General features: G+C 35.4%; 21 protein-coding genes and 2 non-coding genes across 36 annotated transcripts in view; 12 read left to right on the top strand and 11 right to left on the bottom strand.

Annotated features, from left to right (window-relative positions):
* LOC105169056 (polyadenylate-binding protein-interacting protein 6) lies at window positions 1-1,937 on the top strand (the record flags this gene model as incomplete). Its single annotated transcript, XM_011089363.2, is given in 3 exon segments — window positions 1-68; window positions 662-1,098; window positions 1,619-1,937. Coding segments are annotated over 2 exon segments (600 nt in total). The 3' UTR covers window positions 1,784-1,937.
* Window positions 2,035-5,364, top strand: LOC105168889 (dnaJ homolog subfamily B member 4). The gene is made up of 3 exons (XM_011089122.2): window positions 2,035-3,089; window positions 4,039-4,415; window positions 4,675-5,364. Exons 1-3 carry the CDS (start codon window positions 2,925-2,927, stop codon window positions 5,111-5,113), a joined length of 981 nt encoding a protein of 326 aa, XP_011087424.1. The 5' UTR covers window positions 2,035-2,924; the 3' UTR covers window positions 5,114-5,364.
* LOC105168969 lies at window positions 5,513-12,013 on the bottom strand. 2 transcript variants are annotated; one of them, XM_020697671.1, is made up of 6 exons: window positions 11,864-12,013; window positions 9,536-10,514; window positions 8,404-9,451; window positions 7,847-7,967; window positions 6,631-6,690; window positions 5,513-6,541 (listed from the first exon to the last, which is right to left on the bottom strand). In XM_020697671.1, exons 2-6 carry the CDS (start codon window positions 10,404-10,406, stop codon window positions 5,672-5,674), a joined length of 2,970 nt encoding a protein of 989 aa, XP_020553330.1. In that variant the 5' UTR covers window positions 10,407-10,514; window positions 11,864-12,013; the 3' UTR covers window positions 5,513-5,671. The 2 variants fall into 2 exon arrangements, with proteins under 2 accessions (XP_020553330.1, XP_011087545.1); XM_011089243.2 differs by having other exon boundaries at window positions 8,404-10,514.
* On the bottom strand, window positions 14,997-19,192 carry LOC105168745 (E3 ubiquitin-protein ligase At1g63170). Its single transcript, XM_011088998.2, has 5 exons — window positions 19,029-19,192; window positions 17,316-18,125; window positions 16,689-16,814; window positions 15,940-16,231; window positions 14,997-15,626 (listed from the first exon to the last, which is right to left on the bottom strand). Exons 2-5 carry the CDS (start codon window positions 17,969-17,971, stop codon window positions 15,423-15,425), a joined length of 1,278 nt encoding a protein of 425 aa, XP_011087300.1. The 5' UTR covers window positions 17,972-18,125; window positions 19,029-19,192; the 3' UTR covers window positions 14,997-15,422.
* Window positions 23,344-27,396, top strand: LOC105168665 (serine/threonine protein phosphatase 2A 57 kDa regulatory subunit B' kappa isoform). The gene is made up of 2 exons (XM_011088829.2): window positions 23,344-25,384; window positions 26,628-27,396. The coding sequence occupies exons 1-2, from the start codon at window positions 24,248-24,250 to the stop codon at window positions 26,964-26,966; spliced, it is 1,476 nt and encodes a 491-aa protein (XP_011087131.1). The 5' UTR covers window positions 23,344-24,247; the 3' UTR covers window positions 26,967-27,396.
* LOC105168570 (cyclin-A2-2-like) lies at window positions 27,485-34,030 on the bottom strand. The gene is made up of 12 exons (XM_011088739.2): window positions 33,827-34,030; window positions 32,048-32,395; window positions 31,653-31,932; window positions 30,797-30,930; window positions 30,360-30,452; window positions 29,926-30,059; window positions 29,519-29,594; window positions 28,937-29,013; window positions 28,809-28,842; window positions 28,580-28,729; window positions 28,366-28,500; window positions 27,485-28,120 (listed from the first exon to the last, which is right to left on the bottom strand). Exons 2-12 carry the CDS (start codon window positions 32,348-32,350, stop codon window positions 28,067-28,069), a joined length of 1,470 nt encoding a protein of 489 aa, XP_011087041.1. The 5' UTR covers window positions 32,351-32,395; window positions 33,827-34,030; the 3' UTR covers window positions 27,485-28,066.
* LOC105168487 (photosynthetic NDH subunit of subcomplex B 3, chloroplastic) lies at window positions 36,215-38,556 on the bottom strand. Its single transcript, XM_011088628.2, has 6 exons — window positions 38,271-38,556; window positions 37,940-38,041; window positions 37,611-37,664; window positions 37,410-37,472; window positions 37,190-37,252; window positions 36,215-36,741 (listed from the first exon to the last, which is right to left on the bottom strand). The coding sequence occupies exons 1-6, from the start codon at window positions 38,448-38,450 to the stop codon at window positions 36,706-36,708; spliced, it is 498 nt and encodes a 165-aa protein (XP_011086930.1). The 5' UTR covers window positions 38,451-38,556; the 3' UTR covers window positions 36,215-36,705.
* On the top strand, window positions 39,522-44,616 carry LOC105168401 (T-complex protein 1 subunit eta). The gene is made up of 13 exons (XM_011088508.2): window positions 39,522-39,677; window positions 40,223-40,483; window positions 41,193-41,318; window positions 41,411-41,614; window positions 42,190-42,359; window positions 42,453-42,588; window positions 42,726-42,842; window positions 43,015-43,134; window positions 43,214-43,312; window positions 43,398-43,575; window positions 43,750-43,838; window positions 43,922-43,996; window positions 44,440-44,616. Exons 1-13 carry the CDS (start codon window positions 39,663-39,665, stop codon window positions 44,536-44,538), a joined length of 1,689 nt encoding a protein of 562 aa, XP_011086810.1. The 5' UTR covers window positions 39,522-39,662; the 3' UTR covers window positions 44,539-44,616.
* On the bottom strand, window positions 44,625-48,090 carry LOC105168316 (transcriptional corepressor LEUNIG-like). The gene is made up of 9 exons (XM_011088392.2): window positions 47,849-48,090; window positions 47,428-47,525; window positions 47,227-47,342; window positions 46,955-47,020; window positions 46,402-46,819; window positions 46,150-46,299; window positions 45,923-46,075; window positions 45,722-45,838; window positions 44,625-45,607 (listed from the first exon to the last, which is right to left on the bottom strand). Exons 5-9 carry the CDS (start codon window positions 46,465-46,467, stop codon window positions 45,263-45,265), a joined length of 831 nt encoding a protein of 276 aa, XP_011086694.1. The 5' UTR covers window positions 46,468-46,819; window positions 46,955-47,020; window positions 47,227-47,342; window positions 47,428-47,525; window positions 47,849-48,090; the 3' UTR covers window positions 44,625-45,262.
* On the bottom strand, window positions 54,749-57,771 carry LOC105168233 (probable indole-3-pyruvate monooxygenase YUCCA4). Its single transcript, XM_011088269.2, has 4 exons — window positions 56,888-57,771; window positions 56,432-56,680; window positions 56,206-56,331; window positions 54,749-55,201 (listed from the first exon to the last, which is right to left on the bottom strand). The coding sequence occupies exons 1-4, from the start codon at window positions 57,524-57,526 to the stop codon at window positions 55,010-55,012; spliced, it is 1,206 nt and encodes a 401-aa protein (XP_011086571.1). The 5' UTR covers window positions 57,527-57,771; the 3' UTR covers window positions 54,749-55,009.
* TRNAG-UCC lies at window positions 62,268-62,339 on the top strand. The gene has a single exon. It is a non-coding gene; the product is annotated as a tRNA-Gly (tRNA).
* Window positions 66,000-66,071, top strand: TRNAG-UCC. The gene has a single exon. It is a non-coding gene; the product is annotated as a tRNA-Gly (tRNA).
* LOC105168152 (N-alpha-acetyltransferase 50) lies at window positions 67,967-71,087 on the top strand. 2 transcript variants are annotated; one of them, XM_011088142.2, is made up of 4 exons: window positions 67,967-68,118; window positions 68,248-68,441; window positions 69,998-70,120; window positions 70,590-71,087. In XM_011088142.2, the coding sequence occupies exons 2-4, from the start codon at window positions 68,285-68,287 to the stop codon at window positions 70,805-70,807; spliced, it is 498 nt and encodes a 165-aa protein (XP_011086444.1). In that variant the 5' UTR covers window positions 67,967-68,118; window positions 68,248-68,284; the 3' UTR covers window positions 70,808-71,087. The 2 variants fall into 2 exon arrangements, with proteins under 2 accessions (XP_011086444.1, XP_020549857.1); XM_020694198.1 differs by having other exon boundaries at window positions 68,000-68,118; window positions 68,276-68,441.
* LOC105168066 (3-ketoacyl-CoA synthase 11-like) lies at window positions 71,258-73,898 on the top strand. Its single transcript, XM_011088027.2, has 2 exons — window positions 71,258-71,619; window positions 72,119-73,898. Exon 2 carries the CDS (start codon window positions 72,144-72,146, stop codon window positions 73,671-73,673), a length of 1,530 nt encoding a protein of 509 aa, XP_011086329.1. The 5' UTR covers window positions 71,258-71,619; window positions 72,119-72,143; the 3' UTR covers window positions 73,674-73,898.
* On the bottom strand, window positions 74,159-76,351 carry LOC105167980 (probable histone H2A variant 3). Its single transcript, XM_011087915.2, has 2 exons — window positions 76,081-76,351; window positions 74,159-74,723 (listed from the first exon to the last, which is right to left on the bottom strand). The coding sequence occupies exons 1-2, from the start codon at window positions 76,189-76,191 to the stop codon at window positions 74,427-74,429; spliced, it is 408 nt and encodes a 135-aa protein (XP_011086217.1). The 5' UTR covers window positions 76,192-76,351; the 3' UTR covers window positions 74,159-74,426.
* LOC105167745 (boron transporter 4) lies at window positions 78,870-84,278 on the top strand. 5 transcript variants are annotated; one of them, XM_020696790.1, is made up of 14 exons: window positions 78,870-79,028; window positions 80,426-80,533; window positions 80,649-80,731; window positions 80,900-81,086; window positions 81,176-81,314; window positions 81,412-81,577; window positions 81,661-81,827; window positions 82,093-82,266; window positions 82,353-82,448; window positions 82,543-82,659; window positions 82,759-83,075; window positions 83,233-83,509; window positions 83,597-83,731; window positions 83,832-84,278. In XM_020696790.1, exons 2-14 carry the CDS (start codon window positions 80,430-80,432, stop codon window positions 83,859-83,861), a joined length of 1,992 nt encoding a protein of 663 aa, XP_020552449.1. In that variant the 5' UTR covers window positions 78,870-79,028; window positions 80,426-80,429; the 3' UTR covers window positions 83,862-84,278. The 5 variants fall into 5 exon arrangements, with proteins under 5 accessions (XP_020552449.1, XP_011086102.1, XP_011085938.1 ...); XM_011087800.2 differs by having other exon boundaries at window positions 78,871-79,028; window positions 80,423-80,533; XM_011087636.2 differs by lacking the exon at window positions 78,870-79,028 and adding an exon at window positions 79,041-79,224.
* LOC105167601 (potassium channel AKT1) lies at window positions 86,356-90,959 on the bottom strand. Its single transcript, XM_011087413.2, has 12 exons — window positions 90,409-90,959; window positions 89,855-90,220; window positions 89,728-89,785; window positions 89,323-89,640; window positions 88,984-89,229; window positions 88,677-88,775; window positions 88,504-88,536; window positions 88,208-88,393; window positions 87,913-88,107; window positions 87,534-87,609; window positions 86,835-87,452; window positions 86,356-86,716 (listed from the first exon to the last, which is right to left on the bottom strand). Exons 1-12 carry the CDS (start codon window positions 90,615-90,617, stop codon window positions 86,460-86,462), a joined length of 2,661 nt encoding a protein of 886 aa, XP_011085715.1. The 5' UTR covers window positions 90,618-90,959; the 3' UTR covers window positions 86,356-86,459.
* LOC105167513 (cytochrome b-c1 complex subunit 7) lies at window positions 93,605-96,830 on the top strand. The gene is made up of 4 exons (XM_011087315.2): window positions 93,605-93,882; window positions 93,993-94,150; window positions 95,309-95,356; window positions 96,385-96,830. The coding sequence occupies exons 1-4, from the start codon at window positions 93,786-93,788 to the stop codon at window positions 96,451-96,453; spliced, it is 372 nt and encodes a 123-aa protein (XP_011085617.1). The 5' UTR covers window positions 93,605-93,785; the 3' UTR covers window positions 96,454-96,830.
* LOC105167438 lies at window positions 98,835-101,408 on the top strand. The gene is made up of 3 exons (XM_011087197.2): window positions 98,835-99,220; window positions 99,781-100,278; window positions 100,632-101,408. The coding sequence occupies exons 1-3, from the start codon at window positions 99,148-99,150 to the stop codon at window positions 101,168-101,170; spliced, it is 1,110 nt and encodes a 369-aa protein (XP_011085499.1). The 5' UTR covers window positions 98,835-99,147; the 3' UTR covers window positions 101,171-101,408.
* On the bottom strand, window positions 101,530-105,568 carry LOC105167299 (transcription factor APG-like). 2 transcript variants are annotated; one of them, XM_011087072.2, is made up of 7 exons: window positions 105,122-105,566; window positions 104,280-104,375; window positions 103,229-103,294; window positions 103,051-103,116; window positions 102,303-102,836; window positions 101,830-101,936; window positions 101,530-101,728 (listed from the first exon to the last, which is right to left on the bottom strand). In XM_011087072.2, exons 1-7 carry the CDS (start codon window positions 105,431-105,433, stop codon window positions 101,689-101,691), a joined length of 1,221 nt encoding a protein of 406 aa, XP_011085374.1. In that variant the 5' UTR covers window positions 105,434-105,566; the 3' UTR covers window positions 101,530-101,688. The 2 variants fall into 2 exon arrangements, with proteins under 2 accessions (XP_011085374.1, XP_011085297.1); XM_011086995.2 differs by having other exon boundaries at window positions 101,701-101,936; window positions 105,122-105,568.
* On the bottom strand, window positions 107,515-111,708 carry LOC105167220 (boron transporter 4-like). Its single transcript, XM_011086878.2, has 14 exons — window positions 111,663-111,708; window positions 110,829-110,940; window positions 110,622-110,704; window positions 110,294-110,480; window positions 110,066-110,204; window positions 109,803-109,968; window positions 109,553-109,719; window positions 109,114-109,287; window positions 108,933-109,028; window positions 108,720-108,836; window positions 108,317-108,633; window positions 107,883-108,159; window positions 107,664-107,788; window positions 107,515-107,569 (listed from the first exon to the last, which is right to left on the bottom strand). Exons 2-14 carry the CDS (start codon window positions 110,930-110,932, stop codon window positions 107,524-107,526), a joined length of 1,998 nt encoding a protein of 665 aa, XP_011085180.1. The 5' UTR covers window positions 110,933-110,940; window positions 111,663-111,708; the 3' UTR covers window positions 107,515-107,523.
* Window positions 122,149-124,716, top strand: LOC105167140 (GTP-binding nuclear protein Ran1B). Its single transcript, XM_011086767.2, has 8 exons — window positions 122,149-122,308; window positions 122,407-122,476; window positions 123,115-123,171; window positions 123,282-123,399; window positions 123,495-123,584; window positions 123,672-123,851; window positions 123,956-124,033; window positions 124,241-124,716. Exons 1-8 carry the CDS (start codon window positions 122,306-122,308, stop codon window positions 124,308-124,310), a joined length of 666 nt encoding a protein of 221 aa, XP_011085069.1. The 5' UTR covers window positions 122,149-122,305; the 3' UTR covers window positions 124,311-124,716.
* The window catches only part of LOC105166821, a 4,560-nt gene continuing 577 nt past the window's right edge, over window positions 126,066-130,048 (bottom strand). Inside the window, exons 2-5 of one of the 7 annotated variants that reach the window (XM_020693233.1) lie at window positions 129,197-129,679; window positions 128,104-128,748; window positions 126,961-127,103; window positions 126,066-126,320 (exon numbers count right to left, since the gene is read on the bottom strand). In XM_020693233.1, coding sequence (XP_020548892.1) covers window positions 126,278-126,320; window positions 126,961-127,103; window positions 128,104-128,748; window positions 129,197-129,646 — 1,281 coding nt within the window. In that variant the 5' untranslated portion in view covers window positions 129,647-129,679 and the 3' untranslated portion in view covers window positions 126,066-126,277. Of the gene's footprint in view, window positions 127,104-127,679; window positions 128,749-129,196; window positions 129,680-130,048 lie in introns of those variants that run through there. The other 6 variants (XM_020693238.1, XM_020693235.1, XM_020693227.1 and 3 more) reach the window with 6 other exon arrangements.

Below are 130,048 nucleotides of genomic sequence, written 5' to 3'. Positions count from 1 at the left end.
TACAATTCAAGCGATCACCGGATTTTAGGGTTTTGGGACTGCAACTGAGTTTCATTCTTGGTCAACGTGTGAGTTGTTTCAATTTCTTGTTTATCGCCTGTGATCGTTCTGTCATACACTTGTAGTTTCTTTATTATGAATGCATTACTTCATTTTGTTCTTGAAATTTTTTGAGTTCGTTAACTGAATCTTGATTTGTTTACAACTTTTTGTTTTTCTGTTGTCTTTAGTAATGATCAAGTGGTTTTCGCTTGATTTTTGCTTTATCATTGGGTCTCTTGAGGTTTCATGGTGTGTGGATGGACGGATGAATTTGTATTTTTTTTTGTTTCTGCTTTTGTCTGAACAAGTCTTTTTATGTTTCTTGATTGTATGAACTTCTTCTCCCCCAAATACTACATGTGATTGAGGCCTTTCAACGGTATTTGGATATGGTTGTTGGTTCTGAAGTGTTTAGCACCCCAGAAATAGAGGATGGTGTGAAAATAACATGTTTGAAAAAAGCAAAAGTAATGATTTGTGTGCGATATTTTTGTGTTCTACTTGAGAATTTGCTGGTGGTTTGCTTCTTGGTTAAGCTGGATCAGTTTAGGGTTAGAAAGTTATTTGTTGTTTGACACTGCTGAAGTAGATCAATAATTTACACATTTCCATTTTGCAGCAATGAAGAAAACATCATCTTCTTTAAATCCATATGCAGCATCATATGTACCGCTCTCTGATAGAGGGGTTGATGATGTAAACAGAGAATTTAGTTCAGCCCAAGAATTGAATAGGGGAAATGACCCTGTTTGGTTTGGGCATCAACCAAAGAATACATTGCCACAAGGTCAGCACCAAAATATTTCTGAAAGTTATGCAAGTGCTGTCCAAACTGCTGAGTTTTCCAAACAAAAGGACCATCATGGTGGTGAATTGTTTGCTTCAACATCACAATATCCAAATGAGGTACCTGAAAAATCGAACTTCTATGAAGACATGGACTTGGCGTACCTTCAGATGACCTTTCCTGGAATATCATATGACTCCCTTCATGATGTCTATTTAGCCAACAATAATGACCTAGATGCTGCAGTTGACATGCTAAATCAACTTGAGGTAATTTTGAAGATTTTCAAATTTCAACTATATAAGCTTATGAAGATCTGTTCTAATTTTGATGGATTATCGTTTTATACTGAAATTCTATGTTTCTTGTATTTTTCCTTGTCATGCTACAAGTGGTTGATCATGCTTTTATGTTTGAACCATAATTACTAGATGAAAATTGAATCTTGCCAGCTTCATGTCATATTGTCCTTTCTTGGCTGCTGCTGTGGTTGATACTTGATATGCCTCTCATTTTCTATATTTGTATCATATGTTTGTCTCTTGGTGCATGACACTGTCTACTTTTGATGTTTAGCTTCATTCAATTTCAACGTTGATGTGATGTGAGTTTATCAAGATGGTGCTTAGAGGAAATGTTGGATTCCAACGCTAATAACATTTTGTCTTCTCAAATTTAGTCAAAACAATACTTAGTTGTACTCCTTTCAGATACTAATTACCATATTTCCACTTTTTAGGTTCCTCTATATGTATGATAGGATATAAATGACATGATTTATTTTTACAGATCAACCCAGACGATTCATCAGATAAGCTTCCAGACACTTTGGACATTGGTGATGTGCCAGAATCTGGTTTTGTTGGTGAGCTAGCATCAGAGGAAGTAAAGAACGCAACAGTGGAGGCAGGAGCCTCAACATCTCGTGCATTCAACTCATCTCCTACAAGCTAATCTGCCCAAATTTCGGACTGTGGGTGTTTTTTCAACTTTTGTGGATATAAAGTACAAACTGGAAATTTTTTTACCCATCTACTTCACTTTGGTTGAGATACCGTCCATTCCTTGGCTTCTGTTGTACAGATTGTATCTGCTTGTATTTCTCTCCTCCTGCGATCTTTGTTTGGTGAACGGTTATCATGCGGTGTGAAAAATCCTTTGGTTTGAGAAATGACAACAAATATGATCTCATTCATCGAAACTCTACAGCTGCAACTTCCTCCTCTCTCTCTTTCTCTCTCTATCTCTCTCTCTCACACACACACACACATATGGTTAGAACTTGTACACTGATGGTTGTGAAGCATAGAGATATTGTCCTGAAAAATCAGTGCTAACAAACATTGTAGGTTCACTTGAATTTCATCCTATTATAAGCTGTCCCCCCCTCAACAACAGATGCATACTTCACCTTTTGAATGATCGAGAGAACGAGAGAGAGACTGTGAACACAGAGGTTTCCTTATTGAAAGAGTAGAGAGAATCCATCCAAATATTATACGTAACTAATTTTTGACAAGCTTATGACGTAGTAGATTGACTATTCAACTTGTGTCGTCAAACAATAAATTAATGCAGAACCCATGTATAATTACTTATGTTAGAACAACAATTGATATGTCAACAAGTTATAGACATGCAAGAGACCATCATCATAATCATAAATCGTGCATTCACATCAGTTTTATTATATTATTAATTATACCAAAAAAATAAAAAATAAAAAATTGGGAGGCCAGCCTGCACCTCCCATCAAATGCGGTGATACTCTTGTAAATATTTACTATATTTGTTTCTTTTTCCCTTGAATTTTTGTTATTCTTTTTTCCTTCCATTGCTCAAACAAGACATATAACCACAAACAACTACCAGCATTCTTCCCCTGAAAAGAAGGGCATTCGTGTTTCTCAAGGTATTCTGAAGATTAAAAATCTTTCTGAAGGTTTTCATGAATGCAGATTGCAGTGAATGTGGAAAGTTGGGCAAGAAACAAGAACCCTTTTAGATTCTTGAAGTTGGGGAGGGAATGAGTAGTTGTTTTCTCAAATTCTTGATGAATTAAAGAGTTGTTTGGCATTGTGGAGAAAATAAGAGAATGGGGGTGGATTATTACAATATATTGAAGGTGGGGAGGGGTGCAACAGAGGATGACTTGAAGAAAGCTTACAGAAGATTGGCCATGAAATGGCATCCAGACAAGAATCCCAACAACAAGAATGAAGCTGAGGCCAAATTCAAGCAAATCTCAGAAGCCTATGAAGTATGTCATTCCCTTAACCTTCCCCTTTCCCAGAAACATAGAAAGGCTTGAATGCATTTTTCATCCTCTAACTTAATTTATTTGACGTTTTCGTCCTTTAACTTTCTAGCGTAGCATTTTGTGCTTATGTCTTTATTATTTTTGAGATCTCAGTCTTTTTCTTGCCGGAGTTTGTTGGGAAAAATGCATATGCAACCGTTTAAAATTGACTATTGTTTCTATTGGCTTATTTCTGCCACATTTTTGTTTTTTTAATTTAAAATTGTGAAAATTAAAATCATGTTGGACCAAAATACTACCTTAGAAAATGAAAGGACGGATATGCCAAATGACCTAAGTTACGCCACCAAAAATGCATTTAAGTAGATATTGAAATATGGATGAAACTAATAAAGTTGTTGTGGTCATATTCAAGGTGCTTTCAGAAATGTTCCATTGGACTGGGGGGGGGGGCGCGGTTGAGTTATCTTTTTCTGGTGTCCTTATCTGTTGATTCTGGGAAAAGGGAAAGATTAGATGAATTTCAATACTTATATTGGTTGAAGGGCTGCTTTTTTCTTTCCTTTTCATGCTTTCTAGGCTTTGATGCAACCCTTTTCTGCTATGATCTCTGCCATACTGAACTTTGGAATGCTGTGGTTGTATTATGATGAGATTTTTCTCCTCAGCTATAGTTTACTCCTTGTTGATAGAGGACTTGATTGAGAATTATCACTCTTTTTTTTCTTCAATATGTGATGATTGAGCATTACATTTCAGGGAACTAATTTGTAGTTATACCATTATCAAGAGAAAATGTACTTTACAGAATTATATTTTCACATCCTTTGTAGAAACAATATCCAACCTGAATTTTGAACTTCTTGCTGTGTTGAATCCACGACATTGATTGGATCATACACGCATACGTTTCTCGTTTTAACAACCTATATTTTGTGATCATCGTCAGGTCTTGAGCGATCCTCAGAAAAGGCAAATTTATGACCAGCATGGCGAAGAAGGTCTAAAAGACATGCCGCCGCCCGGTTCAACTGGAAACCAGAATGGGTTCAATCCCCGAAATGCTGAGGATATATTTGCTGAATTTTTTGGGAGTAGTCCATTCGGATTCGGATCTGCAGGAGCAGGGAGGTCGATGAGGTTTTCCTCTGATGGAGGAGGGATGTTTGGAGACAATATCTTCAGAAATGCTAGTGATGGAGCTGGAGTAAATATGCCAAAGAAACCACCTCCCGTGGAGAATAAATTGCCTTGCAGCCTTGAGGATTTATACACCGGTTCAACAAGAAAAATGAAGATCTCAAGACAAGTAGTTGAGGCCAATGGGTAGGCGTAATCTTTTCTTGTTGTAGCGTTAATATTGATGCTCTGATAAATGCACCAGTATGAATCAATAAAAGCAGCTGAATATGTAGAATGTGGATTTAACAGACCTTCTCATGCTTCTTAAGACATCGTGATCTATTTGCATGATCAGACTTGCAAGCAATGATTAGTTTTATCATTCTTGCATTTTGCACTTAGGATTCACCGGGTCAAATGAGCTCTGTCCAGTTATGCTAATCAAGAATGGCCTTTGTTGCAGGCGATTAGGGACAGAAACAGAGATATTAACCATTGATGTAAAGCCAGGATGGAAGAAAGGAACAAAGATAACTTTCCAAGACAAAGGAAACGAGCAGCCGAATCAGCTCCCAGCAGACCTGGTCTTTGTGATTGACGAGAAGCCCCACAGCACTTTCAAGAGAGATGGCAATGACCTAATCATGAACTATCGTGTGACGCTGGCGGAAGCAATTGGGGGCACGACCGTGGAGATAACTACGTTGGATAAACGCAATTTGTCAATCCCAGTAAACGACATTATAAGCCCTGGTTATGAGCTAGTTGTTTCAAGAGAAGGCATGCCGATTACAAAGGAGCCTGGAAACCGTGGTGACCTTAAAATCCGGTTTGAGGTTAAGTTTCCGACAAGATTGACACCTGAACAACAGGCCGGCCTCAAGCGAGCTCTAGGGGGTTGATTTGTAAGGGGTTGGTGGATTAGGATATTGTCTATGTCCGAGTCATTCTTTGTCATCTTTGGCCTCAGTTCATGCTAACTGATGCGTTAGTCTAGCAAAGCTACCTGTAGATGACTGGTGATCACCAAGAAACTGAGACTTCTTGGAGTAAGCAGAGGGTCTGTCAGAAAAACTATGTACCGAAATCGATTGTATTCTTGCATCTGCAGACGTTTCAGTAACTTGCTTTACAATTCTGCAGCCAAGCATCTTCTATATCATTTAAGGTGGCAATAACAGATCATTTGCTAACCATCCTCTGTTTTCAATGATGAATCACACAGAAAAACTTAAAAGACAAGGCCTGGCATTACATAAACCTTAAATTTAAACCATATACACAATGGGTTGAACAAGATATTAAAGGAACCTGATTTAGGAATCTCGAGTTAAAAGACAGATGAAAGCTGTCGGAATCTCAGCAACAAAGCTAAGTTCTACAACTAAAAGCAAGAACTAGTTGAGATACATAGTGGGTTAAACAAAATTTATTACTACCAAAACTGTGTTTCTGCCTAACTAGTACGGCCTCCATCTTGCACCATGCAAGGGCCGAGGCGGCTGCAGCCATTGACCACCACCTGGAGGTGGCCGTGCGAGCCCCACAGGCAACTGCGGATTCACCATATGTTGATTACTTGGCAGCCGGTGCGCAGGCTGCCGGTGAGCATTAACCACCGGATATGGTTGGTTGTGCCCTTGATTCTGGGCTTGTGGCCGCCACTCTGGAATATCATCATCATCATCATTCCACGGTTCAATACCAAGACCCCTATTATCTACCCAACTCCCTGTCGTTGTACTACTTGTCCCACTTTGGCCATATTTTTGAATAAGTTCTCTTACTTGATCCACTGGGCGTTGAGTCATTTTCACTCGACTCAAGTTTTGTGGTGAAATCCTAGGCACAGATGGGTTCAGACCACCAGAAAAAGTGAATTCAGGTAAGTCGTCATCTTCTTTTGCTGCTCGTGCAGCGGCCATAGGGCCAAACCCAGGTGGGATATCATCGTCCTCTTCGGGTTGGGGCTCGGGTTTATAACGTGAAACATTGTCAAACACAGAAACGGGAGCTCTAGGAGGGGTATTAAAATTAACATTTGATGTATCTTGAACCTTATTAGAAGCAAAAGGTTGCTTTTTGAAGCTGTGTTTGTTGTGTGACGATGAATTAGGTGATATAGTGTTGCTTATATGAGCTCTTCTCCATACAACTACACCAATTAGTCCATTTTCCATAGATTTATCGCTCTCGAGATGCGGTTCCTTGGGCATGTTCCTGTTTAGCAGTTCGGCTATCCTGGACGTAGGTGGGCACAGATAGAGTTCGACACCAGCAGCCGGCTCAGCGAATCCCAGCCTTTCATCCGCAACGTATGACTCAATAGTCTGCATAGAGAATACAGTTTTTAAGTACTAGAAAGGGAAACATCACAAATAGGGAAAGGAAATTAAGCTAAAAATGAAGATGAGCGTACCTCAGCAAGGTCAGAACGCTGATTCTCGGATGATTTGTCCTTCAAAACGAACTGGAGAACCTGCAGTAGGTGGTCTTGTTCAATTAGATTGAAATTTTTTATGTGAAAATTTTGTAATGGCGTAACTTCTACAAGAATAGTTTAAACCTTAACCAAATCCAATCAACTAGACAGTTTTACTGGCATTAATTTCCGAAGCATTTCACGGAAATGTACCCCGTAGCTTTTTAGTCAATGGCAATTTAACACACACCACAAAAAGGCATGAAATTTAAGACAATTCCTTAACAGACTTCAATTACCAACTCATGGGTTATATCGGATGTATCAGTAATTTGATTACACAAAAAGTTGGAGTTCCTGATTCCCATTGCCGTCCAGTTTAAGTTGAACATAAAATGTTCAGAATAACAATCTTATTTAATGGACGAACGGGAACTAAGTCTAAATTTTTTATATAAAGTACAAATTGGAAACCAAATTACACGACATGGAATTGACAAAGCAGCCAACATTTGCTTGCCCAAAATAAGTCTCATCCCACAAAGGGCACTTCAAAATCTCTGAAAATTTTATTTGACCTAAACAACCTCTGAGCCCTTGTCGACCAAACAGTATATTAATCAAAAAGGAAAAGCCTCTTATTAATATTTCATATCACACAAAGAAAAACGTACACAGGCTGAGTGGACTGTATTTGCAATATCGAGTGATAAAGTTTAAGAACTGATTAGCTTCTTCCATAGCACCATCAACACTATCTATCCTCTACAATTTGCTACGAAATTTCTCCTGAAAGGTGTCGGTAAAAGGTATTGATTTACTAGGCTTTTCTGTTGAAAGGTTTTCTTTCGCTCAACTTCCAAAGGCATGCCAGTGGAATTTCATAATCTTATGTCCTTGACTCATAATTACTAGCAAATATCGTAGCACATACTTAGACTAATTTCTTGTTTGTTCGATCTGACGAGTGAAACAAATTAATCATCCATGAAAAATCAGAGGCATTCATGTTCTCAAGCAAAAATATAGTAAATTTTAATCTTTTTGCAAATTTCCTATCCAAACTTGTATTGTACATCCCCAATGATACTAAACTAAGGTTAATTCCATAAAACATAGACAAGGAGAGTTGCGCCATTTGCAGACATAAAACTAATGGTCCATAAAGGAGGAGGTAGAAATTAGCTACAGAGAGAAGAAGGCCTTGATATACCATGACTGCACGAGTTCGAGACATAGGAAGGTCTTGGAGAAATTTCTCAAAAGCATCAAGTCTAACTCTGCCCTTGATCTCAAGCGAGGATGGCCACTCCATTGCAGGTGTCTTCTCACCGCTGTTGACAGAAATTATCATATCAGGAAAAAACAATTTTGTTATATATCCATTTCCAGTACTAGATTTCATGAGTAAAGAAATGTTGGTCAGACATTGCTAAGGTTGTCTTATCACATAACACAAGGACACACAAGTAAATGACACAACAAAAGCACCCCACAAGTAAATAAAACAGAGCAGAGCTAAGGTAAGTGGTCGAGCAGTTTATATTCAGATAACAGGAAGAATATTAGCTTAGTGCAGTTTATAATTTCAATACTTTCAACTAAGGCAATAACTGAGCGGAGTGGTTATAAGCAACTAGAATCACATAGAAATTGCACCAGGATTACTTCAAGTAGTAAGCAATGTAACAGAACCATAAGTCTCTGTGTATACAAAATGCACAGATGGGAAGCAACATCTATCTACTATTGTCAACCTTAGACACAAACCTTCGAAACAGACCACGGACAGTGACCGAGGATGATATATTCAACTGGAGAATGCCCTCCCATATATACTCAACATCCGATGCAATACTAGGGAGAGCTTTCTGCTCAGGACTCCCACTTGATTTCAAACTCATATCAACTTCATGTTTCTTTACATCATCACCCTTTTTGGAGGAAGTATCATTAGGAGAGCCCGGATCTTGATCAGCAGCCTGAGAGTTGTTTAAAACTTTTGGCCTTTCTGCATGTGATATTGGACTCTTCTCCACTGCATCTGCTGGTAAGTTTTCAAAAGGAGGTTCAGAATTCAGGGACTCCATAAACTCATCCAGCGAAACAACTGGAGGCAGAAGTCCCACGTCCTTCAGTTCATCCACCATCATTCCTTGCATTAAATCAGTCCCATCGGTCGGAATAATCAGACTGCCTGAAAAATCCTGGTTTTCTGAACCATTCTCTTCATCTTTAAGACCTGCCTTGGTAGGAGATTGAGTTTCGGTTTTAGGTTGAGGTTGTGTTAGCATAGAAGTACCACCAGAAACCTCATCAACAATGCCCTCATCACGCTCGAATTCTACTTGATATTCACCCTTGTGGGTTTTCTTAACCAAACGCCTCATATCAACTTCTGTGTCTGGTAAAACTACCATTTGTGCCATCTCTTCTGCTTTTGCCATGCGCCACTCTGATAATTCTTTTGAAGCAAGTTCTTCAGCTGACATAGAGCACAACCGTTCTGGTGATATTTCACCAGACATGACTCTTTCTCTCAGCTCTGGATTATTTCGATCTTTAAGGTTAAACAAAAGAGACCTACCCTTCTCTTTGTATTTTTTGTTGACACCAGCAAATAGTTTGAAAAGTTCAGCTTCAATTTTGAAAGCCAACTTCTCTGGTGTAAAAAATGCTACCTCGCCTCTATCTTTGTGCCCGCTGTCTTCCTCCTTCACAGACTGGGGCTTATTGGCATTTTGAGCCTCCTTCCCCTCCCGCATCTGCATATCAAAATCAAATGCCCAAGAAAGTCCATTTCCCTGTAAAAGATCATCTTTAACGAAAAAATTGTCACTAAATTGAACATCCTCATCAGGCAAAATGGGACCATACTGGAATTCCTGAAAGTTACTTGTACCATTCAAGCTGCTTTCATTAGGAGGAAGCCGAGAAGGCAACGCCTGAGAATCATTGGTTGTACCAACTACAGGCAATTCTTTTGAAGGTAGCATTTCCTCAGAACCAGAAGCCTTGGAATCCAAGGGCTTCTCATGAGTGATAGTAGGATCAGTCTGATCTTTCTCAGTATTTAGGACATTATCTGGCTTTTGATATGCCAAAGCCAGTGCAGCAGCTAGAGACTCCCTCATTTTGGACCTTACTGCTTCAGATGACTCAGACCGAGATTTGGATGCTGATTCCATTTGAGTAGTTTGCTTTCTTCCAGGCTGCCCACGCTGTAAGCCAGATTTTCCAGATATTGAGTCATTTCGCACCATTTTCTTATTCAACGAGGATTGAGCCTGTAAAGATGGAGACCCCGGATTGGGTTGCACTGGTCCAGTTCTCCTCTCAGACACAACTGGCTGCAGAAACCCAAGTGAACTGACATCAGCTCCCAAGTGTGCCGGGCGCTTGTTAGGCAATGGTGCATGCTGAGAAATAGAACTGTTTAACATGTGCCCCATCTCAGCCTTTCTTTTTAAAGGAAATGTTGTTTTCTGCCCTGTCATATTATTCAGCGTAATGGCATCTTCACGACCTAGCTGGTTTGATATCCAGGTTGAGCTCAACCCCATACTGCCAGCTGAAGATTCGACATGTCCCACTCGATTATTTGGTGCCACTAAAGTATTGAAGGCAGGATTACTAGGTATTGCCTCCACAAAACCCATTTGATCCTTTGATACAGAAAAATGCTGTGATTCAGGATTGTTCGCTACATGGCCAATCATTCCTATTTGCATCCCTGACAGTGGCAACCCCATAGATTGGGGAACATGATCCATCTGAACCACCTGCCTTTCCTAGATCAAGGGCTGATACTACCGAAAATTAGGACACATGCACGAAAGTATAGCTTTAGAAAACAAATTAGACAGACCTCCAAAAGTCACCTGCAGCCAATATCCACATGTTACCAAATGCTCAAATCAGACGGGCAATAAAAGCATTAGCAAATCTAAAAATTCATATAGAGCCTTCTATCTCAGAATAAGCTGAGAAGTATTTCATGATAACCCAAACAGAAGTAAAAACAGAATAAATAGGGCAAGCATCTCTCCCTCCAAACAAGGACAAGAAAATGGGAAAAAACTTGGAACTGCATGCCACTAATCACAACTGAAACTTGCAGGACCCTTCCTCATATAGAAATGAGAACAAGCTAACCGACATATCGCTCCAAACAGACTTGCCAAAACAGGTCGCATGTTACTGTCTTATTGATATGTGCGAATGAAAATAAAAGCAAAAAAAAAAGGAATAAATTAGTGTATTAGATATCACGTAAAACCTAAATAATTCAAAAGGACTCGCTGAAAATCTTTGCAGTTTCAAACTCCAGCAATGTTGCGAATGGAAGACACATTTTGAAGCATACTGAAGTTTTAGCTGCATCATTGCTGAGGAAAGTTCTCATAGACATAAGATAGCATAATTGAATTATCACCCAATTGGATTTCTCAACCAAAGAGTATGTAACACTATATTTTGTATAAGTTGAAGTGTCCACTCAATAGAAATCACTTATTACTACCAGTGAACAAGAAAAAAGTGGTAGAGCAACAGTAACGTAAAGCATCAGAAAAAGGATCTACTATGCTAGGAAATATAGGGAAACCAATACAACGGCAGACATAAAATGCTGAAAGCAAACCTATGATAGAGAACAAAGCACCATTATCAATACAAACATGCGCATGAAAATTGTAAACAAGCAAGGTAAGAAAAACGCAAAAGACCCAGCATAACAAGTGACTTGAAAAACCACATCAAAACTTTAACCACGAATTTACCTGATATCCAGAAAAAAAACAAAATAGAAATGAACAAAGACCCAGATTCAATTGCAATTCCCAAGCCAATTCTAAAAGCAGAAAAGTAAAATCTAAAATTTGAAGCAAATACGATATCGTCCGACCAGAGGCAAATAAATCCATAATTCACATAACACAATGTTTTATTCTTGCCGCAGTAAAATCAACTCTACCACTTACAATCGTTTGCAGAGGTGTGATTATAGTTACCAAAAATTCATTTTCGTCAAAAATTTACACTTTGGTACCAAAAGATTCAATTTTTTTGAAACCCAAAAATTCCATAAATCACAAAGTACGAATAGAAATGCTTATCATGTCCGATGAATGAAGCGCAACATCGATTCAATGGTAAGCATAGACCAACAATCATCAATACACGAAAAAAGAAAAACAGAAAATGCATCGTCAGAGGGGAAGATTATTACCTAATGATAAGTGAAGAGCTCGAAGAAGTCGAGTGATCAGATAGATGTATTTGCGTGCGTGACTGTGTAGATAGATAGAGGGTGAGCTTATGGTAGAAACCCTAGAAAGATCGATTTCTGTGTGTGTGTGTGTGTTCTTCAGGAACTGTGTGGTTGTGTTTATTGTTTATATACCTGTACATATACATGTATATGTATAATATGAAATGCGATTTTAGCGACTCTACATGTGAATTTTCTTTCATATGTAAGATGACAATTTACACCTTCAATTTGGGTGCATGACCCATAAAATTACATAATAGTATTGCTCGTGCTCTAGCTGCTAATTTATATTAGGGATAATTACACTCCCGTTTTTTCAGGTTTTGTGTAATCATATGTAAATTTTTTGTAATTTAAAATATTATATCTAGCACTTCTGTGGTTCGTTTTCATATAATAAATAAATCTCCCCATTAGTCAAATTTTATCAAATTTGATGATATCAACAAAAAACTTTAAAAAAAATTGATATTTACCCTCGATTGATTTATTCTTGACTTATTATAGGTAAAATAATTTTTTTCTAACTAAACTACTTTATAATAGTGAAGATATACCTCATCACATGCATAAACTCGTGAAGACGTATGAGGGTAATTTGGTCAAGAAAATATTTATTTGACTTCCAATAAATCAATAATAAGTTAATCGAAAGTAAATATAAATTTTTTTCCCCAAAATTTTCTATTAATATCAGCAAATTCGGTGAACTTTGACTAGTGAGGGGACTTATTTATTGGATGGAAGCAAATCTCATGGGTGTTAAATGTAATTTTTCAAATCATATGAAATTTACATGTAATTACACCAACCTCTGGGGATGAGAGTGTAATTATCCCTTTATATTATATTTGAATCGATGGATTTTCGACTTGATTAGTATCTGGAAAGAGGTTATAAATGAGATGAAAATTTTTAAACTTGTTGTAACATAAATATTGGTCAAATGCATATAAATATGTAACTAGATATTATATTTAGTAAAAAAAGAAATTGACAAATTTGAATTATTTATATTATCCACTTTTATATTTTGATAATACATATTTAATAATTTATATCTATATTCATTGTATATAATGTATTTAAGTTAATACATAACTTTTTTTTGGTAAAGGTAAATTGCATTAAAAAAATTGTAACGTACAGTTATATGACTGATGTTGTGTGCTATGGAATTTGTCATAATCTATACAAGACTATCGTATTAATTTTATTCGGCAATTCTGCACTAGGTATACGTAATCTAATTTCGTCCAGAATAATGTTAACCAATGTCCACGGGTCTCGATCCAATTGCTGAAATTTCCTCTTATTGCACTCCTGCCAAATGTGATATACTAGATATGCTAAAAGGTTGCAATATGCGCGTGCTTTCCTCGCCACTTTCACGCAGCAATTATCGCATCAATCATCCATTCTCTGTTTGTCCATGAAAATCGGACCTTCATGCGTAAGATTCGAGTACACTGCTTTGAATAAGGGCAAGAAAATAGCAAGTGTTGGTGAGTCTCCAACGTACCCAACGAGCAAAGAACACAATCGCTATTAAGATGCTGTAACCACGGACGATCCATGGTCGAGAGTCGTTCATGTAGAGCTAGCCATAAGATAAATGAATTCCGGGGGATTTTGAATGGGTCCATAAGGAGTGAATACCAACTTACCTTTGGGCCTGAAGAACGAAAAATATCATACACCCTCCTATTGGTGTAGGAGCCTCCCCTCAAAGTGATCGAGTCGTGTATGCCGTGTAGTGGAGGCAAATTTTGGGTGATGTCCAACATAATAATGTCCGCCCGTGTGTGTGTGTGGATGTGAGAGGCAATGGCCAATGCCATGCACCATTGTGAATAACCTCTCTAAGGAGCATGTCCGCCCGTGTGTAGGTGTGATAGGGGCCGTGTGGAAATATAATAATTAAGATCCCCATAGGATGCCAAGGATCCTGCCATATATATATTAATTCCCCATTGCGCATCGTATAATGGATATGAGGCTGTAGTAAATGTCGAATTCCAAGCAATTTGCGGCAACCCCATGCCCCGGAATTGGCATTAACTGTCCATATAGATTTGCCTTGAAGTCTCATAGTACAAATCCATGTTACCCATATAGAACCGCGGGATCTACTTACTTTGTGATTACAAGTAGTGTAACTATTATTTTATTAAAGATTATCCTAATGATGAGGCTTGCGATCCAATCAGTTGTCTGCTCTGAATTTATATAAAACTAATAGTTTTGTTCTGAAAAAACATCTCGTTGGAGAAAATAGGTCTTAGGGCTTGTAAGTCGCTCAAGCTTTTCATTTGTAAACAATATGGGAATCTTGTCAATATCATCAGTCCTCTAAACAAGTGGTTCGAGATGGATACTTGATCTCGCTCCCAAAGACGGTGCAAATAATGTGGCGTGTGTTTGATTGGTGTCTCATCGCACGATGAATTGTCCGCCTTGACTCTGTATGAGTCTGAAGGTTCTATCTTGTAACGTATCGTTAGAGAGACGAGACCTTGGGGCTTGTAAGTCGCTTAAGTTATTCATTTACAACCAATATATAATGCTTGTCATGTGATCATGAAATCTGATATCAGATTACAACCATTTCAGTATCTATATCGCACAATGACTATTAAATACTAGCAATTAAAACACATTCAGTGGGCCGATAAGGTCTTGCTTAAGTAGTGAAATTGAGGTCTTAAAACCAAAATATAATAGGTTCAAATTCCACGAATTTAAGTGTATAGTTTACTTTTAATAGAAGTATCTTATTTATTTGTTTACATTGAATAAATTTGTTGATTTAGAAAAACCTACGTGTTAAATCAATATTTGAATTTGAACGTATTGAATGATATATTAATGAATCCTTATAGGAAATGAGAAAAAAATGAGATGGTTGATAATTCAATGCAATTATAACTTAAAAAACGCACACAAACACTCATATTTTGTCTACCAAAAATAGTACAGATTAATAATAACTGAGTAATATCCTCTCAAAAATATAAGAATAATAATAACTTGAGTAATAACTATGAATGAAGTAGAATTTAATTTTGAGCATATGTTCCCTTGAGAGTAAACAGTCGAAATCAACCCTCAATTTGAGCATATGTAAAACAAAATGTAATATACAAAGTATATAACTCATAAAAAAGCTGAACTGATACAAGATGCATATAATATAAATCTCATATTGCCATTCTTTGACATAAAGTACATATCCATTCTATCCATCATTTTATGACTATTTCTCTGATACAGAGTAATTTTCGTCCCATCGTGTGGGAAATTGATTACCGTGTATGGACAGTGAGCTACGACGGTATGATCCAAGACGAAAATTACCGTGTATAGACAGTGAGCTACAGTGCTATAATCCAAGACGAACCTGTGAAATGAGTGCGAGCTTTTGGGCTGCAACAAACTCAACTGTAAACAAGTGGAGCTCCCTCCATCAAAACTACCAGTTGATGAATCAGACTGAAGAGTATCGGTAATGAAGTTAAACGGTTGTGCTATTTCGCAGGCTGGCAGTTGCATCAGTCAGTGAAGTCAGAATGGTCTCACCAACTTCAGCTTTGCAGAGAGGACAAGTTGCATTGATTCTCAGCCATTTATCAACGCATTCTTTGTGAAAGAAATGAGAGCAAGGCAGCTCACGGAGTTCATCATTGTTCACGTACTCTGATAAGCAAATGCAGCAAACCTGTGAAGCAGAACAACGCGTTAGTTTCTGGACCAAACAGACAGCTTTGGTTGGTATTGGACGGAGATATCAAGCAACTTCATTTGACATTCTCCCTTTACGACTATGGGAACGGAATAGATAACGGCAACAAAGCATCTAGGAAACTATTTCTCCATTGTTGGACGAATTAACCTTGGGATTCACACTTTTTGGGTTACTACCCTTTTTATTCTTAATAATGAAGTGAGTAGATCAAGTACTAAAAGCATTGAAATAAAGTTATATTCGATAATCAACTTTGATAATTTAAGGAGAATTAAATGGATCGTACTGCATCTTCTCCTGATATTGCACGCTCTTTCTCTGTTCCAGCAGCCACTATCCCACCTTCACCGGCACCCGAGCTATTATCCTTATCATTGCCACTCTTATTTTTCTTGACTTTAAATTTATAGGTCGGCAGAGAATTAATTGAGTCTTGAGTAGCTCCTCTGTTCTGAGGAAAATCTTCTCTGATGCCCAGGACTGAGATTATACAAGGGAGGCAGCAGCAGATTGTAGTGCACAGAATAAAAGGCATTGCATATCCAATACAGCTAAAGGCGAGAAATACTATACACAACCTGTAAGTGAAGAAATTGCATGCAAATTACGTACATATATAGGAAACTAGGAAACTTGATAAGGGAGGGATTGGTTATCAGTATCTTCTCATCTCACCTCATCTGATGGAATATTTTTTTTAAGATTTATTTTCTTTATAGGATTTTCCTAAAGTATATATCAAATACATTTCACTACTTTCTGAAAAGACACATCACATGAACTATAATCATTGAATTTTTTAACTTAGGTAACACATTTTGCACATCAACTATCATCATTACATTTTATCTCACATTCAAACACATACTCAAATCATCTCCATCTCAATCAAATTACTCTCATCTTACTATATCTCATTAAAATAAGATGAGGTCAGATCAGATCACAACCTAAACCTTTTCATGTGCACCGGAGAAGAGCATGTATTCTCATACTCCTCTGTGTGTGCTTGGCAAGTATGCATTCTTGCAATACCTGTACAAGTTGGGAGATTCAGCAGATGATGAGTGTCCTCCAAAAATCCATACATTGCCAACCACAAACCAAACAGCAAAAAAGCAATCCAAACCCATCTTGAAATATTCGACGTATACCTTAAGCCTGCAAGAGAAAGCCAGAATATTTGTTACATTGTACTCATCATACTGCAAGATCCCTGACCAGAACAAGTCCGATGAGAATAAACACTTTATAAGTCTTCAGTCATACATTGCTAGTTATTCTTTCTTCACCACATCTGCCAAAGATAGACACACTTATTGGAGAAGACAAAATATTCCAGTGAGACATGATCCAACTTCGCAATATTAGAAGAGATGCTGAAAAGCAATATTACATAAACCCACGTCTGAACATCAAGCATAAGAAACTTCAAAGAGCCAGTGTCTAATAAAGTTCGAATAATCTAGTAAAGCAATAGGGAGTAGCTTTAGAGACATTTAACAGAAGTAATAGTGTCGAGGAAAGATCAATACATGCATTGTCTAAGTCCAAGAATATGTATGAGGGATAGAGTTGCTGGTTCCACACTATAGAAACTATGGCATGCTTAACCAAGTCAGAATAGAAAACTTCCTATATAAACAAGAAAACTGTAAATACCTTGAATTTGGTAATGCAGTACTCTGAGTGCCTCTGGCTGATGTACCAGTAGTCAGGCGATCTTCCCCTTCCACGACTCTCCTAGTCAAGGGACCCGCATCATTGTCACCCTGAGAAGTATCCTGACGGAGCTGAGATGCATCCTGTTCAAAACCCTGGTTTCGATGTTTAAAACGCCAATACAAAAGGGGAACGATCGCAAAACAACCAAGAGCATAACCCACAATCCATGCTCTCAAAGGAGCACGTGGCTTCTCGTTCTTCGATAAAGACAAAACGATAACAGCAGCAATAACTTGGCTAAGTGTCAATACTAGCTCCACAGTTATCCATAAACCAGAATTCAATGGACTCCTTTGACGTCCTCGACTATTTCCTCTTCTAACTATCGACGGATTCCTTGGGTTTGATCCAGCAGAAAAGAGTGGAGGTTGATGAACAGAAACGCTTGCACTAGTAGAAGGATGATCTTCACCATGTTGCTGCTCCAAGCCACTGGCCGGCCTTTCATGGGATGAACTAGATGAAGAAGCCTCACCCGTACTAGGAATGTCAATAACATGCTCATTATCATTACGGCTATCTGCGCGCTCCATTAACAAAGGGACTTTGCTCGTTTGGCTTTTACAATGATGTCCCGATATGGGAAAAGCCATCCAAGTGCAGTGACCAGACACCACACACAGAAAGCATGGGATGATAGTTTAGTACCCTAACCTTTCAAAAATTAAATGGCTAATATGATGCAGTTACTCAAATTTCAATGCTGCCCCGTTCACTACTTCAACAAGATTACATAATCCTCACATCCTGTTAAAAGACATGGCGAGGAGATTAGTATTAACTCATTCTTTTTCCACATTTGGAAAGAAAAGCATGTGAGATGACCTTGTTTCGGGAGACAAAAGTGACAAAGCAATACTATAATAATGCAAAAGACAGATTTCAAAATTCTCCCATGTCGGCACTTATGTTCGACGAACTTTTCTCCAAAAAGCTTTTAACCTTAAGTTATCAGCAATCAATTCTTCCATAACCCAACAACAGAGCAGCAAAACCCACACAAGTTAACAAACAATCACAACTCCTTAAACAACAACACATCAAGCAAAATGACGAAATACCAAGTAGATTGAACATCATAATCCACAGATGCGAACTTATTACAATCCTTAACTTGAGCAACACATCAGAACAAAATTCAACAATGTTAAGCTGATACCAATACATACACACAGAAACAAACTTGCATATTTTCCAATAAATAACAGAACTTAAAAACCCATCATTATTTATAATCTATTCTTGAGAAATATCAGCAAACAAACACCATTTCACATGCTAAGAAACATAAAGGATCAACAAAGCAAAGACTGATCAAATTCAAACTCCACAACCACAATTCACTTTTAAGCCCACATATAGAATCCCCATTAGTACCATAACATTGACCATCTCCCTAATTCATATTTACAAGTAATAAAATCCACCCCCCACCCCAAACATTCAAACCCAAACCCAATATAGCACAAAAATGGTAAAAATAAGAAGAACCCATTAATCCAAACTACAACAAATTAACTACCTAAGAGCAATTTTTATATATTTCCCAAGAAACAAGATCATTTATACACCCAAAAGAAAAAGAAAAAAAAACACAAAGAGAAAGTAAATAAAGAGAGAGAGAGAGAGAGAGAGATGATAATTACAGACCAGATAAAGAAGGTGTGACGAAAGGGCAATCAAATGAAGCTTTCTGCGAACGAAAGCTTTGAATCGTTTGATAACTTTGGTTTTCACTCTTCCAACAATTTTTTGTTGTATTCACGCGATTTTCTTTTCGGATTTATTCACCCCTTCTTTTTTCTTTCTTTTTCTTTTTTTCTTTTTTTTTTTTTTTGGGTGCTGGATGATCGTCACCCCGAGGAATATTCTGTTTATTTGAAACTCATTTTTCCTTTTCAAGATTTTGTATTACAGTGCTGATTTTTCGGAAATAATGTTCACACATATATCCCATCTTTTTCCTACACTAAATAAATAAATAAATTTGTATAAATTTATTAAATATATATATATTAAAAAAATTGAGGATGTTGGAGGCACCCCATACTTCTACAAATATTTTTATTTTTTTGTATAAAAAAATGAAATAAATATATAGATTACGAAGTACAAATTATTATCGTATATTTCAAATATTTGTTGAATATATGGTGATTATACAACGTAGAAAGTGACATCAAAGATAGGAATGGTTGTCTAAGAGAAGTTAGGTGAGAAAAGAAGAAAAAAATTGAATTCATTGATTGGATTAATGAGCTTACAATTGAGCTATATATAGACAACTCAAGATTTTAATCCGTAACACAATGAGAAAATCCTAACAACAAAACGAAATGCATGAAAAACAGTAAAGGAATCGGTTGAAATATTAGAGTTGTTGGGCTGATGAAGATGGTGTAGAACTTTTCATGAAATTTCCATTTAACTATTGTACATGGGAATCAAATATATTCTGTAATGTCCAAAAACTTGACAAATCATAATATTCACATAAACACAAACTCTTACCTTGATCCATTACTTGAAATTACTTGCAGATCACCGATAACTCTTTAAGTGTAGATTATCCCCTCTAGGCTCTCCTTTCAGTTCTTCTTGATGGTTAGAAGTAGTAGACTATGGAATTATGTAAGACTCTTTTCTTACAATCATTAGTCTAACCTTTACAATTCTTTATGAGGTAGAGGAGAGGGTATCTTGACCCTTGGTTTTAATCTAATTCAATGCTAACTTAACCATCAAAGTTAGACCTTTCAATTACCACCATAAAATATCCTTAATGTGCACTCCTACACTTTATGTCACATGGACCACAATGGTAATATTAAAAATATTCTAACAGATGGTCGTTGTTCATCCTGAGATGGGTGACGATAATCTTCAAAATAATTATCAGTCCGATGGATTAGATCAAAACCATGGAAATTAGTCAGATTCAGCCTTTGAAACGACGTCCTAGCAACTCAAATTGTGTTATCCTTATTGGGTTGGAACGTTATTGTATCCTCTTTGCCTTAGAACTATTATTTTGATGGTCGCCCCTTTTCTTTAATCTACGGCTGTGATTTTATCCGGTCTTTCCTTGCATAAATGTAGTAAAATGATCATTATATGTGTTGGATTTTATATGTCACTGTTGATTTTTCAGAAATAAAATTCACATATATATAGCATCTTTTTCCAACATTAATGTGATAAATAAATTTGTATATATGTTATTAAAAAAATAATATTAGTTTGTATTAAAAAGAAAGAAGCCAAATTTTTTTTCTGTTGAAAAAAAATTACAAAAAGTATTCCATGAAAAAAAAATTACATTTTTTGTACAGTATGATCGGAATTATTGTACTTTTAACCCAAACTTTGTAGGTTAATTTTGGTTCCATTGAAATTAAAAAACAAATTACAAATGTGTCCTAAAATTGAACATATTTGATCTCATAGAATAAGTTTTGGGACCACATTGACAACGTTCGTTAATCTTGTGGACAAAAGAAGTTAATCTCGTAAAGTATGGAACCATAAGTACAAAATTCATTTTTTATGGGATCAAAAATATAAATTTGACTTTTATTTGGTTAGGAGTGGGCTGGGCCTTCCAATGGGCCAGGCCCCAATTCTTTGCCTGCAGATTACTCCACTTCTGTTGGGTTGTTTTGTCATCACCATCACCATTCACTTTGATTGCTAAACCAAAAAATAAAATAAAAAAAAAACCAAAAAATGTCATTTTTGCCTCTATAGTCCAATTATTTTAATATAATATCATTTGAAATATTTTTTTAAATTCGAATCCATTAATTCAAATACGATTGGATGTTAAAATCAAATAATTGCAAACTCGGATATTTCTTCAATAAGTTATAAAAAGCATTATTACATTCATACATTCGTAAAATCTATACGTATATTTAATTTTCAACTTCTTAAAAAAATTTCGTACTAATAAATTAAAAACCAAATGTCACTTTCAAATTAATGATTTCTTGAGCAGTACTATATAATGTCTGATAATATTTACATGGAATTATTTCCTATATGTTTCATAAATGAATAGATTTCAAGACTATGAATATCTTAAGAATTAAACCGGTAATAATATAATCATTGAATTCTCCGAAGTGGAATAATAAAAAACACACTCTTTTAAGACATTATATATTGATGAAAATATTATTAGTAGTAGTACGAGGAGGAGGTTGTTCTTTCCTAAAAGTGTGTTTGATTGGGGTGAAAAGTGAAAATACGAGAGAGTGAAAGTAAAAATGAATGTATAAGAGATAATTTAGCGTGATGGGACGAGAAATGGGAGTGAAGTAAAAACTTGATGCATATAAAACCCCTCTAAGTCCAATTGTGTTTCCATCTAAAATTAGGCAGAAAAAGTTAAATTATAAGGCCAAAAAAATATACCGTTTTTATTTTTATTTACTCTATTATCCATATATACATATATATATATATATATAATTTTTCTCCAATTCTTTTTTCTTTCCGCTGATAATAACGACATCGTACATAATTATAAAAGAAAAAATAACAAAATCACTGAAGAATCACTGCATCGAAGTCAACAATCAGGTAAACAAGCTTGAAAATAAATTTTATTTATTTAAACTAAATAGTTTAGAATAAATGAATAATACTCATTTTGATGAAATTTTTTATTAATAAAAAATTATTAATATTTTTATTAATAAGATTTTAAAATTTTTGATATACTAAAATTATATTAGAATAATATTAATTTTTTTCTTCTAATACAAAATGAAGAGAAGAATTATTTAGTAAAATTATAAAAATTAGTATTTTTCTTCTCAATCTGTTTTTCTCATACCAAACAAGTATAAGTATTTGAGACTTAACTATCATTCCGATCATACCAAAACACTTGAAGAAAATTATTATTCTTTTCCTCCTCTTCCCACTTTTCATTTCCTTTTTCCTCTCACGTGAATCAAACAAACCCTAAGATTTTATATAATTGATTTAAAAAATTATATACAGTATTCATGATGTGTGTTTCTATAAACAAATGAATCTATTTGTCACTAAAATTAACAGAATTTGCAGACATCAGCAAAAAAGGTTGAATGAAAATTCACATTTACCATCAGTTGACTTATAAACTTATTGTCGGTCAAATAAATATTTTTGATCAAACTACACATATAAAAGTGAACATGTAGCTCATCGCATGCATTAGCGTGTGAAAATGTATAAGTGTATTGGGCCAAAAAAGATTTAACCAGCAATAAATTAGTAATAAGTCAATTGGTGGTAAATGTGATTTTTAATTCAATTTTCTTTTGCTGATATGGCAAATTCCCGTGGATTTAGTGTGGATCTATCTATTAGACAAAAATAAACATTAAGATTACTACATATAATTTTTCAAACTATAAATAGTGTATGTATAATTATACCAAACCTCATGTGAAGGCAATGTAACTATTCCCTATTATTATTAAAAAGGGATAATCACACTTCCATCCCTAGCGGTTTGTGTAATTACACATAAACTTCTTGTAGTTTAAAAAATTACATCTAAAACAATTCACTTTCATCTAATAAATAAGTTCCCGGTCAATCACAATTCATCAAATTTGTTGATATTAATAAAAACATCGAATAAAAATGCCTATTTACCACTACTTAGTACTGATTTATTACAGGTTAAATAAATCTCTTTATGATCAAATAATCTTATACATATATGTGAGAAGTTATATCTTTATCGCTATAAGGATAGTTTATTTTATTAGATAAAAATAAATATTAGGGGTATAAAATATAATTTTTCAAATCACAAAAAATTTACAAAATGAAAATGTAATTATCCCTATTAAAAATAAATTGAAAACCATAGCCAATTTGGATACTTTTACTTGGAATTAACTCTGAGGTAATCATTTTGGTTTTATTGTGGGGAGTTGGGGGGCTGTTCATAAAATGAAAAGGGGGTTCATCATCATTTTAATTTAGGTGTTGGTGTTGCTGCTTTTATCAACAGCAATAGAGAAACAAACAAAAAAACTCTCTGTTCAAATTATTGAATTCATCCCTCTTTTCTTTTTTACCTTTTCCACCCCAATCCATGGCAAATTTCATAATTAAGCCCTGACACACACACACAGAGAACACACTCTAGTTCTTTCTTCCACCCCCCCTCTCTCTGCAAGTACATGTACACACACACATGGATAGAAAACGCATGTATAACTGAAGATCCAACTTTTCCCTGTTATCTGCATGTGTGTGTGTGTGTTTGCGGCTTTTTTCTTGTTCTTCTTTTTTCTTTTAGCCCCTCTTTCAGTATTTGAAGAATCCTAGGTGTGTGTTTCCCATTTAAAACAGTAGTACTTTCTTCCGTTCAATCCTTTGAATTTTAGTTTATGTCTAAACACACACAGATGCGGATACACATACACTTATGTAGTTGTTAGTGTTGGTGTGTAAAAGCATATGCATGCGGAGAAGAAATTCTTTTTTATGTGTTTGTGTTGTGATTTGGGTTCTCTCATGATGGGTTGGTTCTGGATTTTTGGTTGATTGAACTGAAATCTGTGGCATGCATTGATGATTTGTGGGATTTCTTCGTGTCCTTATTTGACATCTTTGTGGGAAAATTGTTCAAAGATCTCAACTTTCTACGATTTATGTGGTAATTTATAGGGCGTTCTCAATCGAGGGTATTTATTCCAGATCCCCAATTTTATCATGCATGCATCACTTCTCTGGGCTAGGTTTTTAATCCGCTCCCTTCACTCCAAATGCCTTTAATTTGAAAACCGTACAACTTACATTTTTCTTGACAGTTTTATTTAAGTTTTCATCAATTGAGAAAACAAACTTGAAAAACAAGAATGTGGAAGCAAATTCTCAGTAAGCTTCCGAGGAAGTCCCAGAAACCGGATCAAGATTTACAAAGAAACCCTGACTCGGGCCCTAACACACCGTCCTTGGGTTCGGGACGGATCGGTGCTGCCAACCCTGCAGCCAAACGGGCTTCTGCTGCTGTCTTTCCTGCCAGCGTGATTGCGGGAATTGAGCCATTGCTTCCCTTTAAGGATGTCTCGAGTTCAGAAAAAATGAATCTTTTCATTAGTAAGTTGAGTCTTTGCTGTGTTGTATTTGATTTTACTGATCCTGCAAAGAATATTCAAGAGAAGGAGCTTAAACGAGCCACATTGCTTGAGCTTCTCGAGTTTGTATCCGAGAACCCCCCCAAGTTTTCGGAGCCTGCAATTTTAGCATCTTGCAAAATGTGCTCCATTAACTTGTTCCGTGTTTTTCCACCTCATTGTCGGTCAAGAAACACAAGTTCAGGTGAAAATGATAATGACGACGAGCCGATGTTTGATCCAGCGTGGTCACACTTGCAGATAGTATATGATTTCTTGCTCAAGTTTGTGACTTCGACTTCTTTGGAAGCGAAGGTTGCAAAGAAGTATATAAATCATTCCTTTATCTTGAGGATTATTGACTTGTTTGAATCAGAGGATCCCAGAGAAAGGGACTGTTTGAAGGCGATTCTGCATAGGATTTATGGGAAGTTTATGGTTCACCGGCCGTTTATACGAAAATGCATTAGCAATGTGTTCTACAGATTTGTGTTTGAGGTGGAGAAGCATAATGGGATTGCGGAGTTACTGGAGATCTTCGGGAGTGTGATCACGGGATTTGCTTTGCCTCTAAAGGAAGAGCATAAAGTATTCCTTTGGAGGGCATTGATCCCGCTGCACAAGCCGAAGTCATTGGGGATTTACTTTCAGCAACTTTCATATTGTGTAACTCAGTTTATTGAGAAGGAGCCAAAGTTGGCCAGCAGTGTGATCAAGGGGCTGTTGAAATATTGGCCAATTACGAATAGCCAGAAGGAGGTGATGTTTTTGGGTGAGCTGGAGGAGATTCTGGAAGTAATTAACATGACTGAGTTCCAAACGGTCATGGTTCCATTGTTCTGTCGCATCAGACGGTGCATAAATAGTTATCATTTTCAGGTACCTTTTCTCTTTTATAGTAACTTCTAAGTTCCAGTTGTTCGCTAATTTATTATAGATGACGCGTGAAATCCTTTCCTTACATTACCATAATTTGTCATCAATAGTCGTTAGACTTGTCAAAATATCTGTGTCTACGGAGAAGTATAAGATAATGAAGGACAACAGTATTTTGTTTCTTGCTTGTCTGGTATCAATTATTAATTGATGATGGTTTATTTGACCGGTGTGGAATCTAAAACATACTGATTGTATTTGCAGACGGAGACAGTAGGATAGAAGATGGTAATATACCGATATTAAATGTGAGAAGAGGGAAGCCCTTTTCTATGGGGACATGGACTTATTTATTTTATTAAATTCCCTGCTGAAAATGGACAGTTGCAAAGTCTACTTATTTAAGCAATTATCCAAAAATTCGTCATATTTATTGTTAAAAGCATGTGAAAATTTCATTTTGGGTTAGAAACCTTGAGGATAGTTGCGGAATTCTATGGGTCAAACTCTGTACATGTATGTGCTTTTGTGATGGTTTTTATGTGATCCTAGAAAGTGTAGTTAGCTTTGCTGGGATATGGTTTGAGGATTAAAAGTTCTATGAGACATCATGGTGGAGTAGTAGATTGAAATGATATATTAGATGCTTGGATCCAAGATTCGGAAAAAGATGTCGCATAAGAAAGGGTGTTAACTAGCCGCATTGTGTACGTTTAGTTTGCACGTCTATGGGTGGAAGTCCTGGTTATGGGATCTGAAGAAAGGGCCGAGGGCATATGTTAAAATTTGGCTTCTATTTACACTGACCAAGTTTTGTCAAAATCGTCTGGGTCTTGGTTCATTAGCGACAAAATTCCCATTTTTTTAGACAGCAAAAAGTCAACCGATCCATGATTTGCATCTCTTGACACGTGTCCTTGATGGAGTTTTATTACCTTAATAATTAATCCCTGAAGCAATAGCGAGTTCTTTACCTTGTACAAGTTATAATGCATCACTACCGCTCCAAAAACCTGCAAATGAAACTTGTTTTTATCATGGAATTGAATTTGAGGGAGACCTGAATGATTGTGTTTTCTTGATCATTTTGTCAACTTCCTACCTAAAATTTGTTATGATTCTATTTCCTTAGACAGTATCGAATATCATTATAACCAATATCTTTGTTGCCTTTGGTCTTCTCAGACCAAGATTTAAACATTAATACAGTAATTCTAATTATTGTTCTCCTCATTTTCTGTTGCAGGTAGCTGAGAGGGCTTTGTTACTCTGGAATAACGACCAAATTCTTAATCTAATTGCACATAACCGGCAAGTCATACTGCCAATAGTATTCCCAGCTCTGGAAGTGAACATGCAAAACCACTGGAATCAGGCCGTCCTGAACTTAACTTTAAATGTAAGAAAGGTGCTCATGGAAATGGATGACGCCCTGATCATGTCTTGCATTTCCAATTACCAAGAGCAGCAAGAAAAGATGAACGTAGTAGATGAAAAGCGGAAGGAAGTTTGGGAGCACTTGGAAACCGCCGCCGCTAGTCTCAAGCCAATAGCCGGAAACACTGCTGTTCTGGTAACTCATTGAACAACTTCGACATCCCATTTATTGCTGTTCAGCTCGGTGCATCCCTAAGTCGTTTTGTGCAATCCGTTTTCCTTGTTATGGTTATGGCCGTTGTCTGGAGGCTGCATGGCTTTGTTTGGATGGTCCCAATGACAGCCTGTTGTTGTTACCGAATCTAATCTCCTACTGTTTAGATATATCTCTTCCCTAGGAAGGGCATGGGAAGAGTCCCCTAATGCCTACTGGATAGTGTAAACTAGCATCTTTTGTCAGCTACATGTTTTCATTTTTCCCCTTTTTTTGAAACTTATTTTCATCATTGCTGTTGTATGTTTGCAAGTTGACTAGTAACGTTATCGTTCTCTCACAGTCAACTGCTCTTGCCTGTATGGATATATAGGGAATGTCTGAAATGATTTGCAATTGATGTCTCTTCTTATTTGTCTCAAAATTATTGTTTGGTGGGAACCATGTAGTATGGGCAGACAGAATTTGAATCTTACAGTAAAAGATTTGTACACATCTACTCCATACATTGCATATCTTAAGTGCTTGTTCTTTTGTTAATATTATATACTGAATGGCATTCATATGCATTCCCCAAAGTACTCATCGTGCAGTTAATGTTACATACTCCATGTTTCAGTTTTATATTCTGCAAACATTATTCTAGTTTTGACAAGAACCTTCGAAGCTCATATGTCTTAGGTATTGATGAGTTCTAGAACTAATGTAGATACAAGAACCAAATGTTACAATGTCAGTTATTTCATTGATTGAGTGTCAACTGTCAAGTTCAATACAGGCAGAGATCTAAATGGCTACACCTCCCAGCCAGCAAGCACTTAGCTGCTGTCAAATAAATTCCCCCAATAAATAAAGGACTAATGAGACGCACCCTGTTTTCTAAATGAATAAGATTATATCATTTCTTCCTTTACATCTTCCCATTACAAAACAGACTGGAAGCACCAGAACAGATTACAGCAGTACAACAATGGTGAGGGATTGCGAGACGAATAAATAAAGAATGAGGATGCATCCATTAGCATCCAGTTATCTGTAAGTTTGCCTTCACAGTAGAATCAAGTCAGCTGTAGATGCGACAGAATCTGTTACGCTTAGAAAAGTGATTGGACAGGTTTCGATGGACACAGAGTTGAAACGCACTTGAACTGTTGTGACAAAACAACATCAAGAAACAATGTCACTGCAGGATATTATGATTAGCTATAAACTCATAGATGACTTTTGCTCAATGTTATTTTCTGATTCTGATTTTGATTTAGATTGTTGTTTCTTGAACACTGTATTAAAATTTGAGCAACCTTCTTCGTTGGCTTTTGTTTGTATCTATGTAATTGCCGGTGTCCATAAATTGTGAAAAGTTGCAAGGTAGTGGGTGGAAGATGTATCGAACCTTAGATTGCTTATATTTTTCACGGATGGCATTAAGCATACATCCACTGGTGTTCAATTGTAAGTCTTGCAATTCCAGAACGGTGTTTCTCAGGTCTGATGTTTTGTATCTTGTATAGTGCTCCAGAGTTGGATTCTGCAGAATGCATCTTATTATTTATACAGGTGAATTTAAAGAGAAGATTAATGGGGTGATGATGGTAAAGAAAGCGAACCCATGGATGGTCTGACTGATTAAGTGTCCATCTGGCTAGAAATACAGCAGAGGCGGCAATTAGGGACGGGAGGAACTTCAGGAAGCTGTACTCAATTAGAGTTAATTCTGCTAAATAATTCGCCAAGAATTCCAGCTCAACAGAAGGAACCTGGAAATGGGAGCAATTGATCTAGTGAAAACAACTTCTTCATCAGAAAACAGACAAGTGCAAACACCATTTCACACACCTCATGAGAAAGTTGTGCTGCTTGAATGAACCTCCTAAGAACGGCAAAAATTAAGAGAAGGTGAATTTCGTTATTAAGACAGCATTGGGAGAAGATATAGATTGCAGACTATGGGCATAGAGAGGTACCTGAGAAATTTCTTTGTGGTGGGAACAGACAATTGGAAGCCCAAAAAGTTCAAAACAAGACTTTCCATTTTCACTACCTGACATGCAAACTCATATCAGTTCTGTATGTACAACTCAAAATTATCCTGTCTAAGAACAGAAGCGAATTTAAGAAATGTCTCAAAATATATGAATGAGTTCTGTTTGTCGGGTAAATTAAGCAATTGAAGGTAAACTGAAATGCATAATATGCTGAAGAAGCAGAGTTAGGCCAAGGAAATGAGGATAGGAAAATGATCCATCATGTTGATAGGAATTGGAAGATTGAAATCTTATGAAGCTCATGCACAGATATGCACTGGCCACCGACCAGCCTACAATAGACAAAAAGCCAGGTGCCCTCCAGGAGGAATCTCTTTAGAGAACTAATACAGCATTTGCTGAATCTTTGGGTGAAATGAGCATTATCATGCTCCTATCAAGGAATGTGAGGCCAAAAGAACCAACTACCAAACTGAATAAAGAGTAACTGCCTCAGTTTCTCCTATTGATGTTAAATCGGATGAATAACAGAACTGGCTATTCAGAAAAACAAGGTCATACCTCGTCTTTTGTGTAGGTATTGTCTGTGATAAAGCAAAATTCTTCTACGCGAGGTGCACAAATTTCTTCATATTTCCTTCAAAGCATAAACCAGCAGATTACAAATAAGACTACAGCGGGGAGTCACTGAGCCAGAAAAGAACTACCAAGACATTCACATTTAAGATCGTGAAATTAGAAGCTGCAATTAACTTCCCATGTAATGCTGAAAAGTTCTCCACTAATGTGCTTCTTAGAAATTCTATGATCAATATGTAAAACAAAATGCAGAAGAATAAAAAGATATTCACTCGAAATCCATGATTTCTATCATCACTTTATAGGATAACTAAATAATTACATGAAACAAACAGAAGTTAGAAAAATAACATGTACTTGTTTACTTCTATAACTTGGGAAGAACTTACGAAGCAATTAGCATGCAGGTTACCCCAAGAAGTTGCAACTTTTGCTTCTCAATGTAATTCTCAGATAGGAATCTGTCTATAAGATTTACAGTGAGGTAGAGTGTATCAGGGACCAGCCTATATTCATCAGAAACCTGAAACGGATCCAATGCACATTAAACCACATAAAAGGTGAAGTGAGATGGAAACACTAGAGATCAAGGAAGAGAATAAAGGCTGAAATAGAAAAACGCAGGGAACTGAACAACAAGCGATGGACAGTCTCTTGATGACTAAAAGAGCCAAAAAAAGAAAGAAAAGCTTTAGCTTATATTCGAATTCCCGAGCATCACAAGCAACATAAAGCGAAATTGAACATGAAAGTCAACTAGATCTTCAAAAAGAACAAGTGTGATTGAGGAAGAGTTCTGACAATATTCATTGAGTAAACTAACCTCAACAAGCCAATCAATCAGAATAGCCCGCATTCCCTGGGTGATGTCCGGCTGGATCTTTTCCATGTAATCAATCAAAGGCCTCCGGGCAAGCTGAGTTATATGACAAAAGAAGATTTTATGTGGAGAATAAAAGTTTCTTGTAATTTAGAAAACATGGGATGATGGCGAATTCCTTTCCACTGTGAAATCTTTAATTTATAAAGAACCAACAGGTACACTGGTTATACAGTGTGATACAATATATCCCTTCTATGGATTGTGAAATGGATTAAAGCAAAAACACTCAAGTCTGCTGAAAACATTATGTGAAGGCAAAAAACATACAAGTCTTCTGGACAAATTATGTGGCAAGATGCTCAAATGTTGGACCACATGATAAAATTGCGAAGCATAAAGATTTAGGCACTAAATCAAGTTGTTGCAGCTCTACAAACCTGTGTTACGTACAGATTAGAATATATATCGGCTGCATACAGGCTACACATCTGTGGATCCTCGTGTTTTGAATCTATATCAATTATGCCCCTACCATCCAAGTTTTCCTCTTTCTTGCAGTGCTTTTCATCTTCTGCATGGTCGGCCAAGAACATTTTATTCAAGATATCCTTGAGTCAATTCAAGAGATCAAAAAGTTTCATGCTCCAGCAATGACATATAAACTTTTTCAGCTTGTAATGAGCAATTTCATTTGAATGAAACTAAATTCACATTAGACCAACTTTTTGACATAGTTGATGTACTGACGACATTTGTACGTAGCAGATAGATCAGATCAATTATGAGATCTTCTCTTTTCATTGCTATGCCAGCATTTAAGCGAAAATCAGAAAAAGTAACATAAAGGAAAAGATACAAAACAATGACCATGTTCACATTTAGAAGTGAACATAAAAGATTTAGTGAAATATCTATACCCAAGGTCATCAATAGAAAGTAAATAAGGACTATATAATATTTTCTCCGTTCTAACTTTATCCAAGTCACTTTGAAAGATGAACTCTTTTGCTACTTTGTTATATTCTGTCCTCCTGAGAAGATATGCTACATGATAATTGTGAGACCAAAACCTGAGGTGTAAAAACCGTTGGTCAAATCCCTTAATCATGGAGGTGATTACTTTGGATGAAACAGATAAAAGGACTCACAAACAATATTTCTCAGAGATATAGACATGCATCTATTTTGATTATCAATCAGTTACAAACATGACCATATAGTTTCTTTCATAGTCAGTAAATAAAATATTTCACATGTTTTGGTTTTTTGAAAAAGCTTATTACAAAATCTGACCTTTATTACATCGAATTTGCAGTGGAACTTGCTTGCTGGAATTTGCCTTTGCAGGAATTGGGCCTTCTGAACCCAACATTTTTCCGCTGACAAATTCAGTTGGTCCAATTGTCAAGTTTTGTTCGGAACCATTTTCCTGCAATTCCTGTACCTTTATTTTGTTCATTCCTTCCATTACATTTCCTCTTGTATCACCTGGTATCTGAGACCTCTTAGCAAAACAAGCAGGTGCCACCTTTACATTTTTCTGAGAGGAGCCATGTATATCCTGTTTGCTATGCTACAACATGCCATGTCCATATGCAGTAAGTTTTGGAACAAGGAAACATAAAGCTTAACCCTGCAGTAGGCGAACTAATGTTATATTTTCTAGAAAAGGATAATAATAATCCTACCTGACCTCTGCTTGCAGTGCAGTTCGTGCACACATTCTGACTTGTGATATTAGTTATGTCTTTAAGAGTAGCTCTTTTCTTCCGCTGAGGACAAGCAGCTGAACCTACTGCTGGCTTCTTGACATCTGATGCTGCTCTTTTTGAGTTTGTTTGCAAGGCCTTGCCATCTTGTTTTGCTGAAGGATATAAAGGTGGCAGTCCCCCTGATGAGTCTAAGGCTTTTGCCCGTGCTCGTGTGATTCGCACAGTGGCCTCTCTGGAGTAGGAAGATCTGCTCTCGTCATTCATAACTGCATGCCTCATGGGATGACAGCTTGTCAAAATCAAGTTAACGTGGCTTCATGTTTGCTGCAAGTATACCAAGTACAAAATGTCACAACAACTTCCATCCACTTTGGAAGTCATTTTTAGGCAAAATCATGAACGTTACAACAAAAACAAAATGGGCAGGCCTTAAATGCAACCAACACTTGCAGCTAATTTTTAGATACTTTCCACCATTATTCTCATCTATTGATGATATTAAGTGTTCAACTTAAGGGCATCTCCTACATCAAATATTACAGACATAATTACCAAAGCCAAGTCTGCTTAAGCCATATCCCATACCTATGCCATGAAATATTCCATGGAACCTGAGAAGAAATATGAAAGGACAATTTTGAGATGTTCTGACATAGCTTCCCAAGACTACCAAGCAAGAAAGTGGCTAGAACAAATCTTAGTTGTTGAATACAATGCTCTGGTTATTAGAGCACCCTAGTAATGCTAACACAGATAAAGTTCACACTGAATAATTAACCAAAGTGAAGTAGGACATTTGCTAACTAAACTCATTAAGCTAAAGATTAATAAATGAAAACAAATAAATAAATGGTAGATTCATGAGCTCAAATCAACTATTGTTTTAGGCATTTTCACGGACAGAGTTGAACCATCGCAGGGGAAATTGTTCTACTGTTGCGGAAAAAGATGATGCCATTAACAAAAGTAAATGCTGCATCAAGGTGCTGTACAGTATGTTCCAAGACATGCAGCTTAATGAGGTAATAACATGAAATGCTCTGGCATTGAGAAACTTGCCACCCACAGTTCTATGGACTTTTATAAAAAAAATTCCAATTTTCTTTCAAAATAAGAAAATTTTATGAACCGTCCAAAACCATAATTCTATCAGTTTGTATCTGTCTATATAGCAATTTATTCTCAGCTTCCAAACACTCAAATTAAATTAAATCAAAATACTCTCAGAGTCCGAACTAGAAATGCTCTTGTCCAAATACTGAGACATTTTTCAACGAATTCAAGTTTCCATGAGCTTAACTTCATGGATCCAAACACATCATGAGAACCTTCAGTTCTCCAAAAGTTTTGGAACTTCCGAATATAATTTCCTGTTTCTGCTAGAAAGCCAGTTCTACCAACATATCAAGACGAGGAGAGAAATACTGAAGGTACATTGCAGAAGGAGCTTCTGTTTATCGAAAACATGAAACTAAAAAAAAACAAAAAAATCAAATTCAATTCAAATTTTCATCCTCCCACAGATCTGTTCAAAATCATCTGAATTTTCAAAACAAGCTCAAAACACAAATGACGACAATCTCTTCTCTTTTCTTTTTCAGAAAATACAGCATACAACACAAATTCATCAAACCTGAACGAATAAAATCAGAAAAGAAAAAAAAAACGTTTATAACTTTCTGAATCCGTAAAACACCAAGAGTAATTCAAAAAAAGAAAAGGAATGAAAAAAAAAATGAAAGAAACTGAGCTCACTCTACAGCTTTGGAGCTCCGGAACAGAGTTAGGGTTTAGATTCACAAAAAGGCAACCTCCAACTGTAGAGATATACAGAGTGTGGTCCTGAGTGAGTGAGTGTGTGCAACTGAGAGACTGTCTGAAGGGAAGTGTGTGTGTGGGATATATATATAGAGAGAGAGAGAGAGGAAGGCGAGGAGAGGAGCGGGACAAAGGCAAGTTCAAAACTTCACCCAAAATCCAAAAATAAAATTCCGCTGTCTCCACACCTGATTTTCCTACTTTCACTTTCACTCCCTCTAATTTATTGCCTTTCCAAATTTACCCCACACATCTCTCAATATTAAATACCGCCCCCTGAATTTTCTTACTAAGGGAACCATTATACATTGCAAAAATAAACAACTTAATTAAAAGATATTAAAACATATTTTAATAAATTAGAATAAAGCCCATTATATTTTTCTTTTACGAGGATCATAATAAATTTATTTCGATCTGATATTTTCAAGAAATAAATACAGAACCCATCAAATTAATTCATTTATAAATTAAGAAGAAAAGAAATTAGAAAAAAAATTTAATTAGATTAGATATTTTTGAATAGGGGTATGTGCTACAATTCTTATTAGATTGATTGGTTTACATTTTTAACACTTTTTTTGTGGTTCTATTTGAAATTTATCCTATTTTTGTGGGAGTTAATTTTGGTGCCAAATTGTCTATGATTTTGTTTTTATTATTATTATTTTAAAGAATTATTAGTATGATTAATCCAATGTAGTGGTAGAAAATTGAAAATTCAAATTGGGCTTGAAAGGTTGGGTCAACTAATTATGACAAGGACATTAAAAAAGTTAATAATTTGGATGGTTTTTTCAATATATAATTGAATTGATGTTTGATCAATATAATTCATTATAGGACATTATGTGCATATATCCTTTTTTCTTTCAACGGAAGTTTGTTCGTAATAACAAATAAAATTTTATTGTTTGAAAAAATTACAAATATCTTATTATATGAACTTTTTTCTAGTAAGAGCCCATTTCATTAGTATTCGATATGTTTTTATCCAAATTTTGTGGTGTGCTGTCTAAAATATCATTTGAAATTTGAATTATGAATTGTAATTCTATATATTTTAATTTTTTTTTAAATATTCTTACGGACTAACCTTTTCTATTAATTATTTATTTGACCCGCCCTCGCTTTTTTATTTTTTATTTTTACATTTTCTCAAATAAAAAAAATTAGCAAGTATAAGGCAGTAATTTACACGTTATTCTCTAGGGACTATATAATTATTTTTTATTTAGAAAATATTTATAAATTTCCAATTAATCATAAAAAATGTGAAATCTATACTATATATAAAGAGATAGCAATTCTTTGGTGTCTCTCCTTTTTTGGTATGTTTTCAATTTAATTTATTTTTTTTTATTTTCATCTAACTCCCTACCCCCACTATCTTTTGATAGTTATTTTTTTTAAATTTTTTATATCCTTTTTTTCATCATTTTTTACAAATTTAATATTATCTTATTATTTTGTATATATTTTATTAAATAATAAATATTTTATTTTAAATGATATTTATAAAAGTTGCACACACACAGAATGTCTCACAGATTACTAGTTATATATAATTGTACTGTGAGGACCACACCTATTCTTTGAAAATGACCAATAAGCCCTTGTATATGCTATTAACAGCCCTCACTCGTCTCTTCTATCAATGTATATAATGTTCTTAACCGTCCGATCAAAGTGGATTCAATGATTTATAACAGATCATATAACTCGACAATGTTCATAAATACACAATCTCCAAGTACCATGTACATTTCTTTTTTGACAATTTTTCTTATTCTTTTGATTTTATTTTTGAATAGCATTACTGACTTAAACATTAGATAGTTATAATCGGACATCCTTCGAATCTCAAAAAATTCAAAACCTGAGATCGTAGGGTAGGAGACATCCCATTCTTTTCTTGAATTCGGACCTCAAATAAAATCGTTGTAGCAATTTAAATAGAAGTTTTCAAAATTGGGGCATTCTTCGTGATTTACGACAAAACATAGATATAATTTAAGGAAGGTGGTTTTTTTCTTGGACACAGGCACAGCTGACCAAGCAAGTCAATATAGTATTAAAACATAAGGCCGAAACATAACTCCCTATTATCCGAACTCATTCACTCCCTGTCCACCTCCAGTTGTCTGTGTCTCTCGCTGAGTAAGGTATGCAACTGCAGATTAGGACAAGCGTTTTTCCTGGTACATGTCTTAATTTATGAAAATATATATATGTTATAGACTTAAACATGTCAAGACATGATTGGATTTCTTGTTGGAAATAGTATCTTATCTCCTACTCCATTCAACATACACATATCACGTGTATAAAATCTTTTTCTGAATAAAATACATAATGTCATCATTATACACATGTCCTTTGTATGTAGAATGATGTAAGACATGAAATACAATTTGCAACAGAAAATCCAGCATGTGCTAGGACAGCCAAATCACAATTGCAAAGCAATACACAAGTTTTGAACGGGTAACCACATAGTGGCAATACATTCATCGAAAACAACCAACCATCGACTAATTAATACATCTTTCAAGCAAGAAGGCGAGCTTCAACCTAAACTATCATGTCCTACGACTCCCACAGGCGTTAAGAACAAGCTTGAATTGTTTTCTTCCGTACGCGTAAACCTAAAATCTTTCTAAATAATTCAAGAATGTTGGTGTGTAGGTAGTAATCTTCTGGGTCGAAGTACTCGCCTAGTTTCCTAACAACGATTATGCAACTCAGGCTAGTGTCGGTCTCATCTTCAGAGTCATTAGCTCTCGGCCTTTTTAAGCACGCTATCCGGTTTCTAATCATTTTTTCCATTGGGGCAACCTTTGGACAACCACCTGTAACAAATGAACAAATAAAATTATGAAACCAATCATTGTACTCATGTAATAATGAAGTATTCATTCTCGTAGCTAAGGTAAGTAGACATCACTATGTATTTTGCAAGATTCGAGGGTTTAATTTCGGCGGATGCCAATAGGGGACGTGCAAAAGTCCTCGTTTGGACCTACATTTTGTTTTGATGTCCAACATGTTGGTCTGCTCGCTTCCGATTCAAGAAACACCAAAGTTAAGAGACGTTAAGGTGAGACCACTGAACTTGCAGTGAATGCAGTTTATGGTCTAAACTTAGTTGGCAAAACTGAGGCCGCACTACTATAAGGTCATGGGTTTAAATCTCACAAATAGTATGATAATACGTATATTAGTTATTATAATCGGCACGACTGAAAGCAACTCTAATCCATTTGACTAAATAATAACAAAAAAGAAACTTGTAATTACCTTTCCGAAGTTTTCTTTATTTCCAACTATAGTTTGGCAAGCCAACCTCCAAGACTCCGGGTTCTGCAAGTCAAAGAACCAACACGACAAAACCAATTAGAATTCTTGTGAATTGAGAGATTTGTCCGAGATGAGGCATTGAACTTGGGACATCGCTATATCAAGAAATCTCCAGACATCCCTAAACTTATAAACGAGTCAATGTAGTAGGTGAACATGCCTTTTTAAGATATCGAAGCTCTGTATTTGTTCGTTCATTCAAGAGATCCTTTCCATCAATGATCTGCACGAGAAGAAACCATATGCTAATAGTAAGTAAAAAATCGACACAGATTCGAATTTAATATATACACTACTATGATGACATTCATGTTTGCATTGGCAAGTAGTAGACGATCGAAGCTTGTTCTCTAGTACGTACCTCCACAATACAAGTTCCACAGCTTCCGCCCCCTCCACAATTCATTACCTTACCCTGTCCGAAACAACAAACGGGCAATCATAAGACAATATCAAACATATCATATCTTACTTTGAAACGACCACAAATGGAGGGCGGTTCGAACCCTTCTCACTGTTGGAGCTAATCAACTATTTCAAGTGCTATCTATGAGTAATACATGAACAATTTCTTGAAGACAAACATTTATTAGCAATCTTGATTCAACAACTGTCACTAATAAGAAAGCAAGATTTATATTTCTTTTTATTTTTGAATATATATATATATATATAGTCCAAATTGCTTACGTATGCGGCGTAGAGCTCAATCTTGTTATCCAGCATTATGTTCCTAAGCAGTTTCTCTCCACTTATTGCTGTGGCTCTGTTCACTGGATCCCCTGGTTTAGGCTGTAATAAGAAATAAATAATATTTATTTATTTTAAAAATAAGAACAATCAACTAGCAGCAAAATCACACCCAAAAAATCGTCAATTTAATGGAGAAATTCAAAGGAATTACAAAGCTCTAGTAATAACGTCAAAATTAAGGTTGTAATAGCTCATAATTAACTCAGAGACAAACTATTTTTGCATAATGATCAAGAGAGAGAGAGAGAGAGGGAGAGAGACGAATTACCCCGAGGAATTCTAGCTGGATTTCGGGTATTTGCGGAGGTGCAGTGGAGGTTTCCGGCGAAACGCTGGCGAAAGAAACCGAAAGGGCTCTCCTTCTGGGGAGAGAAACGGCAGAGCTTCGGTGGTTTGAGGACAACTCCGGTGGGCGGAGCGCCACAGGGGAGAAACTCAGGGCGGACATAGTGCGCTAGAGAATGGCATGCAGACACGTAGTCTGTTGGGCCACTAATACCACATTTCTCCTCTTACTTCTAGACTTGTGGTCTCAATCTTTCCGGTGGCTTATTGCCTCTTCTTCATTTATCCCATCCAATAAAATTAAAATATACTTAAAACAGGATTTGATTAAACTTATTTTTCCTTTATATATATATCATTAATTATATTAGTTCCTCTTTCAAAATATAAAATTATATTTCTTTTTCAAATTATTGTTTTTTTCTCTATAATAGATTATCATCGGAACATTTTTCCCTTATAAGCACAGAGTTATTATATAAAAATATTAAATGAGAAGTAAAATTAAAGATTTATATAATTTTTTTGTCCAAACACTAACAAAACGGGTTAGGTGTAAACAATGAATTTTTAAAGGGGGGTATAAATGTAATTTTTAAACTTTTTTTGTTTGGAAAGTGTAATTTTATATTTTTAAATAGGACTAAGTATAATTAATTCTATATTTTATTAAATATTTAGAACTCATAAAGTATTAAGATTTTATTTAAAAATAAATATATGAAGTATTTGAATAAAATAAAATTATAAAATTTATAAGAACTTATAAGATGGTTTTTTGCCATTTAAAAACCAAATAAAAAAGCTTTGCAATATTATTATCAATAATGAAGGCAGGACTAGTACTTGTATTATAATTAATATTGGGCCATTCAGAAATATTTAAATATTGCATATACTAGCAATATAAATATTAATAATTGAAACATTATTTGCGTCATTATTCACCATCATTTATTATATTTGTAATAAAGTTAATGGTGTTAACAAAAAATAAATAAAATCTATTTTAACAACAATAAAAACAAAAAATGGGCAAAAACGAGCTTGGAATATGGATTGAGGGGCAGTCTTGTAATAAACGTAAGTTGAGGGGTTAGGGTGCTCTTAATTGATTTTTGAAGGGTAAAACGTTGAAATGGTGGAAATTGGGGGAGTGAAGTGCAATGAAGCCCTCAATTTTGTCTGAATTTGAAACGAGAACATTTCATTGTTGCGACCGTGCTATGTTATTCGCTACAACCCAAACACGCCCTTAACTTTCAAACGTAAAACCCCCCAAAAAGAAGAACTATAATAAACCTAGAACGTTCTCTTACTCTCGCTCTACACTCTGCTTTCTCGCTCTCTCGTCGAACGAACACCCGCAGCAACAATGTCAGCCATGCTGGTGAGCTACCACGTCTGTGTGTTCGTTTATGTAGAGTAGTGTGTTGTTTTTCTTTCTATATGTGTGTGGTTCTTCGCAGTGTGCGGTGCTGTATTCTTGGTTTCTCGATGGGATTATTTGTTTTTTTTTTTTTATGGTTTCATTAGTTGACTGTTGTTCTGCTGTTCATTTTTTTTTTTTGAATTTATTTTCCCTTGTTTTCGTTTCCTCGGATTTGAACTAGTTTTCCTTATTTGAGGAATTCCTAGAATAGATTTCAACAGATTATTGTGGTTTCGATGTTTAGTTCAAGTCCTGAGGCATTGCTGCTATGATGTGATACAAGAAGCCAACGTGATTGATGCATTGTGGTACCGTTCCGTTATTATAAATAAAATTTGAAAATATGTGAATTTAGCTCTGCCTGGTTACTCCCGTTTCTTCTTTAACGCGATTCTTTGTAAAAACTGTGTTGAATGTATTGGAAAGTCATTTTATTATACTGTTATGGTTATCGTACTTGATGTACTAAAAACTGTTTGTATTTGGCGATGATAAAAAAACAGCAACCCCAGATCATACTGCTCAAGGAAGGGACTGATACGTCACAAGGGAAACCGCAGTTAGTTAGCAACATAAATGCATGCATGGCCGTGGCTGATGTTGTGCGAACTACCCTTGGTCCAAGAGGCATGGACAAGTTGATCCATGATGAGAAGGGGAACACCACAATCTCTAATGATGGTGCCACTATAATGAAGCTTCTTGACATTGTTCATCCTGCTGCAAAGATTCTTGTAGATATTGCAAAGTCCCAAGATTCTGAGGTATTATTGTTATTGTTATTTTGCTTCTCCTTTCCATTTTTCTCCACACTATCTCTTGTTCCAAAAATTCATTTGAACTTATATTTTATTGTCGGATGATTTAGTAAATCGACTTAAATAACTTTTTTAGGGTTCTTCATGTTTTAATAATACACTATGTATCAATTCCCTAAAAGTTAAGTGAAGTAAGAAGGATTTTGGATTTTCTGTTGTTTTGTAATGGCTCTTGATAAGGCGGAATATAGAAAAAGGAATCATGTCCTGACTCCAATAAATGTGGAATGTATAGATGCTAGGTCGCATTTCTACTGAGGAGAACTAGGATTGTGAAAACTCTTAATGCTCTTGGGGGTATTGTTTTCAAGTGATATTTGTGCGGATCGGTTTGTGCTGAATGTCTGGGGTTTTGGTGGGCTGGAGTTTGCGTATAGTTGGAGGAGAATCAAGAGCTAAAGGTTGGAGTTACCAGATTCCCCCTTTCTTGTTCTCTGCAAGTGTGTGTAGGGGAAATGTGATAGTTTGTTGTGCATTGAAGCTGTAACTAATGAATGTTTTTGATCTGTGGCTTTGCACTTGCATTGAAGAACTTCTTCTTCTTATTTATTTTTTTAATATTTTATTTATAATCTATTTCTTAGTTTACACCTTTTCACTCTCTTGTCTCATGGCATGCCTACTTAAGCTGTTGCTATTTGTGGTCGTTCTGCAGGTTGGTGATGGAACCACTACTGTAGTTCTACTTGCAGGAGAGTTCCTGAAGGAAGCGAAGCCTTTTGTCGAAGATGGAGTTCATCCTCAAAACCTTATACGGAGTTACAGGAATGCTTCTTATTTGGTAAGATTTGGAGGCTACTTTGTTCAGTTGGGATTTGGGTGTAGGTTCAACTCCAAATTCTCTTGAATTTCTTGTGTTTTGTAAATTACCAGGCCATTCAGAAGATCAAAGAATTAGCTGTTAGCATAGAGGGAAAAAGCTTGGAAGAAAAGAAGAGTTTACTGGCCAAATGTGCTGCTACAACACTATCGTCAAAGCTCATTGGTGGTGAGAAGGAGTTCTTTGCGACCATGGTGGTTGATGCTGTCCTTACCATTGGAAATGAAGACAGGCTAAACATGATTGGAATCAAGAAGGTACACCTAATCTTGTGTTTAAGATAAATTCCGTTGATGTTATGTGCTTGATTAGGAGGGGTTCGATTGGTAACTTTGGTTGAGTATGGTTTAGTTCTGCTTTTTGCTTATGTCCCAGGGATTTTTTGTACTGCGTTTGCGTATATTGCCTTTAAGTATGCTAATTTTAATTAATTGGACCTAAGGAGGCATACCCCAGCTGAGATGCATGTTGTAGCCACTTACTTTGGAGGTGTGTTGAAATAGAAGTCTTAATTTGGGCTGCTATTTTGAAAATTTTTCTGCCATAGGATAATTTACTAGAGTTGTAGTTACACCATCTTTCGGACCCGAAATATACATGTAACCTAGTTGTACTATGGCAGAGTTTACGTGTTTTAATTTTTCAGCATTATCCAGCATCAGAATAATTTTGAATTTAGTATTCATTTTTTCACATGCAAGTGCTTGTACACAGTGCAAGATTTCAGTATAGTGGACTGGTTATTAATTTATCACTGTCTTTACTATTTCTTGCATCGCGGTTCTGTTTTAGGTTTGTTGTGTAACAGTTATTTGCTAATTTGCTTTTGTAGGTTCCCGGAGGTACCATGCGGGATTCTTTTCTTGTTAATGGTGTTGCCTTCAAAAAGACATTCTCATATGCTGGTTTTGAGCAACAACCAAAGAAATTTGTAAATCCCAAGATACTTTTGCTAAACATAGAATTGGAGTTAAAATCAGAGAAAGAAAATGCTGAGATTAGGTTTGAGTACTTTTTATTTGTTTACCTTCTGCAAGGTTTGCTTCACACCAAATTCAGATAATACTTATCTTGACAAATCTTTCAATATCACAGGCTGTCAGATCCATTGCAGTACCAGTCAATTGTAGATGCAGAATGGAATATCATTTATGATAAATTGGATAAATGTGTAAAGAGTGGAGCCAAGGTTGTTTTGTCACGGCTTGCTATTGGTGATCTGGCAACTCAGGTAGTGGTTTTAACATTTAACTCGCTAATCCCTTGTAAGTATTTTGAGGATAATTATTCTATAAGTTATTGCATTAGCCATAAAATTTTCATTAAAATGGAATAGATGGCTTATTCGTTGATTTTGTTTGCCTGCAGTATTTTGCAGACCGTGATATCTTTTGTGCTGGTCGTGTTACTGAAGAAGATCTACAGCGAGTTGCAGCTGCTACTGGTGGAACAGTGCAGACAACTGTGAACAACATAATTGACGAGGTTATTCTCTTGCCTCTTGCCCTGCTGATTCAAAATACAAAATGAGATTCCCACCCCCTCAAATTCTGGACTTTGTTTTTTGGATGAGTATGTCTGAAGTTAAACTATTTTACTGCTCAATTTGTCTATAGTCTCTGGAGCTGGTTGCTGACATCATTTTTCTGTTTGAAAGGTTCTTGGATCTTGTGACCTATTTGAAGAGAGGCAAGTTGGCAATGAGCGATTTAATATATTTAGTGGATGCCCATCTGGTCGGACTGCCACAATTGTTCTTCGTGGTGGCGCGGATCAGGTTCTTTTTTATTATTATGATAATGTTCTCTGGTTTGAAATTGGAGTTTGCCAGTAATTGTTGTCCTTGATCATTTTAGTTCATCGAGGAGGCAGAGCGAAGTTTACATGATGCTATTATGATTGTTAGAAGGGCTTTGAAGAACTCAACTATAGTTGCTGGTGGTGGTGCTATTGATGTATGGATTATTTACTGCCCTTAAATAATATGGTGGGCATTTGAATAAAATCATGGCATTGATGTTTAACGTTTTGTGTCTGCAGATGGAGATAAGCCGGTACTTGAGGCAGCATGCACGTACCATTGCTGGGAAGTCACAGCTCTTTATAAACTCTTATGCAAAGGCCCTTGAGGTAATCCCACGGCAACTGTGTGATAATGCTGGTTTTGATGCAACTGATGTGTTGAACAAACTGAGACAAAAGCATGCCCTTCCTTCTGGTTAGTCTCTTAACTCTTTGACATGCCACATGCAAATTTGCTTTATGGTCTTGCTTGGTGGAGCTTGTTCAGGATGATCATTTATGATGTTGAGATGTTTTTATTGATGTTTCCAAGTCTCTTCTCTAGTGTAAGACATGCCATTTTCTTTGACGGGTTTGAGATTGTAAACAGGTGAGGGTGCACCTTATGGTGTAGAAATCAACACTGGTGGCATTGCTGATTCATTTGCCAACTTTGTGTGGGAGCCTGCAGTTGTGAAGGTAAGTTCCAGTCCTTGAATCTCTAAATCATCTGGTACAATGCTTCAAATACTTACTGTGTTTTTGAACCTTTCATATCACAGATTAATGCCATAAATGCAGCCACGGAAGCAGCTTGCCTTGTCCTAAGCGTTGATGAAACTGTAAAGAACCCCAAGGTAATTCGCATTGATCTCTCGGGATCCAACTTTATTGGTTCCTAGCTCATTAGCTCACAAGATGCCTGTTTAATGATAGTAGTTGTGTCATGCTTTCTCAAACAGCTACTTCTAGATGCATGCACTTTTCTTTTGGGATTGGATGTTGTGTAGTTTGAACATGATAATCTACATCAGATGAGACAGTGCATTGTGATTTACATGTTTATAATGAAAGAAAACATAAGGTCCATACAAGATTCTCATCAGCAGTTCTCTTCTGGACAGTATATTGTTGGATGTGTCTAAACTTTTGTAATGGCCTTTGACCTGTCCTGAGGTGATGCAAGACGTGCGGTTGGAATGATGTGAATATTTTATGAACTGCATGTTTAACTTTCTGTTGAAGTGTTTTCTTTTCTTATCCATTAATGTATCTTACTCTATGATTGCTTATGATACAGTCCGAGAGTGCACAAGGTGAAGCTGCTGCTAGTGCTATGGGTGGCAGAGGCCGGGTTGGAGGTGCTTTTCGTGGTCGTGGACGTGGAATGAGGAGATGATAAGCATTTGTTAGGTTATGTATACTTCCAAAGGGTTTTGGGTAACATTTGTTCTAATTTTTTTTTTCCTGTAGTCTCCACGGGGGGGGGGGGGGGGGGGGCGGCAGAAAGGTAGACGGATAATGGTGTATTGTCTTGAAAGTTGTGATTGAGTGCTGGCAATTACTACTGAATCTAAGTTGAGTTTTGAACGGGCCTGCGAGGTCTGTTGCTTTTCTTTGGTCTTGCCAATGCTGCTTTACTGCTTCCCAATTGTATTCTAGATTATAGAACGTTACTGAATGCTATAACAAAATAAGTACGAACCGAAGGCCAGGAATAGTAGACAGTTTCCGAGATTTGATCAAATCACAGCCCTTGAGGTTGGGGTCAACGTGGAAATCCCCAGAAGAAATTAGACCACAAGAAGTATACACACACAGGATTACAAGTCAGATCGGAAGTGAATAATCTGGGACCAGTTAACACCATCAAGACACATACGAGGCTGTAATAGCAGAAAAAAGTATGCAAGATTGGTTGTGAAGTTTGCACGAGGAATATAGCACTGCATTTTTTTGTCTCGGTGGTGTTATCAGGCAGGTCCACAGCAGAAATGCTGACAAGTTGGAGTAAAGATCAAAACACAAGGAGAAGCAGCACCCTCATCTCCATACCTTGACAATTTTGTCATGACTAGCAGAAACAATCATACCCGACACAGTGGATGCGTCCAACGAAGCAATCACTCCTTGCTGTGCAGGTACGCGCTTTGCAGTGTTGTCAATGAAGTTCCAGGTCTCCAGTGACTGTAAGTAACCACATTCGAGTTGAGAAAATGAATTTGGGCGGGGTGTTGAGTGTTAAAAGAAGAGCAACTTGCCTGGTAACAACCCAGAACGAGCACTGATGACTGCGTAGGATGGAAAACACAGGAATGAAATTTGTGGCTATCACTCTTATGCTCATTCAGACAAACCCATTCATTTCCAGTCCCCATTGTCCAAATTCTCACTGACTTGTCGCTGACGGATGCCAACAGCTCTCCGGAATGGTCCCAGCAAACTGAATGAATAGGTTCTTGGTGACCCTATGGCAATACAAAAGTATGGGCAGTCACGCCATATTAAGGACAAGATTCATGATTTAATTGTAACCCATCCACGATTAAATATAGAATCAGAACTCATCAACGGGATCAGACCTTCAGAGTATGGTAACATGTTTGTGTCTCTGCATCAAGAATCAATACAGCATTCGCAGTAGCTGCGGCTAAGAATCTAGCAATAAGGGGCTGGAATCTCACTTGGCAAGCGCAGTCCTTAACCGACCAAAAAGTAGGAATATCAGACAGACAAAAACATCCTGTAAGTCACTCTTTTACTTGTTTGTTCGAGTTCTTTACCTTGAAAACTGTCGCACAGCCACCACTGTTAACACTCCAGTATTTTATCTCTCCATTGGCATCGGAAGAACACACAATATCTTTGTTGGGATGGAAATCCAGTGACATTACACCGCAATTATGTCTGGTAAACTTACAAAGTGAAGTGTGTGGCTGCAGCAGACATCAATAATAAGGATCAGCGGAGATCAGTATCTCAAATACATCAATAAGTATCATCAACTAACATTGTTTGTATCCCAGACTCTGACAGTTTTATCGAGAGATGATGTAGCAAGGCGCATCATGCAAGGACTAAAACGGATATCAGTTATAACCGACGTGTGTTCTTCAAGTGTAGCTTTTCCCTCCAAAGTGTTGGTGTGCCATAGAACGGCCTGTATATCATGGTACACATAATTTCACATCGATCATCTCAGTAGAGCTATAAATCAATCAAATTTTATCAGCGTCTTATGGGCACCTAGTTGGACACCGACCTTTTTGTCGTGATCAGAGGTTGCAAGCAGCTTGCCGTCTGCTGAGAAGTGGCAAGCAATGACCATACTAGAACTAGCGTCGATGGAATTCACTTCTGCAAGTCTGAGCTCTGGATAGCATAAATCCCACCCAGTCAGAATAACTTCTTTGAAGAGTTTATTACACTACTCGGAAATGGGATCACATACAATTAACTGAAAAGTTAATTTCTTCCAAGCATGATAAAAGAATGTTTTTGCAATGATGTTTGCAGCAATCCACATTTTCAGTAGTTTTAACATAACATCTAGTCATGCTATCACCGAAATAGGATAGTGTAAATTTCAGAAATTTGCAGGCTCAGGTAAACTGAAAAAAAAATGTTTACTTGCCATTTGTAGTTTCTGAGGACATACGGTGCCTTCTCCTTAATGCAATCTGTTCTTTTTAGACCTCGAAATGTATGAAAAGAGCATGTTAGGAAACAAATCCACCATTAAACTTGAGATCTATGCTCTGGTTTAATATGGAGTACAAAATACATCTCTTGTAATAAGATTGAACAAGGTAGACCTGCTCTAATCGGCCACCCTGCTGTTGTTGATACTCCATTGCCCACGTCAACAGAGCCTTCATGTTCTTTTTTGTCCAAATAAGTGAATTAGCTTGTCAGATTTCAACACCAACTTAATGTAGGATGATGATTGATTTTCTAACATGTAATGTAGGAAGCAGGTGATGATTTTTCTTGTAAAAACTGATACCATACTTGAGAAATAGCTCAAAAGTTGAAAAATTGATGCAGATGCATACAGGTCAGACTAGTTTTATGAATAACAGACTACCTCAATGCAAGATGCAACAGCATCATCAATGTCTCCTCCAGTTGTGATCAAGATATTCGTTACATTCCAAAACACTGACCACAACTCAAAGAGAAAACTAGCAGGGACATCGATAGCTGAGAAACGAGAAAACAAGATTTCGTCACCTCAAGAAAACGAAGGTGATTGTCCTCTTTGATTTCAAATTTTCCATCTACTCACCATTGAAGTCAGGGTTTAAACTTGCCTCAACTTTGAATGCGGGAGGACAGACATTGAAACCCCTCTTTACAAGGTAATCATGAATATGGACATCCAACCTAAATCATAGAACTTCAACTTAGAATGCCCAGCATCATTCATCAAGTAAAAAGGGTACATATGAAAACTCCTGCAAGAGCATCTCCAACCCATTCTTTTCACAGACCGCGAGAATGAATTTTCAAGAATACATATATAGCACAAAAAGAGCCTTCAAGAAAATAGACTTGCAAACAAACCCATTCCCAAACTGAAAATCAAACGGGACGTGGGATAGCTCAAGAATCTTGAAACACACGCACGCGCACACACGAACATGGTAAAGAAATTAAGAACTTTTCCAAGAAAAGAACTGCAGGAAAAGATAATGGAAAAAGCTTACCATTTCTCAGGGTCCATGTGTGATTACGGCACGCTTTGCAAGTCAAATAACAGAGAAATTGAGGAACAAGAAAGATACAATCTCTCGCAAGAACACGCAATCTTTTTGCCTTTAAAACACTCGCATTGATCAAACCCTCAAAGTAGAAGAAAAAGTTGCAAACTTTTGGTTTAACAAAATCAATGCAACAGTGACAAAAGTAAGAATCTCCAAATGGGTTCAAAGAGAAAGTCCAATAAAATCTTGAAAGTATGAGATCGAGTAGAAGCAGTAAGCGAGAGAAGTGAGGAACGGATTGTTAAATATATATATATATATACAGCATGCATGCATGCGTATGCATTGTATATATATGAATACATCAATGGTCCTTTCTGTGGCCGTTTGTTCGACTGAAGATTGACAGTTCGTCAAGAAAATCTCCATGAAAAGCTTCAAATTATGAGAGTAGAAGTAACCGAGAAGTGAGGAACAGATGACGGTCCTTTTTTCGGCCGTCCGTTAATCTCCGAGAACGACGATCTTTAATTGGGTTGGATTTAGGCCCATTAGTTTTGGGCCAATATTCTAATATTATAAGTATATGATAAGTTGGGCCGGAATAGATTTAGCAGTCCAATTTGAAATCTACCTTTTATGCTATACATATAATACTTTATACCTTTATTATAATTAATTATATGTGTGATCGATTGAGTATAATCAAATTTGGAAATTTCTCTCATTTTTAGGGGGGGAAAAAAGAAAAAATAACGACTATTAGCCCATCAGACTCGATCTTGCTAGTATATGAATAAGATATCAAGCCTATATTTCATCTATTTATACAATCTAGCAGGCCCAGAAAGAAGTCTAATCCACTAGGATGACTTAGTGGGCAACACGTCATATGCATTCTTGCCACATTGAGACACATCATATCAGAAAATTCCCAACAAACTCTTCCTAAATTGATGACGGCTGACCTGACAGTAATAGGTAAAACAGAATCTGCAGGACTCGAACAGACTAAGCATGACTTTTCAGACTGTCATATCTCATTCAGTATAAATACGAATTGCAATCCGTTATTTTTTTTTGGTATAATTATATTTTTGATCATGTAACTTTAGGTCATTAGCACTTTTGATCCTGTAACTTACTCTGTTTGCATATTTAGTACTTTTATTGATGAATTTAGTCCTAAACATCTCACATTTGATCCTTTTTTGGCAACCTTAGTCCTGTATCGACAATTTTGGTCCTAATAACTTATAGTCACATGACCAAAAATGAGATTTATTCTTATAGTCACAGGACCAAAAATGAGATTTGTTATAGTGTGAAGCGGATCAAAATTGTCAATACAGGACTAAATTTGTCAAAAAATGACCAAATGTAAGATATTCAGGATTAAATTCGTAAAAAAATGACTAAATGTGTAAATAAAGTAAGTTATAGGACCAAAAATGCTCCAACCTAAAGTTAGAGCCAAAAATATAATTTTGCCTTTTTTTAGTTGGCTAACTCTTGTAGCTTCCAAATGATATATCACACGCTGTGACCTCTTTCGGATTTTGCTCTTGGATGACCTAAACAAAGGTCATTGTGCAGCTTTAACGGTAAGAAGTATCACTCATTCTTATGCACTACTCTCTCTCGTATTTTTAGCAAGTTCTTGGCATATTTAATCATATCCCAATAATTATTACACCATTATGTTCACATTACTTTAAACTTTTTATTATTTGTTCTTTAAATCAATTTATTGACTTAAGCTAGTATCCGAGTGCTAACTCTTAATTTGAAGGTTAATCATTGGAAAATTTTCGACTATTGTGATACTGCTGAACTTCAGTACACATCAATTAGTATTTTTATGAAATCTCAATTTCCACAGATAAATTTATGGAGATACCGCTCCAATTAGATATAAAGAAGCCACTAACAATATACCCATATAATACTGCAAATGAGCAAATTAGTCCCTTGTGAAAAACAAATACCAATTTATCTTCATGTGCTTTCTTGAAATAGAACAATTTACCTTCATATCTAAAAAGATAAATTGCTTCATTTTAAAAAACACAAAAAAAGTTTTGCTATTATATATATATTTTTTTAAAAAAAATAATTTGCTCGTTTACAATATACGAAAAAGAAATTGCCTGCACTTTTTCATAAAGTAAAGTGTCGGTGCCTCCAAAACCAATTACTAGTATAAGTAAGTTGATAAGAAGAAAAAAATAGATTAAGGATATGGGTAAAAATATTATTACAAGTTAGGAGATGTGTTTGGGAAGGAGGTGACCATCCTAGGAGCTGTCTCTCTTACATATGGCAGAGGTATCTATGTCATGAGAACACATGCACAATACACACACATATATATAGCCCCAATAGTCAATTATTTGCAGCTTCAAAAAGCTACTTGCCACTCAACTTTTGTGGACCCAAACACCCCTTATTCACCAGAGACAAGAGAATTTCTTGGCTATCTATCTGCCTTGTGGACCTCAATTCATTAGTAGCCAATCCCATATATATACATATATATATTCTCTTTTCTGTATCTTGTCTCTATACATATACATATGATGAGGACTCAATTTCCTTTTTTATGTAATTCAGGTCCCAAAATATCGATACTCTGAATTATATCACGTTAATACAGTATAAAACTTTCGTTGCTAACATGTCCATATTTACATCCAAGTAAGTGTGTGGGAGAGAGAGAGATAGAAATGGAAAATAAATATATTATAAAATAAATATATTTATACTTGTCATATAATTAGTTTCAAATTTGGGAAGAATCGAAGAATGGTAAAAATAGGGGTGGAAGGATGCATGGAGGTAGGCAGGGGAAAGATGGCATGCATGCCACCATATGAGGACGTAGCAGTACCAGTGTACCAGTAGCAGTACCCCCCTCTCACCCTCTGCTTCTTGATCACAACGTATGCATGCCATGTCATGCCAATTTATACTTGTACATCTACCCCCCCACCCTCCCTCCATTCTGCCCTACCCTGCATCACTATCACACAATATATATATATATATATGTATATGTATATGTATGTATGTATCCCATACACCGTTGGTATTGAGGGCCACACACATGGCACGTATTCTTGTTGATGAAAACTTGAATATGAGACTAAATGTGTTGAATTTTTTTAATTTCAAAATAATTTTAAAAATAAAAAATTAAATATGTTGAATTTTTAATAATAGAAAATTAAAATTGCAATTGCTAGTCAACATTAAAAAATAATTATTTGAGTGGAGTTGGATCGAGCACGTATTCAAGTAAATTATATAATAAGTGTATTATTAAAATATAATTTAAGATAAATAAATAATTACATTATAGATTGGAACGTGGGCGGAGGTGATTGATTTGGTGTGTCACCGCCAGTGACTCTGAGCTTTCTCTATCTTAGAATTCCTTGTGAAAGCCCTATCATTGTCTTCTTAACAATAAGCGTGACCCCCATAGACTACTGTTTGACTTTTCCTCTGTACGCTACTCCACACTAACTGTTGTATGGATATGGACATGATAATATACGTACGATTCAACATGAATATGGAGATACCAAAAATATAAAAATAAAATTAGAATACAATAAAGTACTGATATGACTATATATAATTTTTTTTATTATATATATTTTTATATTTTTTATAAAACTAATATATGCAATATGAAAAATATAAAGATAAAACATAAAATAAACATGTCTTACATCTAAATTTTTAACTACATGTGGCTTCAAAAATATACATAATCATTTGATTTTTATAAGTACGTCATGAGAAATTTATAATAATTTAAATTAGTTAAATCATCATGTCAACGTTCTCTCGAATTTTCAGTAATTTCATCTCCAAAACTTTTAATTTGAGCGGAGTGAATTAATTATTTTTCTTTTTTATTAAGCCCAAGAACCCTTTTTTTTTTCTCTTTTTTTAAAGACAATCCAAAATTTTATGAAATTATTAAAAAAAAAATTAAATATGTCAGACACGTCTATTGTCTGTCCTTTTTTTATTTTATATTTTCAAATACACGAATGTCGTGCCAGATATATATCTAAAATATAATCTAAATCATATTCATGTCTGATATGCATCCGATACCACATCAAATAATTTTCTAAAGTATCCGTATATTATAACTCGACACTCAACACAACCAAACATACACTATCCACTCCCTATACATGGATACTACCTATACCAATTTCCCATTCCAATTCCATTGAAATGAAAAGTGAATTTGCATCCAAAAATAGTTATTTGGGCATTACCAAAAATAAATAAATATAACGATTATACCTTTATAAATATCTAAGGTAAATTATATTGATCTCTACTTTTAAAATTATAGGTACGTCCCTCGAGAAATGCAGTGTAATAATATACCCTAGAGGTGTTTTTGTAAAACTTGGTCACTAAATATGGAGTGCACTTGTAATTCAACTGTAACCTCAAATGCTATATTTGTAATTTTTCAAATAGTAGAAGATATTTGTGTAATTAAACATAATATTAAAAGTATCAATACAAGAAAAAATCACATTTTTTTGTCCCACACGATAGAGAATGTTGTACTTTTGGCCCCACACTTTACACGCTTAGTACTTTGGTCGCATAAGCTAAAAAAATATAGCATTTGAGACAAAAAGAAATGCTACAATTTTTTCCTATAGAACTGAATATGCCACAATTTTTATGTTGTGAAATAAAAAATACTATAATCTTTTTATCTTATAAGATCAAAAATATAATATTTTTCGTCGTGTGGAACAAACGTGTAAGTTTTTTCGTAGAAAAAAAAAAAAAGATGGGAGGGAGAGGGGGTGGGGGGAATGCCCATAACTTTAGGGGATTGGAAATGAATGATGATGTAATGTTGTTCAATGATTGACTCAGAAAAAAGAAAAAAGGAAAAAGCAATTTCCAATAGATTCTGTGTTTTCGCGTGTAAAAGCGTACTTCTTACGCCCATGTCCATGACATGATGTATGTACTTGCACTCTACTCGTCTTTACAACTCAAACTCACTAAGGTGTAAAAGCGTGAAACTGACCAAATAAGCCTACAGTTAAGTGCGGTTCAGTAAAAGGCCAGACCTCTCTCTCTATCCACTTTTTGGTAAAACCCCAATCATCCCAACTATTATTATTTTTACCACTTCGAAAAAGTTACAATCTTTTATTTTTTATTATTGAATATAATCATATGCTACTCTACTTTTCTATTTTGTATTTTCATAGACTATACGACAATTAATAATTAATGGCACAATTATAATATGAATTGTAGTATATGATAGATATTGTATTGTTTTATTGTGATTTTTGTATTTTGAAATAATTACATTTACACTCCTTAATCTATGATTTATTTACATAAATTATTTTTATTTTTTGTAATAATTACAAAAACTACCCCTAACAACAAAAAAATAGGGGTAGTTTTGTGTAATGATGCTTATATTTTTAAGGGGTGTGTTTGTAATTTTTCAAAAGAATGAGGGATGGCTTGTGTAAGTGATATTGGCATTTGGTAAGTGCATGTGTAATTATCTAAAAATTAGGACTGGTTTATATAAACAGATCATAGGTCAAGTGTAAATGTAACGATCCCTTTTGTTTTTTATTTGGATAAGAAGGCAAAGGAGTGACAACAAAGGTAACAGTTTGGTTTAGATATCGTTGTAAAATGTTTGATCTGAGTCATAATTACTAATCAAATGATGAATCTATTGCAATAACTTGGTCAAATGTGATAAAGTGGACCAAAACTACTCTTCATAATCATGGGGTTGTGATAGAGGTAATAACCCCCCTTTGAACAAAATGACAGAGATGCCCTTCAATTTCAGACAAATTACAAAAAGGGGACAAGATCCACGTGCTGATTATCGGTCGGGTCGCCGAACCAACCCGCCCTATCCGACCCGAGGCTAAGACCCGGATTATCAGTCGTTGGATCTTTTGGCAGACATTCTTCCAGATATTGCCACGTGGAGCAACCCAATATGGTATGGTAAACTATAAAAATCATCAATCATGAGCATTTATGTATGTGTATTTACTGATATTTCGACTACATTTAAGCCTTCCATATCATATTCAATCCCACTTATTCTAACTTAACCATCGAAGGGCCTTAGTTCGGAACTTCCCAACAAGTCTAACGTATTGCTTTGTTCTCAGGATCCACATTACAAAAAGCTTTAGAATCGTCCGCTACCCAACCTACTACCATCAGTGGGTCACGATCCTACCCATTTTAGCGACCTAGATCAGGTTGTACGTTAACTAACTTTGTATTCAAACAGATTTAATTTTAGAACCTACTTTATGAACAGGTATAGTCTGTTCCGCTTGAACCACCACCTTAGTGATGATCACTATGAACGTCTAACTAATTATCATAGTAATAACTTAGATTGCAGTTATCTCGTCAATGGTTTTAGTCCGATAGGATGGGGTTCAACACTTTTAGTTCTCTAATTTACAAATTTTTTAAAATGGTCCCAAATAAACTCGACATATTTAGTCTCATAAATTTCGTGAAGCAAAGGATTAAACGGATCAAAATTTTTCACTTTTGAGATCATTTTGAATAATGTAAAGTATCAGAGTAATGTATCGAGTTTTTTTTTTTAATAATTTTAGAACTATTTCAAAAAGCTCTCGTATAGCAGGTGACTAAAAGTGTTGAACCTCCTATCATATGAGAATAAAAGTGTAATTTGCTTCAATCGTGATAATTTATCTTACAATTATCTTGTCACTGGTTTTCAAACAATAGTGATAATCTGTACAATTTCTATCACTGTCAAAATTACGACACCATTATTGTAATTGAACGGAAAAAATTTTTGTCATCAAATGTACATAACTACTGATATTGTTATTTGATATCTCGTCGCTAACACACTGTTTTCTTGGCTTTACAACATTTTTTTTTAAAATTGATAAAAAAAAAAAAAAGTCAAAACTGATTAATTTACAACATATAGATCATTTCTGTTTGCTGATAAAGCCTAGAAACTAATCACTCTCTCCGTTTTCTCCCCAACAAAATTCTTTCCAAGAATTCAGTAATTATTAAAGTATATTTTTTCTCCTCGTACTATTCTGGGAAAATATGAGAACCTCAACTGCTTTTCCAGCCGTTGGTTGACGTCCTCCATTGATCAGCGATGTCTCTAGCAATGTTTACAGCGTCGGATGAGGTCCCAAGGATGCCTTTTCTCGTGAACCCGACCGCATACAATCCCTTCTCTCCTTTCCAACCATTAGGGAAAGGTGCCTTGGGCATTCCAATTTCAGTGAAAAAATCAGTACCCTGCAAACATCACATGAAAAAATATAATTCTTTTAATAATTAATTATCAAAACATACTCCACGTGGGCATATAATTTAAATTTTTATTATATTAATTTAATTATATCAAAGAAAATAAAAATAAAAAACTAATTAAAATCAATAATTTTTTGAACAACTTATATTAAATTTGAAATGTGCATAAATAGAATATTATCGACAAAAAAAAATTAAAGAGATTATAATTTTGTATAAAAATATGCGTAACGATAATTTAATATATAAATAGATAAAAAGAATTAGGAGAATAAAATATCTGAAGATAATCATTAGAAAAAAAAAAAGATTAAATATCTTGAGCCTAACATTTGCTTTCATTATTATCCATCTTTTCACCTAAAAAAACCTACCATTTTAACGTCATTTATGAAGCCAAGAATACTTCTCGATGTTTGAATGCGGGCTATCAATATTCTACATCGAACGAAAACAAGAAATTTGAATGATATATAAACTTAAAACTCATTTTTAGGACAAGAAATTTGAAGTATATATAAAATTAGAACTCATTTTTAGGACAAAATTGAGGTTTCAATCAAATCGGACCATAAAAATAGTTGTTTTCATGGGTAGGGGGTTGTAGGGGGGAATGATCCAAACAAATGCCATCAGATTTTCTCTTTTTCGTGCAGCAGTACTGTAAGAAAACCCTTTGTAGCCCACTGTTTGAGTAAGCCCGAAAGCGATGTGAGACTGTGAAGAAGACAAACAACAAAACACTAAGGAAAAAAAAAACACATGAAAACCTATCACTATTGGATGATTCTACAGAAAAATTCTTATTTAATTAAGGTTTAATCGAATCAAATTAATTACAGTGTAAGTGTAATGGATTTATTATGTAATTGATCATTTTGTTTGAACTGTATATCAATTATACGACAAGTGTATCGTACTTGTCATGTATTTTGTTTAGATTCGACCAATCTCAATCTGAATTACAATATTCACATAATGCTGTATACCTTGAGCCAAGTGGGCACATTGCTTTTGTACCCTGTTGCCAAGATTATAGAGTCAAATTCCTTTTCTTGGCCATCCATGAACTTGGCTGATCCTGTTCTTGTTATCTCCCTCACACCTTCCATTACCTGTTTGCATTATTCACAAAACATGCATTTAGGAAAAGATAGAAAGTAGTTAATTAGGTTCACTATGGATGAGTAGTTTCATGATCGCTTATGTTATTACCTTAATTCTGCCTGATTTGATGTGTGAGAGTGCTCCAACGTCGAGCACTGGGGTCTTTCCGGTGGCGTTCTTGAGCTCGATAGGACCGGTTTTAGGCCGCCGGAGGCCTAATCTCTCGGTGTTGCCTAAGGTGACGTTTGCCACCAGGAGGAGGAGCTTGTCCACTAGCTTTAAAGGCAGCCATTTGAGAAGTTCCATTGCTATTGCAAATGTGGACAATCCAAACACTTCTCTTGGTAGAACATGAACCTAAAATCACCCAAAAAAAATTAATTTGACCTTGTTTTAATGTGTCTGAAAAGATAATAAAGTGGGAAAAATCTTATCCAAATTAAGTTTTACCAAATCAAACTAAACACGTGGTAAGTATATTACACTTAACATGTGTATATTTATTATATAATTGATTCAGGTTTGGTCAGGCAGAACTAGAATTTCCTATGAAGTTGTGCCTACCGAGTTTCTGACCACCATGTGAGGGCTGGCATTGTGTCTGCAGAGGTCTAAGCTGACTTCCATGCCGGAATTCCCACACCCCACGATCAGAACCCTTTGGTTTCGAAACTCAGAGCCCGACTTGTAAACACTGGTGTGAATGACGGGCCCTGGAAACCTCTCAATCCCTGGAATCTCTGGTATAACAGGCTCGGCGTTTTCGCCCGTGGCGACTATCAACCACCTGGAATAGTACAGAGAATCCTGAGTTTGCACTCTCCAGAGCCCGGTTACGAAATCGTATTCAGCTCTGGAAACAGACTGTTTGAACCTGGGCCCGATTGAGAAGTGTTTGGCGTAGGACTCCATGTAAGAAATGAACTGATACTTGGTGGGGTATTTGGGGAAGTCTGGAGGGAAAGTAAGCAAAGGGAGCTGACAGAAGTGTTTGGGGAGATGGAGTTTGAGTCTGTCGTAGGTCTTTTGTTGCCATAAAGAAGCTATACAATCGCTTCTTTCGAGAATCAGTGAGGGAACGCCATGTTGTTGGAGACAGGCTGCAACTGCCAGGCCCGAGGGCCCGGCTCCAACGATTACGGGCCCGTTGACGAATTGAGGGTTTGCTTTGGTTGCATCTTGTTCATGGCGAGGAGAACCCATTTGGGAAAACGGGCCAAGAAAGCAGAAAAGAAGTTGAAGGAAAGAAAGAAAGAAAAGAGAGCAAACTTTTTCAGGGCGAGGGTGAGGGTGCGGTGATGGTTTCTTTGTGTTTGAACTCTGAGAAACTCTGTTTTTGTAGCAGAGGAAGCGTGGCGGGCTGCATTTGTGGAGAAGGGTGAAAAGGTGAAAGTCGGGTGGGGGAGAATATGAGACAGATGTGTGTGTGTGTGTGTGTTTCTAGGGAGTTTGTTTATGTGTAATTTATATCGTTGGGTTCAACTTCTTATTCTAATTTATATTGAATTTTATATATACATGTCATGTCATGTACATAAAAATTATATTTTTTATTGAGAAAAAAATATAAGAACATCCCTTGCGATATCGAAAATATTAAAAAAAATAATTTAAAAAATTAAAGTATCAATTACACCTCTTATGATATGAAAAAAGTATTCAAAAAACTCCCCAAGATAAGAGTTGGTAGTACACGCACGCTTACCGCAAATATGGATCTGAAAACTGTACACTGTGTTTGGATTTATGTTTTGGCCCATTTCAACCAAATCAATGTTTGGATTGAATAAAAACACAACTTATATTTGAATCTAGGTGTGTTTTTATTTTTGTTGGTTTCGAGCCCAAAAGCAGGGAACATTTTAAAATTATTTTTGTTGGTCCGTGAGGCCGAAACAGATGAGCTTTCTTTGTTTTTTATTTTAAAGTTATTTGTATTATATATATTTTATATTATATAATATATGTTAAATTTAATTAATAATTATATATAAAAATAATTATTAACTTATGAAACTCATGATTAAAAATATTTAATATCAATGTTGGTGAGTAAAAATATGTAAAAATTTTCTACCTCAATGAAATACTTTAGTATTTTTGTATATTGAAAACAATATATCAATACTACATACTTAAGTTTAATTTTTTATTACTTCAATTATCTATTAAAATTTATCACTCCGAATATAAAGTCTAACGAATGAATTTTCAACACATTATTATAATGCATTTAACTATTAATTGCAATTTTTTTTCAATTTTCACTTTTTTCAACTTTCACTATTTATATATTTTGTACTTAACATGAATATATATACTATATTTTACTAACAAGCAAATTACTATATACATACACACTTATATTAATAAATATATATAAAAAAAAGACACTGCTTGACAATCAATAGTAACATTTGTCTCTCAAATTCCACCATCAAACATACACCACTTATATTAAACTATTTTATATTATATCAAAAAATATCATTTATCTCAAACACATACTTATTTATCTTTATTTTCTCTTTTGATCTTCAAAACACCAAAACAAAACACTCAAAATACAAATTCAAACACTATGGTGATTTTTAATATAATATTTTTTTAATTAAATAATTAAATAAATTAAAATTATTATTTTTTTAAAAGTGGCCAATGATGGTTGCCCGACAGCTAGGACGACCGTCGTTGCCCAAATGGAAAGCAGCAGTGTCGCCATTGCCCCCTCCGTGTGGGAGGCGGCAATGGGGGTGGGTGGGGAAGGGGGAGCGGTCATGGGTGGAGGTGGGGATGGGATGATTTATTTATTTTTTTAAAAATAATATTTTTATTTTTATAAATTATAATAATACATATAATATAATCATATTCAACATGTGATCTAACTCATTTTCTAAAATTACGTAGAACAAAAATAATAAAAACATATTTAATTGGCATGTTATGTTATTTTCGGTTAAAAATCAAAATTTCGGTCCATCAAAAAACTAAATTTAATCTATTTTGAAACTTAATGCATAAAATATGAGCATAATTATCGAATTAAAATTAGTACTGAATATATTTAACATAACAAAAAAATAATTTTTCTCATATAAAGATTTTAATTTTATATACTGTAGATATATTATATGTATATTTTAATTAAAATTTATATAATATAATACATAAATATACAATTTCTCCTCGTATATATGGAGGGACATTTTAGTTAATGTCCTTAAAAAACAAGTCCAGATTGATTAAGGGACAATGCGAGTCATTGTTCATAACATAAGGGTGATTATTGATACTTCAATTTTTATAGGAGGATTTTTTATATTTTTTCATATCACAAGAGGTCAAAATGAATTTAACCATTTCTATTTATGTCAAGAAAATTCTTTTACATATGACATGAAATTACAATAAAAAATTCAATTCGACTTCCCAAACATCCTCTGTGGGGTTGGAAAAGAGAAAACTTATACGTCATAAATCGGATTGAATTTTTTTATTTTGAATTTTATCATGTTTGTAAATATACAACATATATTCAAAATTATGTCATTTATTTAATTTTAAAAGGCTTAATAATATTTAGACCCTTCTAAAAATACGAAATTAAACTTTCTTAGAGAAGTTTCAAAATTACGCTTACAGACGCTCCAAAAATTTTTTATATACACTTAACCCCTCCGGCCCTGTTAGTGTTTGGACAATAAATCCTGATGCGAGCATAAAATTTATACAAATTTTTAATTTTACCAATTTCTTTAACATTCTCATGTGATATCTTTATAATATAAGGGGCAAATATGATATATATATATATATATATTTATGACTATAATTTAGGAAAAATATTTTATTATAATCGCACCATTTTGACTTTATATATATACCATTTACCCCCTTATAGACATAAAAATATTACAAAAAAATATTAAATGAGAAATAAAATTATATATATATATTATTGATGTCAGTATTTCTATCTAAATTATAACGGACAAGGGCCATGTATCAAATTGAATTTTTCTAAAAGTGGTGTAAGTATAATTTTAATTTTTTTTAAAAAATATAATTTTATATTTTTAGAAATAATTTAAATATAATTAAAAAAAATTATATACATAAGGTGCCATAAAAATTATATTTAGAAATAATTTAAATATAATTAAAAAAAATTATATACATAAGGTGCCATGTATATTATATGTAATACAAGATGCAATTAAAGAAATTGCTATTAAAAAATTCAACCTGCTTAGAAATCGTAATATAAAATTTGAACAGTAAAGAGTAGGATTAAGTGTCGATATCATCGCAGTAGCAACTATATAGGTGTCGACTTATTCTTGTTTCGACAGAAAAACATTAATTGATTAGACATTTAAAAGTTTAAAGATTTAGGTTCTTGTCTTAACAACGGCCTAGTACCAACGATTTGGACTTTGTTTACGTGTCGGGATTGAGCTGAATATTTTTAAAATATTCAATTTAATTCTTTTGTTTTCTATTACTCGAATTTATGATAAAAACATAATTTAAATTCCACCTGATTTTATGGGATTTATTATTTCATTAGACGTACTTGAGGGAAATTGTACGTGATTTTACATATTTGTCCATAAATACAAAAATATTTGATATTTATCTCGACTTAATCCCACCCTTCAAAGTAAACGAGGCCTTAAAGACGTATGAAAATCCCATGAAAACATTTTTCGGATAATTTTATTTACAAGCCGTGACCTATGATTTGTTTGTATAAACTAATTTTAGTTTTGTATAATTAAATAAATTAACACTAAGTACAATCGAAAAATAGGGATAGTTTCGTGTAATGTTATTGACGTTTCTGAACATGTGTAATTCTTTAAAAAATTTGAGATGATTTTTGTGTAACTGGTGTTAACGTTTCTGATGAGTGCATCTGTAATCATCTAAAAATCAAGAACAATTTATGTAAATAGATAAAAAATAAAAGAATGTAAATATAATTATTCCTGTATATTTTTCAAATCGCATGTGATTTGTTCCGGGAATTTTGCAACCAATCATATGGAATTTTGATTTTTGACATCCGCTGGCCTTCCTTTTTGAAAATTTAACATAGGCTTTCCCTAGAGCTACCTAATTATGTCATTTCAATACATAAGAAGATGCCAACATATTTTCACATGATTTTTGTAAAAGTAAATGTTTTTAACTATTCTACTGTACGATCTTGTTTTATTAATAAAATTTATATTTATCCAAAAAAGTAAATATTTTAAATGTATAAACGGTAATTTTTTCTTTAAAAAATAAAAGAAGAAGAAGAAGAAATGATGTGTATATGGGTGGGGAATAGATTCACTGTTAACATCTGACCCCTTTTGTTATGATTTAGACGAAAAATAATGATGTTAGTAAAAAAATTACATAAATTTTTAATTTTACCCCTTATTTAATATTTTCATGTAATAATTTTGTTGTTATGATGGAAAAAATATAATGATGTTAATCCTATTTCATATATATATATATATATTATATTTAGTTCTTTATAAGTATAAAAATATACATAAAAATATTAAATGATAAGTAAAATTAAAATTCTATGTAATTATTTTTCTTTACGTCAGTATTTTTCATCGAAATTCTAATGGAATGAGGTTATACGTAAATCAAGAAATTTTGAAGGGGGTGTAACTGTAATTAAATTTTTTTTTTAGAGAAAATTATAATTTAATATTTTTAGAGGGATTTTAAGTGTAAATAACCCTAAAATTAATCAAGTAGAATATAAGTAATTGAGAAAAGTGAGTTCCTATAGGGAAAAAGAAAAAGAAAATTTAATAATTGTAATTGAATAATTTGTGGGTTTGATTCTTATCTAAGCCCATGACGGTCCAGCCCATGGTTAAAAGTCCAGTCTAAAATATAATGATTCGCAGGAACAATAAACAGCTAAGCGTTTGTAGTCCAACGGTTAGGATAATTGCCTTCCAAGCAATAGACCCGGGTTCGACTCCCGGCAAACGCAGTTTCTTCTTTCCTTGATTTTCTGCTACCCCCACATCTGGCTTCTTATTTCATAAGACACTTAGCACCACATCTTACACTGTTTTTTGGGAATTTCAATGTTTAAAGAATTTTATATAAAACAAAAATCACTAATTCTTGAAAAGAATTAAATAATAAAATTGCACTTAGTTTATTACAAATTGCAACAAATAATAAAGAACCATCTATCTCTAATATTTTCAAGTTTTTTGCCCAATATCATGCATGAATGCACCCCCAACTACATATATATATATATATATATATATAATTCTTTCAATTTAAGCAAATTATTAATTTCAAGTTATCGTTTATATTTAGACTTTTGATTATGTCTGACTCAATTACAATTGATTCACAAAAAATATAAATAAATAAAGACTGAAACAATTTATACAAGTCAACCAACCAATTAAAAATATAAAAATAAATATTATATTTTCTGTGGTGTCAATAGAATTTTATATATAATTGGTCAATTAATTGATAATTATTAAAAAAATTAGATTTAATTATAAATAAGTTATAGATCGAAATTGGAACCAAGTAAATTAGAGCCATTATAATATTTAAGAGCGAATTAGATCAATTAAAAAATTAAGTAGGATGTAATTGTAATTATTGAAAAAATTAAATAAAATTAAAAATAAAATAAGAAAGAAAGGGTGGAAAGTGGCATGACAGCCACTCCCCACCGCCTCACAATTTCAAACTTAGCATCTTTATATATATATATATATATAAAATATATTTAATACAACACAAATACACGCACTCGCACACACCAACACACACATTTTACGGACGAACAGAGGTATACAGACTCATGCAACCTAAAACATACAGCAGTTGCCAGATCCTCTTCCACCCCACCACAATCGACTCTGGGCTCCATGACTGCGTTCCTATCCATGTCGTCCAAGGTGGTCTTGTACTTGAAGGCGATGGTGGAGAGGGTGCAGAGGTTGAGAGATCCGACGAGAGAAGGGAGGGCGAATGGAACCCGTCAGTAGTGACTGCCGTAGAATGCGGTGAAGATCACCCCCTGAAACACCAAGTAGTGGTTTGCCAGCTGGAACGCCTCCTTTTGGAGGTGCCAGAGGTGTTCTCGCCGTTCCTTTTTGGCTTTCCGCCACCGTGGAATCCCACCAGGTGCCTCTCTTCCTCTAAGGCCAGACACTGATGACGGTGATGCTATACTCTCTCCCTCCCTTTCTCTCTCCACAACGGAAAATTTTACTTCGCATCAGATTAGATCGAATCAAATCAATTACAGTAAGTGTAATATATTTATTATATGATCGGTCATTTTTTCCTGCATATTAATCATATTTGCAAGTATATTATATTTTTTATATGATTAACTCAAATTTGACTGAATCAGGTCCAATATAAAATTTTCCATCCGCAAGATGCTTTTAAATAGCACTTGCACTCAACCACTAATTGAATTTTTATTTTAAATTCTACTGCATCTTTTATTTTACAATATATTACAGCCATCTCAATGAGATTTGAAATAATTATAAATATTTTTTTTATTTTTTGATTAATTATATATACTTTTTTTATTTTAAAATTCGTAGAACAACAAGCTCATTCCATTAAATTTTAATTTAATTTTTATGAAACACGATCCAAAATACCATATTAAATTATGAATTATATTCTTACATTTATTTGGAAGATACTTAGTTCGTATCAGCCCAGCCAATAGAATGAATCAAATGAGTTCTTCATCATGAACCTTGTACTACACCTATTGCTTAGATCGGTTCAAGAAAGTGACGTCAAGACGAATTAGAAAATCGAGTAGGAACGAAAATACAAAGAAATAAGAGGATACTGAATTCGATTTATTTGTATTATATCTGGAACGAATCCTGTCTATTTCAACTTCGACTATTCCAATCAATTTAACCTTCCAAATATGTATGAAGTAGGTATTTGTAATGTTTTAAACAATGATAGAATATTCGTAATTATATCAAATTTAAGGAGAGTTAGCCTTTATTTTATTTAATCATGTTAAATAAAATAAATCCATTATATTTAAAAAATTGTGTTCTTAAAGGAGTTTGATACGTAATTAATTAATAGACATCAATTGGTCGCTTTCCTTTACAATTTCGCTTCGGAGGACATCCAATTTCTGCATTTTAAATTGGTGCTTCATCCTAATTAGACCCGACGAATGATGATTTTTCTTCTGTTTTTTTTTTCAATAAATATTTTTTAAATAATAAACTATCATTTGTTTATTAAATAAATCACAATAATTCATATCAAATACTATACCTAACAATTTAACGACAACTGTAATAATTATATACTAATCACTAATATCATATAATATTATATTTAATAATTAATAATTATTATTAAAGTAAAATAACATCCCATATATATACATGTATTGTTCGGTCAATATTTTTTATTTGGGATGATTATATTTACCCTTTCACCTATTGTATTTTTGCACAAACTACTCTTACTTTTTGAAAAATTACAAAAATCCACCCTGACAGCCTTTTAAATCCAAAAATTACCCTGTTGACTACGTCAACATTTAAAATAATTTTTCGAGGACAGAAATGCCGCTAGGGGTATTTTTGTAATTATCAAAAGATTGAGGGAGTGTCAAAATAATATTTATGAAAATGAGTAATATTATTTATTTTAATTTTTATTTTAAATGTAAATTATTATATTAATTTTTTTTTATTGAATCTCTGTATAAAATTGCACCTTTCAATAATTAAATATTAAATACCGTCTTCGGTTTAAACCGAACCGAATCAAACTGATAATGTTCTGTTCGATTTTTTATTTCTAAAAACAGTAAATTGAATTATCGATTTCGATTTGGTTGACCGAACTGCACACTCCTACCCATAACCTTTGGTAGGCCCAAATTCATATAGGCCCTTTATTTCACCTAGATGGCTCAGCCCACTCTTGCAATCGGCCCACTTGGCTGGTTCAACCCATTCTTTCCAACCCATTGCCCCGACCCGTTTTTGACCCGGTTGAACTTGTACGTATTCCCTAAACCCTAAACGTAATCTCATTTTTGCCTCCTCATTTTCTTCCGTCTTCTCTCTGGTTCCTCTTATCTCTCTCTGTCTCTGATTCTTATGGCCTTGGGTTTGAACAATTATGAGTTTGAATGCCGGTCTTAGTGATTGTGGACTGTCCCTCAACTGATCTGACTCTTTGAGCCTTACCTGTTCCTTCTAATTATTTCTATAGCATTGTTAATAATATATATGTAATTTATTCTTTATATTGTGTTAGATCTGTTTGCACTATTAATCTGTAATATTTAAGGAGTTGAAATAACTCATCATTCTTGTAACAGTTGAGTTAAGTTTTTAATTTTGAGTTTACTACTGGAGGGTTTATACCCAAACAAATTATAAAAAAATTAAATGTAAGTATACTAAACATAAGAGGAGGAGAATGTAACTATCTATATTATATACTTATTGATACTTGATACCGACCTTTGAATCAATCGAAGCCCTCGAAACTCCACGTTCTTTAGCACAAGATTTTGAGTTTCACGTGTCTACCATTTCACACCTAGGCATCTTCAAAACATATGATGAAATAAACTGAAGTGAGCTCTGTGCAACGCGCGTTTGTAGTCCAACGGTTAGGATAATTGCCTTCCAAGCAATAGACCCGGGTTCGACTCCCGGCAAACGCATGTTCTGCCAATTTTTAATGCTACTCGTTTACCTGGCTACTTAAACGGCAGCTTATATAGAAGTTCATTGGTACATTATCTAATTTCCCCGTGTTGATTGTTTTTTCAAAAAATTATTTTAAAAAATATAAAAAAATTAAGGGTACTCGGTAAAGTAAATAATTATTGAGAATAGTAGTTCATAAAAGTATTTTAAAAAATATATAAAGTTATAATTAATAAGCAAAAATGGATATTTTGGCAGTTTATTATAAAAGTCGGATGAAAATTTAATTTAATGGGCTGGTTGTTACACGAATATTAAAATTACGGGAGGTGGATATTTGTAATTTTTTAAATAATAAGAAAGCATTTGTAATTATATCTATTTCTGATGACATACCCGACGTTGTGACATGTCGTTCCTGTGCGCATATAATAAAGGTTTAATTATATTTTCCCATATGAACTATAAGTGTTTTTACACTTTGGCATCTAAACTTTTTTTGTGTCAACTTATCATCTCAATAAATTGTATATGGTAAAGTGTCAACTTCGATAAAAAAATCAGCAAAAAAAGATCATATATGGTAAAGTGTAAATTTCGCAAAGTTGAGATGGTAAGTTAACCCCAAAAAAAGATAAATTTAGATGACAAAATATAAAAATGTGCATAATTCGGATAACAAAATGTAATTTACCTTATAGTAAATAACTTTTCCACGCCTTAAATATATTACAATTAAGAGCGAATTATACAAACCAATACATTACATTAAAAAAAAAAGAAATAAAAGAAAAGAAAATTAATTTATCAGTAATGTATTTAAAAAGTTGAATAAGTTAGTTATCTTATTAGTTGAAGAACATTTTTAACTTCCCAAAAAATTGGTGCAACGGTGTCATTAACCGTATGTCATTTTCTTTTTATATTAATATAGATACAACAAAATTCACACATTTATACATATACATATACATATATGGATACACTATTATAGAAATATTTATTTTAATATATTAAGTGATACAATTCATTTACATGCATATTGCAACATGGGTTTTAATTATACAAAATTCACATTCAAATTTGGTTTTTTTTTTTTTTTTTTATGTCCATCATGAATTTAATAAAAGAAATAATTTATCCTTGACTGAATTTAGTAAGTGTTTGTAAAAATTTCTACTTTTACGTTGGAAACAAATTGTAAGTTAATTTATAATAAAATTTCGAAGTATTTGAAAAGAAAAGCAAAATGTTGACATTATAGTGTACGAGAAAACAGGTCCAAGTTGGAGTATTTGAGAATGAAATCGTTGTGGCAAACTTCAAAATATTTTAGCAGTGGCCTAACATTAGCCCAATTCATTAGGTGTTCATATATTTTTTAATAGTGAATTGACTAAAATACCCTTGTAGATTAAAATTATAATTTTATTTTTTAAATTTTTTTGATTTTTATGAATTAAGTAGATAATTTTTAAATTTTTTTCATCCACTTCGTTCGATTTTTTTTATAAATTTTTAATTTTAAAAAAATACAATAATTATAAGATGACAATTTTATACTTCCATATAAAGATTACGTAATTTCATCAAATATTAGAAGATATTCGTAATTTTTCAAATAAAAAGGGAGTATTCGTAATTATGACAAATTTGAGAGAATGTCATTGTATTTATCTTTTTATATATTCGGACAGGTCTAAATGTAATTAATTAAAAGAAATGCACAACTTTGTTGACCTAAATGTGTCTAATTTAAGTGGTTTAAGAAAAAAGGCCAAAAAGAAAGTTGATGTGTACTTAAAATGAAACCCTGAAATTAAATAAAACATTTGATCCATATTTATATGTACCCAAAAAATCAAGAGACAAAAAAAATAAAATAAAATAAAATAAAAAATCAACAGACGATTCTCAATCAAAGGGGGCAAATTCGTAATTGTAATAATCCTGCAAGAGGGCTGCCTTCAAAACCCTGTCGTTTAAACATCCACCCTCCACTGTGTAGCCCCCATTGCCATCTCCTTCCGCAGAACTTCCTCAACTCCTCTTCCCCGCCGGGTAAAGCTTCTCTCTCTACATTTACATACACAACAGTATATTCATACACGCCTCTATCACCCTATAATGTTTGATTTCATCTAATGTTTCTCTGTTTCTACCCGACATTATTCAATTCCGTACTTGCAGCTAGATAATTTTGATTGGGAGAAATCAGGTGACCAGAATGGGGGCAGGAGGAAGAGAAGTGTCGATTTCTCTGGACGGTGTGAGGGACAAGAATTTGATGCAGCTCAAGAAGCTCAACACTGCCCTCTTCCCAGTCCGGTACAACGATAAATACTACGCTGATGCTCTCGCCTCCGGTGAATTCACCAAATTAGGTCTGTTTTCACTTATGGGTTTTTTTTTTCTTCGCATTTTCACGGTTTTTTAATTTGGACTTTCGGGCACGTGAGTTTCTGGGTTTTGGGTTCTTTCGTTTTGAGGGTGTCAGGCATGTGACAATTGAGAAAAGATGTTGAGTAAACAATTATTTCAATTGATATCTAATGTTCTGCCTTGAATCTGAAAATATGTTAATTTCATTGATGTTTCACTGTCTTGGTTAGGATTTTTAGCTCATGGGTGGAAAGAATGGTTGTTTGTTTCCCGTTGAATAGGATTTCTGCTGTGTGTTTTGATCGAGGTGCTCATTTTGTGTTTTTCTTTCATTTGTTGGAATCTTGATTCTGCTTTGTTGGTAAAAGTGTATTCGCTGATTGTTGTATAATATTTTCATCGGATTCAGGCTAATTCTCGTGTGAGGCAATTAGGAAAAAGCTCTTTGGCACTTCTTATGCTATTACATTGTTATTCTGGTCCAAATTTTGGATAAAAGTGAAATAGTTGATGACTTGCTCATCTGGAGACAGCGTCCTGGTGTAGTATAGGAAATTGCTATTTAGTCTGATGCATAGTTGTTTTAGTTGAGGATTTAACATTTTAATGGAACCAACTCCAAATGACCCCACACTTCAAAGTCAAAATACTCGTGCTTCTATTAAGTTTGATATCTAGAGATGATTTGGAAGACAAATGATCAGATTCAGAAGCTATATATTGGGTTGCTGCTAACTTTGAACCAGGAACAGGAAAGTGTTGTAGGTGGCAGGCATTGATTATATTAGTTTTTACACCGTATGGTTTTAGTGTTTTACCTATTTTCTGCCCCTGCGGACAACCACAGCGAAAGAACATCAGTGGTCCTTCGTATCCAATTACTATTGTAGTCCTCACCTTCAAGTTAAGAAAGTCCCATAAATTACCAGCAAATTTAGTGGATCAGAATACGGGAATATATAAAGAACATACCATTAGAACAAGGTGCTTCTAAGTTGGAAGATATGTTGATTCGTTCCTAGAATATATCTGCTAGGAATAGAAAAGCAAGAATAATAATGACAAATGCAGATTTTGAGGCTTTTATGTAACAGATGAAGTTTGTCCGTGGAAGTATAGTGGAAGATAATATGATATGAAAAGAAAATTGGAATAGTTACAAAAATAATTGACACTAGCTATCGGAGCACACTCAATGTGTGTGCATAATTTAAATTTTTATTATATTTATTTAATTATGTGAAAGAGAACAAAAATAAAATAAAGTACGTATCCGAACTAATAACTTCTTAAATGGTTTTTATTATTTCTTTTATGCACATGAATAGAATATTATGGATAGAATAACTTAAAGAGGTCGCATCTTTTTGTAAGACTTAAGTATTCTTGAGGGTATTTTAGTCTATGAATTTTTACAATCAATGGTGGTTCCTCTAATCCCCTTACACTTCATAAATAGTGTATATGGTAAATGATTTCCTACATGTCTCATGATCTTTATTTATGTTTCTAAGAGATTATTCATACATCTCTAATCTTGAATATTTTGTCTTTTCAGCTTATTACTGTGACATTTGTGTTGGCTCTATTGCATGCCGCCTTGAGAAGAAGGAAGGTGGTGCTGTTCGTGTTTACATAATGACGTTGGGTGTTTTGGCTCCATATCGTGGGTTAGGTGTTGGTAAGTTATCAGCTTTTCATCCCTTTTTTCTCCTTGAAACTTATTCACAAATATGAAGCTGGTTAGAGTTTAAAAGCTAAATTGGCGAAAACTTGGTCATTCATACCAATGTTGGTGATGTTATCCAATTAATATGAACTTGAAGATTTGATGCTTATCTGATACACTACCTTATCAGGGGGAGGGGTAGAGAAAAGGGGTCAGGTAACAACTAACAAGTGAGTAATAATTTTGAGATCATCATTTCTTCAATTTCAGTCTTGATCTCCCACTGTAACTGGCTATGCTTTGTATATGGCCGGTTTCCCTTTCTGGATTAAGTTGTTATGACAACGGAAGAATCTATAAATGGACAGCTGAAGAAACTAAGTTCCTATTATCTGCCCTCTTCTTCTGTCAACTCTAAGGTCTTCTATTTGGAGAAAAATCTTCACTGTGAGCTGATATTACTCTCCTGGATGTGGCACAGGTACGAAGCTGTTGAATCATGTGCTTGATCTTTGCATGAAGCAGAACATTGGCGAGGTCTACTTGCACGTGCAGACAAACAATGAGGATGCTATCAAGTTCTACAAGAAATTTGGATTTGAAATTACAGAAACAATCCACAACTATTACACAAATATTACTCCACCTGATTGCTATGTCGTAACCAAGTTTGTCGCCCAACCTCAGACAAAGAAATAATAGCTTGGAGTTAGTTTTCTTTATTTATTGCTACCGCTTTGCCCTCATCGACACCAATCTTTGTCCAGTTTTGGGATCTGAAGACTGTTGGGTTATCATTCATTATTCATTAGTAATGGTCGAAGGGAGTCAAATGAATTATGTGTCTGTTTTTGGAGGTTCCAAATCCTGGTAACTTGCCTGAATTTTACAGGACTCGGCCATTGGGTTTTTCTTTGTATAAGAATACAACTGCTGTTCATTGTAGAGATGCTCAAGTTAAACCAAAAATGGTGATTGATATCTCTCTGTTTGATAGAAAAGCGTGCTTTCAAGTCTTAACAATCCTATTACATGTATAATTGTATGTTGAAAGCTTCAAAGGGATAGCGTAGATTGGCTGAACCACACTAACGACTTATCAAATTTTGTAAAGGCTTTTCAACAGATTTTCTCGTCTTAAACTACTGTTTCTTGGAGTAATTACAGAAGTTCTTTCGGCTTAGTCTAACTGTTTGTGTGATTCGAAATAACTAATTCCATTGATTCGGATTTAGTTTAAAATTACCAAATCATTAATTACACAAATAATAATAATAATAATATAAATAAAAATTCTTGGATACGAAGTGATGTAAGGAAAATAATCCATGGTTTGAGATAAAATCATTGCATGCACAACATGCATTCACATTGTCCGTACACAGCCTCAGTTTAGTATTGTTAGCCCATATATATCTCCATTCTTTCTAAGCCAAACTCTCTTCTCTCTCTCTCTCTCTCCACTCAGACGTTGATTTCTGGGAAAAATTCTTAATCATCAATGAGAAAAGGTTAGAGGCATTTGATCTGTGCATATCTTTAAAGGCAGGTCTGTCTAACGATAATTACTTCCTGGGTATGGTAATCTTTTAGCCTGAATGTCGATGGTGGAATTCATATATGATGACAAGTTGGAATCTTTGGTCATCGTATGCATGTTATAATAATGGGTCTTCAATTTGCAGGGAGTTTCTGAATTTTGGAGCTATTTTATAACGTTAGAGAGAGCGAAAGAGAGGTTATTTGGAGAAAAAATATTTGATTTTGATCACTTACTTGGATAAATCTGAGATCTTTTTCTCTTCGAAATCCCTTTATGTGTCATTTGCCGGTCTAGAATTCATCATTGATATATGTTTTCAGTTTTTGGTAGAAAGGTACTTAATGTGCTGGAGAAGGGTAAAATGTTGCATATTCATTTTCCTTAACTGTTTGAATTTGGATTTATTATGCAAAAGAAACTATAAGTGTTGGTATCTCATTTATCTGAACTCCATTCTTTTTGGCCAGAGAGTCGAAGATCAAGTTGTCAAAAATGACTCAACTGGAAGCTAATACACCCTTGGTTCCACCATCTGAACGAAAGCTCCCTGATTTCAAAGGATCAGTGAAGTTGAAGTATGTGAAGCTTGGATATCATTACCTCATAACACATGGAATGTATCTATGTTTGTCTCCTCTGGTAGTGGTGGTTGCAGCTCAATTGTCTACATTTTCGCGCCAGGACCTTTCTATTCTTTGGGAGCATCTCAGATTCAATCTTTTATCTGTGATCGTTTGCTCCACTTTGTTGGTCTTTTTGTTGACTGTTTATTTCCTTAGACGTCCTCGCTCTGTGTACCTGGTGAATTTCTCCTGTTATAAGCCTGATGATGAGAGGAAATGCACTAGGAAGATTTTTGTGGAGAGATCAGGGCTGACTGGTACGTTTACTAAAGAAAATCTTGAGTTCCAACGGAAAATTCTTGAAAGATCAGGCCTTGGTGAGTCGACTTATCTCCCTGAGGCTGTACTAAGAGTACCGCCAAATCCCTGCATGGCTGAAGCAAGAAAGGAAGCTGAAACCGTAATGTTTGGTGCAATTGATCAGCTTCTTGCCAAAACCTCTCTGAAACCGAAAGACATAGGGATTTTGATCGTGAATTGCAGTCTTTTCAATCCCACACCTTCCTTATCTGCTATGCTTATCAACCATTACAAGCTCAGAGGAAACATAGTTAGTTACAATCTGGGTGGAATGGGTTGTAGTGCTGGTTTAATCTCGATCGATCTTGCTAAAGATCTTCTACAGGTACACCCCAGCACTTATGCTCTAGTAATCAGCATGGAGAATATAACCCTGAATTGGTATTTTGGCAATGAGAGATCCATGCTGGTTTCGAATTGCCTCTTTCGTCTTGGAGGAGTTGCCATTTTGCTCTCGAATAAAAGATCCGAGCGCTGGAGATCCAAGTACCGATTAGTCCATACTGTCAGAACCCACAAAGGTTCTGATGATAAATGTTTCTCCTGCGTCACACAGATGGAGGATTCCACCGGGAGAGTTGGAGTTTCTCTGTCGAAGGATTTGATGGCAGTTGCTGGTGATGCCTTAAAGACCAACATTACGACTTTAGGTCCTCTTGTGCTCCCAGCTTCTGAACAACTGCTTTTCTTTGCCACCTTAGTGGGCAGAAAGCTTTTCAAGATGAAACTGAAACCTTATATCCCGGATTTCAAACTGGCGTTTGAACATTTCTGTATTCATGCCGGTGGAAGGGCTGTGCTGGATGAATTGGAGAAGAACCTTAAGTTGTCGGAGTGGCATATGGAGCCTTCAAGAATGACACTGTATCGGTTTGGCAATACCTCAAGCAGCTCTCTCTGGTACGAATTGGCTTATTCTGAAGCCAAAGGAAGGATTAAGAGGGGAGATAGAATTTGGCAGATAGCCTTTGGATCAGGCTTCAAATGCAACAGTGCAGTCTGGAAAGCTCTTAGGACAATAAATCCAGCCAAGGAGAACCCCTGGATTGATGAAATTGATCAATTTCCTGTGGAAGTCCCCAAGTTCTCAGTTATCTAACACTCTTTGCAGATTGAGAGAGTAGAGTTTTTAGTCGCCACTTAGAGTTGTAGTTCTAGTTAATTACAAGCATGAAATTATTTGAGCAGTTCCTCGTACTCTTCTTTAAGTTTTAGGACAGCTTTATTATTTACTACTTTGGTCGAATCTATGTTCCTGACATGAAATTGTTGAAGAGTTGAGCAACTATTCATCCAAGGATGTTTGTTGAGTTTGAAACACCTGGTAATGAATTCTTGATTATTGCCTTTAATTCTAAAAGCATGTTAATCTCAAGTGTCAAACACTGATTGAAAGTTGGATCCCCATGTGGAATATATGACTGGGTTATCCTGAAAGTCGGAGCTCCAGAGGCTACCCATCTATCTATTGAAACAAGATCAGACCCGATTGCCAAAATGCCGAAATACCCTACTGCAAAAACTAATATGGCGACAAAATACTTGCAACAAGGACCTGATCGGAGGAGTATGTAAGAAGGTACATATGCCAATGACGCAAATAACATAATTCACATAAAACAAACACTACACTGTCCATTTTGCACAAGTGCAGTTATTAAATACATGTGAAAATGATTCCTACTCTCGAGAATATCTTAGAAACTCTTTTGAATGGATATCAATCAGCCATTCTTGGATTCATGACATGCCACAAATAAAACATGTAAATGTAGACAGCCTAAGCCTAAGCCTAAACCTTAAACCAAAAGCATCTTTTGATTGCCCGAACAGGAGTAAGGATATGAAAAGTTTATTCCTTCGAGGACTTGTTGATTAGTGACTTGTGTATATGTGGGATCACACCACCGCCAGCTATTGTTCCTTTGATAAGAGTATCAAGCTCCTCATCACCACGTATAGCCAGCTGCAGATGCCGAGGTGTGATACGTTTCACCTTCAAATCCTTGCTGGCGTTTCCAGCCAACTCCAACACTTCAGCAGTTAGGTACTCTAAAATGGCAGCAGAGTAGACCGCAGCTGTAGCGCCTACTCTTCCATGAGCAGTGACTCGCTCTTTCAGGAGTCGGTGGATACGTCCAACAGGGAACTAGAGAGAAAAGTAGGGCTATAACGAATTTCTTTCCATTATAAAACTACTAAAGGAGGGAAAATCTTTATATTTTCTGCAACGGAATTGTGAACTGAAAGACTAAAGCGATTGCTGCAAAGAAATTTAGCCATATCAACAGGCACTCACCTGAAGCAAGAAGGAGCTGCAGCTAACACATAAAACGTAAGAAGCATGCACACGCCTAAAAGCATATATTTATTCACCCCCAATCTTTTCAGCATCTATGGAATATCATTGAATTGAGAAGACGGATAATTGACATGTCAATCAAACTCTGGAAACTCATTTCAATAGTCATCAGCCATCATATTAAACAAACTAATGCTTGCATTGTTTGAGAAACTAGCCTCATTTTTAGGAGCATGGTCATGATCAGGGATTTAAGAAGCTTGGCCACAACTTGGTCGCGAAGGAGTTGTTATGAAATAAAACAACCAGGTCACCTGTAATTAGATAGCTTCTTCAAATTATTTCTAATAACAATATTGTTTTTATTAAACATATCACTTTCACTCTTTCAATTACTTGTACATATGAATATGTTCTAAGTTCTACAAGCAACCTTGTGTTCTGAATTGATCTCAAAGAGATAGCAAAAATATTTTAACTAGAGCTAAAAAAGAAGCTCGGTCAGCTCAAGACGAAAATTTTCCTTAATGCTCATCTTAGCTCAACAAATCTTGTTTCCACCCTCATCCTCAACCTCAATGGGTTCCACTGTTCAAGAAAATTAACGAAATTGAGTCCATATATGTCTCATTATTTCATCAAATATGTGACAAAACTAACTCTTTGCTTACAAGAACTGATTCTCTAAACAATCGCTTTCCAAGTCCTGAATTTCCTATTATATTTTCAGTTGCTCTACAGCTACTAAAACTTGAAATATCCACCAGAAATAAGCTTCTTGCTATCATCAAATTTAACTGTTTCAGGACAATAAATGCAATTTTCTCATTGTTTTCCGGGGCATCAACATCAGCAGTGTAAATATGAGCTGCCAGACTAATACTTACCTTCAATCCAAACATCGAAAATTTCACAAACAACAAACCAACCTATAGGTAAAATCACATTCCCAGAGGAACAAAAAATACAATAACAACCATTAACAGCAAAACGATAACAGTACAATCAGAAGAAACCATCAAACTCACAAGAAATCTGGCCCAAAAGAAAACGTAACTCCACAAAGCCCAAGTAGAACATGGTCAAAAACACTTCCAAGCCCACAAAACCAATAACAAAACAAATTTGAACCACAAAAGAAAAGAGGGGGGAACAGCGGAGAAATTGAAGGGATCGGAAAATTAAAAGAGAAAGAAGAAGAAACCTGAAGACCAGCGCGAGAAGAACGAGAGATGGGTTTCTTCTTGTCCTTATCTTTGTCCTTTGACGCTGGGGTCTTCCCCGTCAACAGACCCTTTGCCCCTTTTCCCGACATTCGTCTTCTCTACCCAGATCCAAACACTTCTTCGCACTTCCACAAAGAAAATTTTCAAAGTTTTTCCAGGAAAACAAGACGACGAAGATAATCGACTCGCTCTCTCTCTCTCTCCGTAATATGGGAAGCGTTTGGATTGGGATTATGGAAATTTTAGCAAGTCTACATATATATTATTACAATTTGCACCCTTATGTATGATATAATTCACTATTCACTCCCATTAAAGCTCAAACCAAACCGCATTAAACCCTCCTCAATTTGGCTCCCACCAAAAGTGTTCATTCAACACACACAAAAAAAACAATAATAAAAATAAAAATAAAATATGAGTTTGAGTTTCATTTATGTGTTGATATTAAATTATATTTTAATATTTTTTAAGTACATTTAAAATATATTTAGATATTAATATTAATTATTGTCACCATTCTTTTTTTAATATGTATTCAATGAAAACAAATATCTATTTACAAGAAAAGAAAGAATCGTCGTTGGCGTATTATCGGGCTAATCTTATTAATCACAATGTATGATATTATGAATCAAGCCTACAAGTTAAGATTTTTTTTTTTTTTGGCCTAATTTATCCTTCGATTCTCTCATCTCTACTCTCTCCTCTCTTATTTCCATTTTCTCTTTATTCTCCCTAAGACTCAACGGACGCTTATTCCTCCCAGTTTTCCCCATCTTTCTCCTACCAAAATCCAACGAATTCTGTATTCTCTCGACGAGATTCTTTTACTGTCGGTGGACGACTGAAACAACGAGGAAGATAGTATTATTAACAGACATTCATTCCTCCCATTTTCTCTCTTTCTTCGATCAAAATCCAACGAATGAAATAATAACTTAAAAAATAATAATAATTTAATAATAAAATATAGTAAAAATACTACTTCTTTTTTTTTGGGGACATTTAAAAAATATTTGAGTTTTTATCATTAATTACTTAATTGAATACGTATTTTTAACTTTATATAAATATAGATTAAAAAGAAAAGGAAATATTTCACAAATTAATTTTTTTAAGCAATTTTATTTCAACAAATAATTTAGTGGTTTTTTTAGTTATTTTTAAATCATTCACAAGCTACAATATAAAAATATAAATACCTTAAAAATAGATACCCTTTATAGTCTTTTTCCATTAATCATATGTTATAATCCTTTGAACCAAACACAATATTATATTATCAAATGAGATATCCCACATGCAATACCTCAAACCAAACATCATATAATATAATATAGAATTAATAATCATTCAATTTTCCATCATATCTAATCCTATCACGCTTAATCTTATCACACGAACCAAACAAGCCCTAAGTGTTAAATTATTTTTTCAACACTCCAACTTCAATATTTTTTCTCTTTTAACGTTTTATTTTCAAATACTCCCAACTTTAGTACTACTTAACTAACAATTTATTATCACTATAAAAGTAAAAATTATTGCAAACACGCCCCTTTTAGTCGTTGTTAGGTACGTTAGGGGTCAATTTCATATTTTATGAGGAATAAGAAATGAATAATCAAATTAAAATTCCTTGATAAGACAAATAGAAAATGGTTTTTTATTCTCTCTCCAATAAAAATTATGACTATTAAAAAATAAAAATAAAAAATATTTACTATGTTTGTTTTCATTTTCAAATTATTTTTGAGACAAGTCAAAATATACCCAATATTTGCCACCATTTAAAAACACCTAATTTTAGGCATTTTTAACTGTTTTAGCATAAATATATACATATATATATACACATATATACATAAATATATATAAAAAGACATGATTTGGCAATGAATAGTAATTTTTGTCTCCCCAAACACAGCATTAAATATATAATACTTATTTTAAATTATCTCAAAAAACAAATTCAAATATACATACTATCTCTAACACACACTTATTTATCTTTATTTTTCTCTCTCTATCTCCATAAAACACAATAAAATACCCAAAAAATGAATCCAAACATTATGATTATGTCATTCGATTTTTTTTTAATTAAAATCGATAGATATTTAACCAAAGATAAGTCCAAAAACAATATAGAACATTTTGATCATACTTTTTAGTTATTATTATTTTTTTGCATATGTTAAGTTCACCTATCTAAATTTACAATGATATTTTTCATGTACTAAAATGCAATCATGCAATGCAACATTGGTCTAAGCCCACCTAAATTGACTGTTCACTTCATACAAGAAAATTTGCACTAAAATTTGACAAATTTTGTGTCGTACTTATGGAATAAAAAATTCTATTCAAACTTATTTATTATTAATATTCTTTTCTTACTTGACATATTTTAAATCATATAATAATTATTATTATTACACTTTTATCGCATATTAAATAAAAAATCTCATCTTAATAAAACTCATTTTAATTCTATGATAAAAGCATTTCATTGCAATCAATAGTGGTCGGATTGAAATTTGAAAATCTAACACGTGCTTGAAAATATTAACTTGGTAGGAGTTTTTCAATGGGGTAAAAGGAAAATAATAAAAATATACAAGGGCTGTTTTGCAATTTCATAATAATGGAGAGGGAAAAACAGAGAGAAATATTGACCGAGCCATTTCGGATTTTTCTTTTCATAATAGATACCTGCCTTTTCCGATATTTATATTTAAAGCACTAACCCAAGTCCAAAACATGCGCTCCTCCACGGCGTCATACATGCATTTGCCTCTCCTCTCTCTACTATCTCTGAAGCTTGACATGTTTATGGCAATGTCTTAAATAAGAATAACTGGTCAAGAGAGAAAGTAGGAGCGGAAGCGAGGAAATCATAGACGGCGAGAATAAGAAATAGGTGGGGAGTTTTTTCTTTTTCGTTTGTCAACTCTTTTTCCTTCTTCTCCGGCGATGCTTTTTGCTAGCCGGGAAAAAGGAAAGAAGGAACAAAATCTTGCATAGCAACCTTTTGTTTTTTTTTTTTCCATCAAATAATCGTATGAAGTTTACATGACCCAAGTTGAATTCTTTCGTGAAGATTAGATCGATTTCTGGTAGGTTTTCAAGGTCTGTTTTTTTTAAATATTTCATCATGTCATGCAGTTATTATTCATGCATTTTAACATGTGGCTGTTCTTGATTCTTGGGTTTTGTTTGAGATATTATTGGCATGAGAGATTAGATGGATATTGTGTTCATTATGTTTGTTTTTCCATGCTCATGACCGATGTATGGGCTAACATTTTGATTTTTCTGAAATTCTTCTATTTGATGGCCAAAATTGTTCCATCTTTATATTCATTTCTAGGAATATATGATTTGTTTCTATGTTTTTCTTCTAAGAAAATTTGGCATGGAAGTCTATGGAACCTGAAAAGATTCGATTTCGTGGCCAAGATATGGAATATGAAATATAGCTCTTTTCTTGTTTTTGAATTCTTTGGGATTCTTGGAATCTACATGGTAAGTTTGATTTGGAGTTTATGGATTTGATACCGGCAACAAAGTTGCGGCCCTCCTTATAATTCATTAAAACTTGTACGTCCAAGACTTTACACAATGTTGTTGGTGGATGGGACGATGATCTTTTCCGAAATTTCCTTCGGGAGTTAGTGAAAGGATGTTAGAGATTGCTCGCGTATCTAGGGATTGCTTATTTGTTATTTTGCCTTACTTATTCATATCTCATCACGATTAACGACACAATTGATGTAGAAAGATCTTCAAAGATAGGGAACAAGGGGATGGCATGTGCATAATATTGTTGTTTATTTTGATGTATTAAAATGAACCTTTCAGAAAAGAGAGGTGTTTTCCTTTTGTCTGTGATGAGGGAGTTTCTCTACTTTAATCACTTTTTATGCTCGTTTATATGGAGAGAGCACTAGTGTACTACTCTCAACTTTCATCATCTCTCTCCCTCGAAGTTATTCAAAGTGCTATTAGAATCTGAGGTTTGTTTTTGTTTTTGTTTTTTTTTTCTGAAAGTAATTCTCATTAATTATGTATGTGTACTATGTTTGATTAATGTTATCTGATGAGTACATGTTGTCTAGTACCGTATTTCATAATGCGGTGACTGCTTTTTGTGGTATAAGTAGGGAAGTATCATGGTTCCCTTGTGCTTATGGCGTTTATTGTCATCATTAGTTCTAGAAATTTTAAAAGATTAATACAATATATATGCAACCAATCTCAGTTTGCAGACTCTTTGACATAAATGCATTAATTAGAATCCATTCACCTGTTCAGCAGCAAAATGGATAACCCGAAAGCTCCATTAGCGGGAGTTACTAAAGATTTTAAAGCTAGGTTGGCATGCTACAAAAGTGACTGGCTTGATACATGCGGCTCTGGAGCAAGGTGCTGCCTTTTTGTTCTTTTTCCAGGAAAATATATATATATTGTAAAGAGTGTTATCGAGGTGAAATTAAGCAGCTCAATAATGTTTAGCTTTGTTTTTTGTTCACCATTTCAGGATTTTGGCTCCAACTGCATACATTTTCTTTGCTTCGGCTCTTCCTGTAATCGCCTTTGGGGAGCAATTAAGTCGGGATACAGGTTACTCTTAAACTTCAGTACATCATATCCATTATGTTCATCTTTGTCTTTCATGTTTCGCAAACAATGAACTTAAAAGCAATAACTAGAGGAGTATGTATTCCCAAGTAATTTTATCTTACCAACAGAATATAAAGTTACTGATGTTTTTGAAAATTTCTATGATAGAGGGGACCTTAAGCCCTGTTGAGACACTCGCTTCTACCGCTATATGTGGGGTCATCCATGCGGTTTTCGGTGGGCAGCCATTGTTGATTCTAGGAGTTGCAGAACCAACCATTATAATGTACCACTACTTGTATGATTTTGCCAAGAGCAGGATAGGAAAAGAACTGTATTTAGCATGGGTCGGGTGGTAAGCAAAACTCAACTGGATTAGTTAGAAAGTCAGGTGGCCTTTTTGATCTCTTTAATATGTACACAAGATTTCTTTTACTTAAACAGGGTCTGTTTTTGGACTGCCTTGATGCTGTTTCTTCTTGCTATTTTTAACGCTTGTACCGTTATCACTCGATTTACAAGGGTGGCAGGGGAACTTTTTGGCATGTTAATCACAGTTCTTTTCATTCAGGAGGCCATCAGGGTACTTTTTTCCGTTGTATTTTCTTATCTTTATCCTCCTCCCTGTTATCCTAGTCTTTTTGGAGTTGTGTTTATAAACTAGTAATATTGAATCACAGGGTGTGGTGAGTGAATTTAGCATGCCAGAAGGTGAAAATGCCACAGAAGAGATATTCCATTTTGAATGGCTATATATTAATGGGTTACTCGCAGTTATATTCACTATTGGCGTGCTTATCACGTCCCTGAAGAGCAGAGAAGCTAGGTCCTGGCGTTATGGTACAGGTATGGGATGTTTTTATTGTATTGACAACCTCAATAAAAATCTAGCATTCTCAACAATTCAACCTTTTGCGCTATCTGCACAGGCTGGCTTCGGAGTATAATTGCAGACTACGGGGTTCCACTGATGGTTGTGCTATGGACTGCAATATCTTACAGCGTACCGAGCAAAATTCCTTCTGGAGTACCCAGGAGGCTGAACAGTGCTCTTCCTTGGGATTCTTCATCAATGTACCATTGGACGGTGGCTAAGGTACTTATCCACTGGTTGTATCTTTCAAACTCTGTCTACGGTTGTTCATCTCCATACGTTTGAGACCTCATTATCTCATTCAGGAGCTGAAATGCGGCCTAGAATATCTTTTAGTTCTGTTAATCTATATTCTTCTCAAGAGTCTTTCTCGTTTTCCACCTGCATTATATTCCCAGGCAACAATGATACCCCATCTGATGTAGTTTGAGACCGAAATGATAAAACATACTAAAGGTCAAGATTGTTTCATCTCATGAACTTGCAGGACATGGGAAAGGTACCGGCAGGGTATATTTTTGCTGCCATTATACCGGCCCTGATGATTGCAGGTCTATACTTTTTTGATCACAGTGTAGCTTCGCAGCTGGCTCAACAGAGTGAATTCAACCTGACAAAACCAACTGCCTACCACTATGATATCTTGTTGCTGGGGGTCATGGTACAGGATTGAAGTTGACGAGCATTTCTTATAACTTCTGATTCTCTTTCTCCTTCACTAAAATCTCGTAACTTTTGCAATCTCAGACTTTGATCTGCGGGTTACTTGGACTTCCTCCTTCAAATGGGGTACTTCCACAATCTCCAATGCATACCAAGAGTCTTGCAGTCCTTAAGAAGCAGGTGAGAAGCATGATTCTGGAGAAAATATTTTGTATTCTCTTTCCATCCATATGAGCCGAGTAGGTTTAAAGATAATATTTTATCGGTTCTGCAGGTGATTCGGGATAAAATGGTTAAGTGTGCAAAAGAGGGCATGAAGGAGCAAGTCAGCCACACAGAGATCTATGGACGAATGCACGCTGTGTTTGTTGAGATGGACAGTGCTCCATCAGTAAGTGTCTCTGCCTCTAATTCTCTCTCTCTCTCTCTCTCTTATATTCATAAATTCGGCTTTAACATAGTGTAATATATAACTTCTGTGTTTCTGCAGCAAGCCGTGGAGAAAGAGTTGGCAGACCTGAAGGAAGCTGTCGTGAAACACGACAATGAAGGAGAATCGAATGGCAAATTTGATCCTGAAAAGTGTATTGATCTCCACTTGCCCGTTCGAGTAAACGAGCAAAGAGTCAGCAACTTTCTGCAATCCGTAGCTGTGGGTCTTTCTATCTGTGCTATGCCTGTGATCAAGATGATACCAACCTCGGTTTTATGGGGATACTTCGCCTACATGGGCATCGAAAGCCTCCCAGGTAATCAGTTCTGGGAGAGGATGCTGCTGCTCCTTGTTCCTCCTCGTCGTCGTTTCAAGTAAGCCTTTGCATATTCCTTGGCCTTATCTGTGTATTAAACTAGTTTGGCTTGCCAACTCAAGAAATCTGAACGGATTTATGTTAACATACGTAAAAACTCAAGTCCGACGATCTCATTCTGATCAATTACTAACACGGGCTTCATCCTTTGACAGAATCCTTGAAGAGTCCCATGCTTCCTTTGTGGAGTCAGTCCCTTTCAAATACATAACCTCATTTACACTGTTTCAGTTAGTCTATCTCTTGGTGTGTTTCGGAATAACCTGGATACCTATTGCTGGAATATTGTTTCCACTGCCTTTTTTCCTTCTGATAAGCATAAGAGAGCACCTTCTCCCAAAGGTGTTTCCACCTCAATATCTTCAGGAACTGGATGCAGCTGAGTACGAAGAAATTATCGGAAATCCATTTAGGAGGAGTCCATCTAAGAGGGTACATTAACTCTTTGTCCTCCTATTCTTATGATAGTCGTGAAAAACGCTGCAACCACGTTACATCTGCTTGTTTTTCGTGTTATAGGACGGTGAATCACCTGATGATGATAGCGGTGAAAGTTCTGATGAGTTTACTGATGCTGAAATACTAGACGAGATGACGACCCACAGAGGTGAATTGAAGCACAGGTCGATGAGCTCCCGTGACAGGCAGTTTCCCGTAAGTCACTCAACCATGACAGTGTCTTAATTGATTCTAGTTCTGCCTATGTGGGAAAGTCAATGTAATGGACTATAATCTTATGAATGATGATATTCAGGTTATCCCAGAAGGATCTGCTGCCATGTAAGGATCACCTGCAATGAAAATGCCTCTTCAAATTATTGTCAAGAAATGGCAGGGGGGAAAAGAGCCAAAAGGAAAATCTGCGGATAGGAGAATAACCATTCTTTTCTTGACCAAGATTAGAATCGATCGCATAGTTTGCAGGATGTCGCCTAAGCTCTTCGTTGTTGTTTGCATTTCAAGTTTCCAAGCGAACAATACAGGCTGCCAAGAGAAAGAAAAACGAGCATAAGAGATCAAGAATATCTTGGAGTTCATGTACTATGAATTCTTCTTCAAAGCGTGATAACTTGGAAATTTTTACTGATATCATTTGTTCATTAGTTTGGAGAATTAGACTGACGGGACGTAAACAAATGTGATTATATGTTATTTATTAAGTTGAAATCATGCTTTATATATCACTTATTTTCTGCTAAAAGTAGGCTCAGCTCAGGTCGAACCACTATCCGGTGTTACCTGCATTATATGAACTGTGGCTTCTTACACTGTGATTAAGCAAACGTTCTTGCAGGAAATAATGTTGTAGAGGTAGTTGTTGTCCTAGGAAAAACTATTGTAGTAGAGGTACTACTATCAACAGTTGTGAAGATCTCGTCAAAGTATTATTGTCTGTTGTCTATACCGATGATTCATAGGCAACTTTAAGTGTTCATCAGCTTTTTGTGGGAAGTAAGCTGAAACTATTTTTAAGCCAACAAGGTATAACAAGAGCAAGTAGAAAGCCGTGGAAGTACCTACTAACAACCAGGCCTTGCAGGTTGTCGTAGGAGCGCCTCTAGCCCCCACCGGTGGAGTAACAATTCCAGCACCCTTGGCATCCCAGATATGCAGATCCAATGGTCGATAGTGACAAGTGGACAATAATGAGTGACAAATAAAAAAGCCTCATAGATGTTATTGATATGCTATTATCACACTATGAGTACATATTTTGTGTAATGCATTATACAATAATATAAGTATACAAGAATAATGTGAATTGAGAGACAAAAATAAAGAAACCTTTAAATGACTCGCAAAAAGGTTTACATCATATTGGTCCAGGTCCAAAGCATATATCCAACCAACCTCAAAGTGTAACATATTTATAAATAATTTGTGTGAAAATTTTAACGCTAATTGTTGATATGTTGGAGATTGTTGTTGATGAAGACCGGATCGGTGTTAGAGGAGAGGATAGGATGTTGACCTCTGTTTTGGACATGTGTATAAGGTACAAAAGTCAACATATGTACAACAAGTCCATGGAATGTTGAGTTATGTATATGTGCAGCTTTTCATTGGATTGTGTTCAACATATTGAGATTTGTTACTATTTCAATTTTTCTTATTTGCATAAAAATAAATAACAATAACCAAAGGAACAACACAACCGAGTTGGCTACAAAAATTGATAGTAGCCAATAAACACTTTCTCCTTGTTCCTTGTCTTTTCATAGTATACAGTAAACAAGAAAATACACACTACCTCCCACAATATTACTCTGAATCTATCATAACTTGCAGATCTTCGATCTTTGTTTCTTCATAGCTCCACGTCCACAGTGGCAGGTTTCTTCCATTTCTCCCTTCACAATCTTGAAATAAATAATTAGAGCAAGAAAAATGTTATAAGCAGCCAATTTAGGGTGGGAAAGTACAAATTTACCCCTTCAAAATTTGGCCCAACACTTGTATATTTCAAAAGGAAGGAAAATACACTAATTTTGGCCTGAAATTAAAAAGAAATGGACAATTTGCAAAATAGAAAAAAATAATTAAGCGATAAAATACAAATGATCCCATACCGGAGGGAGCATTTGCATTTAACCCTTGATTAAATATCTCGTTTTATCCATATTATTTCGTATATTGTAATTCACATACACCTCTTACGATTCATTTCTAGAAACATGCAACTCATTTACCTTGTACAAATGTTTCCTTCAAACTTCTAAGATCATAAGGAAAAACAAAAAAGTATATGTCTCCTTGAATGCCTTGCAAATTTATGTCAACCCGCCAACTAATCTTTGATTTCTTTTTAATATTTTACTTCAACTCATCGTGCTTATTTAATATATAATTTATGGGTGTATCATTATAATGATTTAATTATAATATGAGGTTAATAAATATTAGTCCGTTACATTTTATATATTTATACGATTCATTTATCATTGATTCTATTATGAGTTTTTAATAAGCTATTTAATTTTTTTATAATTACCAAATTCTCACACAACTATTTAAATCCAAATCTTTTTTGCATTGAAAATTTTTATAATTCATATTTGCATAAGTGATTGGAGAGTTGTTGGCAACTAGATTAGCAATTAGTTTTTTAGTCTGCCCCACGTAAGATGAAATATTGGTGTGAACTAATAAAATATTGATGATGGGATCATTGTTAGTTAATACGTAGGAGGTAATCATAACTTTAAAATAATGAAAATGTCGTGAGTCTCAATCGATATAACTTTCTATTTTTTATATTTATTCGATATACTTGGTCATTAATATATTGTTTTAATTTATTCTATTAATCTTTATATATTTTGAGATAATATAAATACAAATCACCCAAAATTTCCATGACAACTATGCTTTCAAAACCAGCTTAACTAGCCAGGAAAATACGATCACCATCTCTTATCAAAGCCAAGTCTTCAATCAACGCTCCTCCGTCTTCCGATACAACTTTGGTAGCATGAAAACCAAACTTCTTATCCCCCAAATCCAGCAGCTCTTGAAGAGACTCCGGCAGAGGCACCAGAAATCCTTCTACATCGGCCCTTTCCGCACAACATACAAATACTCTAGCAGGGGCACGTTGCATACAAGGATCCGGCCGAGGTGAGGCAAACATCCTTTCTCCTGCACAACATTATGATATGTAATGTAAGAATAGTCGGTCCTAAAACTTCTCGACAGATACTAGCTAGGCTGCATGAACAATTCTTGGAAGTTGAAAGATAGTGCTTTTAAGTCGTACCTTGGTTCTGTTTACGGCCAGTTGTAAGGATGGCTGCAAGTGAATTCTGAGAATTGCTTGCCGCCCATCCTGTTTTATGGTCGGGAACGCCCATGTCTCTAGCATTTTGTGTTTTGTCATCTGGTTTGAAATGAGGTATTGTTGGTTCGCTTGGATACTTCTTAAGGTAATAAGGCAGCGCTGCTTGCACCTCAGAAGTACTTATGCTTGTGCTTCTTTGGTGCGCCTTACCGGAATTGTGAGACTCTTGCTTGGTTTGAAACAAAGCATTGATTGCTTCATGGCCTTGATAATCAGCTAAGGCACGTGGCGTCCATCCATGCACGTCCGGCTTGTCTATGTCGGCTCCTTGTTCGATCAAAAACTTAATAATTTCAATGTTTTCTTCGGATATAGCTGTATGTAGGGCCGTTGTTCCCAAGCCGTTGAGCAGGGTGACATCCCCGCCAAACTTGGTGATTTGTTTGAGTAGATCGAGGTCATTCTGCTCGGCTGCAAAGCATGCAAACTGGCCCACATCGCCAGAAGATAACGTCGCCCCGTTATCAACGAGTGCTTTGATCACTGGCTCATGCTTCCCCAATAAGGCATCCCATAGAGGAACATTTCCTTCAGAATCTGCACAAAGTGTGAAACGCATGAGTTGTTTCATTGACAGGAATAATGTTTTCAGCTGCTCAAGTCCTAACAGCACGGTACCTCTTCTGTTGGGATCCGCTCCATAATCTAGAAGTAGAAGCACACACTCTAAATTTCCTTTCGCTGCTGCAAGATGCTGTACATAAAGCAATAAGGTACTTTTTCACACCCAATTCATAAATTAAAGGATTAACTAGTCCACACTTCCTAACGCATATTATAAAAGACCCCATCGATCTTGAAAAGGTACACTTGCATCGCGACTCTTATGTTTTCCTTGACAAGTTTCTCGTCGACCATCTGGTCTTCGAAGAGAGTTGTATATTGTAAAACATGACTGCAAGGGATATACAGCATTTTTCCAAACGGGTTTTCTTTTGTGACATGCCTTAACCTCAAGGTGTGTTAGTGTAATTATGGAATATATACACAAGCATACCAAAGCACTGCGTCCATTGCTATCCAATTCATTTGGTTCCAAACCTCGTCTCAATAAATGGTTCAGCAATAGATCATCCTCTCTGGAAACTGCAAAGCATAAGCTGAGAGGCACATCCATCCTTCCATGAGCCAGCATGTGCTCTGTGTCCGTCAAAATTTCTTGCATCACGGGGTCGTTCTGTGCTTTCAGATGCTGCACAAAATATTTGACAGATTAGTTATGCACCAAAGATTCAAAAATGACTACAACAAACTCTCTCACAGGATTGGATACTTTGATTAAAACAGTTTACCTGAAGAAGGTTGTTCATGATTATGGCCCCATCTCCAACATTAGTTTGGAGGATGTTCAAAAATGCAGTACGATTCAACCGGAGTAGCTGACTCAATCGTTTTGTACGTACAGTGAAAAGTTGTGGCCTGTAGCACAGAACGCCAATTTCACCACAAACGTCGCCCGTCTTGCAATCACCAACAACCTAATATATAGATATATAATCATCATAAATGTTATTTTAGACCTGTTGCATTGCAACTTTGTACACAGAGATAAGAGATCCCTTCGAGGATCTTGTGATCACAATCTGACCTGTGCCGTTCCATTTGTATAGGAAATAATCTCCTGTAACCAAATTTAACAGTATAAGAAAATGTGAAAGACAGAGATCATGCAATAGAGCTCTTTAAATGAACAAGAAAAAAGGGGGTATTGTATGAATGACAAATTGATGAAGGGGGGAAGTTGATGGAGAGAGAGAGTACCACTGCCCCATTAACCAAAATGTAAAAATCTGTAGGTGCCTCATTTTGTAAGATCACATCTTCCCTCGGTGGAAAATACTCGGCCTTCATCTCAGAGACCTGCGAGGATAGCTCACCAAGAACAAGAACATGAAAATCTAGTCCACCATGGAGTATTTGATACTCTTGCTGAAATCAAACAAGCATGATTTGCTGGAAGCAAAAAGTAAAATATGGAATAACGAACGGAATGAACTGACTAAATTAAGAGATTGAAATGAAAAACAAACCAATACAATCACAAAAATGCGTTAGTAGTGGTCATCACCAGCTGAAAGAGAAGGTCATTGGACACGCCTTGGAACAAATACACCTTATCAACAAGGGAGTAGAACAGAAAATGCGATATACTCGAACGAATAGCTTTTGGAAGCGCATCGAGAGTTTCTTGCTGCTGCAGCCCTTCCGAGTCAGTTCTGTACCTTAGGCTCAGGTGAGCTAGCATCTGCTCTTGCAGACGAGGCGGCAGCTGGTTCCTCTTTGCAAAGCTTGAGGCCGCATTAATGGTTTCTCTCTGTAAAATATGCAAAAGGGACAGCATTGAAACTGAGGATATCCTAGTTCTGAAGCTTGAAACAAAGCCTAAAAAATGGAGGTCCATACTTACAAATTTCCTAGTTTTGAAGGTTGTTTGAACAATCAAGTTGGTCATGTTTCCTATGATGTATGAAGTCAGCCCGAGGTTGAACAGCATGTAGAAAATGTCGAATATCATTTCCCCTGTGTTTACAGGATGAAGATCGCCATAGCCGGTGGTCGTGGCAGTGACAATAGACCAGTAAATAGATATAACGTACCGGTCCCACAAAGACAGATCATGAAAATTTTCTATTGAAGAACCAATCCAGGTGTTCTTCGGATCCGGATATCTATCAGCGAGAAGATAAAAGAGGCAACCAGCACAATGAATCTCAAAAAGCACCACCTACACGGAGCACACAAGAAATATCAGATATGTTCTCGTTCTTGTACTTGCCATGGATGAACATTATCATATCTTTAAGACACTTACGCATGTAACTTTTGCCACTCGGACCATGAAGTAACTGTAGTTCTTGTCTTTCTCCAATCTGCAGTAGTATTGTGTTACACAAAGTGCACTAACCACATGAAGAAAATTTGCTTTGCTATGCACCTACCTCTGAAACATTGCACTGACTCTCCTGAGACGCCAGAGACGAAGCATGCTAAGGTAGCCGTATGATTCAACGTTAGACGGCAATATCTTCCGTGCAAGCTCTGAGGGTATTGTGGATATCACGTCAAAGATCAACCATGTTCTTGCATACCTGACAGCAATCAGCTTTGGGTTGTCGACGAGAAGATAAGTTGCTTTGTCGAGGTAGGCAACAAAAAATGTTAAGATGATGTCAATGGCGAAAAAGCCGTTGACAACATTGTCCAGGATGGAGAGAATTCTATTCCGTCCCATATTGAAACCGAATTCAAAAGGAGACACCCATGCTGTGTAGAAGACGAGCACTATCAGGAACGTTTCCCACGCTCTGCAAAGACGTATATCAATTTCTTTTTTATGTTTGGGGTTGGTAAACTAAACACTCCATATCATGAAACAAGTGATCCTTTTCTCTATAAATAAATGACATAAACATAAACATAAATTCATGAACAAGGAGAAGAAGATAAGAAAATTGTCAAAAACAGGACAGGCCCGCTATGCATTTATACGTACCTGTAACGTGGATCACGGGGGGAGATTATTGAAGGACGAAGCTTAATCCTACGACTGCTGTTGGCTCCCAGAGCCGGAAGAATACCACTGGAAACGCTGTGCGAGCTTCTCTCATCTCTTGACAGCCTTTCAGTTTCGTCCTCGATTTCTCGCATCCCGCACATCGAGCCCCTCAATTTCGAGACATCCTTAAAACCCATTATCCCCATGTTTGTCTACCTCAATCTCTGCTCCTCCCTGGTTTCTCCTTTTTTTTTTTTTTTTTCTTTTTCTTTCTTCCTCGTACGTATTTATGGGCTTCAATCAAATCTATTGGTGGGTTCTACAGGATGCATTGCTGAGGCTTTCCGATTGCCCCTGTTCTCTCTCGTCGATGTTTCGGCAGTTGGAGGCAATGCATTTCAGTTATGGCAATGCAATGCGATGCAACCTCCTCTTCCTCTCTCCTGTTTCACTGTCATGGGTATCATGTTTTTTCGTTTTTTTTTTTTATTGGTCTTTTTTCATGCATTTTCTGTTATGGCTGTTATGGTTTTTGTGGTTGGAATAATTACATTCATACTCTTTGTTATGGTCTATTTAGATAAATTGCCAATATCTTTTACAAAATTAGACATACACCCCTGAACACTTCAAAATTATTTATACAAATTACTCTTATTTTTTAAAAAAATTATATATACACCCCAAAAAAATATCAATTTATTTTTTATTATGAGGGTTAATTTCAATAATTAGCATAAAAAAATATAATTTTTTTCTTTTTTGTTTGTTTTATTTTTATGGAATATTTTCTTGTTTCATAAAGTTTGTGTTGTACCAAAAAAAAGGTGTGGGCAACATTCTTTTGTGTTATTTTTTTGGAAAAATTATATTTTTGGTCCAAACGATAGAGGTATTGTGTTTTCGGTGCCACGGCTTAAGACACAGCACATTTGATTTAATAAAATAAAAAATTATAGCATTTTTTGTCCGTAAAATAAAAATGGACAAAATGCATAAAACCCCCATGTGTCTTAAAAAGTCCACAAAATAAGCCCTCTTGTTATGAGAATAGGCTAAAAGCCTCCCTGTATTTTGTAAAACTCAGCTCAATCGTCCACTCTCCGTTAAATCCAACTAACGGTGTTTATTTTTTTAAAAATAACCATTATACCCTTATTTATTATATATTATTTCTTATATTAATAATCGTTGGATCTTTTTTGATCAAATACTCATCATTAGATCTAATTAATTAATCTTAATCGTTAGATTTTAAAAAAATAAAAGGTTTAAGTTCAATAAATTATTTAACTTATATTATATATAAATAATTTAAAATTTTAAAATATATTATTATTATATATTTAAAAAAAAAACTAACTATCCACCCTACCCCCATAGCCCCCCTCCCTCCCTCCCCCCCAATTTTCGCCACCGAGGCTAAAATTATTAAAATCATCGTATCTCCATAAATTTTTTACCAAATTGAGTGAGGCCGGTCTCGTTAGAATCGTCTTGAAGAGACGAGTCTGATGGTGGTGGTCTGAGACCGAGATTCGACAAACATGTTCGGATGTCGTGACTTGAGCCCACTCTCTATAATTGACGAAAATTCAAATTGAAGGTATGAAAATGTTCGTCTTGAAGAAAGAATTCTAATGGTACCATTGGCCATCGAAAATTCATCCGGACGGGGCCAGAAACGTATTTCTAAGTTTCCGACGAAAAAAGGGTGAAAATCGCAGTTTTTTCTTTTTTATTAATTTTAATTATATTAATTAAAATATATTTTAATTAATTAAGAATATTTTAAATAATTATAATGATTAAATATTTTGGCTAATTAATAATAATTAATTAAGAATATTTTAAATAATTATAATGATTAAATATTTTGGCTAATTAATAATAATTATTGTAATTAAATATATATATTTTAATTAATTAAAAATAATTTAGATTTAATAATTAACAATTATACAATTATTTGAATTTAAATATAATTTAATTTAATATTTTAATTTAAATTTAATATGGCAAAATATAATTTATTTTTTAAGGTGAGAAATTACAAAATGAACACAAAAAATAAGCCAAAAAGTCATTTGTATATTATATAGACCCATAGAGGGGTATTTTAGTCCAAAATATCGTTAAATATGAACCTAAATCGTAAAAAATGACTACCAAACGCAGTAGACACATGTCTCCTCCACTTCCCGTTAGTTGCTAACTGAATGAGAGTTTTTTGCTGACTAAAATAAAACAGGAATGAGGTTTTAGCCTATTCTGAAAATAAAAGGATATTTTTGCATATTTTTTAAAACAGAGGGAGGTTTTATGCATTTTGTCCAAATAAAAAATTGTGGCATATTTGGTCTCATTAGACTAGAAAATGTATCATTTTTATCCCAATTGCTACAACTTTTAAGTTTATGAGATCAAATGTGTTAAACTCGTAAATTGTAGGATCAAAAGTACAACAACTTCTATTATATGGGAAAGTGCAATTTTTCCTAATTTCTTTACCTTTTTTGGGGGAAAAAATGCAAGCAACCTCCTTGTGATATCTCAAAATGAGCAAATTACCCCCTTATGAAAAAATAAATAGCGATTTACCTCCTTATATTTTTTTAAAATAGAACAATTTACCCTCCTATGATTTTTAAAATGAAGCATTTTATCTCCCTATATAAGGAGGTAAATTGTTTCATTTAAAAAGTATAGGGGATAAATTGCTATATTTTTTTCATAAAGAATAATGTACTCATTTTCAATATCACATGTAGATAAATTACTATTCACCCCTTTTTTTGGTATAAGGAAAAGGAAACTAACATTGCAATCCTTATGTTCCTAAGATATATCATTTGAGTCCCAATCACAATTCAAAAATCATAGATATACCTATTAATTGGAGACTTTTATTTTAAATGTTGCTGTATCTTTCTATTTCATATAACATATGCGTACCATGTGTATATATTATCTATTTTTTTATAATTTTTTTTGCTTATTTTTAAAATAAAATGGGATTTTTAATTGAGCTTTTAAAATACAGAAGGTTTGATGCTATTTGGTCTTTTTTTTTAAAAAAAAAACAAAAAAGAAAGAGAGAAAAAATAAAGTCAATGTGGAACCGGTTGCGCTGCAGTGTGCTTCAGTGCTGTTCTAACAATTCTCTACTACTTTAGCTAAACCTCGCGTTCACATTTCCACCCACCCTAGATATCGCGAAACGGCTATATGAACCAAAGTCGCAAATCATCAAAACACGGACGGCACCAAACATAGTAGAATAGAGAGGAAGAAAATCAGAATTGAGGGGTAAGATCGTAGGAGATAGTGTGAGAATTTTCGCTTGTGAGTTTTTGAAAAAGAGGAAATCAACAATGGCAGCAGCTCTCTCCAAATGGCTTGTGGACCCGAAGCGCAACCCTCTCGCTGCGCTCCACATGAAAACCCTATCCAATCGACTCAGTAAATACGGTATGTATTATTCGTTATACATTTGTGTAAGTTAATGTGTGTGTGTGTGTGTGTGTGATTGACGAGATTGGTTTGGAATTTGACTTTTTAATTGTTTGATGTGAAATTAGGGCTTCGTTATGACGATTTGTACGACCCGATGTACGACCTGGATGTGAAGGAGGCGCTGAATCGGCTGCCGAAAGAAGTTGTGGATGCGAGGAATCAGCGTCTTAAGCGCGCCATGGACCTTTCAATGAAGCATGATTATCTTCCGGAAGATCTTCAGGTGAATATGTAATTACAATGAAATTGTTTATATTTCTGTTTAGGCAAACACGCCCATCTATTAGGATTTATAAAGCTGTTGCATCCAGAGATATTTGGATTTATAAGTGATGAAGAAATATCGGTGACGGAGAGGAAGCTGTGTGTACGGATGTGTATACTGTATCTGGATGTATGTTGTTGTGCGTCCCCCTCTCTCTTTGTAATTTGGTGTTTGTAAATGTGGATTGTGGAGTTATGTGCATCGGACTTAAGTGGGATTTGAAAGAAAATGGTTGTGGGACTGAATTACCTTCAATACACTAACAGGCGCATAACTGAAATCTTTCTAAAACTCAAGTCGGAACTAGTGTGTATAGTACCCCAAAAGCTTCTGTTTATAAAATTTTAACGCAGTAGATAAAAATGATCTTGCCTATTTGGTGAGTATTTTTTCTCAATAATGCCAATATTAATTTTGTGCTGCTATTCTTCCTTTTCTTTTCATTCGGTCACATCTTGGTGGCTATAGCTTGCACCATAGTGCTCCATGTTGAAAACTTGGTATTCTCAATGATTCATGCTTGGTTCACCCTGACTGCCAACCCTTTATGGGAACAAAATTAAATAAAAAATAGTGCGGAAAATTGTATTCCAAGTAAGATTCAATGGAGGGACAGAAATTATGTTGGTTACACTCTACACCTGGCATCTAAATTTTCTACAGGGAAAATAGTTCTAACAGCAAGCATCACTTGTGAGACTGGGTTTCTACGGCTCACGAGATTTTCATTTGAGGCCTTTGTGCTCTCCTTTTTACTTGTACACAGTATTTTGGTTCTCACGTGTTATGTTTAGGCTTTTTTGCCTGGTAAGTGGCTTGCTCATTTGTGGATTTTGGGTTTTTTTTTTTTCTATTATTATTATTATCAAGTATACACTCGCTGTAGTGGATTGTAGAACCCATTTGCCTTTTGCTTTTGAGTTTTTCTTGGATTCTTAAGTTTATTCCATGCAGCACGCTGTCCTCATTTCACTTATAGCAACTCAAATATTTTTGCTACATTCCCCCAGCAGATGCTTTCAGTGTAATCTAGCATCGTTGTGTTCTGCCCATTTTAGAGCAAGATCTAGACTTCTCAGCATGCAGTTTATTTATTTTCACCTCTTCTTTACGCAGGCTATGCAAACACCATTTAGGAGCTATCTGCAGGAGATGTTAGCTCTTGTAAGTGCCTTTATCACTATGTTTCATTACCGAAACCGTGGAACTATCATTTAAAGGACCAATTATTTGTTCTTATGATGCGAGTTCCATAATGGCTGTTCAACTATAAATCTACTGCTGTTAATTGGTTGATACTTTCTGTCATTACTAGATATGCCTATTTTTGTAATTATATGCCTTGGATGTATGAGCGGGCATGTCATTAAATTTCTTTATCAAGCTCATTCACCATTCCAAGAATGCATCAAACTGAATTTTTCCTGTCATTGAAATTTCAAGAACTTTTGTATTGTGTCTATCAGCGATCTTGGGCTACTGTTTTGTGCACATGGTTTTACAATATTATTGTGAGTAATGGCATAATGCATTGTTTTAACCTTGGTGTCAACTCATTGTACTTTTTTAGGACTGCCAATATTATGTAATTCTACCCCTTAAATTGCAAAGTTCTGCTTATCTTGTTAAGTGCAGTAAGTGACTGGGAGGCAGCTGATTTTTAATTAGTGCCCCAGTTGTTTTACATATTTGTCCACTACTTGATGTCGCTTGACTTTTTAGACCCCAAATTTTCTTCGCTCGAGCTAACTTATGAACTATGAACTACGTTGCCTTTCTGCTTTCTTTGGTATGGAACCTAAAAGCAATTTTGTCCTGTAATAATGATGCCACTCCGATCATGACTAGTGCTTGCTTGAGCTGATATCATGCAATGCACCTAATCCTTGGTACAGGAGATTGATGCTAGATTGTACATGGATAGTTTTAATCTGCTGAACTTGGGAAATTAGTTCTTCTATTATTATGAAAATATGATTTTGCAACCTGAGATTCACTTTTACCTTTAGTTTTCCCTGAGTAGACCATGGAAGAGGTGTGGATAGCCGGATCTTAATTGCCAATGGCTTTTTGGGCCCTGCTATTTATGCTGCATATGGTTTTTAATGTGCTCTACAGTCCGAATATTTGTTCTTTTCATTTATCATCTTCTTTTTGAAGTATTTATCTATTTGTTCATGATGTTTGTGCAGATCAAGAAAGAGAATGCTGAGCGTGAAGCACTCGGTGCTTTGCCCCTTTATCAGCGTACCATTCCTTGAGTGGATCTCTCTATCCATGCTGGGGCGGCCTGTGATTGAACTACACCTCATATATCATTTAATAAGGGCAAGTAATGCAAGTCCTTTCTGAGTATAGACTATCATGTTTTTTTCTGAATCTTGCGTCCAATTGTTACTAATGAGCAATAGTCTCTTCCTTATTGTTTAGTTTTTCACCTTTTCAATGTAATGTCTACGGGCAATGATTACATATAGTGTGCTGTATGTCGGTTGCATCTCATCATAAGATATCCGCATTTATGGTGGAATCCAAACATTTCAAATACCAGAAGCCTGCCTTATCCTTTATACGTATGTGTATGGAAACGTGGTATCTTCTTTCTTCTTTATCTTCATTTATTATGGGCTTACATGGATTTCCTTAATAGTCAACTATCTACGTTTTGATGCCTTCTTAGCTCTTTCTTTTAGCTGAAAATGCTTGTGTGATTCATCGCATCAGTATTGTTATACTATTTGGATGAACAGTCATGTCATGGCTTTTCTCTCAGGAAACTATATCAGCACTGTAAGGCTGCTTTCGGACCCGTGATTTTTCTTATGCAAATTTGTACTTGTGTCAAGCTTTTCCTTTTAACATTTTTGCTCACTGACAATGGGTTTAGGCCCGGTTACCCTTTTTGGCAAAATACCTACTGGGATTGAATGGCAAAGGGACGTGAAAAGGTAATGGGTATCTTCTATCTTCTTTCCTTCTTAACTTTTACTAGTCGGTCGAATTACAATACCCGACCCGGCCGACAACTACGAGTTCATATCATGTGCTTGGAGAAAAGTTTGGTTTTGAATGTTGATGTACCATAAGGGGGTCTAGATTTTGGAGTTGTCCTGGTGAAATATAGACATGTCATCTGGCGGTGGCTTACTTAAATTAAGGAGAACTGTTTCTTCATTCTTGTAATTAGAGACCACCTCCCTCTTTATTTCTTGAAGCTGTGTCATAAATACTATGCTTCAGTCCATGGATTCTCAATTTTCCATGGCCATAATAGTTATCCAATTAAATATTAAAGACTCACATACGAACAATATGTTTAGTTAATTTAGTACAATAATAATAATCTATGAATGTGAAATCAATCAGAATTGAAGTTTATTAATAATTTTACATCAAGGTTGTATTTGAAATCTTTCGTGACAAATCTTTTGAATATGTTTGGATAATTCTAAATGCAAAGAATTTTAAATCTAGTTTTGATAAATCTGAATGGACTTTAAATTCCTTTCAAATGGAGTCATTTAAATTTTTTTACTCAAATTCTTCTTTCAAATTCAAACACACCATGAGGAATTGATATTTGTCATCTCAAAACAAGTATTTCATTTGCGATATAGACACCAGTTAGCCAAATTTTGTGAATGAATGAACTACAAAATGAACTGAAGAGAGAGGGAGCTGAGGTTGAGATTCTTTGTCGGTCCACATTACAATTATGAAAATTCGATCTGGCCCACAAGGCTTCAAACAGACCCGAAAACAAGCCATGATGTGTAGACACATACTCCCTAAAATGGACCCTAACTCTTTATTGGGCCCTCATGGCATGTTTCTCCCACATAATAAATACTAATTCCCTTACCAATATCTGTTCTCTGTAACATACCTAGAAGGTTAATTGGTCTTTTCATTCTACTTTCTAATATAAAGCTTGGTAATTTAGGATTGAGATTTCCAATCTTGTCACAAAGTTTATATTTCTCTCCATCTTAAAAATTAATTTTTATCCCATCAAATTTTCTATAATATAAACTACTACGTGGCGGGTGAATGCAACGTTAAAAGATTAGATCTATTGTGATAATAAAACATTTCAATTATGATTAAAAGATCATATCGCTCAGCAGTAGACATGTTATTTTAACAAAATAAAAAATATTTAGGACAACTACAAGATAATTTGAAATAATGTAAGATATTATAACTTTTTGAATTAAAAATGCTGGGGTCTGTCTATTTACAAGAAAATGCTGAGCTCTATGCACTTATCTATTTCATCAGAATGTGGACATTTTGGCTTCACACACTCGTGAAAAGAGTGATTTAGGGCAAGTCTTTGACAAAAATGCGACTTTCACTCAAACAAGCACATGTATGTATGGGCTATCAGACCACAATTCGTTTTTCTGTAATTTATCTCTCGTTTATGGAGTAGCAACTTTCAATTCTTCATCAATTTACATAAAGGAAAAGAGAAAGGGAAGTTGATAAGTATGACATATTAGGGAGAGATAAAAGACTATTTAGCCCCACCACTCATGTCCAGTCTATTAGCCAATCATGTCATGGGTGCTCTGCACCGTCTTTGGGAAGTGAAGTTTGAGACCCATGTGGCTACGGACAGTTCTTGTCATTACCTCGTCTTCACCCCTACACACATTTTTCCCTAAATAGAACACAGTTACTATGTAAAACTCAAGAAAATGGGGGACAAAGACAAACTGGTCCTCAATGATCCCATATGAAAAACTACAGACTGTATGTTTAGGGGCAGCAGCGTTATATCACCAAAAAAACAAGCCCATTCTTGAACCTTGTCATGCATAAAAGGACCCTTTCTCCGTCCTACTTCAAACCACAGCTCCAAAACAAGAAACAAAAGAAAAATGAAAAACAACCCATAGCTTCTCTTTCATATTCTGTGTGTTCAAGAACCATACAGCAGTGAATCAAGAATGGAGGGCTTCACTCTTTTGTCGGTGTTCTTGTGTTTGTCCACTTGCCATCTTGTCTTTGCCTTGAGAGATGGTAAGTTCACAACTTTGGTGTTTCTTGTTTTTACCCCGCTTCTTTTTTTGTTTTGTAGTTTGGATTTCATCGGTTTTCTCAGCTCCCGTTTTGGTTGAAGTCTCATTTAGTTCAGTTTCTTGACCAAAGATGTGATCTTTCTGCATAATGTTTGAAAATGTTGCTTGGCTGGAGAATTCTGAACTATGTAACGAAATGATAAGGAGTGAGATTTTAAAGGTTGTTTCTTGGCTTATGCTGCAAGTGATACACACTCATTGTTCTTTGTCACGAACCTGTAAACTTTCAAGAATGACTAAGCATAATGGAGAAAGGATTATGTTAGATCAGCATTGAATCTAGCTAGCTACATGGCGATTACAAGATATCTGTGCTGTCTGCGATAGCTAGAAGATTAGGACTGTCTGAAGCAGAAACATTTGAATTACATGATATGTAGTTGTCATAATGTTGAGCAAGCACTTTCTGTGCTCATGGTATTAGTTTATGCACTCTTGGAAAGATTTATTCTTGAGATCTGCTACTTGGTATATCAAAGACACTGTATACACCTAATGCAGGGCTACTAGACAATGGCAACTTTGAGCAGGCTCCCAAGGCCTCGGAACTCAACGGGACCATCGTGCTCAAACCCAATGCCATACCAAAATGGAGAGTTTCCGGCTTTGTTGAATACATTAAAGCCGGGCAAAAGCAAGGCGACATGCTTCTAGTTGTTCCAGAGGGATATGCTGCAGTCAGGCTAGGAAACGAGGCCTCAATTAAGCAATCGTTGAATGTGAGTAAAGGAATGTACTATTCGTTAACGTTTAGCGCTGCCAGGACCTGTGCTCAAGAGGAGAGGTTGAATGTGTCCGTTGCACCAGGCTTTGGGGTGCTCCCGATTCAAACTTTGTATAGTAGTAACGGTTGGGATTCGTACGCCTGGGCATTCCAAGCAAATCACAGTGTGGCTGAGATACTAATTCACAATCCAGGAGTAGAGGAAGATCCAGCATGTGGACCTCTGATTGATTCGATTGCTATTCGGGCTTTATATCCACCCAAAGCAACTCGTGGTGAGCCTCTGGTTATTCTCTGTTTACTTGTTGTTTGCTTAGATACATTAGCTACAATTATTGAGGACTCTTATCAATTATGTTATTAATGGCATACGAGTAGTGAATGCTCTGAACTAGAAATGCACGTTTTACTGCCTCTGGCTACTGTTCCCTTTATTGATCTGCCGTAAAAATTCAATGATTTGCATGTGCAAGTGACTATAATCCAGTAGTACTGGCATCAGTTAAAGAGATTCTTTACTCTGAAGCATGATTCCTGTTCATTATCCCTGCCCGGCTAGCAATAGCATTATCTTCACCAAATTGTGCTCGGACCGTTCTTGGTTACGATGTATATTTTTGCTATGCAGATAACCTGCTGAAAAATGGAGACTTTGAAGAAGGACCATACGTATTTCCCAACACGAGCTGGGGAGTCCTCGTCCCACCTAACATTGAGGATGATCACTCACCGCTACCCGCCTGGATAGTTGAATCTCTCAAAGCCGTAAAATACATTGACGCAGCACACTTCTCAGTCCCACATGGCCAACGAGCTATCGAGCTTGTCGGTGGGAAAGAAAGTGCTATTGCACAAGTAGCCAGAACGATCATTGGCAAGACTTATGAGCTTACCTTTGCCATTGGAGACGCTAGCAATTCTTGTGAGGGTTCGATGATCGTCGAAGCATTTGCTGGGAGAGACACCGTCAAGGTTCCTTATGAGTCCAAGGGCAAAGGTGGATACAAACGAGCCGTGCTGCGTTTCGCGGCCACTGCTGCTCGAACTCGAATCATGTTCTTCAGCACGTACTACCACATGAGGAGTGATGACTTTGCTTCGTTATGTGGTCCTGTGGTTGACGACGTGAAGTTGCTGAGCGTACATAAACCAAGGCGGATGGCCTGACCAGACAAAACTCGAATAGGGTCATCTTGTATGTTATCTTTACTTGCTACTATAGTACTTCAATGCCTTCCATACAAACCTTAGTTTTAGTCTACATATAAAGGAGTGTGATTTTATCATCAGATTCCATATCCACCAGAACAAATGCAGAGATACAAGTTATAGGGATGTGAAGAATGCTGTATTCACAGTTATTCAATGGCAGATCTGAATGTTAAAAGTTACTTTATCCCTTACAGTAATGGTCCCTTCGCTTATTAAAGATGCACAAAAATGAGAAAATTGCTATTAAAATGCACAAAAAACATCTATACCAACTGAATGAATAAGATGGATAGTACAGTGGAAAGACATCATTTTTACCCAACAAAGCACAAAAGAAAAGGAGAACAAGAACAGAAACATCTGAACATATGTTTGTCCTTTTTCTTGATAACACATTCAAGAAAGGGAGGAAAACATGACTTTGAGATATCAAGGCAGGCAATTTCCACCAACCTAACATCGTTTTCCAGAATTTAGAAACAGTCTCCCAACTTTGCTGTCTCACTGCTTGCCCTGCAGCAACATTCTGTAGTTACAACCAAAATTACAGAAGAACAGGGAGGATGGAGTTCGTCATGTGCTTGAAATGGAGAAAATGGGAAAAGAAGAACAACCATTCACTAGATCCATCGTGGCTAGTAGACCTGTCATCCTCAATGAAACAAGGCCGAATGACTTGACTTGGTAGCACTCTTGCTCTCGCTCCTCCTTCCTTAAATTGCTAAAGAATTACAAAATTACGTGTTCAGACATTTGGGCATCAAGATGTTTGATTAAGTAATGCATTTTTCCTGCTTCAGTCTCTTGTTTTCCTAGGAGTACTGCTGTTCTGGCTTCATCAAACTTATGCACAAGCACACATGCACTAATGAACGTAAAGGATTCAATGGAGAACGTTTTAACTTCAGACGATGAGAAAAAAAAAATGATTATGTATATAATGTTGCACAGAAAGGGATTCAATCTGAATCAAAACTGATTCATTCTGATAAACAGCAAGAGTATTGAAAGAACAGCTTGTGGTAAAAACTTATGCAATAGCTTATTGCCATCATCCATCTCCCTGCAATAAACGACTAAAACTTACTCCCTCAAGACTGCAGGACGAGGGTGAACCGACCTCGCCTGTCACAGGGACATGACACGACTCGCTCTTACTGCTCATTGCACATTGAGACGACGGACTACTACCATCTAACGCTGTTGCTGTACATTGGGATCCAGGAGTAAAAACAGCAGCATACATCGGCCGCAAATCCATGCTAGAACAAACGAAGGGCGACGATCCCAAAATGTTTACCGGATTATGAGCTGCTTCTGATATTCCAGGCAATGAAGATGGACTAGATAATGCCAACTGTCTCATGGCAAAACCAGCTGAGGAAGACAGGCCGGATATTCCCATTCCCAATCCACAGCCGATTCCAGCTCCCGGCTCCCCTGGAACGGCGTGCAGGATAGGAGGAAAACTAGGAACCTGCAATCCTTGACCAGCTCCCGGTCCCCCTGGAACCGCGTGCAGGATAGGAGGAAAACTAGGAACCTGCAATCCTTGATGCTCTGGCTGCGGCGTCATTGTCGGAGAGCGGAGCATAGAGAAACCTGCTCCCATTGACATCATCTGGTGTTTCCTCAAAATGATAAAATTTACATGGCAACAATAAGGATATTCATATGGAACAGTAGAGAGACAGTATGTGCTGACAGACAGACAAACATGCACAAACAATTGTATCATTTTCATACAGCCATATGAATACAATATAAGCAACAACACCATCATTTGTATTAACATGTGTGAATTGCAGAAGATAATTTGTAGGTAAAGAAGGTACCTGAACATGATACTGTAATGTCTTTATATACTTTATGGCATCATCCAGGGTGGATGCTTTGTCTCTCTTGAAAAAATGGAGATTTTTTCATGTTAATTAGGAGAAATACAACCTTAACAAAATTTGCAAGAATTTTGAGGTAATAATAATTATAAGTATATAGAACTAGGAAGTGAACCTTATTACAGTTGGGAATCAGTTCCTGGAGAGTTTTCATCTTTTCTTTCAGTTTTTGCCTCCTCAACTGTTGGTAACATATTACAAAAAAAAATTAGTAAACAACTCTAACATACTAACCATACGACGAGGACTGTCGATCAATCACATTATCGTATAATGCAACCTCGTTTATCACTCCAACATCTACGTGTCAGCTTTCTACCCCATGTTGGAACAATCAATGCCCAACTCACATTCTTTCACAAGAATCATTCAGCCCAGATTCATAAAGAATTGGATTCTTGATTTCTTTCTTTGGTGCTGTTTCCACGCACATATAACTATGTGAATCGCAGGTTGGTTTCAGATTTTTTCAACTCCGAATTATTCATCAAGAAACATTGGATTTTCAGGTCATAATTACGACATCTTCAGCCTTGTTCTAATTATTCCTTTCTTCCTTTGTGTAATAATTATGCTTCTCTGTCCCTTTCGTGTTTCCAGTTCTGAATATATAGTTTTTTTTTTGGCTAAGTTAAATATTATATTAATGCTGAATTAATTGATATCTTCGTGTAAGTTTCTTTCTTCCTAATTGGAAATACATAATATAATTAATCTGCTACTAGAAATCATAAAATAGTTAACAACAAAAACTAGGTTAATTAATTATGGTGATGATATAATTACTTCTGGGTTTTAATTAGTGTATTAAATAATTTGCTAATTATTGATGTTGTCTCCAAGGACACAAGTACTGTTTTGCTGATTTTATAAACTCTACTAAATTGTTTTCTAAAATTTTAAAGGGTAAATTATAATAGGGTGTCATAAGATTTGTCATATTTATAAATAATTCATCGTTGTTTGGAAATTACAAATATCTCCTCAGAATTATAAATTTTTAATAAATACTTCTTATGACAACTCAGGTATTTATAAATATAGCAAACATTAAACCAAGTTCATTGTAATTTACTCTATTTTAAAATAAGATGATTAGAATCTCATAAGCATTTTTTTTATAAAATTTATACATATGCTTGTTTTGTGTATGTATATATACTGACCCTTTCATTGAGGTTATGTACTTGAGTGGAACGCGCTCTCTTTTGCTGTCTGCACTCGCTGCCTGTCTTGGAATCCTCTTCTGTGCCTCCATCTTCCTGCACACAATCACCAGGATATATATCTTCTAAGACAATGTGAAAATCAGAGCTACTTACATATATATATATATATACATGCCCACTACATCACTCACAGTTTGACAATATTGACATGCTGCTAATCAGATAGTAAGTATAACAATACTGGTAATATGATTGTATGAGCGCAGCCCAAGTGGATTGATCGGACAAGAATGTTGTGTCTAAATTCATAACTAGCTGGTGATCAACCATGTATATATGTACACCCCAATAAAAAGGAATTCTACACACAATCAATGGACACCCTTCTGGCCAGAAGGACGATTCTAGCTCAAATTGAGGCCGGCAGCGGATCCCAAACCAATCATGTGGCAAGTGTATTGATCACAATAGTGTTTTTTGGTCGTGTACTACGTACGTACCTGGATGGAGATTAAGTAATTCTCTAGCAAGAACGGGTCGAGTTTGAGCAATCCAAGCCAAGTACGTAAGTATGTCCACTTGTTATGCGGTGGGTTGGTCCAAAACCCAGTCCGTTTTAGACAAGAATTTTTCGTTGTACATCAATTACGATGGATGTTACTCGAGAGGTTTGATCTGACCATATTACTTTTTCCCACACATACCAGTTATGTCTGTCCATATACATGATGATGCAACGTCATCTCTAGGATATATAGCATGTATGATAAACCCACACTGATAAAATACTACCAATTAAAAAATTGCAAGGAAGAATAGAATAGAATTAATTGACTCACATGTCCTTCAATATCTGTTGTTTGCAAATAATGGTGACGAGAATCGGAAGCGTGGTGGGTTTTACTACTGCCAGCTTCTCCCTTGATCTTCTCCACCGCCACCACCCCATGCACGACCGCCGGCGGAGGAGGAACCTCACAACTTGGCGGCTGCTCATCCTCATCCTGAACCCATAAGCTCTGCTGATCACAACTCAGGGGAATGCCGCCGTAGTTCATATTCGATCCCGTCCCCCGATTCTCATCATATTCATACGACTTCTTATTCCCTGCAGCAGCAACAGGCGGCCTGTCCTCGTCTGCGTCTCTCATTCTTGATTCTTGTAACTAAATTCGGTGATGGTTATGACCTTTCAAGTGTCCGAGATATATATATATAGTAGTTGCTGGCCTTTCAAGCTTTGCTTTCTCGAATCTTCTTTATTACAAGGTGGTAATTAAGTGTATATATGTAATAAGTGCCAGTTTACCCCTGCAAACCATTCAGTGTATTCAACTGTTTCTTGGGGTAAAATGGTCATGAGGGGAAGTTCCAATCCATCTATCCATATAGGGCAAGGGATGGATGCTTATGCCCTCTTCCTCTAATCCAAATTAATTTTATATATAATTTTGTTCTGTTCCATCCCAGTTCGAATCTTTTATTACAAAACGGTACTACAGTTAATCCACTTAATTATGTGTATTAAATTTTAAAAAAAATTGACCAATCACATTATTATGTTAAGAATAGTGATTATTGGCAAGTAAGCGGTGGGAAAATAGAGGGAGACAGATGTCAGGCAGGCGTGGAGACGCCCACCTGGTGCAAAACTGGCGGTTTCATGCAGCGACCACGTCCCTCATACGTCGCTCACGGAAAACCCTTAATTCCCTGTCTGCCACCCTACCCTCTCTTTCTCTCTCTTTTACCTTTCTAATATTAATGTAATAATACTTGTTGTTGCTCTATGTCTATGTACATATATACCTCGTATTTGAAGCACCCTTTTTTATTTTTATTTTTTCTAATGATAGTCACACGTGGCTTTTCTAATTAAATATCGGGCAGGAAAGTTATATGACCTTTAGTAAAGCTAGATTTTAGTGGGGAAAAGTACAAGTTAAGGCACAAACGACCCAAAAATTTAATTTTAAAAGCTACAAAGAGGCTTATGTCAACTGAGAGTAGAAGAAGTTGGGTGAACGAAGAACTCACATGTTATTGTAAAAGAAGGGCGTATTTGAGGACTTAAACAATATTAATTCATGTAAAAGATTTTACAATTGTGGGGATGTTATAGGCGGGTGTTATTATTTTTTCATTTGGCAAGATCCACGTGTAGAAGATAAAGTGTTGTTATACTTGGATCGAGAAGAAAAGTGGAAAGCATGAAAAAAGATATTTAAAATCATTTCACATCAGTAAATTAAAAAGAAAAAAAGAATTCAGGATATGATAGTAAAATTAAAAATATAACATTTTCAAAAAAATAATATAAATAAACACAAAATAAAATTTAAAAAAAATAGAAAAATAGACCTTAAGAATATAATATGATCAATTTTATTAAAAAAAAGTAGGGGACTTTGTAAATTCTATTTTAGTATTGAATGTTTTATATATTATATTTTACTTCTTGTTCTGATACAAAATCATTAAATATAATAATTATTAAATACAAAATGCAAAAATTCTATTTTAAGGAATATTATCAATTAAATTTAGAGGTGAACAACAAATAATAAATTAAATGGTTTTCTCATCAATTTAAATAATTATTACTAATTCTTTGAAAAAAAACTATATATTAATTAATGACTCAATAATAGAAATATAAATAAAATTATGAGTTAAATATCTTTAGTAACTAATAAATTTTATATTCAAATCCAAAAATGTATTGTTACACGTGCAATAATAGAAATATAAATAAAATTATGAGTTTAATATCTCTAGTAATTAATAAATTCTATATTCAAATCTAAAAATGTGTCATTACACTTACGTTGCACGTGATATTTTCTAATTTATATACACTGTCAGAAGCGACAATTCATATACTGTAGTTAAACACGGCACACTGGTCCGACATGAGTTGAGCCTCTACATCTACTAGAAAGAAAACAAGTGATATATAAAGCACAATTTCAACTTAAAAAACAACATACAATCACAATTATTTACGTCCCGTCTGTCTAATTCTCCTACCTAATGAACTTTGAAGATAATCTTGATCAATTATGGTCGTTTTTCTTTCCCTTGGCGACCTGTATCTTGAAATGCAGACAACGGTGAGCTTATGCGGCTTCCTGCAGCAAACTGCGCGATCCTTCCCAATCTTGGTCGAGAAAACAATAGTTAACCTCCTATCTGCAGATTTTCCTTTAGGCTGTTTTTCCCCTGCATTTTCTTGACAATTTCATTGCAAGTGATCCACTTTTGGCAGTAGATCCTTCTGAGATAACCTGCATATCATCGGAAGATTATAATCCATTTACATAGGCAGAACTTGGACAAGCTAAGATACAGTCATGGTTATGAGTGATGAGGGGAAATTGCCTGTCTCGGGAGTTCATCGACCTGTGCTTCAATTCACCTCTGTGGGTCGTCATCTCGTCTAGTATTTCAGCATCAGTAAACTCGTCGGAACTCTCACCGCTATCATCATCAGGTGATTCGCCGTCCTGTTTTCATAACATGAAAAAACGAGTAGATGTAATGTGTTTGCAGTGTTTTCCATGAGTATGATAAGAATAGGAGGACAAAGAGTTAATGTACCCTCTTAGATGGACTCCTCCTAAATGGATTTCCGATAATTTCTTCGTACTCAGCTGCATCCAGTTCCTGAAGATATTGAGGTGGAAACACCTTTGGGAGAAGGTGCTCTCTTATGCTTATCAGAAGGAAAAAAGGCAGTGGAAACAATATTCCAGCAATGGGTATCCAGGTTATTCCAAAACACACCAAGAGGTAGACTAACTGAAACAGTGTGAATGAGGTTATGTATTTGAAAGGGACTGACTCCACAAAGGAAGCATGGGACTCTTGAAGGACTCTGTCAAAGGAAGAAGCCCGTGTTAGTAATTGATCAGAATGAGATCGTCGGACTTAGTTCTTACACACGTTAACACAAATCCGTTCAGATTTCTTGAATTGGCAAACCAAAACTAGTTTAGTACACAGATAAGGCCAAGGAATATGAAAAGGCTTACTTGAAACGACGACGAGGAGGAACAAGGAGCAGCAGCATCCTCTCCCAGAACTGATTACCTGGGAGGCTTTCGATGCCCATGTAGGCGAAGTATCCCCATAAAACCGAGGTTGGTATCATCTTGATCACAGGCATAGCGCAGATAGCAAGCCCCACAGCTACGGATTGCAGAAAGTTGCTGACTCTTTGCTCGTTTACTCGAACGGGCAAGTGGAGATCAATACACTTTTCAGGATCAAATTTGCCATTTGATTCTCCTTCGTTGTCGTGTTTCACGACAGCTTCCTTCAAGTCTGCCAACTCTTTCTCCACAGCTTGCTGCGGAACACGGAAGTTATGTATTAGCCTACATTAAAGCTGAATTTATGAATATAAGAGAGAGAGAGAGAGGCAGAGACGCTTACTGATGGAGCACTGTCCATCTCAACAAACACAGTGTGCATTCGTCTATAGATCTCTGAGTGGCTGACTTGCTCTTTCATGCCCTCTTTTGCACACTTAACCATTTTATCCCGAATCACCTGCAGAACCGATAAAATATTATCTCTTAACCTACTCGACTCATATAGATGGAAAGACAATGCAAAATAATTTCTCCAGAATCATGCGCTTCTTACCTGCTTCTTAAGGACTGCGAGACTCTTGGTATGCATCGGAGATTGTGGAAGCACCCCATTCGAAGGAGGAAGTCCAAGTAATCCGCAGATTAAAGTCTGAGGTCGCAAAACTTAGGAATTTTAGTGGAGGAGAAAGAGAATCAGAAGTTATAAGAAATGCTCATCAACTTCAATCCTGTACCATGACCCCCAGCAACAAGATATCATAGTGGTAGGCAGTTGGTTTTGTCAGGTTGAATTCACTCTGTTGAGCCAGCTGCGAAGCTACACTGTGATCAAAAAAGTATAGACCTGCAATCATCAGGGCTGGTATAATGGCAGCAAAAATATACCCTGCCGGTACCTTTCCCATGTCCTGCAAGTTCATGAGATGAAAGAATCTTGACCTTTAGTATGTTTTATCATTTCGGTCTCAAACTACATCAGATGGGGTATCATTGTTGCCTGGGAATATAATGCAGGTGGAAAACGAGAAAGACTCTTGAGAAGAATATAGATTAACAGAACTAAAAGATATTCTAGGCCGCATTTCAGCTCCTGAATGAGATAATGAGGTCTCAAACATATGGAGATGAACAACCGTAGACAGAGTTTGAAAGATACAACCAGTGGATAAGTACCTTAGCCACCGTCCAATGGTACATTGATGAAGAATCCCAAGGAAGAGCACTGTTCAGCCTCCTGGGTACTCCAGAAGGAATTTTGCTCGGTACGCTGTAAGATATTGCAGTCCATAGCACAACCATCAGTGGAACCCCGTAGTCTGCAATTATACTCCGAAGCCAGCCTGCGCAGATAGCGCAAAAGGTTGAATTGTTGAGAATGTTAGATTTTTATTGAGGTTGTCAATACAATAAAAACATCCCATACCTGTACCATAACGCCAGGACCTAGCTTCTCTGCTCTCCAGGGACATGATAAGCACACCAATAGTGAATATAACTGCGAGTAACCCATTAATATAAAGCCATTCAAAATGATATATCTCTTCTGTGGCATTTTCACCTTCTGGCATGCTAAATTCACTGATCACACCCTGTGATTCAATACTACTAGTTTATAAACACAACTCCAAAAAGGTTAGGATAACAAGGAGCAGGATAAAGATAAGAAAATACAACGGAAAAAATTACCCTGATGGCCTCCTGAATGAAAAGAACTGTGATTAACATGCCAAAAAGTTCCCCTGCCACCCTTGTAAATCGAGTGATAACGGTACAAGCGTTAAAAATAGCTAGAAGAAACAGCATCAAGGCCGTCCAGAAACAGACCCTGTTTAAGTAAAAGAAATCTTGTGTACATATTAAATACATCAAAAAGGCCACCTGACTTTCTAACTGATCAAGTTGAGTTTTGCTTACCACCCGACCCATGCTAAATACAGTTCTTTTCCTATCCTGCTCTTGGCAAAATCATATAAGTAGTGGTACATTATAATGGTTGGTTCTGCAACTCCTAGAATCAACAACGGCTGCCCACCGAAAACCGCTTGGATGACCCCACAGATAGCGGTAGAAGCAAGTGTCTCAACAGGGCTTAAGGTCTCCTCTATTATGGAAATTTTCAAAAACATCAATTTCTGTTCGTAAGATCAAATTACTTGGGAATACATACTTCTCTAATAAGTTCATCATTTGCGAAACATCAAAGGTAAAGATGAATATAATGGATTTGTAGTTTAAGAGTGACCTGTATCCCGACTCAATTGCTCCCCAAAGGCGATTACAGGAACAGCAGAAGCAAAGAAAATGTATGCTGTTGGAGCCAAAATCCTGAAATGGTGAATGAAGCCAAAGACAAATATTATTGAGCTGCTTAAGTTCACCTCAGAAACGATGTTTACAATATAGATATATATGTATATGCTTTCCTGGAAAAAGAACAAAAAGGCAGCACCTTGCTCCAGAGCCACATGTATCAACCCAATCATTTTTGTAGCATGCCAGCCTAGCTTTAAAATCTTTAGTAACTCCCGCTAATGGAGCATTCGGGTTACCCATTTTGCTGGCTGACAATCAAGATAAATAAACAAGTGAATGGATTCTAATTAATGCATTTATGTCAAAGAGTCTGCAAACTGAGATTGGTTGCATATATATTTCATTAATGTTTTAAGATTGCTAGAATAATGATGACAATGAACGCCATAAGCACAACGGAACCATGATACTGCCCTGCTTATACCATAAAAAGCAGTCACCGAAGTAGGAAAAACAAGACAGCATGTACTAATCAGATAACATTAATCAAACATGGTACACAACACGATTAGTATAGATAAGGTGAGGCGAAATTTTGTTGCCAGTATCCAATCCACATACTCCAAATCATATTTGCCATTTAGATTCCAAGAATCCCAAAGAATTCAAAAACAAGAAAAAAAGAGCTATATTTCAGATTCCATATCTTGGTAGTGAAATGGGATCTTTTCAGGTTCCATAGAGTCAATTTTCTTGAATGAAAAAACATAGATACAAATCATGTATTCCTAGAAATGAACATACATATGAAACAGTTTTGGCCTTTAAAGAGAAAAATCAAATGTTACCGCATACATTGTTCAAGAGCATGAAAAAACAAACATAACGAACACAATATCCATCTACTCTCTCATGCCAATAATATCTCAAACAAAACCTAAAAACCAAGAACCGCCACATATTGAAATGTATGAACAATAACTGCATGACATGTGAAATATTTCGAAAAAAACGGGCATTAGAAACCTACAAGAAAGTTATCAAAAATTCAAGAAAGAACTCAATGTGGGTCATGCATGATCTGATTGAAAAAAAAAAAAAAGTTGTTATACAAGATTTATAAAGGAATAGAAAGCTCTCCACCTCTTTTTTATTCTGGTTTCCTCGCTTCTATCGGAGAAGAAGCGGAAAGAAGCATGTTTTTAATCGTTTCAAGTACGTCTATTGCTTTTGTAATTTTTGTTATTTATACGAGATATATAAGATTAGGCCAAGATCATTTTTGTTTCTTTAATAATTTTCATTATTTGTGCGGTAAATATAAAATTAAGCCACTGGAACTCAGTCTCATTAATATTCCAATTCTAGATCAATGTTGTCTATCTACAATGTATTGTATGGAAACATGAGATTAAATGCAATTTACCCCCTGTATTATGTAAAATGAGCAATACCCCCTATAAAAAAAGAATTAGTAAATTATCCCCCTAGCAATGGTTTAGATAGGAGAATAATTTGCTTCTTTTTCCAAAAAACACAGGGAATAATTTATTATTTTAATTTTTAGATGGGGTTTTTTTATCATTTCTTATATCACAGGGGGTAAATTACATTTTTTTCTGGAAACATGATAATAACGAATCACATTATGGGACATGAAAAATCATTCGGTCCAATCATTTAGTGCCAAGTAACCAAAGTTCCATACCACTATTTAGTTTTTAAGCTAACATCAACAAATTCATATACATTATATCAAATATTTATTTACAAAAAAAATATCAAAACGTATTAAATTGTTGATTAAGCTTGTTTTTGGATAATATAAATCAAAATATAATATTTTAATATCATCAAAAACTAAAATATGATATATTGACTAACCAATTCTAATATATGGTGAATTTTGAAATAAATGCATTTTGTTATAATGTACATAGAAACTATAATGACAAAATTCATATGAACTATATCAAATATTTATTTACAAAAAAATTATCAATTATACTAAATTATTGATAATCTTGGTTTTAGATAATATAAACTAAAATACATAGTTTAATGTCATCTAAAACTAAAATCTGATATTGACTAATAATTCTAATATATAGCTAATAATTGCATTTTTTAGTAATGAATATTGAAATTATAATAATAAAATTCATATGCATTCTATTAAATATTTATTTACAAAAAAAAATATTAAAATATACTAAATTATCGATTAAGCTTGTTTTAGATAATATAAACCAAAATACCATATTTTAATATCATCTAAAACTAAAATATGATATATTGGCTAACAATTTTAATATATGGTGAAGTTTGAAATAAATACATTTTTGTTGCAGTGGATATTAAAATTATAACGATAAAATTCATATGCATTATATTAAATACTTATTTATAAAAATTTATCAAAATGCATGTACTAAATATTGATTAAGTTTGTTTTTAGATAATACAAACTAAAATACCATATTTAATATCATCTAAAACTAAAATATGAGATATTAACTAATAATTCTAATTTAAGGTGAATTTTGAATATTTATTTACAAAAAAAAATATCAAAACTTACTAACTTATGTATTACTTAAGCTTGTTTTTAAACAATATAAATAAGAATACTGTATTTTATTATTATATAATATTAAAATATGAGATATATTGACTAATAATTCTAATATATAGTAAATTTTGAATATAAACTTGATATAATATTGAATATGTACTTAAATAATATTTATAAATACAAAATTTAAAAAAAAAATGCTCGCGAGCTCATGAATTAAAGAATCAAGCTCGAGCTCGAGCAGGCTCGACTCAAACTCGAACATGCAGTCGGTTTGCAAGCTCATCTTGCCCCTCTAGGGGCCACTACATTTAAGGGGTATGAACAATCTGGTCTATTTTAAAATTAAAAGTGTTTGAAAACTTAAAGTTGAAAATAAAAGAAAAGGTTGAAATTTGAGTAATTGAAAAAATAATTTAATATTTATATTTTTAATGATAAACTATACAAAAGTTGGTAAGAAGATGCTTATAACTTTTAACTTAAATCAACTTAATTTAAATTAAAGGTATAAAACAAAATACTATTTTCAGCAATTGCAAACATCTCTTTCATAAGTTTGAACCATATTTTTTTGAGAAGCATAAGTTTGAACCTTATTGAAAATATAAAAATTATTATTTTATATGAGTATATTATGAAAATATAGTATCCACACGTATATTGTATTGGTATGATTATAATAATATAAAGTTGCATAATGACATAATAAAGTTTGACGAAAGAAATATTCAATTCATAAAAGTTCTGTTGATTAGAGTAGCTATTTATATCGATTTAATTTGTTAATTAAAAGAAAGAAGTATTTAAAAGATAAAGAAAAGTAAATAGCAAATGAGAGATTGGGGGTGTGACCTAATACAAAAAATATTAGCATGACTCATGTCCAATAAGTCCAATTTTACATGTTAGACTATCACCCTTGTCCTCTTTACTTGCTTTCAAATTATTAGATTTATTAACATTTCAGAAGTTGGGTCACTTTCAAGTAATGTACACGCCTTCCTAATTTATACCAAAATCTTTCCTTCCTCTATCTTCATCTCACTCTAAATAAAATTTTGGTTTCAACAAAATAATTATTTTTATGTGTGTATTTTATAGCATTTTTAAAGTAGTTGTAATGAATTAATAGGTTTAGCACATAAATAGTTACTTATTTTAAATTAAATCGAACCTTAGTTGTTTTAGCCCGTTAAAAAGGATAAATTAGAATCAAAACTCTTGATATTTGTTATATTTATAAATATCTTCTCGTTATTTTAAAATTATAAATACGCCTATAATTTTGATGTCCATCTAATAACAAGCTTATTCTAGCCTGCATTATGTTTTCATCTAATTTTTGAGATGAAGTACTTGCCAAAATGTTATTTTGAATTATGAATTATAATTTTACATATTTTTTAGAACTTTTCGAAATAATTTTATGAACTAATATCTTTATGGAACATTGATTGTAGGACCATTTCTTCCAGAGTAGGGCATAAAAAATTGTGGTTGTTGAGTATTTTAGCAAGTGGATAGAGGCGGAAGCTACGGCGAGAATCACAAAGGGAAAGTGATGAAATTCCTATGAAAAATGTTGTATGTGGATATGAAGTACCTAGGGTCTTGGTTTCGGATAATAGAGCCCAATTTCAAAGCACTAAAGTCATGGAGTGGTTTGAAGAAATGTGAATCATGCATAACTTTACATCTGTAGGACACCCCCAAGCAAATGGCCAAATGGAGGTCACTAGTAGGATCTTGCTGAGAAACTTGAAAACAAGATTAGACGGAGCAAAGGCAGCATGGGTCGACAAATTACCAAGGGTCTTGTGGGCTTATAAGACGACACCTAAAACTACCACCAGGGAAACCCCCTTTTGCTTGGTTTATGGGTCAGAAGCAATGATACCAGCAAAGATAGGGGCTATGACGTTGATAGTAGAGAAATACGATAACGAGGAAAAAACAAGAGTCAAATGCATGTAGAACTAACGAGCACAGAGGAGAGAAGGGAGAAAACATACATGAGAACACTCCAATTCAAGAATTATATGGTCAGAGCATACAAGCGGGTGACATACAGAAACTTCCAAGTAGGAGATCTAGTTCTAAAGAAAATCAAGGTATCAAAACATGTGGAAAACTTTACCCAAATTAGGAGGGGCCTTATAAAGTGGTAAAGATCTACAATGGTATCATACAGGATGCAAACAATGGAAAGAAGTGATCTCCCAAAGAACTGGAACGTGACAAACTTGAAAAAGTTCTATGAGCAATAGGAAGAATGATGTGGGAAATTACTTTTTGGGTAGGCTACCATCACAATATTTTGAGGGAATGAACTTGGATTCCCTTTTGAGGGAAAATGTTATGCATAGTCCAAGAATTAATGTTTTCGAGTACTGTTTGGCATAATTGTCATGCGCGCAACAAAGACCTCCTAAGATCACAATGCCAAAAACCTCTTGAGGTAAGAAAGATCTAAGGTCACGTGTAAAAAAAACCTCTTAAGGTACAAAAGGACCTCCTAAGGTCACATCGCAAAAACCTCTTAAGGTACGGAAAGACCTCTTAAGGTCGCAACACAAAAAACTTCTAAGGTATGCCAAACCTCCTATGGTCACATCGCCAAAAAAATAAAAAGAAAGAAAAAACTCTTTAGGTGCAAAAAACCTCCTAAGATCGCATCGCCAAAAACCCCTTAAGATACAAAAAAGAGCTCCTAAGGTCACATTGTCAAAAACCTCTTAAGATACAAAAAGATATCCTAAGATCGCACTACACAAAAATATCTTAAGGTATGAAAGACCTCCTAAGGTCGCATAGCAAGAGAGAGAAAGAGAAAGACCCCATGAGGCCGCATAGTTGAAGACCTCTTAGGGTGCGAAAGAGACCCCTTAAGGTGGCACGATGAAAAAACCTCATCGCGGAAACCACTTAGAATGTAAAACAAACCCTAAGGTTGCCAGAGTTCCCAGCCACAAAGTGAATCACTCAAAGTTACATTTATCTAATAAAGAACATGTGTTAAGCCCGACAAGAGGATATGCTAGTCGAAAAAATTCAAGCATCTCTGAACAAACTAAGGTAAGATTATTCCTTGTTCAGGAGCCTAAAGTGAACAGTCCTTGTTCATGAAAATAAGAATAAGGAGAATTCTTAATTAAGTCCTTGTTCATACTCAACAAGGTGATGAGTATTAGCGCGCTAAAATATGAAACCCATCACTGAGCGAAGACGAGGCTACTCCCAGTAGGTGCTTGGGCTACTACATCCCAGATTACTTTGATCAGGCCAACCGAGATAGATCTCACATTCAACTGCGTTTCCCGGTATAAGGAGCCCTCTCATCCTGAGCAAGATGCAACTTTCCCGCCAGCGAGCGAAATAAGTGTAACGTCTTTACCAGCAGGACTAACTCTTATTTCAAGTCAAGGCTGTCTACCAGTCTTACTTAGTTGTATTCGTTCTGTCCTAATCAAAAGGATCGACTTCTCTGGGGTGTGACAACTCTTTCTCATGAATAAACTGTCTGCTTAAGACAGTCGAGCGTGATAGGCTTGCAAAGCAACAAGCAAGAAGGTTCAAACACTTCATAAAATAGCAAAAACTTTTACAACAAATAAGTGCAACATAGTAAACTTTGCATGAAAATTAGATATCCTGAACTAATAACATAGTCACGTGAAACAATATAAGAGACGACTCATTCCGTAGGAGGTGGGGGCATAAAAGGAGCTCCGCTTGCAGAGTTGGTGGTAGATCAAGTTGGCAAGTCTTTCAAATGAATCTCATCAGATTGAGTAGGCGGTGCATTACATGTTCCAGAAGCAGCTAATGAACCATCGAAATAGGAAGCAGAATGGGACCGGGAGTTGAGGTCGTCTTCGGAGATGTTTTTAAAAAGAGCTGCTAATTCTGCAAACTTGTCACCCTCAATCCCAATCTCAAATGCAAGAGCAGATGTGTACTTTCGGCACTTGAAATTCTTAAAAAAAATTGAGACAAGTAGTGTCAATGCCACCCGGATGCTTAAATCAATCAAGACACTTGTAGAAGTTATGAAACCATCCTCAGTTGCCTAGTTGAGGACACAGACTTGAAGGCACGAGAGTTCATAAAGTCTCGAGCCCGATACAAATGAGTCTATTGGAGAATACCCGAGTACTCAAGAGACTGTAAAAAATCCTCTTATCGAGCCGCATAGGCCTTTTGCTTCTCATCTTGGTGTCAGGCCTGGAGATTTCTCAAGTCGACGAAAAGGGTGAAAAACTTAGAAGACAAACGTGCATTTTTGCTCTTTAGATGAGCAATCCTATCGTGCCTCCCAACTAACTGACCTCGAGCAAGGTCAAGCTCGTAGGAGAGATTCTTATACACCACTTGAGCATGGTGGTTTTTATCCTATAAGTTCTGGATATAGACTTCAATTTCTCCCTAATCATATCTCCAATAAGAACATTGCAAGGAAAGAGAATGCAAGACATTTATGCCCCACAAAATATCATTAGGTCAAAAAGAATGATTTATAATTAAAGAAAGTGTGAAGATATACTTGTTGAAGATTATGAGAACCTACATCTCCAAACAAGCATAATGCAGGTTGGATAAGGCGAATTGGTTGCAAGAAACAAATAGGTTTTACATAGTATAAAATAGGCCTCCCGGGGGCAATTATGGATAATAGAACTCTTATACGATACCTACTAGTTGGGAACCCTAGCTCGTTCATTTGCTGAGAGAGCAATGTTTAAATCTAGAGGTTGAGCAATTTCAGCTCATGCCATTGCTAGGTAATGGTAGCACGCGTCCGACCAATGAGTAGTACGCTCAACACGTTCAACTTGCATGTCATTCGTAGCTTTAATCCCCATAAATACAATCCCCGAAGTTGAAGGGGTTGCACCCTCGAAGGGACTTTCAGGTGGATTTACAGGGTAAGTAGGGCCAACAGACACATCGCTACGTATCGTGCCTGTAAAGTCAGGATCCCTTCGGGTACTAAGGAGAACTTTGGGATTCCCATCATTGTATCTGGTTATGGGGCTCCAGAAGACTCGATGACAGGAGAAGTCGTTCTCCTATGACTAATCAGAGGCTGCACCTCAACCACCTCATCATTTTCGTCCCTTAGAACCCACTTCCCACGAGATCGATTCCCAACTCGAGCAGAAGGTTAGAATTCAAGAGTAACGTCAGGACATGCATCGAAAGAACTACCAGGGCTAAGAGGTGGAGCACGAGTGGGGATTAATGCAGGGACCACAAGCTTGACCGCTGGACGAGCTTCATTGGGCACCATAGAGGAGGAACAACATGGGGTTGAATGAGCCGAAATAGATTCGAAAGCAAAACCTATCCCAACAACGCGAGCCTTAGCCAAAAGCTTTTTGTGGCGACTCCTCCCGAGTTTGGCAATCGAAGCAGCTCGGTAATCCATGTCTGTAAAAAATAAAGGGAAAAATTAGCATCAGTCTTTTAAGATTTTTCTACTAGTATGGTAAAGAAAATTACCTAAGGATCTATTATATCAAAGAGGAATAGGAAATAGGCCCGCTAATACAAGGGTCACTCTATTATGAGTTTTGAGGCACTAAACTCATGCTCAACAAGGATCTTGCTGATAAAATTCCCATTCAATAAGGTAGGGTTTATCCCACTTAAGGATTGTTTTTGAAAATTCCACTTATGAGGCACATTTCAGGGTCGGGAAGGAGGAGCCTAAAGTAGATGGATTTACTATTCCATGAACCAGCTAAGTTAAAAAGTTTTCCTATAAAGCGGCAACCACTACAAGCATTGATACAGAAAAATCCAAGATTGTGGGAGCCAGCGGAGTAAGAAATGGGAAACAAAGCGCAGAAATTAGAAAGTGAGCCTTCTTGCCCAAAGTACCTCATGAGGATGACGAAACGCAAAATATTTTGCAAGGCATTGGGGACTAGTCGAGTGGGGCTTAAACCTAGATGCCTAATAATGTTGGGTATAAAACCGATAATGAAAAAGTGATGGTCAATGCTCAGAGTGGGGAGATGCAAAGTAAGACAATTTGGGGGTGGCTGATACATATATTGATCTTTATTAGGAATAAGAATTTCATATTCTAGGGGTATATGAAATTGATTCCTAATTTTTCCCACATCTTCATAAGTTTTTTTTTTTTTTTTTTTTTTGGTATGGAATATGCATCTTGCTACACAATAACATGGAGCATTTCACTACCATCTGCATTTTGCCTAGAGCATGTGCATGGGAGTTAAATGCTCTGGGAATATAAGGCACCTCACATGTAGAGAAAGATCTCATCAACTGTCTAGCATTACTGATAATCGGGCCAAGAAGAGAGTTATTATCTTCATTTAGATTCAGCCTCTTGATCACTTCTTAACAATCACCTTTAAGGACGATATCCCTCCAGCTTTTGAGTAGTACAAGTCTAAGAGCCTCCATTGTAGCTCTTGTTTTTACTATCAGATGGTTCTTGCTAAATGCAAACCTTCTTGTCCTCCATGCCAAGCATTTCCCATTGTTATCTCTCGCTATCACCTCAGCTGCGATCTCATCTTGCGAATCAGAACCCTTAAAGAAGCCATAGCGTCGAGTGCAATTTCTCCATCTAATTCAGACCCAAACATAGTATTAGAGATCGAGAAGCAAGAGAATACCTAAGGGTTATAGCGAGTGAATGAACTCGAAAGCAGCATGACAATTGCTCAAGTTGCAAATAGAAAAAGGAACACCAAGGAATCAAGATAGAATATAGTCTTCGCAAAATCAAGAGGGGTCAGAGAGATTTGAGGAAAATTCTCATATTTATAGGACTTAAAGGGGAAAGAAGGGATGACTTTAGCCAAAGGACATATAATGGGACATTAGAAATTCTGACAAGGAAGATGAAAAGACAAAATCCGTCAATAAATAAATTTCAAATATCCAAACAACATCCAACCTCTACCTCTAAATATTTGAACTTGAGAGAGTAAATGATATGGTCAAAATAGGCAAGGCCCATGGCGGTAAAACTAAACTTAAAAGGGGCCTACAATATTCCGATGATAGTATGGGCCCAAGAATAAATGAAGCCTTTCATGCCCACACAGTATGCAGGTTAGCGCGAAATACTGAAGGAGGAACGTGTCCACATCGCCTTGGAGGATATATGTCGTCTGTACAAGTGGTCTTTCGTATATATACCCTAGGCATTTATGAAAGTCAGGCTAACTATTCACAAGCCAACTCATATATTATATGATACCGACTTATGACCTAATTCTGCATAAAATCTAACTTGAGCATCGAAGTGCTCGTGCTGGGTCCGGTCCAGCTCCTCCTTCTTATACAGGTTCATAGCTTGTTCCCTTCTAACAAGTCCAAAGTTGAGCAATCCACGACCTTTGAAGATCGGACCACATCATAAGGCTTTTCTTGAATTGTGATTGGTAGACCAACGATCCCTTACCTCAAGAATGAAGCTGAGGTTTCACAACCAAGAGGCTTTTTTTTTTCTAACTTTGTCTTTTATGGGGTATTTGCAAGAGCTTTTGAAAAGTACTTTTCAGATTAAAAGAAACACTTTTGAGGTATTTGAGTTGTCAACTTCTATTTTTGAAATTGTTAACAGAAGTACTTTTAAACCAAAAGCTATAAATACTTTAGAGGTGATTCTGGTTGCTTTGGTTTTTTTGTAAATAAATTCAACTTCTTTTTAACTACTTTACCCTTATTATACTACTCTTGATTTAAATTTATGTTTTTTTTTTAATTTATTTCCAAGCTTATACCATTATTAAATTAAACGTTTAATTTTTATATTAGTATTCAATATTTTAATAGTATAACCGACAAATATTTATAAACTAAATATAAGATATATACTAACGAAATAAAATGAATTATTTTTTAATAAAAAATAATTCATTATTAATAAAAGACAAGTACAAATATTAAACAAATAGTATAATTTTAACACACGAAGACAAAATAATTTTTAATCAATTAAATTTATTTTATTTATTTATTTTGCAAAGAGAAGAAGCAGTAAAGTAGATAAAGGGGGTGGAATTCGTGTTTGACTCTGGAAAACCGAGCCTTATCGATTTTTCTCCAAAAACCCACCTACTAAGACTTCCAATTTCAAGATAGTCAGACGTTTTTTGGCAATGCAGAACACAAAGGGTTTTTTCCATTTGTAATTAAAATGTAATTTACATTTGTACCCATAACTTTAGACAATTAATTTCTATTTTTAATTTAATCGTTGGTATGCTTTCGACATGCCCACCCCTCATACTTTCGCAAAGAACAGTACAATTTTTGGTCAAGTGACCAAATCATACCAATTTTTAATTTGAATTAGGGGTAATTACATTTAAGCCTCTTGATTTATTGTATGTTTACATAGATTTCTCCTATTTTTTAGATAATTACACATACACCCACCAAAATATCATTACACAAAACACCCTTTATTTTTTTTGAAAAATTACACATACCCTCCTAAAAATGTTAGCATAATTATACAAATTATCCCTATTTTTTGGTTGTTAAGCGTAATTTTTGTAATTATGCAGAAAATAAGGGTGATTTGTGTAAATACATCATAGATCAGAGGGTGTAAATGTAATTATCCTTTTTAATTATTACACTCATTCTTCTATTGGGGAAAAATTAAATTTTTGGGTTGATTAATGGGCCCATGTTTTGGACTTTCAATGGCTGTAAGGCCCACTAAAGGCCCAAAACAGAAATCCAAATGTACGTTGTTCTAGAACAACGGTCATAAATTTCCTGTTCACATTTCAAATTCAAACCGAAGAAAGACCGTACCACGTGACGAACACGTGATGCCGCTCCGAGCTTTTGATCCAACGGTCGAGATAATCGCGTCAGCTTAAAGCTACTCGATTTAGCACAAATTCAAAACCCTTCAATAAAACCTACGCTATGTTTAATTAGGGCTCCCCAATTTATATATATGCGCGCACGTTATACACACAACGCACATATTAGCTCAGTAATATTTTCGAATCTCTCTCATTCTAGATACCGCCTGCCTTGTTTTCCTGTTTCTCTCTCTCTCTCTCTCTAGAAGAGCAGCAGAAGATCACATGGTAATGCTCGCCTTTTGTTGTACGAGTGGTTATAGATTTGTGTTTGTGTTGATGTGATTTGATCGGTTTTTGAGTTTTTTTTTTTCTGTAATTTTTAGGCGTTGCCGAATCAACAGACTGTGGATTACCCTAGCTTCAAGCTTGTAATTGTTGGCGATGGTGGCACTGGTAATTTTCCTTTTGATTTTGTTGGCGCCTGGAATGTTGAATCGTTGTTTGTTTGATCTAATGTGAAATTTTGATTTTCGATTTTGATACTTTGAATGTAGCATCTGGACTTGTTTTTTTCCCGGGTGAGATAAGTTAAGCCTGAAAAATTATTGTTAATGCCTTTCTTGATGGAAACGTGTCGATGTATATCGAGATTTGTTGGTCGTCTATAAAATATTTGATGATTATATGATTCGCTTTGGATTTTTGATGCGTCGTTGGTGTTATTTGGTACTGAATTGTTTGCTATTTATGGTCCTGAATATAAGGTCATATCAGGCGGGACATCTGTTGTGTTTTAGGTTTTAAGTTTACTGTGATGGGAACTTGCGGTCCCGAGTTATTATTAAATCGATTTGGAGTTCTATTTCAAAATTCAAATCCAGGAAATAGATTGGGTACTTTGGTAAATGTATAATTAATTGTAAGGTTTCAGAATTGCTAACTTGTGACTGTACTTTTTGCGTCTGGAGTTTAAAAAAGGAAAAAAAAAGTCATTTGCAAAAGGCAAAGATAGGATGGGGCTTTATTAAATTTTTTTATTGTTTTTGTAACTATTTGCATTGCGGCTTAAAAATTTGCTTGTGATGTTGCAGGGAAAACAACATTTGTAAAAAGGCATCTTACTGGTGAATTTGAGAAGAAATATGAGCGTAAGTTTGATTACCATAATATTATTTGCTTTTGTACCATATAAATAAAGTCTGGTTACTCGTACTTTTTAATGTTCTAAAGCAACTACTTATTTTTTATTTTCAAATAGCTACAATTGGTGTGGAAGTCCATCCATTGGATTTCTTCACTAACTGCGGAAAGATCAGATTCTACTGCTGGGACACCGCTGGTCAGGAGAAATTTGGTGGCCTTAGAGATGGATACTAGTAAGTGAATTGCATTTGCTTCTTTCATGTGATAAATATAATCTTTCATAATCTCACTGTTCTTTTAACATGATACTGTTTTTGAACTGTTTCAGCATCCATGGACAATGCGCTATCATTATGTTTGATGTAACAGCTCGATTGACATACAAGAATGTTCCGACATGGCACCGTGATCTTTGCCGGTATGTACTGTCTCGCAATTTTATTCTGATCCTGCAGATTTTGGAGCTGAGATTTATATAACATGGATTTTGTACCGCCAAATTCAGGGTTTGTGAGAATATACCGATTGTGCTTTGTGGGAACAAGGTTGATGTAAAGAACAGGCAGGTGAAGGCAAAACAGGTTACTTTCCACCGGAAAAAGAATTTGCAGTACTATGAAATATCTGCCAAGAGTAACTACAACTTCGAGAAGCCTTTCCTGTATCTTGCAAGGAAACTTGCTGGGTATGTAGAGAAGCTAATTAAAATTGTGAATTTCATTTTTAATGTCTTCTTATATCTGATCTCAATCTTACACGATATGTAAAACTGATTTTGTTTGATCGCAGTGATCCTAATTTGCACTTTGTTGAGTCTCCTGCTCTTGCTCCACCTGAAGTGCAAATTGATTTGGCTGCACAGCAACAGTACGTCTGCTCCCACACTCTTCCTCTCTTAGTCTAGTGTGCACATTTGGAATTTAAGTTATTAGCAATTGCCTTTGCAAATGCTACTCCCCCTAATTTGCTCCATTCTCCCTACCCATTTTTATCCTGGATTACCATGTTAGATTGAAGAACCTCTGCTTCGAGTTGGGTTAAAGGTATTAATTTATCCTTATTTAATTCCTGCAGACATGAAGCCGAGCTTGCTGCTGCTGCTAGTCAGCCTCTTCCCGATGATGATGATGAGGCATTCGACTAAAGGATCTAGCACAGCTTTAGATTTTTGCTGGTGCGGTCCTTGTGTTAGTGTCATGGTGTCCCAATTTTCTTGTGTTCATTGATATGGGGATTCTAAGGATTTTCTTTGCAACTTAATACATCCTTTGAGTTATTAGAAGAGCTCTTGAATTGCACCTGCACCTTGGTTGTGCTTTTGATTTTGCTGCTTGTGGGGGATAAGTTTTTAATATTTGAAGATGTTGAGGAATTATTTGTATGATGTGGGACCATATCGACTTCAAATATTTGCCGTGTTTTACTGGGCTCTGGGTCGTTGCCAGTGTGTTGGCTCCTTATGTGGGCTATGGCACTGTAGCAATGAGTCCATACTTGTGGACGAACAGCATATTAGGCTCCTATGAGTATGAAGACCGTTTTCTGTGATCTACAATTGTTCATCGTTGCGTTGCGGTTATTTATAAAGTTTAATCTCCTTTAAAAAATGGAAATTATATTTTAAAATTTGAACGAAAAATGTTGTGTTGACAAAGGAAATATAAGTATAATTTTAAAATGTTAGTTGGAAGAAGGTGCAATTTTATATTTTTAATAAAGTAGTTTAAGTTATTTATAATAGTGCTGCTGTACAAGGTTTTTATAGTGGTCGGGGAGGGGAGATCGGATATGTTATTGCTACGATGATAATCATCTCGGTTTGTAAGGTGTTAATGGATCAATTGGAGGTGTTTGGCTAAGCTTATATACAGCATCTTATAACATGGTTTAACGGTTTATACTGTTAAATTTATTTTAAAATAAGATATTAGAATTTATTAGAAATGTTTTTCTTGGTGTAATAAATTATTTTTATTAGTAAAACGATTAAAGGGTGATTGCTACCATTATGGGCAAGTAAATAGTTATTTTGTGATATACCTTGTATCTAATTTTTTTTTAAGAATATTTTCATAAATATTACAAATCAGTTTAACTCTAAATAGTTGACTACTAATCTTTCGTAAAAATGAGATATTTGTTATGAGAATTAATACAAATGCAATTTAATATTAAATTTGAATACAATGTTAAGCGTCATAAAATTAGAACCGAAAAGGAGTCCTTCATCGTTCAAAATAACGTCATAAGTGAATATGTTAGAATTAAAAATATAGCCAAAAACTGTTAAGAGAAACTAAACATTTTTATTTCGCCGCGAGGGAGCTTTTGAGTTCTTATAAAATTTTAAAAAAATGCCTATTCTGTATAGAACATCTTATATGTGGCTACTATTTAATAAGACAAGCCTATTGACTCTATTCTTACACACATCACATGTTGCATCTTCACATAGTATTCAGTATGCCTTCAGCAGATTCTGAACTTTGCTCTTCTAGAAATCACAGATATCCAATGAACAAACTGGTGGAACCAGTTTCAATGTTGGCTGCACCCGACAAAATGGATTAGTAACTCGGATGCACAGAAGCCACTACAAAAACCTTGGTAATGATCATATGCATGCATCCACGGAAGCTGTTACATAACATTTGCAATGGATGTTTCCATATTGATCGATCATACACATGCTCAAAATTGTTTGGCAAGTGCTCAGCCAGAGACAGATCTAAGGTGTTTTAGTTTTAGGAGCAAGATAATTCTTTTCACCCTCAGGGAGTGTACTATAGTACTTTGAGGGAGAACAAAACTTTGAATTTGGCACAAAAAAGGGTAGAGAATTTACCAGCTTGAATCGGTGCAGTTCCGAGGCGCTATCCGGGCTTTTCGCTTCTGTCTCTCCATCCAACAACATTGATCAGCTTGTTTTATAAGGACTGGAGGCATTCATGTATTCTTGACGCATATCTACTGGACAGCCAAACTCACTTCAGATCATTTTTATTGTCACAATGACATGCCTGATCTTTTCCCTTGGATCTTGACTCATTAGTTCTCCTCAGGAATGTTTCCAGGGGAGCTACTTAAATTATCTGATTCCATTATGAATTGTCAATCAGTAACATATGCATGGGTTGTAACGACTACGTGAACACTGCAAACATGGCCATTGTTGTAAGCATCCAGTATCTTTCAGTAATTAGCCAAAATTATTGCTTCTGTAACAACGCTAAGGATATACAATGATGGGAAAAGGATAACAGAATCATGTGATTTTCCAGAAAATGATAGGTTGCATATTTCATACGCTGTCTTTACATCGTCACAGATCTGGAGTTTTCTTGTTGCTCATTAACAGAGTTACAAAAACAGATGGAAACATAAAGTACATGATGTAAATGAAAGAAACAGAAGAGTACTGGAAACAATTCCCTACCTGCTCCAAACTCATAAATGTCTAGATACATGAAGTGTCAAAACACAAGTTTGAATGGTAGTTCAATATAGAAATCCATACAACTGTGTCTGTCATGTGTAGAGTTTTGGTTTAACATGGTTACAACAACCGTGCAAAAAAATCAACGAACACAGTTTCAGCAAAAATGGCACACAAAATGTAAGAGATGGTTAACTTCACATGCAATTTGAACTAATGTTCCTAAGGAGACAAGGAACCTTGTACAAGCAGCTCGGTTATGTTTAGCTATACTTGTTCCTACAGTAGAAGACGGGTTAATATATCCATCCAGTTAAGCCTGGACTTAAAAGAAATACTGTAGATTAAATTGCGATACCAGGGAGCAGCCATAAAACTGTAGCATCTCTTTGAAAGTAGACGATTGAATCGTCCAAAGTTCAATGCCAAGAGAAAGGCGGCAAACCCTGGCATCATCTGTAAATCATTGGAAGCAAATGAAGCATGCCTCCAACTGTAGCCCTGGAAAATAAAGTACAGGTTGAAGTCTGATCAATAAATTCCTCAAAGAGAAACTCATGTGCTGCCAAAGTTGAATGGCGAAATCAGAACATCCAAAAAGCACTATGTAGCAGCATTTCACTCAATCTCAATACAAAACAGAATCAAACTAGCCTTAGTTAGCTTCTTAACATAAATTGGTAGCATCTACATGCAGAGCCAAATTCAGAAGTCAACCTGAAGATTGCATTCTCCTGTATCAATTCAAGAAACTTTTGCACTCTTCAGATAAATGCAGTTACCAGCTGATATTCAGGTCTGGCAGGTGTGAATTCCATAGTTACACAATATGCATGTACATGCTGGAGTCGTGCTAAAAGTCTAGAAGGAAAGAAGTGCACCTAATTGGAAATTAAAAAAGATATGTGACACCAAATGGAGCAAACAGGTTTGTCATCATCACTCACATACAACACTTTTACGATCTTTAAGATCAAGCGCATCCCAAAAAATTTGCATGGGCAAGACACTGCAGCTTTCTTTTTACCATATAGTCAATAAGAACAGGTACTGATACAAGACAAAATAAATTCCAAATAAGAATGGAAAAGCCATTGCTTTCGGAGATAGTCTACATTAATTAACAACTAAAATTTGATACATAACTCTTTGGTACAAAATGTCAAATGTCTGCACAGATATACGAGTAACAACCAAGGCAGAAGATACAAAGTGTGATGTGCATGTTTCTTCTTACATTGTTGCAAGAGAAAAGGCAACGCTTAAACCTGCTATAAAACAAAGACGTGATGAAAAGAACTTTTTACGATTATCTAACACTAATGGCAGTTTTAGTGGAACTTAGGTGCTTCAGCTCATTCAAATGTTCATCATTTGATATGTGGAGCATAATACGAAGATTTGTCAACAATGCCTCCTGTTCCCAACTTAAGGGACCAGATGCATACAATGCTTCCAGAGTGCTGCGGTAAGCATGCAACTCTAACCTACGTATACTGACCTCTAACTCCTCCTTTGGGGGAAGAAACGAACTTCTTTGCTGGGAGCCTGATCCATAAGATGACTCTGCATCACTAGAAAGGGTGTCCATCTCTTGGCAGTGCACAGGCATAGAATCACCATAACAGTTTTTAGGACTCTGGTTAGTAACACTACAGCTACCAACAGAACAAGCATCACTGTCAGAACGATTTAATTCAGAGCTTCTCACCCCAGAATAGCCAAGAAAATCATTTTCTTTTGCCCTCTGCATGTGATTATATCCATATGGTATAATGTTAGAGGAAGCATGCATGTTCTTTTCACCCAAAATTTCTCTTGGGTAAGCAACAGCATCTACCTTTTCAAGCACCGGGGAAGCAACCACTCGCCGCTTCCAGCCTTCTCTCTCAACTTTTCTTAATTTCTGGATATGCCCATTATGTGTTTCAACAATGGAGGAATCATAGGGAGACATCCTCTTCAGGGATCTGGAAGAGGTCGCTGCAGATCCCAACAATGCAGCATTATCCTGAATGTTCATCAAATATTTTCTGGGTCGACTTTTAGCCCTTGCATTAAGTTGTGGCACCTGGAAATTCATCTCTGCACAACAATTTGATGTTGATGGTTTGCTGGATATTACATCATCGCCTGCTTGGGAACTCTGCATACAGGAGAAACTAGGAGCTTAGGAGGAGCAAATTTAGGAACTAATTGGATTTACATGTACTCACAAAAAGGGAGACTTCCGAAGAGAACAAATTACATGCATTGCATAAGATATTGGCAAAATGAAACTTCTAAACCTAAGGTTAGCATAATAATTGATCCTCAAATTCTACAGTTACATTGAGCATCCAAAAGAGTGGTAGGATTTATTCAGATGAGAGCCAAAAGCATAAATAAGGCAAAAGCATTCGACAAGAGAAGGATTTAGAAGAATGCATACTAACAGTAGCAAACAAGAGAAGTAAAAACCAATTACATTTAAATATGTATTGCTAACATCTAGAAATGGAGCCAATCCCAAGACTCCACATACATCTATGGCATGAATGAAGAGAGGAAATGACTCTAGTGATTGGATTAAAAAAACAAAAAATGCAACATACCTTTCCCATTAGTATCCATTTGTCATCATGCCAGGTTTGTCTCATCCTGATGTCTGATCTGTCAATAACTAATTCCTGTGAGCACCCAAGTAGCCTTACTAAATATTGATTTTGGAATGCTGCATCCTGCGGATTGATCTTATTCCTTTTATTTGTTTTTTTGACACCAGGAACCTTCAAGATAGCAGCAATCATCCAGGAATACTCATAAAACACCTCCACAATGTCTCCAGCAATGCAACTCTCCACACCTTGCACCAGAGGAGGGCGTGGTCTTAAAAACTTCAGTGGAACCATCTCCACCATTTGATTACTAGCCATACCAGGATAAGAATCGTACTGCACGCGGTAAGTATGGCCAATACAAGACAGGATCTCTGCAGCACGCCACGAAACTGGGACATCCTTGCTGTCCATAACCTCTACTTTGTCCCCTTTCTTGAATCTCATTTTAAGCAATCCACTTCAACAAATCTCAAAAGCCTGTGACAATAAAGAGAACAGAGATTTATAGAGAACAGCACATGAACTTGGAAGTAAACAATCACACTGAATGACAGAACATCAAAAGAAGATAAGGAGTAAATTAGAACTAAATCTGGATCTCACAACTTACAGAATTCAAATAGTTTGAGATATCAATTAAATCTTGAAAGCATTTGGCAACAAGAAGTCATTGAGACGTCTTCATCTAATCTTGAATCACATTTAAATCCTATACCCCTAGGATAACAGTATAATTAACTTAGATTTTTTAAACTAAAAACAATTTCTCAATATCTCTTATTATCCGTGAGTAAAAATTGTAGAAATCCCTGATATCACAAAATATTATATTAAAAGAAAACCTAA

This window comes from Sesamum indicum, linkage group LG1 (assembly GCF_000512975.1).
Source record: "Sesamum indicum cultivar Zhongzhi No. 13 linkage group LG1, S_indicum_v1.0, whole genome shotgun sequence".
Taxonomy (NCBI): domain Eukaryota; kingdom Viridiplantae; phylum Streptophyta; class Magnoliopsida; order Lamiales; family Pedaliaceae; genus Sesamum; species Sesamum indicum.
This window is presented reverse-complemented; position numbering and strand designations above follow the sequence as displayed.

What these genes read in the sequence shown, in the direction of transcription:
- LOC105168889 (XM_011089122.2), top strand. Translation starts at nt 2,925, where the DNA reads ATGGGGGTGGATTATTACAATATATTGAAGGTGGGGAGGGGTGCAACA. An exon ending in AAATCTCAGAAGCCTATGAA is followed by an intron (nt 3,090 to 4,038) that starts GTATGTCATTCC and finishes GATCATCGTCAG; the next exon opens with GTCTTGAGCGATCCTCAGAA. An exon ending in CAAGTAGTTGAGGCCAATGG is followed by an intron (nt 4,416 to 4,674) that starts GTAGGCGTAATC and finishes CCTTTGTTGCAG; the next exon opens with GCGATTAGGGACAGAAACAG.
- LOC105168969 (XM_011089243.2), bottom strand. Translation starts at nt 10,406, where the DNA reads ATGGATCATGTTCCCCAATCTATGGGGTTGCCACTGTCAGGGATGCAA. An exon ending in CTCGAACTCGTGCAGTCATG is followed by an intron (nt 6,691 to 7,846) that starts GTATATCAAGGC and finishes CACCTACTGCAG; the next exon opens with GTTCTCCAGTTCGTTTTGAA. An exon ending in AGCGTTCTGACCTTGCTGAG is followed by an intron (nt 6,542 to 6,630) that starts GTACGCTCATCT and finishes TTCTCTATGCAG; the next exon opens with ACTATTGAGTCATACGTTGC.
- LOC105168745 (XM_011088998.2), bottom strand. Translation starts at nt 17,971, where the DNA reads ATGGCTTTTCCCATATCGGGACATCATTGTAAAAGCCAAACGAGCAAA. An exon ending in ACTGCATTACCAAATTCAAG is followed by an intron (nt 16,815 to 17,315) that starts GTATTTACAGTT and finishes TTTCTCTTGCAG; the next exon opens with GCTTAAGGTATACGTCGAAT. An exon ending in GAATCTCCCAACTTGTACAG is followed by an intron (nt 16,232 to 16,688) that starts GTATTGCAAGAA and finishes CTTCACTTACAG; the next exon opens with GTTGTGTATAGTATTTCTCG.
- LOC105168665 (XM_011088829.2), top strand. Translation starts at nt 24,248, where the DNA reads ATGTGGAAGCAAATTCTCAGTAAGCTTCCGAGGAAGTCCCAGAAACCG. An exon ending in TAAATAGTTATCATTTTCAG is followed by an intron (nt 25,385 to 26,627) that starts GTACCTTTTCTC and finishes TTTCTGTTGCAG; the next exon opens with GTAGCTGAGAGGGCTTTGTT.
- LOC105168570 (XM_011088739.2), bottom strand. Translation starts at nt 32,350, where the DNA reads ATGAGGCATGCAGTTATGAATGACGAGAGCAGATCTTCCTACTCCAGA. An exon ending in ACCTGCATGCTAATTGCTTC is followed by an intron (nt 29,595 to 29,925) that starts GTAAGTTCTTCC and finishes TATGCTTTGAAG; the next exon opens with GAAATATGAAGAAATTTGTG. An exon ending in AAAAATATAAGCAATCTAAG is followed by an intron (nt 28,121 to 28,365) that starts GTTCGATACATC and finishes TTGTCACAACAG; the next exon opens with TTCAAGTGCGTTTCAACTCT.
- LOC105168487 (XM_011088628.2), bottom strand. Translation starts at nt 38,450, where the DNA reads ATGTCCGCCCTGAGTTTCTCCCCTGTGGCGCTCCGCCCACCGGAGTTG. An exon ending in GTGGAACTTGTATTGTGGAG is followed by an intron (nt 37,473 to 37,610) that starts GTACGTACTAGA and finishes CTTCTCGTGCAG; the next exon opens with ATCATTGATGGAAAGGATCT. An exon ending in AGCTTCGATATCTTAAAAAG is followed by an intron (nt 37,253 to 37,409) that starts GCATGTTCACCT and finishes TTTGACTTGCAG; the next exon opens with AACCCGGAGTCTTGGAGGTT.
- LOC105168401 (XM_011088508.2), top strand. An exon ending in ACATGATTGGAATCAAGAAG is followed by an intron (nt 41,615 to 42,189) that starts GTACACCTAATC and finishes TTGCTTTTGTAG; the next exon opens with GTTCCCGGAGGTACCATGCG. An exon ending in TTCGTGGTGGCGCGGATCAG is followed by an intron (nt 43,135 to 43,213) that starts GTTCTTTTTTAT and finishes TGATCATTTTAG; the next exon opens with TTCATCGAGGAGGCAGAGCG.
- LOC105168316 (XM_011088392.2), bottom strand. Translation starts at nt 46,467, where the DNA reads ATGGTCATTGCTTGCCACTTCTCAGCAGACGGCAAGCTGCTTGCAACC. An exon ending in GAGTCTGGGATACAAACAAT is followed by an intron (nt 46,076 to 46,149) that starts GTTAGTTGATGA and finishes TGTCTGCTGCAG; the next exon opens with CCACACACTTCACTTTGTAA. An exon ending in GCTGTGCGACAGTTTTCAAG is followed by an intron (nt 45,839 to 45,922) that starts GTAAAGAACTCG and finishes TGGTCGGTTAAG; the next exon opens with GACTGCGCTTGCCAAGTGAG.
- LOC105168233 (XM_011088269.2), bottom strand. Translation starts at nt 57,526, where the DNA reads ATGGGTTCTCCTCGCCATGAACAAGATGCAACCAAAGCAAACCCTCAA. An exon ending in ACATGGTGGTCAGAAACTCG is followed by an intron (nt 56,681 to 56,887) that starts GTAGGCACAACT and finishes GGGTGATTTTAG; the next exon opens with GTTCATGTTCTACCAAGAGA. An exon ending in TCAAATCAGGCAGAATTAAG is followed by an intron (nt 56,332 to 56,431) that starts GTAATAACATAA and finishes TAATGCAAACAG; the next exon opens with GTAATGGAAGGTGTGAGGGA.
- LOC105168152 (XM_011088142.2), top strand. Translation starts at nt 68,285, where the DNA reads ATGGGGGCAGGAGGAAGAGAAGTGTCGATTTCTCTGGACGGTGTGAGG. An exon ending in CGGTGAATTCACCAAATTAG is followed by an intron (nt 68,442 to 69,997) that starts GTCTGTTTTCAC and finishes TTGTCTTTTCAG; the next exon opens with CTTATTACTGTGACATTTGT. An exon ending in ATATCGTGGGTTAGGTGTTG is followed by an intron (nt 70,121 to 70,589) that starts GTAAGTTATCAG and finishes GATGTGGCACAG; the next exon opens with GTACGAAGCTGTTGAATCAT.
- LOC105168066 (XM_011088027.2), top strand. Translation starts at nt 72,144, where the DNA reads ATGACTCAACTGGAAGCTAATACACCCTTGGTTCCACCATCTGAACGA.
- LOC105167980 (XM_011087915.2), bottom strand. Translation starts at nt 76,191, where the DNA reads ATGTCGGGAAAAGGGGCAAAGGGTCTGTTGACGGGGAAGACCCCAGCG. An exon ending in CTTCTCGCGCTGGTCTTCAG is followed by an intron (nt 74,724 to 76,080) that starts GTTTCTTCTTCT and finishes TTTTCTCTCTAG; the next exon opens with TTCCCTGTTGGACGTATCCA.
- LOC105167745 (XM_020696790.1), top strand. Translation starts at nt 80,430, where the DNA reads ATGGATAACCCGAAAGCTCCATTAGCGGGAGTTACTAAAGATTTTAAA. An exon ending in TCTTGTTGCTGGGGGTCATG is followed by an intron (nt 82,267 to 82,352) that starts GTACAGGATTGA and finishes TTGCAATCTCAG; the next exon opens with ACTTTGATCTGCGGGTTACT. An exon ending in CCCGTGACAGGCAGTTTCCC is followed by an intron (nt 83,732 to 83,831) that starts GTAAGTCACTCA and finishes GATGATATTCAG; the next exon opens with GTTATCCCAGAAGGATCTGC.
- LOC105167601 (XM_011087413.2), bottom strand. Translation starts at nt 90,617, where the DNA reads ATGGGGATAATGGGTTTTAAGGATGTCTCGAAATTGAGGGGCTCGATG. An exon ending in TTTTGGTTAATGGGGCAGTG is followed by an intron (nt 88,537 to 88,676) that starts GTACTCTCTCTC and finishes ATTTGGTTACAG; the next exon opens with GAGATTATTTCCTATACAAA. An exon ending in AGCGGATCCCAACAGAAGAG is followed by an intron (nt 87,453 to 87,533) that starts GTACCGTGCTGT and finishes CACTTTGTGCAG; the next exon opens with ATTCTGAAGGAAATGTTCCT.
- LOC105167513 (XM_011087315.2), top strand. Translation starts at nt 93,786, where the DNA reads ATGGCAGCAGCTCTCTCCAAATGGCTTGTGGACCCGAAGCGCAACCCT. An exon ending in ATCTTCCGGAAGATCTTCAG is followed by an intron (nt 94,151 to 95,308) that starts GTGAATATGTAA and finishes TTCTTTACGCAG; the next exon opens with GCTATGCAAACACCATTTAG. An exon ending in TGCAGGAGATGTTAGCTCTT is followed by an intron (nt 95,357 to 96,384) that starts GTAAGTGCCTTT and finishes ATGTTTGTGCAG; the next exon opens with ATCAAGAAAGAGAATGCTGA.
- LOC105167438 (XM_011087197.2), top strand. Translation starts at nt 99,148, where the DNA reads ATGGAGGGCTTCACTCTTTTGTCGGTGTTCTTGTGTTTGTCCACTTGC. An exon ending in TGTCTTTGCCTTGAGAGATG is followed by an intron (nt 99,221 to 99,780) that starts GTAAGTTCACAA and finishes CACCTAATGCAG; the next exon opens with GGCTACTAGACAATGGCAAC. An exon ending in TCCACCCAAAGCAACTCGTG is followed by an intron (nt 100,279 to 100,631) that starts GTGAGCCTCTGG and finishes TTTGCTATGCAG; the next exon opens with ATAACCTGCTGAAAAATGGA.
- LOC105167299 (XM_011086995.2), bottom strand. Translation starts at nt 105,433, where the DNA reads ATGAGAGACGCAGACGAGGACAGGCCGCCTGTTGCTGCTGCAGGGAAT. An exon ending in TACATAACCTCAATGAAAGG is followed by an intron (nt 103,295 to 104,279) that starts GTCAGTATATAT and finishes TGTTACCAACAG; the next exon opens with TTGAGGAGGCAAAAACTGAA. An exon ending in CATTACAGTATCATGTTCAG is followed by an intron (nt 102,837 to 103,050) that starts GTACCTTCTTTA and finishes AGGAAACACCAG; the next exon opens with ATGATGTCAATGGGAGCAGG.
- LOC105167220 (XM_011086878.2), bottom strand. Translation starts at nt 110,932, where the DNA reads ATGGGTAACCCGAATGCTCCATTAGCGGGAGTTACTAAAGATTTTAAA. An exon ending in TATTTAGCATGGGTCGGGTG is followed by an intron (nt 110,205 to 110,293) that starts GTAAGCAAAACT and finishes TTACTTAAACAG; the next exon opens with GGTCTGTTTCTGGACGGCCT. An exon ending in GGAGGAGTCCATCTAAGAGG is followed by an intron (nt 107,789 to 107,882) that starts GTACATTAACTC and finishes TTATGAAAACAG; the next exon opens with GACGGCGAATCACCTGATGA.
- LOC105167140 (XM_011086767.2), top strand. An exon ending in ATTTGAGAAGAAATATGAGC is followed by an intron (nt 123,172 to 123,281) that starts GTAAGTTTGATT and finishes ATTTTCAAATAG; the next exon opens with CTACAATTGGTGTGGAAGTC. An exon ending in CTTGCAAGGAAACTTGCTGG is followed by an intron (nt 123,852 to 123,955) that starts GTATGTAGAGAA and finishes GTTTGATCGCAG; the next exon opens with TGATCCTAATTTGCACTTTG.